Below are 118946 nucleotides of genomic sequence, written 5' to 3'. Positions count from 1 at the left end.
ATATATATATCCATTAAGATAGATGGTCAGACATCAAAAATACTCTGGGTCTTTCTTTTGGTCTTCTTATTACCTATTCTATTGTCTGGAAAAAAAAAATCACTTGTCGTATTACTTTATTAAAGCTACTACTTTATTAAAGCTACTTTAATAAAGTCCGGTCTTCTTTTTCTGAGATGTCTTTGTCGTATTGCTTCCACTAAAAAGTCTTCTTTTTCTTTTCTTAAAATGTCATTGTCTTGTTCCCTTTAAAGTCTTTTTTTCCTTTTGAAATGTCTTCCCACTAAAGTCTTCGTTCTCCGTAACATCTTCTTTTTAATTTTGTCTTCTTGCTATTATTATTGTTTCAGCTAATGTCTTCAGCCGTCTCTTTTGACTTGGTTCTATCATTATTTTTCTCCATTAATTGATCTAGGGGTGTCCAAATTGTGTAGAGCAACCGAATCAAAACTCATGCCTGAGTCTACATCATTTGGATCCTGAGAGTCTTGAAATGTACTTTGTCCTGAAATTAATATCATCTCCTTCGAAGTCCGAACTATGGGTCGTGACATCCCTTGACTTGGAGATAATTCTGGACTAGGATTTTTAACTATATGTTTATCTTGTTCTTTTGTCTGAAAAAACTTTTCTAGTGTCTCTTTTACTATATTTTCTATTTCTCGTTCTTTTTCTTTATTGCAACTATGCTTTTCTTTGTAGAAGTTGCTCCTTGTGTAAATGTCTTTGGTAGTCTCAGTCTTGTCTGAAGAGATGAACATTCCTCATTTTCACTTTTTGGCAAAGTGACAGCCATCAATAGATTTGATGAGTCTTTACCGGCTACCGTTTGAACCGGACTAACTGTCTTTATTTCTATTTCTTTGGGCTTTTCTAGAATAGCCTTAAGTAGCTTTTCTATTTCAGTGTTTGTAGGTGATTTTTCCAAATTCGATTTGTTAATTAAAATCTGAATTTTTCGTTCTAATTCTAATTCTTGCGATTTTAGGTAATCAAAGTTCTGCTCTAGCTTTTCTAACTTCTTCTATTGATTAGTTTGGGAAACTTTTATGACTTCTAATATTCTAGTAATATCTTTATTATTTTCTTGAGTTTTTTCACTAAAATTTATGACTAAATCTATTAGTGTATTAAATTGGTTGTCTTCACTATGTAATATATGTTCTCTGTTACTAAAATTACACTTTATAATATTATGATCTTTTAATGCTCTGTATTTCTTTTCTGGTTATATTCTTAAGTCTAAATATTCTAGATTCTTTAATGTATCTATTTTATCAAAATTTGTTTATTATCCTAAAGGAATTCTTATTTTAGAAATTTTCTTTTGATACTCTATATTATCTGTAAGTCCTTTTATATCTTCTCTTACGCCTTGTAATTCCCAAGTTATAGCCGAAATTGTATCTTCGTTAATTTGGCTTTGTAACAGTCTATTTTCTATTAGGGATGACAAAGTTTCTGTATTTATTACTTCTAAATATGCACTTAGGGCCTTTTCAACTTTTCTATATTCTCTTCTTTTCTCTATATCTCTATATAAATACCAATAGTTTATAGCTATTTGTCTAACAGAGGGTTGTGTTTTCATATAAAGATAACTAGTATGGCTTAAATCGCTTCTGGATCTGCTTTTGAGAGTATTTCCTAGATCTTATATGTCCTAATAATTTATATTCTAATCCTGATATTATATCTATTAATTCTTGTAATCTTAACTGATTCTTTTTAGTATTACTTAGTCTGATATAGTCTGGGTACAGTCTTTCTAACTCTTGTTTTACCTCTAAATAGTTATCTTGCATTACCCTAGTGGGATAAATTTTATTTTCTGTTCTAAATGTCTAATACGATCTTCAGTTCTAACTATCTCGTCGTTGGTGAAATATATTTCCCAATTAAGGTTATTTCTTAAACTTAGTATTGTTATATTATCATGCAAGTCTTGGCGATGGACTATATCTATATATCTACAATATTCAGTTAAAAACTTTGTTTTTCTAAGATTTGTAAGTCTTTTTTCGAGTTAAATATATCATACGATAATTATGACTTATATATTTAGTAAAACTATGTTGTCTCATATAAAATTGTCTATAAATAGGTATAGGAGTTTGTCTTCTCTTTCATGCAGAGAATGGTCGTTTCATAAAATACAGTCTAAAATATAGTTTAGAATATAGGTTTAGGCTCGAAAATCTTCTTGTTCTGATACCAAAGTGATAGGGGGGTTATATTTTTTGTTTCAATATGGATAGAAATATATAGAGTGATTTTTAGCAAATATTTTAAACAATCCTACTCGGTACTCCCTTACTCCTTGATTCCTCTTCTCATGTAGGTATATTTCTTATTTTCTGCCTATCTCCCAATTTTTACTTTTTTATTTTTTATTTTAATAATCTGGATTTGGTATTAGAGCTAGACGCTCTGATACCAAGGTGATAGGGGGGTTATATTTTTTGTTTCAATATGGATAGAAATATATAGAGTGATTTTTAGCAAATATTTTAAACAATCCTATTCGGTACTCCCTCACTCCTTGATTCCTCTTATCATGTAGGTATATTTCTTATTTTCTGTTTATCTCTCAATTTTTATCTTTTTTTTTTTTTTTAATAATCTGGATTCTAGAATCTTTTGAGTTCAGCCGAGTGCTCTTGGGGCTCCATCGTCACGTGAAACATTTCAAAAGATACTTTATATTTTTGTCCGTTTGCTGAGTTGTCTCATTACTTTATTAAAGCTACTTTAATAAAGTCCATTTCTTTTTTCGAATGTCTTTGTCGTATTCTTATTAAAAGTCTTCTTTTTCTTTTCTTAAAATGTCATTGTCTTGTTCCACTAAAGTCTTCTTTTTCCTTTCTGAAATGTGCTTCCACTAAAGTCTTCGTTCTCTGTAACATCTTCTTTTTAATTTTGTCTTCTTGCTATTATTATTGTTTCAACTAATGTCTTCAGCCGTCTCTTTCGACTTGGTTCTATCATTATTTTTCTCCATTAATTGATCTAGGTGTCCAAATTTTGTAGAGCAACCGAATCAAAACTCATGCCTGAGTCTATATCATTTTTGGTATCAGAGCAAGCGATAGGGGGGGTTATATATGTATGTATACATAATTAATATCCATAATATGTGGCACAACTATGACTTTGAGGTCAAGGTCATAATATGGAGCAACAAGAAATATCTGATATGATGGTATCTCTCTCCTTCATTCCTTTTGTTTTTCTTCTTCCTTCAATTGCATCACCTTTTTTTTTTTTTTTAATGCAAGAGAAGCTTCAAAACTATAATTGAGGATATAGTGAAGATCATATGCCTTTTTTTCTCTTTTATTTCAATTACTTATGTTAATCTTTGCTCATTGTTAAAGAGAATTGCTCCATCAATTCAATTCTTCTGCATGAAACTGATTTCATGCTAAGGTCTTAACAGTTAACAGTTTGTTATGTAGTTTCTACATGTACACTTACATATATAATTATAAAATATTATTTCAAGGAGAAAAAAGAAGAAGAATCAAAGAGTCAAATCCAGAAGTAACCTAAAAATTAGATGGTTTGGGCCCTATACTCCAAACCACATTAGTCATTTGTGGATGGAAAGCAGTATTACAAGATCAAAACACCATACAATTTTTAACATAGCAATATATTCAAGTTCCAAAAAAAGGCAGAAAAATTATATGTATGTATATATAGATATATCCATGCTCATGCTCATGTTCATGTCCAGTTTCAGTTCTTATCATGTTATCCCATGTCCCATGTTATTTCATTCAGTTGCTTTACATACCAGTACATTCAATGTGCTGACGTCCCCTTTCTATTGCCCGGGGGCCTGCATTTCACGATGCAGGTACTGATTTACAGGACGACACATCTGCTCAGTAGGACAGCATTCGTATCAGCTTATTGGTGAGCCCCATCTCATTCGGGGTTTAGTCAACTCTTTATTTTATGATTAGTTATGCATCTAAGGTATACTGGGGGCCTTGTCCCAGTAAGTATGTTTTCCAGTTAGACTCGTGATAGAGGTTTCATAGACTAGACAAGTCAGTTATGTTATGTCAGACATTCGGAGTCGTATAGCCATTTTGGCTCATTCATGTTATTTCCGCACTCATGTTTAAACAAGTATTTTTATTAAGTATTATGACTTATTACGTTTTATAAAGGATCATCATACATTCACGTTATATTCCGCGCATGTTATGCCTCATGATGATTCAGCAAGCTATGTGATTCACTCGGTCACATGCAGTAAGGCACCGAGTGCCGTGTTTCGCCCAGGCCATGGTTCGAGGTGTGACAGTCCTCTCCCGTCCTTATTATGTTATTTATTATGTTATGTACTCCAGTAGAGGCTCGTAGATAGATATGCACAGTTATACGTTCTATGACTTTCCCGGTCCATATTTTGTTATCTCATTTTGACCGCCTTGTCGGCTTGTATATATATACGCACATACATATATAGCTCTTTCGGGCTTGTGTCCCTACAGATTATGAGATTTATCAGCTAGCACAATAGCCCACTCAGGTATAGATATGAGATGTATGTATGCTTTGTGGTGCTCGGTAGGTTAGCTCTGGGTGCCCGTCATGGCCCTCCGGTTGGATCGTGACAGGTTCATGCGGACAAAAGAGTGGCTCTAACTTGTTGGCCAAGTGCTCGTAGAACCAACAATAGGTCTACCTTGCATTGGGAACAACTGGTTATACTTAAACAATTTTCTGAGGAACTTAATTCAATACCACTTGTTTTCATTCTTAGTTGCATAATGCCCGCTATCATTTGGTGGGATAATCTGTTGTTACTTACAACCTTATGGACCTAGGAAATGAACTATTAGCTAATGTATTATGGGGCAAGGTGTGGTACCTCTGTACTTGATGTTCCAGATGCATGAGTTCATGAAAATGCACAGCAAAGGAGGTAAGAGGTCAGTTCAGAAAATATTTTGGCAGGTACTGTTTGTAGTCCTTGAGTTTGTTAACAGGGTGGTAGTTACACGAGATCAACATTCTGAAACATGGAATATTGGCAATATAGTGGTTACCCCCTGTTTGGATGGTGGTTTCCCGTGGTTCATTAATGTATGGTTTTGTATGAAACCATGTTTGTTTCTATTGATCTTAAAATGATGTGGTATGGTGTTGTAAACCCGTGGTTCATCACATGGTTATATAACCATGAAAAGTCCCAATTTTTATAACCACGGATTTGGTGGTTTTTCCGTGGTTACGTATTTTGTTTCCCTATTATACCCCACCCTCCACCATCCATCCCACCCCACCCCCACTCTCCCACTCACACTCACCCCTACCCCACCCCTGTCCCACCCTCCACCATCCACCCTACCCCTGTCCCACCGTCCACCATCCACCCCACCCCACCCCTCCCCACCCTGCACCATCCACCCCACCTATCCCTATCCTACCACTCACCCCCACCCCCACCCTCATCCCTACCCCAACTACCCCACTCATCTGTCACCCACCCCCAACTACCCCACTCCTCTGCCACCTATCCCCACCACCCACTGTGTGTGTGTGTGTGTGTGTGTGTGTGTCCACCACCCTGTGTCACCACCACCCAACCCCACAACGATGTGTGTGTGTGTGTGTACCTCACACCACCCACCCCTCCACCACCCCCACTCACTACCTACTTATTTTTTAAAGTTCCTATTTTGTTTTATTAATATATATATAAATTAATTTCTAATTAAGAGTTAAGGATATTTTAGTAAACTTGCAAGATATTATACAGTACCATACAGTCAAACTAAACAATACAAATGTTATTAAAACACAACAAATGATACAGTCTATCCAAACATTGTGTTCATTAATATAGTACAATATAATACAACACCATACTGTACATTAATGAACCACGAAAATCAACCATCCAAACAGAGGGAAATGTCATCTCGTGAAACAGCACATGGACATTTAATTTGCACAAACTGTCACATTGAAATAACACCTAGCATGACTGGTCAGAACATTTATATGCGGGGCCTTTTTGATACAACAAGCCACATTGAGCAGACTGATCTGAACATTTATATGCAGGGCAGTTTTGATACAAGAACGATTGAGTAGACAACAATTACTAAGACAATTTTTTATTTTTGATCTTGGTGGGTGTAGACATTTCACAGGAAGCAGCCACTAAAGGAATGAGTGAATTAGACTAACAGATAGCAAACTACTGTGCAATCCCTCTTTCAAGTAAACTAGTAGTGGACCAACTTGTTGAGATCTTCAAATAAAGTGCTGGCTATTTCATTGCTAAAAAACCTTGAGGACAAGGTTGATTTCAAGGGGGGAAGGAATGTTATGATCTGAATTGATGAAGAGGCACGTGGTTAATTAAAAGTCACGTGAGCGGAAGTGACATGTCATCACCCTCTCATCGCTATAAATAGAGGGAAAATGTGAATGGAAGGCATTGAAGAATCATTTGGAAATTCTTTTTTTTCTCTCAATCTACCTCCTCCTCCTCTTTCTTCTTCTTCTATCATTACAAGCCCATTGAAGCTCATGGTTATGGAGTCATTCTTTGTTAATTCACTTGTAACCTTTCCGCTGAATCAATGAAGAGTTCTATTTCGAGTCAAATTCTTTTTTCTTTACAGTATTTTCATTTCATTTTTACTAGTACATTACACTGTCACTATTGACTTTCATGGATCAACGAGAGCTTTTCTTTTAGATATGGCCAATTAGATTTTTCCCTTTTCTTTATTTTCCGTTAGAATTTTGTTATCAAATTGTTCGTTATCAATTATAAATTCGACGATCATTTTTTCTATTCGATGCTTGAACAACTAATTTAACCTTCCAAAACTTTCAGAGATATATACAACAATATGGATGGATGATTTGTCGAGGCAATCTATTTTGGAGTAGGTTTATGCAAATCAACTTCAACCATCCCACGCATTGAGGAAAAAGTCCTTATGAAACTGTGCAAAAAGGACGTAGAGGTTGAAGAATTAGCAAGAAAATGTGGAGCTTGAATTGTTGTTGTTTTAGAAAAAGGCTTCATGGATCTTTTGCATCAAATTACTATTGAGTATTATTTGGAGATTTCAAAATTATATATACATTTTTTATATTACCACTCAAAATTAAACAGCTACACCAAATGTTTTGGACATGAAACTACTATATTACTTGTTGCGCAAAAGAAAAATTAAAATTGTATAAATCTATGTATGTATGTGTGTATAGCCTCTTTCTTTTTATACAATTTACATTAATCTATCTATATGTATGTATGTAATTATGTATGCAGCTATGAATATCAATAAAACGTTTGTACTGAATAGCATAGGATACACATGCAACCGATTAAAAAAATATCGATCGAGAAAAAGTATCCAGAGACTAGTGATTTAAAAAATATCGATTGAGAAAAAGTAAAAATGACAAGAATGAATAGTACTAAAGACGGATAGGCTTAATTAGCCTTGTATGGAATTTTTGGTGATCTTCAAGTAGAGTTTTATGCATAGGTAACTTGTGTACCTGCAACATTGGCTTCATCTTACTGGGTTAGACTAAGTTCAAATCATCTATAATCAGGGTTGGCTGTAAAAAGTACAACCCCCTCAAGACAATGTGTAACTTTTTGCTGGAAAATGAATAAGAATGCTCAAATTTGGTATTTTAAAAAAACATTAGGTAAATGGATATTGAGATAATTAAATAGAACTAAGGGCAAAATGGTAAAATAACCTAACTATATACTCCACTAAATCAAATTAATTGTTACATAATCATGAACTTAATAGATTATACAATACAATAAATACTACTAAAATAATCATAACACAAAAACATACAGTAATACAATATACAATTTGGAAAGTGAAAAGTGAAAACTAGCCAACAAAGAAGAAAAGAATTAGGACCAGTGGCAAGAGACCAGGAAAAAAGTTTCTTCCCAGACCAGTTAAATAATAAACCCAGCACGCCCGCGCGCGAATTGTATTTTCCAGTAACATTCTCAGTCTATCAACTGTTGGAATTTGGAACTCAATTTCAGGTTTATATTCTTTGTAAGATTTACCCCTCAATTAGCTAGTATCTAATTGCATTCACTTCTAACCTTTTACCCTAATTGCATAGTTTTTAAATCCTCCCCCCATCTGTTTATTACTGGTAGAGTACCTTTTTGCTACCAATTTTTGTTCTTGAGCAACAAACTTTGATGAACTGGGTGCTTCTTAGTATTATTATATTGATAATTGTGGTGTCCAGGCCAGCTTGTGCCCATTAATTCCATGGGCTAATGCCACCTCCAACCAACACAAGTAACAGCCATCTTTGTCCCTCAAAACTTAGAAAAAATAGAAGAAATTACCTAGTGCTTTTGTGCCCACGCTGGGATTTGAACCTGAGACCTCATGGTTTTAAACATATTTATTGAGCACTATGCATTTTTCTGAATTTTTCTGCCTTTTTTTGGAACTTGAAGATATTGCTATGTTAAAAATTGTATTGTGTTTTGATCTTGTAATACTGCTTTCCATCCACAAATGACTAATGTGGTTTGGAGTATGGGGCCCAAACCATCTAATTTTTAGGTTACTTCTGGATTTGAATCTTTGATTCTTCTCTTCTTCTTCTTTTTTTTTTTTTTTTCTCCTTGAAACAATATTTTATAATTATGTATGTAAGTGTACATGTAGAAACTACATAACAAACTGTTAACTGGTAAGACCTTAGCATGAAATCAGTTTCATGCAGAAGAATTGAATTGATGGAGCAATTCTCTTTAACAATGAGCAAAGATTAACATAAGTAATTGAAATAAAAGAGAACAAAAGGAATATGATCTTCACTATATCCTCAATTATAGTTTTGAAGCTCCTCTTGCATAAAAAAGAGAAAAGAAGGTGATACAATTGAAGGAAGAAGGAAAACAAAAGGAATGAAGGAGAGAGATACCATCATATCAGATATTTCTTGTTGCTCCATATTATGACCTTGACCTCAAAGTCATAGCTGTGCCACATATTATGGATATTGATTGTGTATATAACCAATCTTCATGGTAGCATCTGCAAAAGCCAATGTTCATTTTTATTTTTTTGATCAAGAAAGGAGGGATGCAACATGAGGGCTTCCCGGGGTCACTCATCCTAGTACTACTCTCGCCCAAGCACGCTTAACACAAATAGTGATGTTCATATGTCAGATCATATGTCAGAATAACTTGTATTTTTCTTAGTAGTTGACTTTTAGCAGAGACCTTATAGACTGAAATCGTCTTGTTTTTGCATGCCTTTCAAAAGTACTCTCTTACCCTTATCTTCCACCTGCATCTTTCAGTGTAAATTCAAAGGTCCTTCGGTTATGAACCTTTTTCTTGTCCATCCCTAGCACCATACAACTCCCTCATCCTTGATAATTCTAACATGATTTCAAACTCTTGACTTTGGATCCTCCTTTTAAATCTGTCACCTGCAATGGTGTCTCATGTGGGAGTTACCAGCAGATACAGTTCCATCAACTATGGTTACTCTTATGGTATAACATCTTAAATATCCCACCCGACCTCTTTGGTTGTTCGACAATCTAAGAAGCTATGTCTATTCTCGTGTCCATATAGTCAGAAGTTTCTTCTTGGCCAGTCTAATTTTGTTAGGTATTGCAGTACCAACCCAGAATTAAGGCTAGTGGCCCCATTCTTCGTTTCTTTAATCCCATTGCTTCTTGCACAGAGTCTCTCTTTTCTTTTATTTCAGCATTCAGTTCATTAAGTTGTCTTGTCTTGCTTTGATGACATTGAAGATATCTGTCCTCACAATTGTAACAGGCCCGTGATGTGAACCCTTCTAAATTCGCCCCCGATATTTACTCTTTATATTGGCCATATATTAGCTATTATCTTGGAGGTTAGATTAGTTTGTTCAAAATTCAGTGGAAAGCCTCCCTTAGCTTAGCCTCAGAGCCTTGCTCTTGTTATAAACTGCTTCTATCAGTCTTTGCTGCTGTATAACCTACATGACAGCTCGTTTGGAAGGTGCAGCATAATTTTATACTCGATTTCCTCTGAAGGGTTTTCAATAACATTGGATAAGAAGTTATCTTCAGTTTAGTAGGAGTCTTAATCAAAGCTCAGGCCTTAAGCTCTTCATACTTTGCTGGAACTAACTCTCGCTGGCTCACTTTTTAAATTTCTCAATCAGTGAACCAGAAACTGCATACCTATACTTCCTACATACATACTTCCAGTGATAATGCTGCCATTTAGTTGACCTTTATTTAACTGGACAGAATAGAATCAGATTCAGCCATGCCAGTTAAGTATTGTGGAACTATCTCCAATTTCTGCGGACTCTCCAGTTTAGGTGCCGTTCCCGTCTCGATACGGGTTGGGTGCGGGAACGGCAAACGTCCGGGATACGGTCAACTAACTCCAGATACTTTGACCAGAGCCTGTCGACAAATTTGGGGGAAAAACTGGTTTCCAGTCAACCGGAGTCCGTTTAGATGGAGAGTTGGTTTCCGGCCTTGAATGGCTTTCTCTTTCTATCTTGAGGAAAGAACGAAGAGACGACCTAGAACTTACAAATCTGTAAGTTGGGGAATTGAAGAAGACGAACTAGAACTAGAAGAGACATGAACAAGCAGACTCTTCATTGTAATAATAAAATGACCCCTTTATTCTTCATTATATGTTACTTGTCCCCTTTATTTTCCATTATATGCTACTTGTGACACATAATTGAAAGGCACCTAATAGTTTCTAAATTAATTATTAACATGTTGATTTTTTGATAATTAATTTATATTTTTAATCGCGTGCAAGTGCAGACTAATTTACTAATTGTACATAATAAAAATGACCCCTTTGTAAAACGGATTATTCTTGGAACCTCATTTTTTCATATGCCATTTAAATAATTTAGATTATTAATTATTGTAAATTATAGTAATTTTTTACATAACTTTCAAATATGTAATTTGAGAATGAATTGAAAATATTTTAGAAAAATGACAAAGAAGAATAATATACATGTAAGTTTTTCATAGAATATCTCTCAAAATTTATAATATCTTTATAGCTTTATATTTTTTTTTATAATTTTGAATTTTCTTATCCGAATCCCCGCACCCGTATCCATAACTGGATCCGCACCCCCGAATCTTAAAATTTAGATTTTGCCGAATCCGACACTCGGATCCGCACCCGAGTCCGTGCAACTTAGACTGGAATTGTATCTCGCATTTTGTAGCCAAGTTTGGTCCCTCTTCGTTAAGTATGGAAATTTCAGGTTGGAGCTTGGAAAAGTAATCTCAGAGGAGTTCTGAAAGGATGTGTTGCCTCTAACAGTTTACTCTTTTGGGCCTTCACATTAACATATCCTCATCATGGTTTACCTAAATGATGACTCTCCAGGATTTTAAGTTGATCCCTCTTCTTTCTAACAGTTTATGAAACAATATCTTGGTCCCTCCTATATTCCTATACAACTCATAAGTCCTTCTATTATTCTCTGATACAAGCCTAGAGTTGAATCTCCACTTGTTTCGATTTTGTTCCTTCAGCCACTTCCATTGTTAGTGAAGTTGCCAGGAAGGAAGCTCTGATATCACTTGTTATGACTTTAACTCGAAACAGTTTCATACTAAAGATTGGAATCGAAATATAAAACGATTCTTATTAATAATGAAAAACAAGCATTGACTGAAATACACTAATATGGTGAAAAGTGTAAAATCCTTCAGATTAGCTTCAAGGCTCATTCTGTACTAGAGAAAGAAAAAGAAGGTAAGGAAGTCATAGTAAAATGAAATGCGAAGGAAGGAAGGAAGGAGAAGAGTGAAAGATGATATAGTGAAAGAATCATTAAGAATATTGTGTGAATATTCTTAATGATTACTCCCTCCGTCCCATATTACTTAGCCACTTTCCCTTTTGCACGCCCTTTCAGAAATCATAAATAAAAGATGTATTTTACTGCCTTACCCTTATCTCTCTCTAATAAATACATTCTACTCCATATTGATTATTTTCAAGAACATTTAATACTAAGGGTAAGATGGAAAAGATTTAATTAATTTTATCTTGGTTTTGTAAATGAACAAGTAATTTGGGACATATATTTTAGTAATGTGGCCAAGTAATATGGGACGGAGGGAGTATGTTATTATAATAGAATTCCAAGAATTAGGAAAGTTCCGATGTTTCTCGTAACTCGAAACCCCTGTGTAAGAGTACACTTACATGTTGTTAAAACACACTTTCATTAAGAGCTTTTCTCTTTTTTCTTTTTCGTTTGGCACTATGGGAGATTCGTATCACCTTTCTGCTTTTTGGTGACTGGGAATATACAATATTAGTTTTTCTTGTCTTTATCCTAAACATTATTGATATACATTTCCATTTAAAGTTTTGAGGAAGGAATATGCTCATGTGTCTAAAACTGGAGTGTTGTCTTATTCTTTTTATTTCTTAATATAAAATATTGAGTCACTGGTTATCTTGTTCCAGTTCGTATGATGTTAAGGCCACCTATTGTTCGTTTCTTTTTTGTAAGAGATGGCAAGACGATGTTTTGACCAAGAAGAAATAGATTGATTTGTCAATGTCAGTCCCCCAGCAAGATGAATATCGAAGTGATTGATATAGAAGGGAAGAAGAGACAAAAAAGTGGGGAAAGAGTTGCTGAACCAAATCAAAATTCCAAACAGGGGTTGCCGGACAATTTTACTGAAAGAGATGCTATCATTGAGGTTGATGATGAGGAAGAGAAGCCATATGTGGGGATGGAGTTTCAAACAGAAGAAGCAGCAAAGAATTTTTTTGATGCATATGCTAGGCGTGTTGGCTTTAGCATACATGTTGGTCAGTACAGCCGAGCTAAGCCTGATGGACCTATCATTAGTTGGGACTTTTCTTGTTCTAGAGAAGTTTCCAGAAGGAAGAATATAGAGAGTTGCAATGCTATGCTTCGCATAGAGAGGAAGAGTTCAAATAGTTGGGTTGTGACTAAATTCGTTGACGATCACAATCATTCAATAGTGAATCCTAGCAAGGTGCATTACCTTCGACCTCGTAAACATTTTGCTGGTGCTTCCAAGACTGTTGGAGAGATACCGCGAGCTCCAACTGATGTTATGGTTCCGGTGGACGGAAATCATGTATTTGTCAGTTCTAATGAAGGTGTTAAGGATGCTTCTCCTATGGAGTTAAATCGTGTGACCAAGAACTTTAGTCCTGTCATACCAATAATGTTTATTCAGCCTTGCAGCCGAACGAGAACTCTTGGAAGAGATGCCCATAGTCTTCTTGACTATTTCAAGAAAATGCAAGCAGAAAATCCTGGTTTCTACTATGCTATTCAACTTGATGATGAAAACCGCATGATGAATGCTTTTTGGGCTGATGCAAGATCCAGGATAGCTTATAGTCACTTTGGCGATGCTGTTATTTTTGATACAATGTATAGACCAAATCAATTCCAGGTTCCTTTTGCTCCATTCACAGGAATAAATCATCACGGGCAAATGGTTTTGTTTGGCTGTGGGTTACTCTTAGATGAGTCTGAGTCTTCCTTTACTTGGCTTTTCCGGACCTGGCTATCTTCAATGAATGATCGCCCTCCAGTTTCTATTACAACCGACCAGGATAGAGCTATAAAGGCAGCAGTCAACCTAGTATTACCCGGTACTCGTCATTGCATTTGTAAGTGGCATATCTTACGAGAAGGGCAGGAAAGATTGGCTCACGTATATATGGCTCATCCTTCCTTTTATGGGGAGCTGTATAGCTGCATTAACTATTCTGAGACAATTGAGGATTTTGAATCATCATGGGCCTCTGTACTTGATAAATATGATCTCCGGAAGAATGAGTGGCTTCAAGCTGTATATAATGCTCGCAACCAGTGGGCTCCAGTATATTTTCGAGATACTTTCTTTGCTGCACTTCCCTCGAACCAGGGTGTAACCTCCTTTTTTGATGGATATGTGAATCAGCAGACAACTCTACCAATGTTCTTTAAGCAGTATGAAAGAGCTTTAGAAAGTTCACTTCAAAAGGAAATTGCAACTGATTTTGATACAAATTGCACCACTCCAATGCTAAAGACCCCATCTCCAATGGAACAGCAAGCATCTAATCTCTTCACCAGAAACGTTTTTGCAAAGTTTCAGGAGGAACTAGTTGAAACTTTCGCCCACACTGCCAATAAGATTGATGGTGACGAGACTCTAAGCAAATTTAGGGTTGCAAAATATGAACAGGATGACAAGGCATACATTGTAATGTTGAATCTTGCCGAGATGAAAGCAAGTTGCAGCTGTAAGATGTTTGAGTATTCGGGCATCTTATGTAGGCACATTTTAACCGTCTTCACAGTGACTAATGTTCTCACAGTTCCATCCCATTATATACTTAAGAGGTGGACAAGGAACGCAAAAGTTGGACAAGGATTGGATGAAGAAGACATTGTTAAGCAAGGAGTTAATTCGCTTACTTCACGTTTCAACCGCTTATGTCTGGAAGCTTTGAGATATGCAGAGGAAGGGGCAGTTTCTGCGGAGACCTATGATGCAGCCGTTAGCGCTCTGAGAGACGGGTTGAGGAAGATTTCTATTGTTGCAAAAAATGTTGCCAGACCTCTTAGCTCACAGGGAAGTGGAAGTACTCAGGATGAGAGCATAAAAAGAACTCCAGCTACTTCTGATACTGCACCATCTTTATGGCCTTGGCAAGATACAATGCCTCATCATTTTAACCTTAATGTTGGCGGTTTAACTGCTGGTGACTTAAATCAGCCCACTATGACACCTGTGGCTATAAATCATGATGGTGGCCTTGCTAATAATGTGGTATGAAAACAAAAACTTGCCTCTTCTGTAACTTGTATTTTTAGATTTTTCCATTTTTGATCTGTATTTGAATATGTAGCACAATACATGAATCTACCAAGGAGATGAATTATTGCCTTTTCTCTCCTTCACGTATTTTGTTTCATGTAGGTTGTTTATACTTGTTTTAAGTCTATGACGTGGGTAATTGAAAACAAGAGTCCAGCAACTAAAGTGGCTGTCATCAATTTGAAGGTGTGTATAGTTGTTTTATAAAAGATTCTCCTCTGGGTCATACTCTGGCTGTATACGGATAACAGTTTTCTTCCTCCCTTGAGAAATAAATTTGATGAAATAATGATTTCCTTTGTGAAATTTTATTTGCACATATTCGACATGATTTTCAGTTGCAAGATTATGGCAAGAACCCACCGGGGGAAACAGAAGTTCAGTTTAGAGTTACAAGAGTCACTCTAGAGCCAATGCTGAAATCCATGGCTTACATAAGTCAACAGCTTTCCCTGCCAGCAAATAGAGTAGCTGTTATTAATTTAAAGGTTTGCATCGTGAACTTCGAGAATTTTTCCTATTTCAGAATCGCATTAAAAGAGTGGGGAGCAGTTGAACTCTTTCTTTCTGCTTCACATAATCTTAGTTATATTACATCAAGTTTGTCAGAGTTGGAGCAAGGCAAGTTGATTCAACATGCACATTCTGATTAGTTACATTGGGAGGCATTCCAAAGACACTCTTACTATTAACATTAGTATATCAAATGAGCTTTATTAAGCTTTTTGATTTAAAAAAAAAAAAAAAAAAAAAGAGCTTTAATGTGCTTTTTTGTTCCTGTAACTTTAATCACTTGGACAAACTTGTGTAACAGTTAAGTTTACTGCAATTGCTTCCGGATGCTCCGCTGTTTTGGGTTTTTTTCTCTAGTCGGTGGATGATGCCATTTCTCTATCAAGTGAAAGAGAGTTTCTTTCTTTTGATGTTTTGACGATTCTATCACCTGGCACCTGCCTATTCAACATACAAGTAAATATACCAAAATTATCACGTGAAAGATATAATGGCCTCTGTCCCTTCCCTCTTCTTCTCTTTGATCTTATGGGTAGAGTTTTTGTGGTGTATAATCATCTCATAATATTCAGGTGAAAAGCACCGATAGCTTGGCCATGTATGCTGATGAAACACTCTGCTGGGCTCTGCTATTTAGTAGTCCCTGATATGACTCTCCAAAGTGACATTCATGACAACTGAAAAACTAAATGTGAAGAGATAATTAGATCCTTGTGAAGTAAAAGTTTGAAAAACTGATCATCTTGTTTGTCTACCAGCCTTGAATCTCATTTCTCCTTGTAGATTGAGAGGATAAATGTCAGTTGATTACAGTGATGTACTGTCCTTTAAGATGCGAACTGATAGTTTTTATCCTTTTCCTTCACAGCTTCAAGATACCAAGACAGCTTCCGGAGAGACTGAAGTGAAGTTTCAAGTTTCAAGGGATACTCTAGGATCAATGTTGAGATCGATGGCTTACATTCGTGAACAACTTTGAGTAGGTGAATGCTACTCTTGTTATTCTTGTCATAAGAAGTAGAAGTGTCAATTGATTTATTTAAGATATAAAAGAGCAATTGAATAAATTGCAAGTGTCACCTGGATAGTGTTATATATGTTCTGCTTATGTATATCTTGCATACACCATCCTTTAATAATTCTAAAACCTCTGGTTTTAAATTCCTAAGCTTGCTCAGTTTCTGAGTTTTTTTTCTAAAGAGGTAGTCTCTGCAGTAGAGTTGGAAAAAGTACGTAGGATCCATGTGAGTCAAACAAGAAAAAGAAATGCACCTTGGTTCTGAGTTACTGATGAGTCAGCTGCATTCTTTAGAGAGATAAGGACGAGACCTTTACGAAGTTAATAATTATAGTAATTTGATGGGACGAACCTCGCATAAAAGCTGTGTACAAGAAGAGCAGAGAAATTTGTACGGAAACATGATTCTTTGCTAAGAGCATTCAATCATCTATACAGGAATATTGTACATGCTCCAAAAGTGTCGAGAAAACAAAAGAGTTCACACTACATTATCCAAAAATGAAAGAGTTCATACTAATGCAAAAGCTTTTTCGTCTCTTTCTCTGTGGTTCAAATAAGTGCCAAAGGAACTATTTCCTTTCTCTTCTCCATATATGAACATCCACCTAGCATATCTCTGATCCATTGGATCTGCATATATTCATACTAGACACCATAATCATAATTCATATGCAATGGGAGAGTGAAGCAACAAATAATTGACCTCCTCTCCCGCCTTTGTACACATAAAAACCAACTAATGTGGAATGTTCTCCACTCTCAGTAATTTTAACAAATAGATGTTCTAGAAAAGTTTTAGGTGATGCTCGTGCTACAACTGGGAGATCACAAGGGAATGCAAGGGGTTGATTTTCTTTTTCTTTATGTTAATAACAGTGGTGTACATTCGTAAAGGCCAGCTTACAGAAACCTCGACTATTCCACCGGATACCTGCATTCTCCTTCAAATACAGGAACTAACTAACTCTGTCCACTTGATACTTATACTGGTTTTCCCTGGACTTTATTCCAGTATCATACTGTTAGAATACCTTAGGTCTACCTCGCTCCCTTTTAACACATTCACTCACTAGGACCAGATCATCTCAAGCGACTTCCTCTCATTTATCCTCAAAGTGTTTTGTTTTAATCAGGTAAACGTTTTCGTTAATCAAACCTCAATGTGTGTTACTTGCACCTTCTGTTAAATATGGTCAGTTCTAATCTTGTGTGACCGAACATCCATCTTAAGATGCATATTTTGTTAGCAATATTTGTCTCACTAGCTTCGTCAATTAGCACAATATCATCAACAAATAACGTACACGATGGACATCATATTGTATTTTGTAAGTTAGTCCATAACTAGGGTCAATAAGTACGGGTTCATGCTATCATTGGTGTAAAACCATGGTTGTGGGGAAGTCTCTATATCTCCTCACACTAGTGATGACTCATTCTTCCATAATCTCTATGACATTTAGGGGTTGTTTGGTAGGATGTGTTAGTACATGTATTAGCTTTGGTATTACCAATCCCTTGTTTGGTGTGCTTTTTCAACCTATGTATAACTAATACAAGTACTCCCTCTGTCCCAATTAATGTGATATAGTTCGACTGGGCACGGAGTTTAAGAAAGAAACGAAGACTTTTGAAACTTGTGGCCTTGCACCCCTCTGCCTCCGCCCCTGGATAGGATGAATGAATTCTTTGTTCACTTTCTTCTGATTGAATCAACAAAAAGAAATTATAAGAAGATATAGTGGGATACAGATGTTATCCCAACCCTAGAATTATAACCCCAATTTTGATTTTGTCTTAAGCTTATTCAATGACGACTGCCTCCAAATTTCATCCTGTGCTTATCATAAATTATGTGGAACTGGAAAACCAAACACACACACACACCAAAAAAAAAAAAAAAAAGAAGATGATTTCTACTCCAACTTTCCAAGAGTCATTCTTCTTCTTTTACCTCCTCAAAATTTTACTTCTTTTTGAATAAGCAACTTGAAGAGAACAATGCCAGCCTATTCCCACATGTATTTAACAGCTCTCGAGTACTACTCTTTACAAAAGACACCAACTTTTTGAAGGTACTAAACTTTATTAGACTATAGAAAGCTGAAAATTTGCCCTTTTTCTAAAAATTAAATTTCACAAACCAAAACCTTTAAACAAATGCAATCAAAGGAAAATCTAAGAGAGGAACTGAAAATAGATATTTGTATGGTTGTAAATCATTTCATTAAGGGTAAAAGGGAAAGTTTTAAGTTCAATTATTTCTAAATATAGAAATGTATCATTCTTTCTGGGACAGATTAAAAAGGAAAGTGTATCACATAAATTGGGACAGAGGGAGTGTTAGTTATACACCCTATTTGGTATTATCCTATGTATAACTAATTCAAGCAAACCATGGTATTAGCAGTACCAAGATTATTAATACATTCTTAAGCATGGTTAAAGACAAAATTGCTCTTGAAGTCCCTCAAAGCTAAAAATGTGGAGGTTGTTTTTGTAAACAAATAATTTTTTAGAAAGTATGCAATGCATGTTATTTTTAATACACCATACCAAACAGTCGATAAAAAATAATCTCAACATAACTAATTTATGCATTACTAATACACCCTATTCAGTACTATTCTTCTACACCTTACCAAATGACCCCTTATATTTTTATACGGATTGATTTCTTCTCCAACACCCACCAAAGGACCTTTTTTTGATACTCTATCATATGCTTTCTTTAGTTCAACTAATACCATGTATAGATCTTTCTTCTTTTCGTGGTAATCTTCGTCAATCTTCTTAGCAAGTTTACAGCCTCTATGGTAGATCTACAAGGCATGAATCCAAGGTGGTCCTTTATTATTCTTGTAGTGTTCCTAAGTTTACACTCTTTTCCAAAGTTTCATCGTATGATTCATAAGTTTAATGCCTCGGTAATTTGCACAACTTTGATATCTCCTTTGTTCTTACATATTGGGATAGTGGAATAATAATTTCTTATGTTCACAAAGCAAGCAAACTCAAGATGGTATCCCATTTAGAGTTTAAGGGGCCATATTAGAATGTTAAAGTACTCTTAAGTGTTAGTTTGAAGTCAGTCCCTCATGGGTTAAATATAAGACGCGTATTGTATCTCACTCCTATAAATAGATATATCGTCTATTCTTTTATCACCAATTCTCAATTATCATCTTTGCTTTTATTTCTTCACTCCACATATTAAATTTGGTGTGGTGCAACATGATTTGGCTATCCTTTGATAGAATCAGGTCTATGGTAAGTCAGAGAAGAAAACCATTTAAAAGACCAAATTGGAGATATTGGAACTTGGAAGATTGCTCGACTTCTTTTCCCTTCATCTCTTTTGTTAGTTGCTCATCATTTGCTGTATTTGTTCTCCGGAGTGCCGAATTGTTGGTTGTGTTGCTACTCATCGTATTAGGAGTTATTGTTGATGTATGACAATAACGAGTCTTTTGCAACATATTATGTAGGAACTCGTTGTAAATTGCTTCTGGAGGCAGAGAGAACACATATTCACAGAGCTGTAGTTATCTCTACCAGCCACTCAATTTGCTCTATTTTTTGGTTTGCACTTATTCTAATTATTTTATGTAGTTGACACAACTTACCATGTAGTTGTATGCTGGAAAATTAGTTGTACATGTCTGTAAGGAGGACCCAACAAAGAATGTAACCATCTTAGGTTAGTAGTAGTTGTTGTTTCATTGATAGAGAACTATCATTTTTTTCTTTTTTTAGGGTAGCTATGTGTGTGTAATCTATTATTTGTATTCCTGTGTAAGCTGCCTTTGTTAATACTAACTCCCACCATCTCACGTGTGAGGGGTATATCTCTTATTGTCATCATTTTTTTTTTTTCTTTTTTCCTTTTTTAGCTTTTTCGTGTTTTTTTTCCTCTTCATTCTTTAATGTTTTGTCGAAGACAGAGGCTAAATTAGCAGGTCGAGTCTGGTAGATGAAAGTCTGGTACCAATTTTTTGCAACTTATTGTTCTATGAATCATTATATTTTAATTGGGTATTGGGCTGCACTTATGATATGTAAGACGCATCAGTTGTCAATGGTTGAAGGAATGAATTGATTTACCTTTCTTATATTTTGAGCTGCACTTATAATATGTATTTTAACCTTATTATCTGAAGATGGATCTTGATTTATCTACCTTAATGTTAATTTTAGACCTGTTTGAGTTTATCTTACCTTTAGTCTATTTTGAGCTGCACTTAAAATATTTATTTCAACCTTATCATCTGAGGATGGATCTTGAAGTGCCTACCTTGATGCTAGTTTTAGACCTGTTTGATTTGATCTTGTCCGTATAAAATCATCAAATGATTGTCATGTATAATTGCTTGGTTTGGTACTTTGCTATAAAAACAGGTGCGGATAAGTATTTATCCCGTTTGTAGTTTCATTAAGTGTAAGCTGGCATTTGGCTGGATTAACAATGAAGTATTAGGGGTCGTTTGGTAGGAGGGGCTGGATTGGGATAACTTCTTGGATATCCCATCGACATGGGATAAGAGGTGGGATAAGTTATCCCACATAGAGGGTGGGATTAGTAATTCCATCTTATCCCACCCAATCCCATCTACATGGAATAACTTATCCTCCTACCAAGCGACCCCTACTGTCACGGGAAGTGGCAACTATTTGTAATATCTCTAGGAATTATTTGCATTTATATCTCTTATTGTTGTATGGACCAAGATAAAATTTTCACGTTTGAAAGTAGCATCGAAGTTCTATTTGTTTATTTAATAATTTAATTCGTAATTTAGTATGCTTCAATTTAATTTTCTCTACAAGATGTTCTTTGTTTTCTATAATTAAAATTTTGATAATCATAAATACATTAGACTAATTATTTTAATCAAAATTGGTAATGAAACCAAAATTAGATTGGTTAAATGATTAGATAAGCCAAGATATTTGCTGAAAACATGAATGCCCAAAACGCATTTTGCCCATTTTAAAATGCAAATGCGTGTTTTAATTGATGCACCGAATATCCATACCTTAAATTCTTAATACAATGAATCAAATTATTGTAAACCACCGGCACGAAGCTAAATTTCGAAAATAACTTGATTCATTTGAATAACAAACGAAATATGGTTTGTTTTCAAATCAAACAGTGTAATCGGAAATAAATTAAGGAATAATCGGAAGTAGGTTTCTCTCTTTCTATTTACAACATATGCAAACTCGCTCCGAGCCGAGTCAGTGATCTTTCTCCCCAGCTTCTTTCTACGATTCTAGTCAAGCCCTGCTAGTATGCCTCGAGCATAACTACATGGCATAACTAACTCTACTACATATTTATATTAGTAGCTATAGTTTAAAATAATTACATCTCATAGCTAATTATAATACTCCCTCTGTTTCAATTTATGTAAATCCATTTGACTAGCCACGACATTTAAGAAAGAGTAAAGACTTTTGAAACTCGTGGTTTAAAATAAGTCTTGAATATTTGTGTGGTTGTAAATCATTGCATAAAGTGAATTTGTTTCCAAATTAGAAAAGAGGTCATTCATTTTATTTTTATTTTCTTGTATTTTTGAAATTAATTTTATTCTTGTATACAAATGACGATTTTTAAAATGTATACAAATGAATAGAGTGAATTTATTTCGAAAGGAAATAGGTTCACATAAATTGAAACAGAGAGAGTATGTTAAATACAACTTATAGCTACATATATATACAAAGTAGAATATCCCATATCACATTATTCACTTCCAACCTAACCCTCTCATCTCTCTTTCTCCCTCTCCCCCACCCCCTACGCAAGGCGGATGTTTGGATTCGCAAGGTGAGGAGCTTCAATCAAACTCCGTCTTCGCCGAAATTTTTAAGGAACTGTCAGCAATTTTCAATTTTCAACCTTCTCATCCAGTTGGCATCCCTTCTTCTCATAACTGAATTGATGCCATTTCCAACTTGTTGTTTGACTTTAAAAATGCCATTGATTTAGGAATTTCATAATTTTATTGATAATTACTTATAAGATTTTATTCGAGAATGATTTTGCTGACGGCGAAACTGGCCAACGATGTTGTTGTTGTTGACGGCGAACTAGCCGATGACGACCTGTTGTTGACGGCGAACTGGCCGACAGCGAAACTTGTTGTTGTTGACGGCGAACTTGCCGACGGTGGCTTTTGACGGTTAGATCCGATTAGATCTTGGCCGAATCTAACCGGATATACTCAGTTAAACGGTCAGATTTTGCTTTGCCGGAATCTAGCTAACGGTGACCTTTCCAGTCAGATTTCGGTGCCGTATCTGGAAAATCATGTTTCTTTTTAGTGTATTCATTAATTTTTTAGCATACAATTCAGTGTATTCATATTTTTCTGGCATAATATTCAGTGTTTTGTGTATTTTTTTTTTTTTCTTGTATTATGTTTTTTGAGTGTATTCGTTAATTTTATTTCTTGTATACAAATGAATACATTGATTTTTGAAGTGTATACAAATGAATAGAGTAAATTTTATTTCTTTGTATTCAATTTTTGAGTGTATTCATTAACTTTTTTAGTGCAAAATTATGTGTTTTGTATACAACCGATTAAATTTAATAAAGTGAATACATTATAAAAGTAACTATAATGAATACAGTTGAGTTGAATACATTTAAATTGAATACAAAATTCAGCAAATTTTAATGACTGTATTCGTGAATACAGCAACGCAAATACAATAAGTAACAAGTGCTGAGTTTTGCTATATGTTTGCTACGTCATGTAAATAGGTAAAATGTAGCTAAAATGCATAAATAACGCTTCCAAGTTAGTCATTTATGAAATTTTCCCATAAATCAAACATATTTCAATACTTGTCAAAAGAGAAAAAGAAGAACCAACTATGAACGTCGAAATTCATTTTTTTGCGCGGATTGACCTCCGTTTGGGGTGGTCTTTAATTTTTGGCCTTCAAATTGGTGGTTTTTAAGTTTTGCCCTTCGCCTAATACCCTTCTAAGGAGTTATGGGTTCGAACCGATATAAAAATCTAATAAAAAATAAAAAAAAATCGCAAGGCAGATGTTTGGATTCGCAAGGCAAAATTTTGCAAATTCTGCCTTAAGGCAGAGTTTTGAACTCTGCTTTGCGAATCCAAACTCTACCTTGCGAATTTTTTTAAAATTTTTGACTGAGCGAGCGTTCGAACCTGAAATTAAGAAATTTTTAGCGAAGGGAAAAAGTTAAAGACCACCAATTTGAGGGACAAATATTAAAGACCACCCCCAGCGAACGACGATCCTGCAAATTGCCCGTCGAAATTTCCTACAAACTATAGCTAGGCCCAACACAATTCTAGCCAGGCTCAACACTTTTTGGATTGAAGTTTTTGCACAGATTATCCTTCAAATGCACTGGTCTTTAGCTTTTGTCCCTACTGCTTATTTAATGAAAATATCTAGATCTGCTTCACTTGACATAAGTTCTATAACATTTATCTTCGGAAACTGAACTTTTGCTTCGCTCGGCATAAGTTCTGTACGAATTAAGTTATGCAGTATAAGTTGTGTAGTATTTTCAGAATTTGTTGAGTGTCCAGAAACTGGAGTTATGATTTTTGGGGCATATGCTCTTTATCATTTTTTAATTGAATAACATACCTGTTTTTGTTGAGCTTGATGTGTTTTTGGCCTTTTTTTGTTGAGTTTTAAAAGTTTTATTGTGTCTTACATAACTTTTGATATATTATGATGCGAAAACATAAACTTATATCGCGCGAAAAGTGCCGAAAGGAAAAAATAAAAAAATCACAAGTTGAGGGGAAAAAATTGAAGACCACCCGAAGTAGGGACATTTGTGCGAATGACCCCTTTTGGAATTATTGTTGTCCAGCCAGACCCATCTCAGTCAAAGCTCCTTTCTAATGGGCCCGGACCCAATGGGCGATAATTTTACGCCTTTTGGTCCATTATCGGCCGGATATATCGCCAACGGCTAGTTATTTCACTCTCTTCAAACGGCTATTTTTATCACAGCAGTTTAATGTTGTCTGTTTCACTTCCTCTCACATCATCACTCTGTCCTTTGTTTTTTTGTCAAAATTCCTCATTTGACCCTAGTAGGAGAAGAAGGGGCAGTTAGTTACTCCAATTCCTTTCTGAAATTTCAATTGAAACTTCTTCTATACGCTGCATTCAGAATTGTAAGTTCCTTTTTTCTTTCTCCGCAATTTATTAATTTCAACATAATGCAAATCCATTTTTTTGTTTGAGTGTTTTGTAATGGGTAGAATAGAAGTATTTGAATTGGGTTCTTATTTGTTCATAGGGTTTTTAGTGATTTTTTACATGCCCATGTGCATTTTGTTTGGCTACTCATTTGATTATTATGACTCCGCTGCAGTAAACATTTCTTCTTAATATTTTTGTCAAAATCTATATGGATAAGAGATTAAGGTCATAAAAGAAAATATTAGAACTGTATTATTGTTGTATGGAGTATGAGTTTTCAGCAGTATGTGTTTCATTTTCTAATTAACTTAAATCTAGTTATTTGAAATCATTTGATTCATAGTGCACCTTAAAGGTATATATATATATATATATATATATATCTGTGTGTGTGTGTGTGCCCTAAAGGCTAGTTTTTTGAAGCTTGACAGCAATATCTGGAGGAATTTATTGGTATATGAGGTGGATTCATGTTTTTTGGGCATTTCTTAGTTCATGTATTTTTTTCTGTAGCAACCTGTCATTAGTCTGCAGGATCGTCTGGCATATCAAGTGCTTCTTTCGGTTGCTGCTGTTTAGTAATTTTTGTATTAAGATGTATTTGGTATTTTCAATTTTCTTGATTTTAGCGAGCAGAAGCATCCATATATGCATGATCTGTTGATATATCTGTTCATGTTATAGTATTATACTGATTACAATTTTTTCAATAGGATCAAGCTGCCTCAGTTACAAAGCAGTAATGTCCACTGTTCAGCGAAGGCAGCAACCTGTAGATGTTTCGAAGGAAAATGAAGGCGCCAGAATACAACCACAGCAGCTCCCAGATGTTATTCAGTCGAGGGGTGGTAAGATGTCCTCGAGGCCTGACACCCCTATGACAGGTGCTGCTAGGATTATCCCGTCTAGATATAGGCAAACTCCTCAGTCTTTAGTCCGCTCTAGTTCAACAAGTAATCCTGGATATGCATCGGTCAGTGCTGCTGCTAAACTGTTGCAGGAGGTTACTGGTACTCCTATAAATCCTTGTTCAGTGACCAGTGGTGATGGAGCAATTGTCCATAAAAAGCTCTCGAAAGTTTCAACGGGGAATGCTGTAGATGTTGGTGCTGCTGCTGCTACTACTGAGAGCACTTCATGCCCGAATTCTCCGGTCTGCACTCAGAGAAAGCAAATTAAAAATTCCAAGGAAAATGGAGGCACCAGATCACATCAGCAACAACTTGCAGATGCTTTGCAATCAAAAAGTAGCAAGACCTCCTCAAGACTTGACACACCTACCGTGGCTGGTGGTGCTAGGGTTGTCCCGTCGAGATATAAGTTCACTCCTCAGTCTTCACACCGGCACTGTCCAACCAATACCCCTGGAGAAGCAGTCAGTGCCGCTGATAAACTATTGCGGGAGGCTACTGCTACACCTTTAAATCCTTGTAGGGTGTCTCAGGATGATGGAGCATTAATCTCCAGAAAGCTTTCAAAAGTTTCGACTAGTCATGATGTAGATTCTTGTGCTACTGCTACTACTACTAAGGGAAGTTCATGCCCGAATTCTCCAGTTTGCGCCCAGAGCATTAAGACGCGGACACTATCAACGATGAGGTCGTCTATGTCCGAGATCGATAGATGTCTTACAGAGAGAAATAGAGACAATAACAGTAGAACAATTGATGAATGCAGTTCTTATAAATCTTCATCTACTTGCGCTCGTTCACTGCATTTGCCAACAGCCGGCAATGAAAATTCCTCCGTTTGGCAAACTGTTAAACAAAATGACATGCTTGCTTCCATCCCTTCTAGATCATCTTTCAAAATGGGGAGTCTTTGCTTGCCTCCACATCCAACCTCCAATAAATTGGGACCAGATGCAAGGAAAGGAAGGAAGGGCTTCAGCGATCAGGGAGATGTGCATTCATTGAAGTTGCTCTACAATCATTACCTTCAGTGGCGATTTGCAAATGCCAAAGCTGAGGCCTCCATGCGCTCCCAAAGACAGGATAGCGAGACAAAACTTTATTCCTTTGCACACCAGTTGTCAGATTTACGCGAATCTGTTTACCAGAAACGCGCTGAACTTGGGTTTTTGCGAAGGATCAAAGCTTTATCCACTATTGTTGAATCACAATTACCATGTCTTCAGGAATGGGATAACCTGGAAGAGGATTACTCAACTTCTCTATCTGGTACAACTGATGCCTTACGCAATTGCTCTCTTAGACTTCCTATCGGCGCGGAAGTTCAGGTTGACATAAGAGAGTTGGGAGAGTCTCTTAGTTCATCTACAAAGGTGATGGAAATGATCGGTTTGCAAATTCAGAACTTTATGCGAAAGGCAGAAGAAACAGAAAGTTTAATTTCTGAACTAGCTAGGGTGAGTGGTGCAGAGAAAGCTCTTGTTGAGGAATGTGGGGATTTATTATTAAAGACATATATCTCACAGCTGACAGAATGGAGTTTAAGGGGACAGATGATTCAAATGCATCGGAACAGCCTTTATCAAGTTCAGAAAGAATGAAGATTCTAGTCACTATTGTGGAAAACACTACTCGGGGGAATTCTTTTAAGATTGGTGTTTGTCAGCCAATAAAGGGGAGTTCTTTGGAATCTTGGAGACTATCATTTGCATCAGCGGGAATTTCATGTGCAGATTTGAGAATATCTACAATATCTACTTTCTTCCTTGAGTTTTGTTTATGTAACAGGTAAAATTTGTCAACATTATAATAAAGTTGTGCCTTTGGGTCTTGAACACCTCGTTGTAAATGTGTTCCAACTCACGAGGTGTTTTCTCATGAACATACTCAATCCATTTACTAGAAATATTCTTTCTCCGTGCGAAATTTATCTCTGACATTGGGTGTGTGGTTAACTAGCAATTGTTTCATGTCAATGTATCTTGCTGAGAAATTGTTTCATGTCAATGTTTCTTGCTGCGAATTTGTTTCATGTCAATGTTCTTGCTGCAAAATAGGCATCTAAACAACTACAAGCTTCAGAGTACAGGGTTCTCAAATGTTCTTGGATCTTTTTCGGATCTGCTTGAAGATTTCTCCACACTTGATGTGTAGCACTGTGGAATAAGGACATTGAGTATATGTACGTACTAAATAAGCAATTAGGCATTACTCAGGAGGAGATCTCGAGTACCATTTGTGCCATTAGTAGTTATTCAATTAACTTAATGTGTTAACCCTTGAAACTTAAAACTAATGCTTATCTTGAGTAAGGCAGGGTTCCCATGGATTGATAGTGTCATTTAGCAGTGATATTGTCAATTCATCTGCTAAACTGTTCTTTTTGACCTAACTTATGTGATGATGGCTACACCTATTATATTCATTGTATACTCATATCTCAATTTATATGTTTAGGCATTTCATTATGTTTGAGACATGAACTCGTTATCACAGAGCATAGAAGTGGCACGGATTATGACAACATTACAAAATATATTTAACAGATTTCTTAGAACTTTTGTTAAACAAGAGAATTTTTTTCTTTCTAGAAGTTCAAATAGTTGTTTCATCATTAATCAAATCAGCATTCAAACAACCTTCAAGTATATCAGGATAGTCGTATCGAATACTTTTAGTAGTACGATCACATACATAGTCATGTTTATTGGGGATTTCTCTTTAAATATGCTTATAGACATAGATTTTGTTAGCAAATGAATTTATTGGATCAGATTTGCATTTCAACATTCAAGTTTTCCTCTTTGGCTTTTGATCAACAGATCCCCCCGGCCGGTTTCTTCTTAGTTCCAGGTGGGCTGAAGAAAAGGAGATATTTTTTTTTTTTGGATGAAGATATTTTATCTCTTTCTTGTGTATTGATCATTGAAGGTCTTAACATGATGATAAATGTTGGGATTTTATTTAAATATATAAAGAGTTTTAAATAGAAAGGTGTCTTTTTAGTGAAAGGATGTACCTTTTCTAATTAACTGTAACTCCTCCTGTCTATTTAAAGACAATTGGTTTTAGTTGTGAAGAATTAAAAAAACACTCTTTCTTCGCCAATTCCAAAAAGATCAAGTTCTAAGTTCTTGCTTTCTAATATAATTTCTTCACTATTTGCTTAGCGCAGTAACTCATAGGCTTGTCATATCCACTAAAACTATTTGCGCACAATCCCATAACAATCTCGCAGAGGAGAGGGAGCAAATATCGCTTTTAGGAAAGCGTTTCATACGTGTTTCAAGCCTCCAATCCTATGTTCGTTGTTCATATTTTCAAGCATTCATGATTGTGCTCTTCATATATTTTTGTGTTCTCGGATAATATTCTCCAACAATAAATACTTTAGTATAGAAGAATGGCTAAATGTCTGCATATCGACCTTCTGAAAAAAGTTACATTTTTCCAGCAAATGAAGTTAGCAATATACAAGACTTGGCACAAAAGCTAGTCAATATTATTGCGAGCTTACCTACAAAATACCTTTGCATTCCACTGGGGACCATTTATAAGTTAGAAATGATATGGGCAGAACTTTTGGAAATTTTTGAAAGAACACTTGCAAACTGGAAGAAACAATACCTATTTCTTTATTCTCAACTCCTATACTAGAAAGGGCGGAAAAAGAGAATGGATGAGGAGAGGATGGACTTTCTGTGGCAAGGGAACAGAAAAAGAACCTATAATCTGATGAATGCAAGATCACTGGATTTCTGAATGGAGAATGCTAAGAAATAAGAATATCCACTTATGTTGTGGTGAACATGCCCATTTCTGATTATTCTATTGGGCTTAGATGCTGAAAGGTACTTGGGCCATGAGTTAAAAATGAGGAACGACCCAATAGTATGAAAGAATTGGATTATTTGTGATCCAGGTTGAGGACAACTGTCAAAATATTAGTGAGCCAAGCATGGAATTGAAATGACCAGAAAAATGGAGGTAACTACTACAATTGCTAGGAACTTTAATTGCCCAGTGTATGTTATCCAAGATGCAGGAATCCGAGGTTTTAGCATCTGGACGGGAATTTTACAGAGAAATTCGAGTGGACAAACTACGAAAGATGAAAAGAAAAGAAGATGAAGAATAAAATTCAATAGGAAAATGTAGTATATTCAATTGATGAATGTATTGTACAATGATTTATAGAGAATTGGAAGAGAATCAATCTGATAGTTGCTTCTAATTAAAGTAACAACCTGTAACTAACTGTTGGCATGACAAAAGCTAACTAACTAGCTTGACTCGTGTAACTATGTATAGTCAACCCTTGACACAATATTATGGAAAGAGCAGAGCAATGGTCATTGTTTTGGTCAAATCCTGCTATACCGTGCTTTCTAGAGGAAACAAGTTGCATTCTAGATGGGCACATGAAAGCTAATATGGTAAAACAACACCCTAAAAGAAAACTGAGTTTTTATTCATTTGGAAATGAACATAAAGGATTTTAAAAAAATACTACTGGATTGTTATACCTAGAAATTTTTTAACTTTTGACCTAAGGCGGCTACAATATAGCCTTTTCTTGCGTAAAAGGATTCCAAATTCATATATAACAAAAAGAAAAGTTTATTTGTCCACTTTTTGCACAAAACAAATGTCTGGCTAAGGGGATTCAATTGAACCCAATTGACTCCTAACTCTGCACTGCTGACTGCTTGAGTAAGCAACAAATTTAGAGTCTGTTTGATCAAGTTTTTAAAATAATTTATTTTGATAAACACTTTTGTTAAAATACCTTTTCAAAAAAAGAAAATGAATTTTTAGAGATAAGCAATTTGTGTTTGGTCAATTCATGTGAGAACTACTTCTTTTAGTATTTGATAAACTGGTTGTGTTTGTCCAATCTTTTCAAAAAGTATTTTTGATGGTCAATGTTGAAAAGATGTCTTAAGGTTCATTTTACCATTAGTATTATTTAACCAAAGAAATAATTTTAAATATTTTTTTCTAAAAAGGATTTTAATTAACTTTCTATTTAGTTAACATTTAATATATATATATAGCAAGTAAAGATGTTAGAACATTATCATCATCATCATCATCATCTTCACTAGAGTTGAAAATCACACCAAGTTCTAATCCAAGTTAGTGAAAATCTAGAACAAAGTTCATCCATTAATTTGATTTTCCATCTCGGGGTGGTCTAAAATGGATGAGTGATGCTTTACGGGATGTTTTGGGTCCCCCTATGAATGCGGCTAAAGAGATCCATTGTATCGGATAAGGATATAACTAGTCTAAAGGTTCAAACGGTAGTCGGTAAAGACTTATCAAATTCGTTGATGGCATAACCAAAAGTATACTTTGCCAAAAAAAAGATGTCTCAGGATGTTCATCTCTCCGTACAACTTCCAAGGACTAAAAGAGGGGAACATAATTACGGGGCAAAACTTTTCCTTAAGGAATACCTCTACAAAGTACGCCTTAAAAGTAAAAAAAAAAAAAAAAAATGTCACCAAAAGTCGCCCCTCACCATACTTGCCAAGAAGAAAAGAATGAGAAAATAGAATATAGTTAAAAAAATTTTCTTAGACATTAGAAAGATTTTTTCGGACAAAAGAAGAAAAGTGTGCCTTTAAGATAAACATATAGTCCAAAAATCCTAATCCGACATTATCTCCAAGTCCAGGGATATCGCCACCATAGTTCGGATCTTGAAGGAGACACGGTAAATTTTTAATTAAGATAACCAAAAGTATGCCTTTCAAAACTCGCAAGATCCAAATGACGTAGATTTTCCTCGAATGAGTTTTGATTCCATTGCACTACATACTTTAGACACGTGAAGAAATTAGTAAAAGAGGTAATTATGATAGCCAAAGACAAAAGAAGAAAAGAAAGATTCGTTGAAAAGAGCAGCAATGGCTAGAAGACAATATGGATAAAGTAAGGTTTAATAAAGTAGCAATGGAGTTTAATTTTCTCCCACAAAAGGATAGATCAGCGTAAAAACAATAATATAAACAAGTTTTTTTCATCCTTATTTTTTTTTGATTTTCCTTTTTCTTTCTTAGTTTTCATTTTTCTTGATTTTCGATGATGGAAAGCCTTAACCAGTTGTTAAGTCATAGACTTCAGTTGAGATTTTCGTATTAAAGATATACAAAAACCTGGATTGTTTAAACATTTGATAAAAACTACATTAAATTTTCCACTGAGTTCTTTGAACTTTCTTTGAAATTTTAAAATATTGAAAAAAACATAACCCCCCTCTCCTTTTGATATCAGAGCCAAAAGATTTTTGGACCTTAAAATATATATATATATATATATATATATATATATATATATATATATATATATATATATATATATATACTATATATATATATAAATTTCTATGAGACAACATAGTTTTAGTAAATACATAAGTTTTCATTATCTTATGATATACCTTACTCGACAAAAACTAAGAAACACTAGAAAAACAAGAAGATTTCTTACTAAATACGTTAATTACTTAGAAACCGTACATAGAGAAGTTCTAGAAGCTAACACAAATGTTTTCGAGAATTATCTCCCAAGTTTTAGAAATAATCTCCTTTGGAAAATACGGTTTTTAAGACAAGATCCAAATACGTAAATATTCGGCAGTAGAAGAATATATTAGATATATAGAAAGACAAAAAAAGTTTATTCGTTAGGATAATATATGCAAGATCATTATTTAGAAGTTAAACAAGAACTAAATAGGCTATACCCAGAGTATATTAGATTAAGTAATTCTAAAGAAAATCATCCAAGGTTACAAGAATTAATAGACATAATATCAGGATTAGAATATAGGTTATTAAGATACACAACATCTAGAAAATCCTCTCAAAAACAAGTATAAAGATGATTTAAACCATATTAGTTACTTTATATGAGAACACAACTTTTTGTTAAACAAATAGCTATTAACTATTGGTATTTATACAGGGACATATATATATATATATATATATATATATATATATATATATATATATATATATATATATATATATATATTGAAAAAAAAAAAGGAAGAGGAGGTAAGGATTGTATTTATATTTAAGAGATATATGGGTTAAACTAATGAAAAATAGCGTTTAGTAAATATAAGATTTTGAGAAGAATATTAGTTTCTTGAAAGAAATGACTTTCTGCTTTTGTTTCTTGGAAGAAGCAGAAATTTATAGCTCGCTTCCAACAGTAAAAAAATTCTTATGCCGAAAAACATTATTTAGCAGAGAACTTTAATAGAATTTAGAATTCTTCTTTCTTCATTTTAAACTTATAACCTTCAAGTCATGAAGCATTTTGACGAGAATACCTAGTTCTTAGATTAGGTATATGAAATGAATTATGTACTTAAACTACATATGATTATTACGGTAAGTGGTCTTCCTCAACTACACTCCAAATTAATTGAAAATTGTTATAAAATAAAGGCTATAAAGTATATAGACCAAAGACAATTATACAGAAAGAGATTGATATATTATTCAACATTTAACTTAAGAGAGATTTAGAGAGAGAGATTTCACAGTCTATATAACATTCTACAAATGGAACTCCTTATTGCCCAAGCAAACTTAGTGGCCGAGTTTTCTTGCCATCCAAGTTTACTTGGTGGACATCCAATTTACAACACTCCCCTTTGGATGTCCATTAATTAGATGAAGTGCCTCGTTAAAATTTTATTAGGAAAAACCCCGTGGGAAAAAGAGTGCACATAACTAGTAATACGCTTTAAGAGCTGCCACATTAAAAACCTTAACAGGAAAATCCAATGGGACAAAACATTGGTTAAGGGAAAAAGAGTACAACGCGTATTTTACTCTCCCTGACGAAAACCAAAATTCAGATGTCAGAGTCTTCACATTCCAATCTTCAATATCATCTTCTTAAGAGTTGAAGTTCGCAAAGATTTGGTGAACAAATCTACAGGATTGTCATGGTGAACAAATTTGCAGGATTGTCACTTGAACGGATTTGTTGCACATCAATATCACCATTCTTCTGGAGATCATGTGTGAATAATAATTTTGGTGAAATGTGCTTCATTCTATCTCCTTTTATGAAGCCTCCTTTTAATTGAGTTATGCATGCAACATTGTCTTCATATAATACTGTGGGTCTTTTTGCATCATACCTCAAACCACATCTTTCTTTGATGAAATGTATCACTGATCTCAACCACACACATTCTCTACTTGCTTCATGAATAGCTATTATCTCAGCATGATTCGAAGAAGTAGCAACAATGGTCTTCTTTGTAGATCGTCACAATATAGCAGTACCTCTGCATGTAAACAGGTAGCCTGTCTGAGATCGAGCTTTATGTGGATCAGATAAATAACTTGCACCTACATAGCCAACAAGATCTGCACTACCATTCTTAGCATAAAATAGACCCATATCGGTAGTTCCCTTCAGATCTAGCAATATATTCTTAGTTCCGTTCCAATGTCTTCGTGTAGGAGAAGAGCTATATCTTGCTAGCAAATTAATAGCAAATTAGCAAGATACATAAGTGCACCAATTGCACAAAGATATGGTACTTCAGGATCAAGAAGTTCTTCATTTTCATCCTGAGGTCAGAACGGATCTTTACTCGTTTCAAGTGAGCGAACAACCATTGGAGTACTTAACGGGTGCACATTATTCATGTAAAATTGTTTTAAAACTTTTTTGGTATAAGTAGATTGATAGATAAAGATCCCGTCTGCTAAATGTTCAATTTGCAGTCAAAGGCAAAGTTTTGTTTTTTCGAGATCTTTCATCTCAAATTCTTTCTTTAAATATTCAATCGCCTTTTGGAGCTATTCTGGAGTTCCAATTAGGTTTATGTCATCAACATAAATAGCAAGTATAACAAACTCTGATTTTGTTTTCTTAATAAAAACACATGGACAAATGGCATCATTTATATAACCTTCATTTATCAAGTACTCACTGAGACGATTATACCACATGAACCCTGACTGTTTTAAACCATATAATGAACTTTGTAATTTGATTGAGTACATTTCTCGAGACTTTGAACTAATTGCCTCAGGCATTTTAAATCCTTCAGGAATTTTCATATAAACTTCATTATCAAGTGAGCCATAATGGTAAGCAGTAACCACATCCATCATATGTATTTCAAGGTTTTCATGTACAGCTAAATTGATGAGATATCGAAATGTTATGCCATCCATAACGGGTGAATATGTTTCTTCATAGTCGATACCGGGTCTTTGAGAAAATCCTTGTGCAATAAGGCGTGTCTTGTATCTCACAATTTCATTTCTCTTATCCCTTTTCCGCACAAAGACCCATTTGTGGCCAACTGATTTTACACCATTAGGTGTTTGGACTATCGGTCCAAAAACTTCATGTTTAGCAAGTGAATTCAATGCTGATTGAATTGCCTCTTGCCATTTTGGTCAATCATATCTTCGTCTACATTCTTCGATAGATTGAGGTTACTGATCCTCAATATCTTTCATAATATTCAGTGCAATGTTATATGCAAAAACATTATCCATCATAATCTTCGATCGATTCAAATCTATCCCATCACCAGAAAAACGTAATGACAATTCTTTATTCACTTGAGTCTCAGGTTCCCTGATATCTTCAGGAGTATCAGGATTAATCATATCTTGAATATCTTCATGATATTCTTTCATAGTGTCATTCATATCATTTTTCGTGTTTTTTTCTAGGATTTTTATCATTGGAACCCAATGGCCTACCAAGCTTCAGGTGTGTATGAGATTCAGATGCTATGACACTAGTAGTTTGTCCCTTTGGGACACCAATTTGGATAGGCACATTCTCTGCAAGGATATGTGACTTAGTTATTCTTCCAAATCAGTAAATGCTTCTGACATTTGATTTGCTATTTTCTGTAGGTGGATGATCTTCTGGATCTCCTGTTCACATATAAGGGTACGTGGATCAAAATGAGAAAATGATGAAACTTTTCACGCAGTTTCTCTTTTGATTTCTTTTCTCTCTCCCACTATTGTGGAAAATTTGTTTCATCAAATCAACAATCGGCAAATCGAGCAGTGAATAAATCTCTCGTTAATGGCTTAAGGTAACGAATAATAGAGGGTGATTCAAAACCAACGTATATTCCTAACCTTATTTGGGGGCCCATCTTAGTGCGTTGTGGTGGTGCTACCGACAAATACACAGCACAGCCAAAGATTCGGAGATGAGCAATATTTGGTTCATGACCAAATACTAATTGTGACGGGGAGTATTTATTATAATGAGTCGGTATGAGGCGAATAAGAGATGCTGCATGTAGGATAGCATGACCCCAAAAGGTAGTGGGCAACTGTGTTTTCATATATGGCGGTCTTGCTATTAATTGTAGACGTTTAATAAATGACTCAGCAAAGCTATTTTGGGTATGAACATGAGTTACACGATGTTCAACTTTTATCCCAACTGATAAACAATAATAATCAAAAGCTTGGGATGTAAATTCTCCGGCATTATCGAGGCGTATAGCCTTAATGGGATAATGCGAAACTTGTGCCAATAATTTCATAAACGCCGGGTTGAGAGACGATAGGGGACACACATGAGACTATCTTGAAGATGTGTCTATTAGGACCACATATATCCCCATGTATGTGCTTTAGAAAGGCAGGGGATTCAATGTCAACTTTCATTGGTGATGGCTTAGCTATTATTTACCTTGAAAACAAGCGGTACATGACAATTCACCACTTTCAAGAATCTCTAGGTTCTTAAGTGGATGCCTATTTGAATTTTCAATAATTCGTTTCATCATTATTGATCCAGAGTGACCTATTCGGTCATGCCAAAGCACAAAAGTACTTGAATCATTAAACTTCTGGTTTATGATCGAGTGTGCTTCAATTATACTAATTTCTGCATAATACAGGCCAGAAGACAAAGTTGGTAATTTCTCTAAAACATGTTTCTGATCGGAGACATTCTTTGTAATTCCAAGATATTCATTATTTATTTCATTTAGTGACTCAACATGATACCCATTACGGTGGATATCTTTGAAACTTAATAAGTTTCTTGGGGATTTAGAAAAGAATAATGCATCTTCTATAACAAGTTTCGTTCCCTTGGGCAGAAATATAATAGCTCTTCCGGAGCCTTCAATCAATTTCGAATTGCCAGAAATTGTACTAATATTTTCCCTTTTCCTAAGCAAGTGAGAAAAGTATTTCTCATCTTTGAATATGGCGTGAGTTGTTCCACTATCAATCACACAAATATCTTCATGATTGGTCATTGATCCAAACAAAATTTGACGAATTTCCATATATTCTTAAAAAATGAACAAATTGACAAAGTGAACATTAAAGTAGATAATATTATTATTAAACAAAGCATTACATAAACTTTATTTACATAACTATGGAAGCAGAACTATATTAGCTAATAGTAACAACATGGATGAAAATATCTAAGTTATTACCGATCCATTACCGATCAGATGATCTATTTTTCCTTCAGGGAGTTCAAAGAAATCTGCCACATCTAGATGCATGGGCTCAATATTATCTTCACAAATAAATTTTGCTTCAGCATTCTTTTCTGCCTTTTTGACGGAGGCCTGATAAAGCTCAACTAGATGCTTTGGTGTACAACAACTACGTGATCAGTGTCCCTTTCCTCCACATCCGCAACATTTATTTTTTGGATTTTTCTTTTGCAAAGCTTTATGCTTTTCATCCTTCTTTTTACACTGCTAGTGGTGAAGGGTATTATTTGGTGCAAGACAACTATCATGATTAACATTTCTTCCTCGACCACGGCCATGACCACGACTGGGGCCACGACCTTTTCCACGCCTAGAATGGTGAAAGTTTGCCTTATTCACTTCAGGAAATGAGACAGTACCAATAGGTCGATTTTCATGATTTTTTCATTAATAGTTCATTATGTTGTTCAGCCACTAGAAGATGTGAAATTAGTTCAAAATATTTCTTGAACCTCATTTCTCGATATTGCTGCTGCAGAAGCATACTCGAGGCATGGAAAGTGGAGAATGTTTGCTCCATCATATCATGATCAGTGATATTTTCACGACATAATTTCAACTGAGAAATAATTCTAAACATGGCAAATTTATACTCACAAATAGATTTAAAATCTTGTAGCCTACCATCTTCAGATGGTCATATCTATCTTTCAAATTATTCCACAATATAAAATGATATTTAATAGTGAGATACTCCAGTTTCAAGCTCTCATCAAGGTGATGGCGGAGGAATATTATTGCCTTGGCACGATCTTGATTCGATGCCTGATTTTTATCTTTGATGGTGTCTGCTAGGTCCATCGCATCAAGATGAATTTCGGCATCAAGAACCCGAGACAGGTAGCTTTTGCCAGATATATCCAAGGCAACAAATTCACGTTTAGAAAGATTTGCCATTAATTAAGAAAAAGAAAGTCAATACCTTCGAGGCTTTCAAAGTATTTGCTTGAGATGGAAGAGTCTCGTGCTAATAACGTACTATAAAATAAAGGCTATAAAGTAAATACACCAAAGATAATTATATAGAAAGAGACTGATATTATTCAACCTTTAACTTAAGAGAGATTTCATTGTCTATGTAACATTCTGCAAATGAACTCCTATTTATAGGAGGAAAATGGAACTGCTTTGGTGGCTAAGTTTTCTTGCCATCCAAGTTTACTTGGTTGACATCCATTTACAACAAAAATCTATTTAATTGAATTTATCAAGACTAAGAATGTGTTTGATATGAAGAAAAATGTTTTTCAAATTTTTTTTGTAAAATAAATATATTACTTACTTATAGCTTGTTTGGTCAAACTTCTAAAATTAACTTATTTTGAAAAGTACTTTTCAAAAAAGTACTATTGGCGAAAAGTAGTTTGTGTTTGGCTAATTAATTTAAAAAACACTTTTGAGCAACAATTAACATTTGACCAAACTTTTAAAAAGTGCTTTTAAGTATATTTTCTCAAAATACTTTTGGGCTAAAACTATTTTTTTAGCTTCTGAAAAACTGCTTCTGCTTCTTCTCAAAATCACTTATGTTTGGCCAAACACCTTATTTTTGGGAAAAAAAAGCCAAACAGGCTATTAGATGCTGAGTAAGTAATTAAAAAATATTTGTATATAAAGTACTACTGATGGGGGTGCAATTTTTCCATTTTCTTTGAACATATATACTTTAAAAATTGAAAAATCTAAAATAAAATCTCTACTTCCTTTTCAAGATTCCAATTCCCATCTATTAAGTTTCCAAACAAATTTTACACTTTCCTCGTTTCCCTTTCTCCTTTTGTGTATAAAGTCTATAAAGCATCTTCGGTCGATAAAAGTAGATCGGAATTTCCAAGGGTTGGTTAAGATCGGCGCATTATGACGCGATTCCAAGTGGGTGGGAAAGTGGTTGAGAGTGTTGATTTGCTTAAGAAGAGACACTGGTCTTGGCGTTTGGATGTTTGGCCTTTCGTTATTCTTTACGGTGTCTGGTTTATTACTGTAGTACCTAGTTTAGACATTGCCGATGCCTTCATTGTTCTCGGTGCTCTCGTTGCCTTTCATTCCCTCGTCTTCCTCTTCACTGTTTGGTCCGTTGATTTCAAGCGTTTTGTTCAGTATTCCAAGGTTGTTTGCATTGTTATTTACTCATTACTACTACTCCCTGTGACCATTTTTGCTTGTCCAGTATACTAAAATAGATGTCTATTTTTTACTTGTCCAGTTTGGATAATCAAGAGATTATTTATCATTTCATGCCTATTTTGCCCTTATTATTAGTTATTGGGTTGGAAACTTTAGTGTCTGCACAGCTTTTAAAGTATTTTTGATTGGTTTCAATTATGTAGATGCTTCATAATAATTAGGGGTGATATAGTAAAATTGAGATTTTATTTATTGCCCCTTTAACTTAAGGGGACAAGTAAAAATGGACTAAGGGAGTATTTATTTATTTACTCCCTTAAATGTCCTAGTTTGACTGTGCACGGAGTTTATGAAATAAAAGGGTGACTTTTGAATCTCGTGGTCTTAAATTAAAATTAAAGATGTGTGTGCAGTTCTTTTAAATCTTATGGTCTTATTTGGAATTGGAAAACTAACTAAATGTAGAAAGAGACACTTTTTTTGGGACAAGACTAAAAAGAAAAGTAAGACACTTAAATTGGGACAGAGGGAGTACTTAGAAGTAGTTGTTTTGGTGGTCTCAATTTGAAATTTCTGGTTATTAGATAATCTTTGCTACTAAAATTCGTGGCACACTGCTCAGTGGGACTTGGGGAATGTTAATGGAACCGTTTTTAAGTTAAATGATATTGTTGAAGACTTGTTTAAGCAAAAACAGAAGGAGTGACTGGATTATGGGGAAAAGACTAACTTAGATCATGTTGTTGAAGTTAGAAGTGGGAGATTGGGAACAATTTTGGCTATCTCCATTTCTTTTTTCTACAGTGTTTTGTTTCACTTGCTAGATTTGCTACCACATTACTCTACTCTTTTGGTTCAGGTGAATAAGTGTAGCAACTTGGCCGGTTGAACTTGAAAGTTGGTGGGAATCAACTTTAGCTAGAACATTTAAAACTCTAGTAAATTGCTTCACAAGTAGATGTATTAAGGATGAAACTTGACCTAAATACAATATGACATAGCAAACTAGCCTGCATACGAGGCGGAAACATGGACCAGTTCTAGTCTGCATATGTAATACTTCTATGTCTGGATATTTAAGCTACTATTCTTTGGCAATATTCCTTTGACCTCGACGTGGGATCCACCCCATACTTAGGTTTTGTACCATCTGTATGCACTTTAAGTGGATAGACTGCCTTTCTCCTGCAGCCTCTTTTGTATGAAAAATAAAAGAATTAAAGCTGAAGAAGATGACGTGCGTAATTCAATAGTGCCTTTTGTTCTTATATCTTCATTCAGATATCTCAGTGATGGTAAGAATTATGCCAAAGAAGAGTCTGTAGTCACTCATGTGTTTGCTCAACTGTTTTCCCTTGATTGCCAAATTTCATCAGTTTTATTCTTGTAGGAGGGGGATAAAAAGCTTGGGGCTTAAGTAAAATATCTCATAATTATGGAAATCAGGATATGAAATTGTTGCTTATGATTATTCCTTTTTATGTCATCCTATATGTTAAGAATTCCAAAATGAGATGTGAGATGGCCCCAAAGCAGTAATGCCATTCAAAAGAAAATTTGTAATCCCTGTCTCCTCCCTTCTCTATGAACAGACTTTTCCTTTTCAATTATAGATAGAGCATTTGATAGTTGCTTTAATACCAAATTTAAGACTCCTATTTCGTTAATTTGAATCTTGACCAGCTAGTTTTGTGGTTGATTGTGTTACTACTCAAGGGGACGAGACTTCTTGACTTCCTCAATTTTTTTTCTGGTACACTAAGAGGGAGGAGGATGGGGAATTTGTAACCTTGGGTTATACTAGCTGGGCTACAAGACTTGTGGTTAAAGTAGTGTGCTATTTGTTTACTACATATCGTGATTCCCAAGACATGAGGTTCATGTTGCAGAGAGTTGGGTGACAATCTGAACCTAATTTAATCCTTTTCCTGGACAGGTGGATGACATACATCGAGCAGATTATTGTAAAATCACTCCAGCTAAGTTCTCTGGAAGTAAAGAAGTTGTGCCTCTTCACTTTCGAAAGGTGCAGATCCTAATTTTTTCTGCTAGATGTAATCTTTAGTATTTTCTTCTTATTATGGTTGTTTTATCTTAACTAATCGGAAGGTGACTCGCCGAGTAATGGGAAAAAAAAAAAGGTAGAAAAGTTTAAACCACCTCGCTTAAAGTCTACTAGATTGTGTTTTTCTTTTGATTAAGAGGATGGAAAGTTGAAGGTGTTCCAAGAATAATATCTGTTGGAGTAGGACATCTTACTTGTCTAGGGCCCATTCTCTTTTCCGAAAATATCTTCTTTGGGACCTTTCTATAAGCAGTTTAACAGGCGGCATTGTTCCTTTTTGATAACAAGTTTAACAGGCTGCATTATTCGTTTTTCCATTCGTTGAGTAAGTGAGACATGGAAGTAGATTTACAGCCCCTCCTTATCGTGATGGTCAAATTAACTGTTGGTATTTGTTCCTAAGGTTGATAATGGTAGAAAAGGTTACAGTTATGAGGTTGGCTCACATAATATATTTTACGAACTTTTTGAGGTTGACTCTCATGTTATTTGGTGACAGGGAGCGTAGATCTGTATGCTGTACTCTAACATTGTGTGACAACTGACAAGCATTTTTTAGCGGGTTTGCTGTTTCTTGGTGCTTTGAAGCGTTGGAGTTATTAATCTAAGTATATTTGGTTCAGATTTGATTAAAAGGAGACCTATTTTTTATGCCATTATGAAGCTTCAAACTGTTTTATCTGTTTTACAGACAAAAAGGAAAAATAAAGAAGGAAACTCTTTATTCTATCTCCTGATTGTGTCAAACTGTTTCTCTGTGTATGCAGCTGGCTGGTTCTTCATCCTCTGAGGGTCTGGAGGAGATTTATTTTGAATTCAGGAAGCAACAGTACATCTATTCAAAGGAGAAAGGAACTTTCAGTAAACTTCCTTATCCTTCAAAAGAGACGTTTGGATACTATCTTAAGAATACTGGCCATGGAACTGAAGCTAAAGTTGTTGCTGCAACTGAGAAATGGGGCCGGAATGTGTGAGTATTACCTCTTTTTTATGCATTCCCTTGGCAGACCATTATGATATCCTGTGTCAAGCATTCTTCAAAATAACATTAGGTGGTTCTCCTGCAGTGCTCCCCCCCCCCCCCACACACACACACACAACCAAATCGATCCTTTTCTGAAAGAAAAGGCAGGAAATACAATGAAAGAAACAGAAAACTCAGTTCTTCAAAGCTGACAAAAAAACCATTGTCCCCTCCCGGATTTGAGGTCTCTTTAACTTTGCTATATGGGGCATGTGGATGATCCTACTCCTGATGTTGCTTTAATGTCCGCTGTGTGCTGCTGTCCATAATGGTTGCTGCTCATTTTTAATGATATCTGACCATCTAGTAATACTTGGAATTGAAATCTTGCTTTTCTATTCTAATCTTATCTTTGTTTGGTGAAATGTAAGCATTAAAGGGGTTTTTCATAGTTACCTTTACCTAAAAAAAGGGGTGGGTGGGGGGGGGGGTTCAATTTTTTCAGCAAAGAAATGTCCCAATGCTGTAAATTTTATTGGAGTCCTACAATAAGGCAATAGACTCATAAACTCTTCAATACTACAGAGGTTATAATAACTATTGGACCGAAATGGCATCTTTTAAACAGTTGTTGCTATTATTTTTTCTACGGAAAAGGCTCAAATATGCCATCCAACTATCAAAAATGGCTCATTTATGCCACTCGTCAATAGTTTGGCTCATTTATGCCACTCATCAATAGTTTGACTCATTTATGCCATCACCTGTTATCAAAATGACTCGTCCATGCCATATTTCATTAAAGTTGGTTTTACAATACCATACATGACACGTAGCCTCCAACTAGATTATGGTTGTGGGTGGGTAAGGTGTATGGATCGGATTTTTTATTAATTTGTTATTTAAAATTGGGCTGGTTTAATTAAACGACGTAGACCTCTAATTGGAGGCCACGTGTCATATCTGGTATTGTAAAACCGGCGTTAATGAAAAAGGGCATGGATGAGTCATTTTGGTAATAGGCGATGGTATAAATGAGTCAAACTATTGATGAGTGGCATAAATGAGCCAAACTATAGAATAGTGACATAAATGAGCCATTTCCGATAGTTGGATGACATATTTTAGCCTTTTCCTTTTATTCTAATTGATGCCTAATTGTATTTCCCCGTCTTTTATTAGGTACATAATCAAAATAATATCTTTATGTGATTAACATTTCCAGCTTGTTGATTTCAAATGCAAGTTCGATGAACTGATTGTGCCTTGCTTTCCTGACCATGTAGGTTTGAATATCCTCAGCCAACATTTCAGAAACTAATGAAAGAGCAGGTCATGGAGCCTTTCTTTGTATTCCAGGTTTGTTTTGATTGAAATCATTTATCTATTTGATAATTACCTACTGCAATCACTGCTCTATTCTTTACTTTGTTTTCAACATGTTCTAACAGGTGCTCATTCCATGCAGGTCTTTTGTGTGGGTTTATGGTGCTTAGATGAATACTGGTATTACAGTTTGTTCACCCTGTTTATGCTGTTTATGTTTGAGTCAACAATGGCTAAAAGCCGATTGAAGACCCTGTCTGAATTAAGGCGCGTCAGAGTTGACAGCCAGACTTTGATGGTGTATCGCTGTGGAAAGTATGTCAAGACAAGCATTGCTCCCTAAAATATATTGTTTTTCACATTTACTGCAATTTAAACATCAATAGGTATGCACATTCTCAATGCTGAGTGTTAAGAGATGTTCATGGTAGGTGGGTGAAGCTCTCTGGGACTGAACTGTTACCCGGAGATGTTGTGTCCGTCGGGCGCTCTGTTGGTCAAAATGGAGAAGACAAGTCTGTACCTGCTGACATGCTTTTGCTAGCTGGAACTGCTATTGTGAATGAAGCTATTCTGACAGGCGAATCTACTCCACAATGGAAGGTAATCTTCCTTTTCTGTTCTCTGTTTGCTGCTGATTGTATGCAAGTAAATAAAGCTGCACTATGAGTCCGTTTGGCTTAGCTTATAAGTTGCTGAAAACAGCTTATAAGCTGTTTTCAGCTTTTTTGAGTGTTTGGCTGGCCAGCTTATAAGCCATTTTGTGCTTAAAATAAGCCCAAAAAAATAAGTTGGCCCGTTTGGCTTAGCTTAAAAAAAGCAGCTTATAAGCTGATTTTTTTTTTTTTTTAAGCCCATCCAAACAGGCTCTATATCTATTTTGTTTTCTTAGACAAGATGCTGCGGCAAGCTGCTTTTGCAGATGGCATTCATGATTATTCTCATATTTACTGTTTATAGGTATCAAAGAGGTATCTGTGGTAGATTTTGGTATTTTTCATGTCATGTTAAGGGACTTTGACATTTCAATCGGACTTGGGTGGGATAATCTCTAATTTGATAAATTGATTGTGAGGGGCAATGCTGTCTTTATAGCCATTTTTCCCAGTCAATAGGGAAAATTGTACTTGTAGAGTTTGACTGAGCATTGCTTCTGTAGGAAATCCTTCTGTGGGAGTTCAATTCTTTCTGTGTCGGCTAGAAATCGATGCTAGGTCCAGCTATTGCTGCACTGAGCCCTTTTCAAATTTATAAGCTGTCAGTTATTGAATTTAATGGGTGAGAGATGGCAGAATGATTAGTGTCTAAGTTCGTCAAGCTGTCTCTTATTGCAAATTGTGGTGCTCATGCTTCTAAGCCTTTCCTGTATGCTGGATGTATACCTTTTTAGTTGTAATCGTTCCCTCTTTATTCATTCAGGTTTCAATCATGGGTAGAGGAACTGGGGAGACATTGTCTGCTAGGCGAGATAAAGCCCATGTGCTTTTCGGTGGAACCAAAATTTTGCAGCATACACCCGATAAGGTTGTCAATGATTGATAACTCTTAATGTTGAGTTGCTTCTAGAATTTATTCATTTACTCTTTCCTTTTCCTATTGTCATCATGCGTAGAGCTATCCAATGAAGACCCCTGATGGTGGATGTTTGGCTGTTGTTCTGCGAACTGGGTTTGAAACAAGTCAAGGCAAACTTATGCGGACTATTTTATTTTCCACAGAGAGGGTAACTACTGTTCTATACTCTGCTGGTTTCTCAAGATGAGCATTATTTTTTGCATTTTCTACAAAATGATACTGTCATTGGATTTTCAAAGTACCATGACATCTGCATTACGTTTTGTAGGTTACTGCTAACAGCTGGGAAAGTGGGCTTTTTATTCTTTTCTTAGTCGTTTTTGCGATAATAGCAGCAGGCTATGTACTTAAAAAGGTATTATCTTGTTTCTCTGGTTGGATTTGCTTAGGTTTGTCTAGTTTCAGCTGTCTTCTTGTAATCAGTTGTGGAAAGTAAAAATCAGTTGTGGAAAGTAACTCAAATAACTGGCCATGCTGCTGGAGTGGACTGAGGTTTTGGTATGGAATGCTAATTTCTTATCCTTTTTCTCTTTGGCATGTGCTCGAATGCAGGGTCTCGAGGACCCAACAAGAAGTAAATACAAGCTGTTTCTGAGTTGCTCATTGATAATTACTTCAGTTATCCCTCCGGAGCTGCCAATGGAGTTATCAATAGCTGTTAATACATCTTTAATTGCTCTAGCACGACGAGGGATATTCTGTACAGAACCTTTCCGGATCCCATTTGCTGGAAAGGTGAGTTTCGCTTCCTAAGAGTATTCGTAGTTGACATTTTTGCTTGTGTTTGAATCCTTGACCTTTTGGGCAGGAGTAATTTGAGGTTGAGGGTCTTGATGGGTAGCATGTGTTCTTTCCTCTATTTTCTTGATGGTTATTTCATCTGGGGAAAGAGTTGATGGTTCTGTGGTTCACAACTTAAAGCAAGTCCAGAGAACACTTGCTTTTAGATTATGGTCATTTAACATGGTTAGGGTACTGTTAGACCAACCTTTGCAAGGGAAAAATCAAGGGTGGAGTATTTACCTTTTCATTAAAAAAATAAAAATAAAAGTTAAGGATGGAGTTTTAAGGTCCCTATGGGTTGGATAATATCATGAACGGTGTCATTAAAACCATGGTTCATGGGCGAAGCCATGTGCTTCACATAAGTATGCGGTTCAAGTTTTCTTTTACATGGTATCAAAGCCAAATTTTGGTAAGCCTATTTTTTTAACTTTCTTCTCTCTGCCTGTTGTATTGCTTTTTGGCTTCTCTGTCTCAACCCAGCTTGTCGAGCTGCGCTGAGCTTCTCTCATTTTCTTTCAATTTAGCCCATCGAGCCGCTGACTCTGCTCCAGGTCCACTCCTTAGTTTGTTGAATCGTGTCTCTCTCCCTCGCACAAACAACTCTAGGCCCACTTTTCAGCGTATCGAGCCTGCACTCTCTTGCTTCGGGGCCATTCTTCAGCCTATTGAGGCTAATCTCTCTCTACATCTAGTCAACTCTTCAGTCTTCTTAAAAAAGACAAAATTATGCAAAAGGTCTTCAGTACACAAATACTCTATAATCAGGTTACTCATGGGGAAGGACATTAGAGAATACACTTGTCCCTCACTGGCTGAGCAAGGTTTCCAGAGATATAATGTTCTGGGCCATTCCACCCATTGCTTTTATGTTTTGAGTTGGATGCTCAAATTCTTTTCACGGTGCTTTACTGTTATATTAGATTCTGGTGTTGGCCTCAAGTTTGTGTTTTAAGCACTTCAAAATCCACTAGCAGCATTTAATTTTTTCAGTGTATCGGTGTTTTTTCCAATATGCTCTTTGGATTAAAGACACTAAATTTTCTTCTGTGTTTTGGTTTTTACTTTTCCCGTTTCCTTCTCTGCAGGTTGATATATGTTGTTTCGATAAGACTGGGACCTTAACATCCGATGACATGGTATGACAGTCATGTACTCTACGCTACCATAAATACATTTACCCGATCAAAAAAAAAAAAAAAACTCTACTCTTCTACCTTAGTTGCTGAGCCTTTTACATTTTCATTTCTTTGGTGTTCCAACTTCAGGAGTTCTCGGGGGTTGGTGGATTGACTGACAGCGAGGACTTAGAAAAAGAAATGACTACAGTTCCAGCTCGTACTCTGGAAATTCTTGCTTCTTGTCATTCTTTGGTTTTTGTGGACAATAAGCTGGTAACTAATTTCGCCTCATAGTTTTGTCCTGGAACTCATACTATATATTTTTTTTAAAAACAAAATAAGAACGACATTGATTTGTTTCTTCACAACTTCCTTTTTGTTGGTGAAGAGCCGCCAATTGGGGTCTAACCTACATGTCATATGGATGTTCGCGTATGTTGTATATCATGTGCTCTGATATAATAGTCACTAAAACATCCATAGACAAGAAAGAAAAAATCCATAGACCACTATTAGTGCCGACCTCTTTTCATGTACTTTATATTAGCCATTTAATGAGGTTTTCTCAATTAATTTTACTGGACTCTTCTTTGGATTGACCTTTCTTAAAATGTTGGGTATTTAACTGAGAATTTAGCTCACGGAATAGTATTTCTTAAGACATTGACTTGTTTTTTTTTTGTGATAAGTACTCGGTGTTCAGATATAATAAGGTCTTATTTACCTATTAAAAATGAATAATTGGATCCTCTTTTTTGCATTGCTTTCTTTATATACCGTATTCACTAATGTATATAACTTGCTCATTTCCCATAAGTTTTAATGCAGTTATGTCAACTTATCAAAAGGAAGGAAAAAATAAAATAATTTTTCATTTGTTTGGTGCTGTGGTTATTTGGTGTTAATGCCCTCAACATTTGCATTAAAAAACATCCTCATTTTGATGACCATTGCTGTTGCGTCTATCACTTGTTGCTACTTGCTTGTATGGTTGCAGCACCAGATAAGCAAGCTACCTTATTTCTTGCTAGAACTGTGGTTTTAAGCCTTCCCATTGAAATTTTTATGCCTTCCTCCGTTGCCAACATCCTGTTTTCTTGTAGGTGGGCGATCCTCTTGAGAAGGCTGCGCTTAAAGGGATTGATTGGACATACAAATCAGATGAAAAAGCCATGCCAAAAAAGTAAGCTTTGCCCGGGATTCATTTTCCTATTCTATTAAAAAAGAGTAGTTTTGCCTCCACTGCTTTAAATAATCTTCTGTTTTTTTGATGAAGAAGTTTAAAATATATAATTAAAAGCCTTGTAGTTCTGCAGTTATTCCTTTCCTTGCATCTCATCTTTCTTTGCTTGTCCATTTGTACCTCTGTTTGCATTTGATTTTCCAAGTTAAACGTTCTTATGTAAAGGTATAAACTATTACGCAAGTCTTATTTGAGTTAATAACTGACTTATTTTGGCAGAAGGTGAATGAGTTTGGTTGATTTTTTCTATTGTTTTTTATGTTCCATGACAAAAGATATATGGCCTGTTTGGTTAAGCTACTGGGAAGTTTAAAGTGCTTATGTTTTTTTTTAGTAGTGCTTCTTATAGAGAGTTGAGGTGATTGGCCAAGCTTTTAGGAGAAAAATAAGTGCTTTTGAGTAGCAACAAAAGCTGTTTTTCGGAAGCTAAAAAATGTAGCTTTTCCCCGGAAGCACTTTTGGATCTTGGGCAAGCGTAAATTTCTTCCTAATATTGGCAAAAGGGATTTTCACATTGGTTAGCCAAATAACAACTGTTACTCTCCAAAAGTATTTTTTTAAAGGGCATTTCTGTGAAAAGCACTTTACAAAATAAGTTGATTTTGGAAGCTTCGCCAAACAGGATGAGAAACCAACTTCCATTGCCTAGTAGTTTTTAGTACAGTACCTCTATTAGTTCCTAATAGCTCTTTTGTTTTCACAATTTTGAGATAGCCATAACTTCCAAGAAGTAAATGTCCCTTTCCTGTATTGGAACCAAATCCATTCAAAAGTTCATTTTCATCAAATTTTCAACAAATAATTCTAGCTTCAATTCTGTTCACCTTTTGTTTGTGATATAGAAGACTTAAATTGTTGTGTTATTTTTAGAATCAGTTCAGCTAGATTGATAACTTCTTATGACCATAAGTTGTTGTGGATTGGCTCATTTATTGCTTTTCATCGTCTCTTCAGGTTGTCCCTTATTTATTTAAATTCTTTGACTGACAGTAATGAACTTAATAATTTGATTGCCACTATTCCTCATCATCGTTATTTGTTGAAAGTGCCCTCAAGTGTCTTTATTGGATTCAGTGTTGTGTTTTTCATTCCGTAATCATTAAACACAGTTTGAATAACGCGGAAAGATAATTTTGATAAAAATGGCTGAATAGAATCATTCTAAAAAAAAAAATATTTCATTCTCAAAAAAAATGGCTGAATAGAAAATTATACTATGCTTATTTTGTATGTGCAATGGATCTGTTTTTAGATGTTGTTCCTCCTTGAACTTCGTTTAAAAGAAAAACAGTTGTTTATCCCTTTTTTCTTAAAAAGAAAGGTTGTCAATCTTGTTCTTGTTAATATTCATTTTTTTACCCTCTTGTTCTTGTTAATATTTGGTTTTTTACCCTTTCTTAATATCGGACACTGCAGAGGTGGAGGTGATGCTGTTCAAATTGTGCAACGACACCATTTTGCATCTCACTTGAAAAGAATGGCTGTAGTTGTTCGTCTTCAGGAGCAATTTTTCGCTTTTGTCAAGGTTTGATGCCTAGTTATTTCCTATCCAGCTTTGTACGGTTGAATGAGGTCAAGCATATTGCAGATAAGATTTAGAAATACCTCTAGTCTAATTCAAATTTGTCAAATGCTTGTTTCCTAGTTTTTTTTTTTTTTTTTATTACATTACCCATTTGCTTATACTTTATACTGCTCATTACTTCTTTCAATTCATTTAAAGAGATGATTCGTCTAAAACCATTCTGGTTTATAAACTGGATGGCTTCTTCATTGGTAAACAAAGAATGAATAATTTCCTAATGGCTGCTTTTCTGTGAGCTTGTTTTGTTAAACTCTTTGTAGATGTTCTTATCAAATGTGCCTCTCCTCTGTCTGCCAGTGCTTGTGCGCTCACTTAGCCCAATGTTATGGGCATTTCCCAGAGTTGATGTAGTAATTATGTTGCCTTCTTGGATACAACTTATTGCAGATATGTGCCTGAAATACTCATAGAACTCTTTGCTTAGCAGGCTTTATGATAGGTCATCATATGTATAGTTCAAGGATCAAGAGGCTGAAAAATATGATTATATGATTATGCCCTGTTCGGGCTGGAAGATAGTCACCAAATCTGAAGACTAGGAGAAAAGGATAAGAGAAACTATTGAAATTATATTACTCAATCTGAAGAAAGTGTATTTGTTTCTGGGAAATTCTGTATTAACTGAAGCCCAATTGATGAGAAGTTAATTATAGGAAGACCTATGTACAAAAACCGAAAGCATCCCTCCTCTCTACTTAGTTAACTCTCTGGCAGTTCAGACCCAATCCATACGACCATAACCAGACAGTTTTCTTCTTGAGAGAGTGATGTTTCGGGATGGATTTTCTAGTAACCTTTTTGTTTTTTGATAAAGCAAATTTCCTTAAAAAGTTTGACCTGGAAGGGGAAATTGATTCAAATGATCGAGAGAAGAACAATGATGCTTTCCCAACATAAGACCTTTGTTATAGTGGATCAGAGGGATGAGAACTCGCACCGGATTGAGTTGATCAAACAAAAGTGGAGCTTTGTCAGCAAAATTATGATAGACATATTCTTTGGTGAATTTGCATTATCCTTAGACTAGCATCGGAGGATCTGGCCAACTGTTGAAGATGGAAAAACATCATGATTAGAACTAGAGGTAAAACATTGAGAAATTTGACAGAAATAAAAAGGCAAAGGTCATTCATAGCATAAAGGGTTGAAAATTGAGATAGATCAAGGATGCAACCTTGAAAGAATGAGTACAATATCTTGTGGACGTTTAGTAGAAGATTTGGTGATCTAACAACTAGTTGGTTTAAGGCGAAAAGCGCAAACAAGTGACAAGATCCATGGGATTTGAAGTGAAGCGCATGCTTCTTTGAATACGACTTGCGGACAAATAAACAATACCAACATATATGAATTTAGTGCTATAATAATCAAATCGCCTTTGTGATAACTAATATCAGCTTCAAATATACAATAATGTCGATATTAGTCTGACTTCTCAAAGTTGAGATTCAAATCACTCCTCGTCTGAATTAGTTTGTGCATCATTGTTTCAAGTGCACACTTATTTGAAGTGTATGGCTTCACTCATGAAGCGATAACTCTGCTCTTCGCTTCACATCGCTTTATCACTTTATGCAGCGAGATGATGACTTTTAAAATTGCTGCTAGTAACTAAGTACCGCATGTAATTGAATTACAAAAGTGGGTAAGGAAATACGGATATTTGGCTGGCATATCGATATGAACCCTATTAAATTCTCCCTTTGAATTCCGTTAAAGAGTTCAAAGCATATAGAATCATTATTGGTGACTGGTACATGAAAGGTTAAGAAAGTACTACTTGAAGGTGGTCACCACTCACCAATTGTTGCTTGTCAACAACACCACAATTTCAATGGCGAATAAGTTTGGGTCGGCTATATGAATCTTCACTGACCATATTACTCCATTTAAACTCATCTCATGTCAATATTATGCAAATACAAATAAAAACTAGCCGATTTCATGATGAATCCTCACATTATAGACGCTAATACTTCCATTTAAACTCACCTCATGTCAATATTATGCAAATATAAATAAGAAGTATATGCATTGGGGAATGATGCTCCAGTTCGCTCCTCAAGTACAAAGGAGTTGTTTCACTAAAGAACATTTTTTGGTTTCCATTGTACATTTAATTGTTTAATTTCCTACTTGCTATTAAATCAATCTCTTCTGCTAAAAATGTTTCCAGGGTGCACCGGAGACAATACAGGAAAGACTCATTGATGTACCACCATACTATGTACCGACCTACAAGAAATACACCCGTCAAGGATCACGCGTATTGGCTCTGGCTTTCAAGTCTCTGCCAGATATGACAGTAAGAACCCCTCCATGGCAAATATTTCCTCTAAACTGCCTCCTAGTGCTGTGCATGCGTATTTTTTTCCTACTATCATTCAATGAGGATGGATGAAATGCTAAAGGAACTGAGTTGAGGGAGCACAGATGGCTCTATTTTCTTATCAACCACACATATGGCAAAGGGAGCAGGGATGACTATTTGTTTAGTAACACATTATGACAAAAAGGTATTCATGGGTTTAAGGTGTAACGGAAACTGTCAGCCTATGAAGCATGGTACCAGACCTTATACTGTGTTTTGGTCCCAACTCCCAAGCACGATATCTGTACGATATGGCAGGGATATGCTTTGGTTACGATACCTGTGCAATATCTAAAAGTGCATCATTTTTTTATTTTTCTGGATACGAGCATGTCCTTATTTTGGGATACAAGTATCTGAAAATTGGATACATCTGAGGTCAAATTGGATATACTTGGGGTTAAATGCTATTTAGTAAGACTATTTGGGCTTATTTTTATTTACTAAAAGTTGTTTGATTAAGATGGGAGTCGTTGCTATGATCCTATGATTTAATGCTTTGGGATAATGTCGTCTTCTTTTTTCAATTATGAGGTTGGGTCTGACATCAATTCATAATTCTATTTTTTGAAATTCGTAATTGTCGAATGCGTTATATATCTTGTATTTGTTCCCAAAGATTATTAATGCTTCTTACTATTTGTAAACATATAATGAAGAACACAAACTATTGTACATATATTATGGTGCCCAAGTTCATATTGTTTTCTACTAAATATCTATCATTTGTTGTCTAAGATATTGTTTAAGACTCAGGTTCTATGTACTCCCTCTGTCCCAATTTACGTGACACTCGTTCCTTTTTAGTCAGTGCTAAAAAGAATGACAATTTTCATATTTAGTAACAATTTAACTTTAAAATACTTATTTTATCCTTAATGAGATGATTTGCCTGTCCTTGTGCCGAGGTTTACCAGAAACAACCTCTCTACCTCCCAAGGTAGGGGTAAGGTCTGTGTACACTACCCTCCCCAGACCCCACTTTGTGGGGTTTCACTGGGTTGTTGTTGTTGTTAATGAGATGATTTATAACCACACCTATGACTTATTTTAGACCACAAGTTTCAAAAGTCTTCCTTTAATTCTTAAACTCATTGCCTAGTCAAACACCATCACATAAATTGGGATGGAGGGAGTAATTAAATATTCCTTCAAGGGCCACTCTAAGAGGTACTGTATTTTCTAACCGTTATTATTTCTAAACGGGAGCCTTACGTATCTAATTTTCTGAATCTGGGGTCAAAATGTTTTAATTATACTTTGGTAAAGTTCTAAGAATGGATTAGCAAAATTTGCTAATAAATGTACTTCCCAAGGGAAAAAGATAACTACGAATTACATTTTAAATAGTAATATATATACATGGCTTAGAATTATATATTTCAATTATCTAACTGGATGCTGCACCAAATCATAGTTAGTGATGATGCTCCAATCTTGTTGTGAGCTGGAAATGTTCCTCACAGTAGCTCTCTCTCTCTCTCTCTCTCTCTCTCTCTATCTGTTACCTGTCACTTGTTTTCTTATTACATGGTATCCAGCTTTCAACCTTCTTTCTGCTATTACACTTCCAATTTTTTTGAAGTTTTCTCCATTCTCAACTTGGTGAAGGTTAGTGAAGCCAGAAGCCTTCGAACCATCTGTTACCTGTCACTTGTTTTCTTATTACATGGTATCCAGCTTTCAACCTTCTTTCTGCTATTACACTTCCAATTTTTTTGAAGTTTTCTCCATTCTCAACTTGGTGAAGGTTAGTGAAGCCAGAAGCCTGGAGAGAGATATGGTGGAAAGTGGACTTACTTTTGCTGGTTTTGCGGTAAAAGCTCAATTTTCCTTTTGTGCTATAATGGTGATGTTCATTCCAGGGAAATTGTGCAGCCTCTTTGACATGTTTGGTAATACGGATGATATATTAGGTGTTCAATTGCCCCATCAGAGGAGACTCAGCCACTGTCTTGACTGAATTAAAGCAATCATCTCATGACTTGGTAGGTGTGGTTTGGATGATTTTTTCATTTCCTTGCTTTCTTGTGTTCTCAGCCACTAACTGATTTGTACTATGCTGAACATGTGGTAACGTTATTTTTAGTTAGTAGGCCTTAACTAATTACGTAAAGCTTCATGAAGCTTAACCGAAACTTAAATTGCGGAAATTATATTCATGGTCCTTGTTGTCCTAGTCGAGCAATTTGTATTTGGTATATTATCTTTGAAGCCTCCGATGGAGTCACTTCGCAGAAGTTTGCTTAGGCAGGGAAGCAGTTACAAAGACCTAGAGGACCATCAATCTTCTCCTGAGTTGACTCTTTGAATAGTAAGTAGTAACACCGAATTTGGCTTGTTTAAACCTAGGAGTGCCATCTTCCATTTAATGAAACCTGTGGCAACAATGACGATCTAAGTGTGATAACGTGCCAGAGGTCATATAGGAGGCTTCCGAACCATTGATTGAAATGGTTCTAGAATATTTTGGGAATTAATTTCCATCAAAGACTGCAAGGTAGAGAGAAGACATTATTAGCTCCCCATTGTTGCATATAGGTATTTTGGGTTAAGTGATTAGATGTAAAGGCTCCTTAGGTCTTTCATATTTGTTTATTTTGTCTAAGATGGTTTATTATCCTAATGTAGTTGAATTTTTAACACCAAATCAGCCCCTATGTTTTGTCATAAATTCAATTACACCCTTCGAATACTCATCTTGAAAGAAACATCCCAAGACTTACCAAAACATAAAAAACTCTTGTGCAAAACTAACGCTTCCTAGAAACCAATTCCTCTTCATTTTTCGTCAAAAATTTCCTAGACTATTGGCAGAAACATTTGCAGGCCCCTCCGCATTGAAGCACCAGTAAAAATGTCATTTTCTTCTCTTCTACTTTGGCTACATAGAGATAACCCAACAAAAAAGGGAAAAGGAAAACAACAACAAGAGGAAAGGCATTTCCATGAACAAGTAGGCTTCATTGAAGTTGGGTAGAACTGATACGTCCTCAAGTGGCTTTGTGACTCTTCTTCTCTTGCTGATAGCCATTTTAGAAATTGCAGAAACTGATGCAACTTTCTTCCCTGCAAAACTTGCAAGGTTCTCCCTGTACCTATTTCTTCACGGAGTGAAAGAACTCCATTTCTCAAAATTCCTGATGTCTAACTTAAAATGGTTTTTGAGACGGCGCCGTTTTAGCCTTTGATGAAACAAGGAATAAAAATACAAATTGGTTGCGATTGTAAACATAACCTAAGACTATTTTCACACTTCAAAATCCTTGTTTTCCAATAAGTGAGCAACTAACCATAAGAGGAATAAATAGTGGGGAATGTTGCAATTGAAGTAAGAGAAGCTTGGTCTTCTTGGGGATGGGAGTAATGGGAGAACAATGGGTTTGGGGCAATAAAACAGTCTTAAGCTGACATGCAGTGATTTTCGGGCTTTCTGCCGAAGATCTTTACTCTGTTGACAGTAACAATGGCTGTAAAATGAGCACTGTATCATGGTAGTCTATCGTCATCATGTACTCTGGCAAATATCACGCGTCATGGCGACAAAGCTCTTTTAGCTTCGATTTGCAGATTGAAAACTTTAGAGTAGGGTAAACAATGAAAGTGTGAGGAAACGTATTGCTCTCAATGAATAATGCTGCAAGTATTGGATTCTCCATCCCCCCGTGTTGTGCCAACTGCGTGGCCTTCACTTTTGACGGAACAGGAGGAGGTGTTAGGGTGAAAGTTAAGTTCTAAAAAGTTTAGGATGTTTTTGTTTATGCGAGTATTTAGGGGATGCACCTACTTTATTGTAATTATAGTTAAGATAAGGGGTTTGTTATGATCATGATTTCTACTTGAATTATAAGAATGAGGCAAAACTAAGATATTACTCTTTTTGTTCCATTTTATATAATGGCGTTTTGTCTTAACATTAATTTGATTTTAATATTATACTACTGATAGTGGAAGAAAATATTAAATGGTTGAAAATTAGTTTGATAGAGAAACCATCACATCAAAATAAAAAGTTAGAACAACTCAATATTTTGATTTCTTAAAGGTTGTGAAGTTGTTTAAAAATGCAAAAAAAAAAAAATTGATCTTTTGAAACGTTCCCAAAAGGAAACAGTTTCATATAAATAGGGATGGAAGGAGTCTCATCGGGTATCTATGGGAAATTAAACACTGCCACTGTTAGTAAATGGAGAGCATGTGTGACAAGAACAATTCACGTTAAAAGAGATAAACCATGATGCAGATGTCTCAGTTAGCTCAGATTTCCTTGAGTTATTCATAAAACATCATAGCTCCGGAATAAGGTTTGAAGTATTGCAAAAAGATATATTACAGCAATTTGTTTTATTTAGATATGTAGTCTTACCACTTTGAAGCTCCCAGTACTTATCTATAACCATGGTTTAATAGGTCATGATTACTGGGGATCAAGCTTTGACAGCTTGCCACGTGGCTCAACAAGTCCACATTATCTCAAAACCAGCTCTGATTCTGGGACGTGCGAAGAACAAGGAAGGGTATGCTTGGGTTTCTCCCGATGAGACAGAGACAGTCAGCTACAGGTATGAACTGACTGTTTGATGCAGTATTGAACTCTGCTTTTATACAGTTTGCCTTGTTACTGATTTTGCCGGTTAACAGCTGTCCACAATTGCTTTATATTCTTTGTTGTCGTACTAACAAGATTGGGAAATCTGCATCATTGCTCTTCAACATTCTTTTGCTTTTCCTTTTATTGAAGAATTAGCTAAAAGAAAATAGAAGAATGAATTTCCATGCATTAGTAAATATATTGAGTTATATTCTTCATGTAAATGCGTTCAACTTATTAAGCTGAAAGTGTAAAGATTTTGTACATGGTCAGTGTGGTACTGTAGTTTAACCATTTATAACAGGCAAGTTACTATTTTTACTAGGTTACTAATTCATGCTTACCTTATAAGTGACCTAATTGTATTTTTTACCCATCAGTGCATACTACCAAGTTCTTAAAAGAATTAAGATGAATTACTAAGATTTTCTGTGCAATAAACAAAACATTGCTCAATCATATTCTCTTTCAGCTTTCATAATCTTATGTTACATACATTTGTAGTGAAAATGAAGTTGGAGCTTTATCAGAAGCTTACGATCTCTGTATCGGAGGCGATTGCTTCGAGATGTTGCAGCAGACATCTGCTGTCCCCAAAGTTGTTCCTTATGTAAAGGTTGGAAATATGTGATGAATCTGCTCTCTCTCTCTCTCTCTCTCTCTCCCCCCAATATCCTGACAAAGGTATCATTTTACCCAGGTATTTGCAAGGGTTGCCCCTGAGCAGAAGGAGCTTATATTAACCACTTTTAAGTCCGTGGGAAGAATGACATTGATGTGTGGTGATGGGACTAATGATGTTGGAGCTCTAAAGCAGGTATTGCGTCATTTTTATTTCAACAAATTTATTTATTTTCAAATGGTTGCTGCAACTTTCTGAGACCTTTTGGAGAAGAAAAATTTAACATTGGAGGAAACCTAAGCACCTTGATCCATAGAAGGGAAATAGCCCCATTTATGTGGTCTTTTGTTGTAATGGGCTTTGTATCGCATGGGTAACTATCCTTTAGGGGTACATCCAATCTTTTCAGCAAGCTTTTGTGTCCTTGGAAAAATCTACATTACCCAGACTGAGTGCCACTTGTTTGACACGAGTACATCTAGAAAAATTACAAGTCCTCTGCCCATGTAGTAATAGCAGTGATCTGTCATAGCTGAGCGGCCTCGTTTTACATAACTAATAGTTGGTTGATCATGTGTAGTTTATCAGTTTATTGCCGTTAGTATCTTTGTAATGATGTGGCATTTTGTGGGAGCAAGTACTATCTATGCTCTGAGCTCTCCTTCCTATCCACCCCTCTTTCCCCTCACTGTCCCTTGCATGTTATTTGAAGGGGTTCAAGTACAACTTAAGCGGGTTAGTTTATTGTGCGTGTACTGAGATGGAGATGCCATTTATTGCACTTTTTTGAGGCATTGCTGTTTGGCCTGCTTTCTTTCTGGTTTTGCTGTCCTGCGTGTTATGCTTCTTCCGTCCTGTAATTTTCTTTTGGTTGACAGCCCTTTTCCGATATTTTGAGACTAATGGGATTTGCTTCTTTCAGGCACATGTGGGAGTAGCTCTACTTAATGCAATGCCTCCTCCTAAAGGGGAAAAGTCATCTGATGGATCGTCTAAAAATGATACCGCAAAACCTGCCAAGTCTAAGAAACTTAAACCTGCTACAGAAAATGGAGAAGGCACTTCAAAAAGTAAAGCTACCAGCAGCAGCCAAGCTGGTAATCGCAATCTCACAGCTGCAGAGATGCAGCGGCAGAAGCTCAAGAAACTTATGGATGAGCTTAATGAGGGAGGAGGTGATGGTCAGGCACCGATTGTGAAACTTGGGGATGCCTCAATGGCATCGCCATTCACTGCAAAGCACGCTTCAGTCTGCCCTACCACTGACATCATCCGTCAAGGTCGTAGTACCCTAGTCACCACCCTGCAGATGTTTAAGATACTTGGACTTAACTGCCTTGCTACTGCCTATGTCCTGAGTGTAATGTACTTAGATGGTGTCAAGTTAGGTGATATTCAAGCTACAATCAGTGGAGTTTTCACTGCAGCCTTCTTTCTGTTTATCTCACATGCTCGGCCCATGCCGACACTCTCAGCTGAGCGACCTCATCCTAATATTTTCTGCGCCTATGTCTTCCTCTCTCTCCTGGGACAATTTGCCATTCACCTACTTTTCTTAATTTCTTCTGTTAACGAGGCTAGCAAGTACATGCCGGAAGAATGCATTGAGCCGGACTCCGAGTTTCATCCAAATCTTGTCAATACTGTTTCATACATGGTAGGGTTGATGCTACAGGTGGCAACCTTTGCTGTGAATTACATGGGCCACCCTTTCAACCAGAGCATACCTGAAAACAAACCATTCTTATACGCACTTTTGGCTGCAATGGGCTTCTTTACAGTTATCACCTCTGATTTATTTAGGGACTTAAATGACTGGTTGAAGTTAGTTCCTATGCCTAGAGGCTTGAGAGATAAGCTGCTGGCTTGGGCATTCCTGACATTTTTGGTTTGCTATGCCTGGGAAAGGTTATTGAGGTGGGCTTTCCCTGGTAAGATGCCTGCCTGGAAGCAAAGGCAACGTCGTGTAGCAGCAAATCTAGAAAAGAAGAGCAATTAGTTCTTAGTTGTATCAGTTTTGAACGGCAGAGATTTGGATCTGGCAGGTATTCACCAGCTTCATTTTATTGGCAGTATATCTATCAAGGCCTGCTGGATGGGTTATTGTTGTACTTGAAAGATCATAACTAAAATTTTGCTGGATTTCGTCATCTCCATTCACAAAGACCCTAAGCAAAGATGGCATATACCACAGCAGCTTGCTCTTTTTTGTCTTATATTCAAGAACTAGACAGAAATGTTGCCTTATTTATGGCTGATTTGGACTGAAAAGGAAACAGCTGAATTTTCTTTTTCTTCTACTGTACTAGTGTATTAGAATAGCCACAGCACATTCTGTCAAGATCATAATGGTGATTGTTTTTAGTTCAACGTCATTCAATGTGATTGTTTTTAGTTCAACGTCTTTCAATAGTTTTTCTGATCTATGAATGATGAGAAAAGGTCATAAATAGATCTAAGGTAAAAAATTTCTTTAACTATACACTTACCGATTTTAATCCTCTAACTATTCAAAAACTTATCATTTTGGTTTTTATTTTTTTATACAAACAAACAGATAAATGTCTTTCAATATTTTTCAGTTTTCTCTCTACTTCTTTTTCCTCAAGATTTTTTTAAAAAAAAGAGCTATTCAAAAAGAAAAATTAGGCACAAAATTATGAACGATTCTTCTCAAACACTACTAAAAAACTCGAAAAACCGAAGGAAAGCATATTTTTTTTAATTTTTTTAAATCTTTTTGTTAAGAACGTCTTTCAGTATAATTATTTGTTATATTATTTTCTAAAATAAACCGATCTTTGATTTTTTATTTTTTTATGATGAGACGATTTTTAGAACTAAAAGATAAATTAAATCAATGATGTATATGAACAAGAAATATTTAGTTCTCTGGTGAATGATTCACTCTCCTGCTGCATTCTTTATTTTTTTCAAAACAAAAAAACCAACGTGAGACCATCAATTTTTTTTTTTTTTTTTAGATTTGTGGACAACTGTGTAACTCCTAACAATAGAGAACTCTTATTGCTGAACTTTGAGAGAAATATAAGGAAAATCTTAACGATTATCATGACTATTGACTTTCTTGCTTGCCTAAAAAATTGTTTTGCTAGAATATATTATTATTATAAATCTCTACATCAAAACCATGAATGAAATCAAGAAGCAGAGCATATTTTGGTTTTTAGTTAAATGTCTTTCAATAGTTTTTTCTGATCATTATGAACGATCTAAGAGAAGCAAAGCATATTTTGTTTTTTACTAAAACGTCTTTCAGTAGTTTTTATGATCTTTGAATGATGAACGATCTAAAAGATCATATTGATGATTGTTACTATTTATTCTCTGGTGAATGATTCACTCTCCTGCTGCACCTCCTTGGCTGCTTTCATATTTGTGGACAACTGTGTAACTCCTAACAATAGTCTTATTGCTGTTTGTCAGGAAAATCTTAAGCATCATGACTATTGACTTTCTTGCTTGCCTCTTGTTTTGCTAGAATATATTATTATTATAAATCTCTTACATCAAAACCATAAAAATCAGAGAAGGTACTGGCAATGGGGAGGTTAGTTGTATCCCCTTGTATGACCTAAGTTGTAGACCCTTATTCAGTTATTTGGATAGTAGTGTCAAACTGCCTCAACTTTTATCTCCACGCTCTATATTACTCGTCAGCTCCAGTTTAAAAAAAAAAAAAAAAAAAAAAAAAAAAAAAAGAAGGTGAAATCACTAGTCGACGAATCTTTCACTTATCATGATTTGTGTATCAAAAGTGAAGCCGTTCAAGTATAAGTAATGATTTTCAAGAGTAAATTCCTTAAAAGGTCACCCATATATTGAGAATTGCCTACTAAAGCTTAAGATTTGGGAGGAAAGTTTAGTCATCACAACTTCAGTGTCATCGAATGCATCACCACCATTCGTTAATTAAGAATGTGATTTTGTCTTTGCTTCCATTTATAGTATAATAAATAAATAAAAAGAAGAGCAGAGTTATAAGAAATCTTTTTGCATGTCATAGCTAATTGTCAACACATTATTGACCCAAAAAATTTCAAAAAAACAGTACAAGGATTAGCCAAGTTAGTAGCTAATTGTCAATACATTATTTGACACAAAAAACTCAATAAAATTACAAATATTAGCCAAGTAAGTAGCTAATTGTTAATACATTGTTGACCCAAAAGGTCAAAAACATTACAAGGACTAGCCAAGTAAGTAGCTAATTGTCAATACATTATTTGACCCAAAAAATTTCAAGTACTAGTCAATTTGGATTGCCCATTTTCTGGGGGCAAGAGTCAAAAGATTTCCGACAAAAATTCTTCTCGCAGCAATAACTCAAAATCAGCAGAATGGTTCTGATTGTTTGTGTTGTGAAACAATAATCCAGTATCTCCTCCATCCCAATAATAGGCCTCTGGAGATGGTTGTCCAAGAAAACCAACTTCTTGAATATAATTAGCAGTAACATAGCTATTATCAGGCAACTCAATATGCCCATCCCAATAATATTCCAGTGGACATGGCCGTTCAATTGGATCACTTTCTTGAACATTAACAGTAGCAGAGCTGCTACTACTACCTCCAATAATTTCCCTCAAGATTTCACTAAATTCATCTCTTTTTCCCTCACCATCATCACGATTCATAATTGATTTCCCTTTCAAGAATTTGATTCTCTTCGTAACAGTTTAAATTTATCACTTAAAAGTTAAAGTAAGAATGTATATCAATTACTGGATTAAGTGATAAATGTGTGTATGAAAGACAAATGTCTTATGTTCATTAAATTTGATATAAACACCGACTGCATATAATTTTTTTTTTTTTTTTTTTTACCAATTTATATATTATAAACATTTAAAAAAATTGGGTAAAATCTATATTAAATTAGACCTTAATTATTGAAGAAATGTTGAGCAATATGAAATTAATCATTTAAAAGTTCAAACCAGGTTTTAATTAACAGTCTAATTTTGTTTGGTCAAGCCTTCTAATTAGGCTTCGCGAGACGAGCTCATTTCATAAGCACAAGGTCTATTTGGACAAATACCAAAAGGACAATGTCATATGTCAAGTGAGGTTGCATGCCAAAATAAATTCAAAATCAATTATAAACTTATCTCATGTGTCAAATGGCGAATCCGACAAGTTTGAACCGATCTAATACAAAAAAAAAAAAAAAAAAAAAAAAAACATAAGTAGTATTCGCGCACTAATTTAGTGTGTGAAAGGCTTTTAAAATTAACAAATATTTAAAGACATAATGGCACCTTTCAAACCAATCAATTTGAAAAGAGTTTTTTGCCATTGCATAGTTACTTATGTACAAGTTGCTAAATTTGGCAATATCCGAAATAATTTCCTCTAGCCTATTCACAACCATTCTTTACGCGTCATAACCTAATTATATTTAATTAATCTTAATATTAAATAGACTAATTTTACTCAATAGCTTACCATTTTGGGTTTGGAAAATAATATTTCAAATGTTAAAAAGTAGTAACTTTTAATTATGAAGAACTATTATAGAGAAATGAATAAATCTCATCTTAAGCCCTAATATTATCAAATAAGAAGATAATAACTTATTTAATTTTTGCATGAAATGAAAAAAAAAAAAAACTTTGAATTAACATTTCAACTTTCAAAACTTTGAAATATCATATAACCTATAAACTATATTATCATTCGAAGTTGTTACTTTTTAATTTTCAATTAACATTTGGGACTAATCTTTTAAGTTTTAATTTTTAACTTTTTTTTTGGTGTGTGTGTGTAGCGCTTCATACTTTAAATATGTCGTGATCATTTTGTTACTTGTGTAGTTATTAGTACTGAAACTTTATCTCAACTCGTCTATTTTTTAGGCCTGGTAGTTAGTTTGAAAATTAAAAAGTAACAACTTCGAATGATAATATAGTTTATAGGTTATATGATATTTCAAAGTTTTGAAAGCCACCAAATGTTAATTCAAAAAAAGTTTTTTTTTTTTCATTTCATGCAAAAATTAAATAAGTTATTATCTTCTTATTTGATAATATTAGGGCTTAAGATGAGATTTATTCATTTCTCTATAATAGTTCTTCATAATTAAAAGTTACTACTTTTTAACATTTGAAATATTATTTTCCAAACCCAAAATGGTAAGCTATTGAGTAAAATTAGTCTATTTAATATTAAGATTAATTAAATATAATTAGGTTATGACGCTGCTTAATTTTATTTCGACAAGCAAATTTAGCAACTTGTACATGTGAACTATGCAATCAAATAACTATGCTATTGCAAGGTGCCATCAATAAAAAAATTGACCTCTTTTTGGATAAAGAGTACTTTATGCTATTGCACTGCAACTAAATTCGGGTGAATTACACACTATATATTCATGACAATTTGAGCCTTTAAGGCTTTTCAAATATTTAAAGACATATTTCAAACCAATCAAAAATTCGTACTCCATCCGCCCCCAATTTATGTGGTACTCTTTTATTTTTGGTATGTCCTAAAAGAGTGTTATCTTTATATAATTAGAAATAACTCAACTTTCAAATTTCCCTCAAGTGAAAGAGTTTGTATAAATTTCAAACATCTAAACTTTATGCCAAACCAAACAATGCTACATAATTTGGACGGAGGGATTACTATATATTCAACTGGATTGATTTGATGATTCGAGGGAACCAATCATATCAAGCGAAAGAGTTTGTATACAACACAACTGCTTCCTTTTTACAATTCAAAATGACGACTCCTTATAAAGCCAAAAGATACATTAGGAATGGTAAGAAGCCCGAGAGATCTCTAAAGAACAAAAGCCTCAAGTATTTCTTTTCGAGGTTTTAAATTATTTGTTTGTCGCAATTTCTTCCACAATTAATTCCATGTTCTCAAGAATAATAAATCACTGTCATAGATAGAGATTTATTAATATCATTAGTGTACTACAAACTATCTCAAGAATAATAAATCACTGTCATAGATAGTTAAGAGATTTATTAATATAATTAATGTACTACAAATTAAAAGAGGAATAATTTTAATAAAGGAATTAATTGGGACGAAGTGAGGAGAGTACAACATCTTGAAGGGAACTATCTCTTTGCATAGCAGCTTTGAACTCATCAAAAGTGACTTTGCCATCACTATTAGCATCCATTAAATCAAATATCTCATCAAGTTTTCCAGGTTCTGTTATATCCATTGGAAGGCAATCTTCAGGAAGTGCCTACAATTTTTCATCAAATAAATAAATAATTCTATTTCTGGAGATATGAACAAAACAGAAAAAAGATTACTCGCTATGTCCTCTTCTCTATAGAAAGGGTTTGGAGTACACGGATCAAAAGCTCAAAACATTCAATGTTCTAATTTTTCAATGTAAATTCTGGTATATTCATCAATTTTTTTTTTTTTGAAATAAATATGCATACTTGAATATTACGTGAAAAGCAGTACTATAATTTATCACAGTTAATAAATTCAAAAAAAAGAAAAAAAAAAGAAGAGAAAATCATAACAAAAATATTGTTTTGAGTCCTATTTAGTAATAGGGTCACATAAAATGAGGTCGGTACTATAAATGGTGACTAGAGATGTTGTCGTAACAATTTTCACAATGTCAGAGCAAGATATACTTTTTGGCGATACTATGCCATATGTATTGATAATATACCTTAAAATTAATATTGATTTGAAATTTAGCAAATAAATGAATTACTGGATTCTTTTTATAGTTATTAATAACATAGACAGATCAGTAGTTTCCATTATCATTATCTATTTCCACAAATAAGAAGGAAATAAAATCATTACTCTCAACATGGATGCAACTTCTTCCTTGCTAATACAGCCTGACCGATCAGTATCATACATCTGATTACCAAAAAGTATCAACGTTAACATCTAAATTGTATAAAACAAAAAAATAAAACAAACAAAAAGTTTAAGATTAAACTATACTACTAATTTTTAGGCTATATTGCAAATCTCTAAGTAAATGAAATACATATTGACAAGTTAAAAAGGCCATGTTGGGCTATTAACGATTCAAGCAAACAAAAAAAGTAAAAAAGTTATGGTTTCCCTTGTTTTCGTTAAAAACCATATACACTTCTCCAATTCTACCATTTGGCTTCCCTTGTTTTGTTAAAAAAGTTAAAATTAAGAACTAAAAAAGTCAAAATAAGAGAAAGTAAAATTGGAAGAAGAAGAAAAAAGAGAAATCATAACAGAACAAAAACAAAAAGTTAAAACAAGCATAGTGAACAAAACGTCATAAATCAGAAAACTTTAAACTAGACTTAAAACTGGGGGTTTTGGGGGGATGGGGTGTGGGGTTGTTGATTTGGTGTATAAGTTCATTCAAACAGTAGGGATCAGATTGGTAATAATGAGAGCGCCCAAATTGTCGTAACCAGGCTGGGCCTGGACGCACTTCTGGCAGATCTAATAGCCAGCAATGACCACTCATCATATCCCATTAAAACTTGCCTGAAGGATCATAGTTTTGAAAGCCCACTGCCTTCATTATTTATTCTACCCACTAACCCCATAACTCTCTTCATTCTCCAATGTGGGATGTTTACTTCCAATTTTTTATTGCATAACTCACCTTGTCGTGGGGTTTAAACCTCCAAAGGCTAGTCGGATGATATATTTAGAAGTCCTAGATTCACCATTTTGAGTACCTAAAGAAGATTTCAAGCCAACAATTTTTTATTTTTGTTTCATTGATTCTTAGCTACCTCATAATACTTTTGTGGAACTTCAGCCTCTTGTACATAGTCCATCATATGGTGGTTGTGAAATGACAATACGTAGCTTTGTAAATAAACTATTGCTTGTTTTATTTGAAATACTACTCCTCAAACCAATTTTTGCAAGTGAAGTCTTGCGGAAATTATAATGCAGGAAATTTAAGTTACTCATATTCATATTTCAGTTTTTGTTTCAAAGACGAAATGTAGGTACCTGAAAACAAAGACGAAGTGCATCATCCCCTTGGGAATACTTGAGGCTTGAAAAACCACCTATTATCTCTCTCATATCCACCGTTCCATCACGGTTGTTGTCAAATAGATCAAATATCCTCCCTGCTAAAGGCACTAAAGATGTCATTTCCATAGCTTTGAGGACCTCCTCGAATTCCACCAATGTTGCATTTTCTCCATTTTTGCATCTGCCCAAATCACAAACATAAGTAGTACTACTCCACATTTTCATTTCATTAATTAATGTACCATGTGGAGCTTACATTTTCTTGAAAATGTGGCTGAGGTTTTCGAGTTCGTCAGGCTTGAGGTCATAGGAACCAACAATTTTTTTCAATTTCTTAGTTCTCAAAGAAAAGCTGCTGCTCAACACACTGGCCATGGCTGCTGCTCGAAACTTGCGGCGAGCATTGAAGCTTTGGAGACGGGAAACAATCTCGGCATCCATCTCTTCTTCCTTTGCTAATTCTCCCCTCACCCATGGATGTTCTACTATCTACAACAAATATACAATATATACATGATGGAAAATTAAAGTTTCTATGAGTCCAACACGTGATTTTTAGCTTCTCATGATTGAATTGTTGGGCGTACTTAATTATGATTTTCAATACTGTCACGTTACATTCGAACCTGATTTTTCTTTTACGTGGACCAAGCACGCGGAAGTTCTTTTTTATAATTGGTGACTGTGAAACTTGAAGTTATGATTTTTGTTGCTATATATGATATCATGTTGGATTGTATGACCTGCCAATCTAAAGGTCCGAGCTTTAAAAAGAATGCTCGTTTATTTACTTAATTATATATTCAACACGCTCCTCTGGATTTGATTTTTTTATCGGTCAAACATGTGGAGGTTTTTTTTATTTATTTTTATTTTTATAAGGAGTGCTAGTGAAAGTTGGAATCATATATGTAGGTATTTCTTCCATACCAATTTATGGGCGCGATATTTATTTTAGGGAGGTTAATGAAGGAAAAGTAAAAATGTTATATTGCATATAAATGAAAGGTCATGAGTTCAAAAAGATACTTACCGTTCTTATGAAATTTCTGAATTCAATTTAAAAAAATTCACTATAAAGTTTCCTACAAAGTTGGACCCAATTTTGTGACAATCAAAAATAAGAAAAATAGGACAGTTAAATTGGCACACATAGACTATCGTTGTTGTTGTTACGATTTTCACCGATTATTCTAAGAAATACATTTTCAAGTTGGATTATTTAATACCCTTATTAGAAGTGAATTGTGATCGTTTCACTAGAAAATAGGACAAAAAATATTTAATTTATTAAGTAAGAAAAAGGAGCAAAACCTCTTGAGCAGTAGGTCTCATGTTAGGATCAACTTTCAAAAGACTGGAAATTAGTTGTTTCGCTGATGAAGATATGTTCTTCCATGTTTTCTCGTCAAAGCTGAACTGGCCCTACATGAAATTGATTTACTTTTAATTAGAAAGAAAAAAGAGATAATTTTATTATGAATTGATTAATCAGAGAAAGATTATGTGAAAATAGTAGGGAGGCTGACTTACATTTAATATCATTTGTTGCTTTTGCCGATTGGACGGCGCGAAGAAAGGTGGGTACCTGAAGTTTTATGGGACATTATAATAAAGCATCAGCTTATGTGCAATAATATTTATATCACATGTCCATAATTTTCCCTTAAATTTTTAAAAGATGAGTAGAAGAAATTAGTTTTTTTTCTTTTTTTACTTAAAGCCCTCAGGTGCTTAATTCATTAATTCCTTCAGCGAAAATCGTAAAAAAAAACATTTATTTTAGGGCGAAATTGTTTCAAAGTCAACAAATCACTTGGGTTCGACTTCGACATAACATAGAACCATAAAAAGTTTTATTAAATAAATATATAAGCTGGCTGCTCCTAATATAGTCCTTACTGGGGAAGGTATGAGCTGGGTTCCGTCATAATTATATAATGTATATATGTTAAGCAATATATAAAATTATGTTATGTTAAGCAATATATAAAATTATGTAATGTATATATCTCAGCAATATAATAATATTATGTACCTTCCAATAATTGATGTGGTTACTTAGTACCAATGAGGTCTATCCAAACTAATCTTCAAACTAAGAACCTTGACATCACTTCATACTTCAAGAATTTCACTTCGTGAAAGCTCTTCATATTTGTCACTGGACATTAATTTTGTTAAAACGTAACACCCTTTTGAAAGTAAACTATACTAAGTTTTTATACCAATTTTCTTAATATGTTTCTGACATATCTTGGAACAGCAAATAAATTATTCTCAGCTTCCTTTTGAGTAGTTCATAAGTCTCTAAAATATTATTGTCCAAACAAGATGTTCATGTGCGCCTAATTTTACCATCACTATTCAGTCTGACTCTACTAAAGTACAAAGTGAGAGACAATATAAGAATTAAGATGTAGGAAGAGTGCTTCCCTTATTTGTGACTACTAATCTTGTAATTTACTTTTTATCTAGTTTTTGGTTAGTTTCTTTTCATGTAGCTATATCAATTTTTTTTTTTTTTTAAATGTTTTTATTACATGGGGGTAGGGGAAGGGAAAATGGGAAAGGGGGTTACAATGTGGGGACAAGGTGAGAGTTCAGTTAGCCAACCAACTGAGCTATTAAATCCCTATGTATGTGTGCCTGGAAGAAAAATTAAGGGCTAAAAAACTAAAATCACTTATAAATTAAATAAAAACTTTTGTGCATCGATCCGATGATGAAACTCTAGCCTGACCTAATAGTTCTGTCTATAAAGTCAAACTTAATTTGATATCGTATCAACTAGCTAATTTATAAGTACCTCTAAACTCGATAAAGAAATTCATTCCCACAGTTTACTCTTGATATTTGTAGATGTCACATGAAGTCTAGTTTATTTGGAGGAACTTTTATTTTGGCTACCAAAGATATCCAAAAGTTTAACGATCTTTTTATTCTATTAGGTCACCCTAAAGATATCCACGGGTAACTTTCATAAAAGTGTAATTTATAATTTTGAAAATAAGTTAGGTTACAGAAAATTAAGCACACTAACCCGGAGAGAAGAATGTAAAGGATCACACCAAGTGCCCAAATATCAGTCTTGGTGGTGATTTTTCCCCTTGAAAGTGCTTCTGGTGAAACATAATCTATTGAACCAAACAAACCAACCACTGGATTTGCAAAATCCTCGAATGAGCTGAGCCCAAAGTCCATTATCTTCAATGGTGAATTTTCATTCTCGTTCAAGAACAGACAGTTCTCTGGTTTCAAGTCCCTATGAACTATACTTGCCCCATGTAGTGCCTCAAGTCCTTTAGCTATTTGTCTCACCACGGCAGCAGCCCCGGCCTCGTTATACCTGTTAGAAAATTAAAATTGTTAGAGAAAGAAGGATAAAAGACATGATATTAAAAACAGAATCAATGCTTGTGGCATTCAAAACATTTTCTCAAAAATTTGATGGTTTGATCTTAGTGTTGAGTTTTCAACGTCAGCTATTAAGGGATGGGAAGCTATCTTTATATAATTTCGGGTAGAATTTGTCTTTGATTGAGATTGCGCTTGAAAAGATGTTAGGTCGGTTCCTCATGTGCCTAAAAAGCCGAGGCAATCTCGTTTGACGCCAATTCAATATTTTCCTACTCAATCTTATTTACAGAAATAGCACATTATCAAAGGGGAGTGGGGTTGAACTGGGCCAAGGTCAATTTTTTTAATTATGGCATCATAGTTATGCTCATCCAAATTCTTGTTTATCGATGTTATGCACCATATTATGTTGTCCACTTTTCAATTGACGGGTCTGGGCTTGCGAGGGAGTGTTGAGTTACCCACATTGACTATTAAGAGACTAGAAGGTCTCTTTATGTGAGTTTAGACGATTTTCACCTCTTAAACTTGATTTTGAGGTTGAGCTAGACTCAATATCCATTTTCTTCGTCAATTATAAATAGGTAATACGTACAATAACATTGGGCCTTTCTATGAAACAAACATGTCTATATTACTCCATATGTTTCATTTTTATTTTTATGTGACATATATAAAGGTCAAAATTAACATGAATTATACGAATGAGATATTTCTGCTCTCCGTTAACGGTTGGGGTCATTCGTACCTCTGTTGTTACTAAAATATCATAATACTGCCTTTCTTACTAAGGGGGGTAATAGTGTACCATTTTCATGTAGTTCAAGAGCAATTTTAACGCCTTGCTTAAAAATGATATAATTTTATATAAGTAGAATCAATTCAACTTTAGATTTTCTATTTTGATGGCATTATTATATTCTTATTTATAGTCACAGAACTTCTATGTCATGTATAAAATCACAAATTTCAAAAGAAAAAAACATCATAAACTTTATGTTCAGTCAAACACTAGAATAAAAAAAGACGGTAAGAATTTAGGAATACCTTGCTTGCCCAACAATCCGATCAAAGAGCTCCCCACCAGAGCAAAGCTCCAAGATGAGATGAACCCCAAAAGAATCCTCACAAACATCGTACAAATGGATGACATTTGGATGAGGAGAAACATCTTCCACGATCTTCCTCATGACTAACAGCTCATTTGTCAGCAAAGTTTCTGATATCAAAGCTGTCTCCTGTGGTACTCTCGAGTTATTATTAAGAGTCCTATTTTCTTTCTTCTCCGGTGGTGATGGCGGCCCGAATCGCCTGAGAGTCTTGATGGCAACAACTTCATGTGTTGTTCTACTTGTTCCTCTCCTCACTACTGAGAACCCTCCTCTTCCAAGTATGTCTGTCACTTCATATTCATCACATAGACTTATTCTTCTATCTTCCTTTTGTCCCATGAAAAAAGTCTTAGTTGGGTTAAACAAGAAAGAGAGAAATTTAGTTGAGTTTGATTATGAAACAGATTAATGATGAGTTTTATAATTAAGGGCTTAGATATTATTATTATTATTCTTAATTAATAGAGTAGTTTGTCTTATTTTTTGTTGGCCGGGCGGGTCGGTCATGAATGAAATGTTATTAGCAAATGGCAACAAAGGGGAGAAGCTAACAAGATGAGACAATTGACTTAGTCAAAACTAATACTGCTAATTCTTTCAGATTAGGTTCATTAATTCCCTTTGTTCCTTTTTTTCTTCACTGTTCGTATTGGAGCTCGACTAAATTCGAATTTATGTTGCCTTAGGGTAAAGTGTTCCCTAACAAAAGCAACTATATTCGGTGCTCAAATATGAAACCTGTTATAATTAAAAATGAAAGGTTACTGACCATTCGATCACACTGTTATTTATTCCTGAGTCATATAGATAGGCTTGTACAAATTTTCTTGTTTTTTAATTACGCATAATTTAATTTACCTTTATTTTGGTCTCTACTTAGTTGGTTTATCTAGCTTCAATTTGTACGCTAATAGATGAAATGCACTCATCTCCTTCCTTTCGCACTCTTCTTGTATAAATATTAGTAAATCAATAAGTCGATATATATTATAAATAAATAAAATCCTAGCAAAAGAATGTCAATTTTAAATAGACGAATATGTAGTACACTACATGAAGGAAATAAAAATACCCAAAGGAATAATATAAGCACACGTGAAAGACTCAACAATGGCTATATAGAAGAATTTTATCAAACTAAAGAGAGAAGGTAGGAAGCTTTATTTAATAACTCAAAACTCTTGAATCTCAAATTAAAATATGTGACATAACATCCATATTTATAATACTAGAAATCAAAATAGACTAGGATAAGAAAAACCTATTCCAATATGGATTTGATAAATAAATCCTAACTAGACATGAATTAAATAAACTAAATCCTAAACAACTTAGGTTTTCCACTCTTGGTTTATTTCCTACATAGCCTCCCTTAAACCAAGATCTTCAAACTTGACCATGCCTAGCATCATCTTCAACTTTATGAACAACTCCAATTTTAGTGGCTTTGTGAAAACATCAGCACTTGTTCTTCGGTCTTGCAATAATCAACAACTATCTCCTTATCTTGAACCAAATCACGAATGAAATGATATTTAATGTCAATGTGTTTGCTGCGGCCATGAAAAACTGGATTCTTTGTTAACTCAATCGCAGACTTGCTATCACAAAATATTTTTGTAGGACTATCTTGCTTGTGTTGAAGAAATCCAAGCATCCTTCTCAGCCATAATGCTTGTGTAGCACTACTTGTTGCAGTCATGTACTCTGCTTCAACTGTTGACAAAGCAACAACTTGTTGCTTTTTTGAAGACCGAGAAAATACACCAGACCCCAAATAAAATGCATATCCAGAAGTACTTTTTCTTTGCATCATATCACCCCCAATCAATATTCTCGTAAATCCAACGAGACTACTATCATTAGTCTTTGAATAAAATATGCCATCAGATTGCATACCTTGAATATATCTCAAAATTCTCTTAGCTACTTGCAAGTGTGATTGACGAGGCGACTCCATAAATCTGCTAATTAATCCAACTCTATGAGTAATGTCAGGTCTTGTAGAAGTCAAGTACCCTAGACTCCCTACCAATTTTCTAAAATATGTAGCATCAACAAAATCACCAATTCCATTTTTAGTCAACTTCAATTTTTCTTCAACAGGGGCCAGAAGTGGCTTGGCTTTGTCCATATTAAATCTTTTCAAAATATCACCAAAGATATTTTTTCGAGAGATAAAAATTAATCCACCTTCCACCGAGAGAAACTTCAATGCCGAGGAAATAAGACATTAGTCCCAAATCAGTCATCTCAAACTGTCTAATCATGGCCTCCCTAAATTCATAAATTAGTTTGGAATTATTGCCAGTAAATATTAAGTCATCCACGTATAAACACACGATGAGAATGTCTCCATCAGAATTGAATTTGATGTATAGTGTATGCTCATAAGGACATCTATGAAAAACATGTCCAATAAAATAAGAATCAATACAAGTATACCAAGCTCTAGGAGCTTGTTTCAACCCATATAACGCCTTCTTCAACTTGTAAACTTTATTTTCTTGACCCTTTGTGACATACCCCGTAGGCTGCTCAACATACACTTCTTCCTCAAGAACACCATTCAAGAAGGCAGATTTCACATCCATTTGATAAATTTTCCAACAATTATTGGCAGCAAGAGAAATAATCATACGAATTGTATCAAGTCTTGCAACAGGTGAAAATACCTCAAAATAATCAATACCTGCTTTTTGCATGTATCCTTTAACAACTAATCTTGCCTTAAAGCGATCAACTTCTCCAGTTGATTTGCATTTGATCTTGTATACCCACTTGACTCCAATTGGCCTTTTCAAAGGTGGTACACTTGTCAATTCCCATGTGTTATTTTTCTCAATAGCATGAATTTCTTCATTCATTGCATGTATCCAACAATCATCTTTCGTAGCTTCCTCAAAAGTAACTGGATCACAGTCTGCAAATAGAGCAAAATTCATAATATCTTCATCGGATAAGTCATTATCATTACCCACAACATAGTCTTGCAAACGGGCTGGTAAATGGTGATGTCTTTGCGGGCGATTGGATGTCTCTGTTTGAACAAAGTTGCTTAGTTGTTCCTCTTGATGTCTGCTAGAACTTCCTTCCTCAATGACTGGAATTATTAGTTGAGACGTGGAAGGTTTAGGATCCTTCTTTGACCAATCCCAGACACTCTGCTCATCAAAGGTAACATCTCTGCTAATAATTATTTTTCCTGTATCTGGATTAAATAATTTGTAACCCTTTGTCTCATGACTGTAGCCAATAAAAATACACTTTTCTGCCTTACCATCCAATTTCTTTCTCAAAACATGAGGGACATGAGCATAAGCAAGACAACCAAATACTTTTAGATGAGAAATACTTGGTTTCTTACCTGTCCAAACTTCTTGTGGAGTTTTCCCAAAATTAGATCGAGTAGGACACCTATTTAGAACATAAATTGCACAGGAAACAGCTTCTGCCCAAAAATCTTTAGGAATATTTTTGGAATGCATCATAGATCTCACCATATCCATCACTGTTCTATTTTTCCTTTCAAAACACCATTTTGTTGAGGAGTATATCTAGTCGTCAATTGATACTTAATACCATACTTCTTCAAATAATTATCACACACAAGAAACTCGCCCTATCACTTCTCAATGTCTTAATAAAATATCCACTTTGCTTCTACACATAAGCCTTGAAGCTCTTAAAAACTTCACATGCATCATATTTATTTTTCGAAAATATACCCAAGTCTTTCTACGAAATCATCGATGAAAGTAATAAAATACTTACTACCTCCATTAGAAGGAACTTCAACTGAGCACAAGTCTGAGTGGATTAACTCCAATGGTGCATTCGCCCTCCAAGCTTTGCCTTTTTCAAAAGGTTCTCTGTACTTCTTTCCCAAAATACAAGACTCACACCTTCTGTCAGGAAAATCAATAGAAGGCAAACCATCAACCAAATTCTTTCTTGCAAGAAAATTCAAACTCCCAAAATTCAGATGCCCAAAGCGTAGATGCCACAGCCAAGTATCATCACAATTCACAGAACTAAAGCAAGGTAAATCACCACGATTGAGATAAAGAGTCCATAAACGACTATTATTCGTCTTTATTCTTGCAATTAGTCCTATTTTATCATCACTGATAGTTCCCATTCCGTACTTAAAATGCAAATCATAACCTTTTTCTGTTAGTTGCCCCAAACTCAATAAATTGTGATAAAGACTCGGAACATAATATACCTCAGATATAAAATGAGAAGATCTATTTTTTGAAGTAATTGAAATTTTTCCCCTTCCAATAGCAGGCACCTTTGCATTATTGCCAAGTCTTACTATAGCTTTAAATGATTCATCCAGATCAACAAATAATTCCTTATTTCCAGACATATGATTGCTACAACCAGAATCAATAAACTATTCATTCCCTTTATTTTCTTCAGTCGCGAGCTAGAAAACAATAATGTCTCTTGTTTATCTCCATAATTTTCAGCCATCTTTGCATGTTCTTCCCTATTTCAGATTCATTGTACTAACAATCACGTTGATAATGTCCATATTTTCCACAATTATAACACTGAACCTTTGATTTATCACGTCTTTGAAAATTTTGATTACTCTATTGTTCCCTCCTGAAATTATTATCATTTCTCTGTTGATAGGAAAAATTGCCTCTACCACGGCCTCGATAATCACTTCTACCACCTCGTCCTCTACCTCTGAAATTGTGACCTCGTTGATTTGTTTCAGCCCGGTTTGATGTTTCTTCTTTTTCTTTAGGTTGATTCACCTTTGCTTGCAATGCCTCATCAAGCTTTTTGGTTGTTTGTTGATTCGGGACATCTCATATGTCACCGGTTCACCTTCTAAATCATCAAGTGTCAAAGTGCTAAGATCTTTGGTTGCCTCAAGAATCGTCTTCTTAGTGTGAAATTTTATACTCGGGGACCGCAATATTTTTCAAAACTTTAACTTGGTCTAATGCTTTTCCATTAGTCGTCATATCGTTGACAATATCAATAACTCTTGTAAAGAATTCTTTGATAGACTCGTAGGTTTCATTTGGGCCAACTCGTCTCGTCTTCTAAGCTCTTGCAATTTGACTTTTCTTACATCTGCGGAACCTCGATGTAAATTCACCAAAATTTTCCAAGCCTCCTTTGCCGACTCTGCATGTAAAAATTTATTGTACACATGCAATTTGACCTTGCTGTCAAGGTAGAAACGTGCCTTATAATCCAATTGTCTATTTTTCTCTAAATCTTTAGCTGCTTCACCGGTCAATGTTGTGCCTTCTGGGGTTTCCACGAATCCTGTATCAATAATGGACCATAGTCCAACGACATTGAAAAAATTCTTCATCTGTTGATACCAACTCTCAAAATTATTTTTGCCATCAAACACAAAAACGGGACAATTTGGTAAATAGGGAATATCCATATTCTTTTATATGTGTCGGATCTCACACGAGGCTTTGGTCGGATCTCACACAGGCTCTGATACCAATTTGAAGGAAATAAAAGTACCCAAAGGAATAATATAAGCACACGTGAAAGACTCAACAATGGCTATATAGAAGAATTTTATCAAACTAAAGAGATAAGGTAGGAAGCTTTACTTAGTAACTCAAAACTCTTGAATCTCACTACAATTAAAATATGTGACATAGCATCCCTATTTATAATACTAGAAACCAAAATAGACTAGGACAAGAAAAACTTATTCCAATATGGATTTGATAAATAAATCCTAACTAGACATGAATTAAATAAACTAAATCCTAAAAAACTTAGGTTCCCACTCTTAGTTTATTTCCTACACTATAGTTCAAAAAAGGTTAAACTACAAGTTTTTTCCCTCTTACTATGTTGATTGGAATCATAGATCGATCGAGAGACAAAACACTTCAAGGTTAAATTTTAAATATATAATTTATACCATGTGATACTGGTGTTGTATAACAAACCTTCCACAATCAAATGAATGACAATAAGTATGCCACGAGCAAGTAGCTTCGCTCTTGATCTTGAATACTTGAAGGAAAATGCTTGAGTACTTGAACATTCACATTTTGTAGAGAAATATGGCATTTCACCACGTATTCTCGTGTCTTTTCGTTATGACTTCAACTTCTCATGGTCCCAAATGAGATGTGACCGCTTCATATAGGTGTAGAGTAGTACTGCCTTCAAGAAAGGTTATTGGGCTTGCACCACAAGGGCGGGCTCATTCGGTAGAAAGAACTAAATGGGCTAGCCTAATGACATTGGGCTTTTATCTTAATCAATTTAATCAGATTTGAGCAAAGGGCAACTTACACAAATGACTACATTTTGGGGTTGTTTTTAGGCATAGCTACACTTTTGCTAATAATATTTCATAGCTACAGTAACGTGTATTCCAATTCGGCTGTATTTCGTTGCATTCCAATTCGGATTCCAATTCCAATTCAACTGTATTCGAATTCGGCTGTATTTACACTGTATTCAACTTATTATATTTAAATTCGGTTGTATTCAAACAACATAAATGAAAAAAATAGGGATATTCATCTGTATTCAAACTCATTGTATATATAAAAGAATTTGGATGTATTCAATTTAGCTGTATTCATTCATAACTACTTTTACATTGTATTCAACTTGTTTTATTTAAATTTGCTTGTATTCATACAACATAAATGCAAGAAAATACAAGGATATTCAGTTGTATTCATTCACTCTATCCATTTGTATACTAAAAAATCTCTCCTTCGAAATACCGGCGAAAAATACATAAAGAAACATTGTATTTTACACTAGAAAAAAATGAATACATTCAGCTCTGAGCTAAAAGAAATAAAATACACTCGGATTTGAAATACAAAAAATAAAAATAAAAATACACTTCAAATTCACTGTATTCATTTGTATGCAAAAAGATCTCACGAAATATAGGCCAAAAAACACAAAATACACTGTATGTATATAACAATACAATGTATCTTTCGGTCAGATCTGGGCCTTTCCAACCTATTCCTTTTCCGATCAGTGTGTGGCAGCGGCGGTTAGAACTCACCGGAGAAGATACAGAGGAAGACGATGACTCTGTCATTGATGAAGAAGACGATGTCGTACCCCTTCAAATCAACATAGATCCATACAAAAATCAAACGAGCTGTTAATCCAAAACCCTAGGGTTAGATTCGACGGCAACGGCGTTGGCAGCGGCTGTTAGACTCACCGGAGAAGATGGAGAGAGAGAGAGAGAGAGAGAGAGAGAGAGAGAGAGAGTTGTAGACGTTAGAAGAAGGAGAGAGTTGTGTATTTTACCTTAATAGTTAACATAAGTGTCATTAACATACAGCTTTTAGCTATGGGAAGTAATTAATACAAACTATAGCTACTAAATATAATTACTTACTACTAGCTTTCCACGCCATGTAGATTTTGGCAACTTACAGGAATAACTACATTTTAAGGACTATTAACAATTAGTAGCTACCTTTTATTAATTTACAATTCGTAGCTAGTTTATGGGAAATTCATTGTATTTGAATACACTGTTCAATTATATCCAACCTTATCTGATGTCACGTGTATTTGACTCTATTTGAATACATGCAACCTTAGTTACTCTAAATACATGTGTATTCAAAATGATTGTATTCCAGTGCATTTAAATACATGACGGAGATATGTATTTTATTGTATTTATATATTGATGTATTCTTTTTTTTTTTTATATATATATATATTTGGCTGTGTATAGATCGTTCAAACAACACATACAGTCAAATACATCTAGTTTTTCCAAAAATACAATCAGCCAAATACATTAAACTTATATTTACACTAAAAAATGAAGAATACACTCAAATACACTCAGATACAAGGATCAATCCCAACCTATTCTTCTTAGCCTAACAAATCCTATTCGAGATACCAAAAAGTTCCCTTACTAGACCTAACATCTGTCATCGCTTTCGTATACAAGGAGAAGAAGTCATGGATTCCGATCAAATTTTCTGTCAAATACAAAAAAATACACTAAAAAATGATGAATACATTGAAATACACTCAAATCTGATATACTAAAAGGAGAAGAAGCCATGGATTCCGGTCCAATCTCTGGTCAAATACAAAAAAATACACTAAGAAAAATGACGAATACACTCAGATCTGAGATTCCATGTTTGTTACGCAAAGATATCATGTTGTTACTTATGGACCGCAAATAAAGACCCAAAATCCGACTAAACATTCGGCCCCAATTTCAATTGCATTTCGGCGGTGAAGTTAACACCACATCCTCTGGACAATGAGTTTCCGGCGAAATCAAATTGTAAGCTCCTGAATTCTACTAAAACCCTAATTTGCATTCCTAATTTTCTGGATTTTATTTGAGTTTTTATTGTTGTTTATCTGAAACCTTATAGTTATAGGATATAGAATAGTAAGGTTATAAAAAATGAAGTAATTACGAGGTGGTCACTATTTCAATCAATCACCTATAGCACAAAATTATGCCTCCACTACTTTTATTCGAACCTGACAAGATCTGGCCGGAGAGGCACCAGAGAGAGGGAAAGGTATTTGGCTGGAGAGAGGGAAGATGTTTGGCTGGAGAGAGGAACGGAGAGAGAGGCGAGGGAGAAGAGAGGAATGATGGAGAAATACAAGCGATAAACCTAATGTATTTTGGTATAGTTATGAATGGTAATTTACAAATCACTGTAGCTACTAAATATAAATAAATTAAAAGATAGTTATTATCAATAATTACCTCTTAGAGATAGTTATGCCAAGTAATTATTCCTTAAATAATTAATCCATTATTTGGACTAATATATATCTGATTTAGGACAAAATTCAAACCTTTTGTGGATTAAATAAAATCCGATAAGATAGATATGCTTGCGCTCGTACTGGAGCACATTGCGCAAATCATGGCTAAATTTTAACAAGTGGTTCAAAAATTCACCATTCGGACTAATTTTTGCACAATGGCCAACCCATCGATCGTTGGATTTATCAAAAATTTAGGGATCATTTTGCACTTTAGTCCCTCTTTGTCATGGTCTTTAATTTTTGTCCATCAAAATTGAGCATATGCCTAAATGGGTATATACTACGCATTATAATATTCATAAATTATGCTTGTGTCCTTAAAAAACTTATGTCTATCTAGACATAAATTCGACTTTGAAGTTCAAAAATTAAAGATCAGTCCATTTGAAGGCCAAAAATTAAAGACCAGTCCATTTGAAATACAAACCGTGCAATTATTTCTTAATTTAGCCCATACAAAGCCTACACTATGGAAGGTGGTAGGAGGACCATCCATCAACATAGTCACATCTGGTGCCTAAGCCGACATCAGTGTTTTAGGGGTCAGAGCTTAATTAAGTACATTGTTGGAATTAATTTTATTCGAAATTGACTCTACCCTTGTTGGTACATAATCTTTATCAGCTAGCACTTAGTGAGCGTTATCAAATTTGACACCTAAATCTGTTTTTGCTAAGAATTATTCTCAAATCTAACACCACCCCTATCTTTTAGGTCATGCTTTTCTCTTCATAAACTCATTTTATACATTCCCTTATACATAAGTATATTAAATAATATAATATGATAATAACGAGTCTTGATAGTGGAGAAACTCTTGGTAGGAGCACTTCCGCTTAAATTGGCTATATGAAACGTGCTCTGAATTAATATGATCAAAGGTCTGTTTATATCCGGTCCTTTCGGATCGCCTGACCCGAGTTGATGGGGCTTCGTAACGTCTTGTCTGGAGTCCAGCTGCTCAATCATATGATTATTTTAAAAAAAAAAAATATGATAAAGCTCAAATACGCGTATATACAATACTCGTATTTAATATTCCTCAGTCTCAACTCTACTTATTCATATCAATATAGTCTCGAATGTAATTACAAAACAATACTCCCTCCGTCCTAATTTATGTGGCACCATTTGACTTGACACGGAGTTTAAGAAGAAACGAAACCTTTTGAAATGTGTGGTCCAAAATAATTCTTATATAAATGTGTGGTTGTAAATCATTCCATAAAGTTAAATTATTTCTAAATATAGAAATGTGATATTCTTTTTTAAACAGATCAAAATGAAAATAGTATCATATAAATTGGGACAGAGGGAGTACTATTTGATAAACCGAGTTTGCTAAATATCTATCGGAGATCAAAATGCTCATTTTGGCAAACTTAAAATATTAAAACTGGTCATCTATATATATATAAAAGGAGAGGTACAAGCAATGTGGTTAAGCCAAGTGGCAAGCTAAAAACAAGCCACTTGGCAATTTTAAGACAAAGTTAATGAAGTTATGTAATAACATTTAATTAAATCTAAAGATAAATATTTTAAACTATAAAAATATCATCTAAATTTGATTAGTTATTATATTTGATTGAGATAAATCTCTCAAAATCAAGTGTAGTTATCTCGAATGATATGGCTTTACTAAATTTACTAGAGATAAATCACCTAAAATCTTCTCTTAACTTTACAAAATTCTATACTTTAGACTTCAAATTTAATTAGAAAATATAAGTGAATATTTCAACTATAGCCAATAAAACCTACGTTTTGACTCTTTTTTATAGCACACGTTTTTGTCTCCTTTTTTACTTTGTTTTTTAACATTATGCTTATCCAAATCAACACAGTTGAAATTTTTGAATTTGAAAATGATTGCAGTTTAGAGTTTTATCATTCGGGGTAATCAAGATATCACCACTTTTCAAAATACAACAAATTTCGAATAAGATAAGAATTACACATCTAAAGTGATCATAAATATTTCAGTAATATCAATACTTACTGTGGTTCAAAATTGATAATTAAAGATATAGAGCAAGTTTAAAATATTGAATGTGAGGATAAATATTTTAAATCAAATAATAACAATAAGAAATTAGATATCGTCATATAAATGCTAGATATTATTTAATATTTTAAATAATATTTATTTTGAGGTTAATTTAAATATTTGAAACTGAATTTGAATCTAATTAGAAATATATTAGTATATGAATTTACAAAAAAAAAAAAAAAAAAAAAAGGATAAAATTTCAATTGGGCTTGAAAGATAAATTATTGAATATGGATAAGCTTGCTTCTTTCTTTCGTTAGAAGAGAAAGAAAGAGAATAATAAGGAGGGAAAGAAAAAAAAAGATAAAGTTGCATTTTACGTACTATTTATTTCTTGACTACAACTATTTTGCTTGCATCATAGTATTGAGATAATCTTTTATTTTAAATTTAATTTGAAGATATATTTTTTGAATCTGAAGATAAAGTTTTCATTTTAACTTGAAAACTCTTTTTTGAATTTTAATCTATATCTCTATGTTATCATTATCTCTCTCTCCTTCACCTATTTAATCCCCTATAAAATCTAAAGTAAAAGCCAACATTTACAAAATCCAGTAAGCTATTCATTAGAAAGAATATGAGAATTTTATTTTTTATTGACTTATTGTTTTCATTAATTTATGAAGTTGTTTGGTTATGCTTCTGATCATTCTTTTTTTTTTTTTTATGATATTCTCTTAATCATATAGCTTGATTGTGATTTCTTTTTGGCCTATGGAGTTACAGTTTTCTTTCCTTATTATTCATGTTTTTAGTTTACTGAATTTGTTGTTACTTACATTGTTGTTGTTTTTAATGGTGCAATTTAACCTTTTTGTGTTAATCTTTTCTCGCTCTTCCTATATGCAGCTATGCAGCAACTTCAAGTTTATTATCAATTATTTATATGACTGATAATAAATCTGCTAACTTTCTCTCCCTCTCTCTCTTTCTTCCTCTCTAAATGATTTCCTCATCTTTTGAATGTTTTTTTTTTTTTTTAACTTCAATATTGCTCTATTTTCTATACTCAATTTTAAAAAATTGATGTAGAGGTACAAGGACACAACAAAAGGCAGCAAAGAGTACTTTTCTCTTTTGGCATGGGAGTTCTAACAAAGGAGATGAAACAAGCAAAAAAAAAAAAAAATGGTATCTTTTGATAGAGTTATTTTATTCAAATTAATATTTCAATAAAGAGGTCAATACTATTGTTGCTGAATGTTAAAAGCTTTTTTGTGTTTAATCGTTATTTTATATTAGTTATAAATATTTCGATTGGATATGATAAATTAGTTTTACTAAATCGATGTAGTTATATTAATATTTTATAAATTAAATACTTTTATATATGTTCATGGGATATGATGGAAGTGTTAGTTTTATTATATCCAAATGTCTAATGTTATTGCATCCGTGATATTAAATATTGTATTCTTGAATTAGAAAATAAAGTTTTAAAATTTAAAATGAAAGTTTAATTTTTTTTTTCTGAAACAAATGCTAAATGGTTTTCATCAATTCGAAGAAACCTAGGGTATGAGTTTACTAGAAGATGGCGTTTTCCCAAACCTATTTAATTCACATTTTGTTTTTTGGATTTTATTAAATTTAGTGTGTATATATATACACATAACTTTCTTACTTACTTTTACTGGAAAAAAATTGTGAATATATAAACAAAAGGATATGAGACAAGCAAAAAAAAAAAAATGGTATCTTTTGATAAAGTTATTTTATTCAAATTAATATTTCAAAAAAGGTCAAATTGTTGTCGAATGTTAAAACCTTTTTTTATGTTAATAGTTATTTTATATTAGTTATAAATATGAATATGATAAATTAGTTATACTAAATCAAATGTAGTTATATTAGTATTTTATAAATTAAATATTTTTATATATGTTCATGGGATATGATGGAAGTGTTAGTTTTATTATATCAAAACGTCTAACGTAATTGCATTCGTGATATGAAATATTAAAACCTTTTTTTATGTTAATAGTTATTTTATATTAGTTATAAATATGTCAGATAGGATATGATAAATTAGTTATACTAAATCAAATGTAGTTATATTAGTATTTTATAAATTAAATATTTTTATATATGTTCATGGGATATGATGGAAGTGTTAGTTTTATTATATCAAAACGTCTAACGTAATTGCATTCGTGATATGAAATATTGAATTAAAAAATAAAGTTTTAAAACTTAAAATGAAAGTTTAATTTTTTTCTCCTGAAACAAATGCTAAATGTTTTTCATCAATCCAAAGAAACCTAGGGTATGGGTTTATTAGAAAATGACATTTTCCTGAACCTATTTAATTCCCCTTTTTGTTTTTTGGATTTTATTATATTTAGTTTATATATACATAACTTTCTAACTTACATTTAAGGAAAAAACTTGTGAATAAAAAATTTGTGAATATATAAACAACGAGTGTATTATCCGTTTATTGCAGTAAGTACTTCTCATCTATATAAGACTAAAACCATATAGTTTTGAGTGACTGAAGCTTATTTACTGTCAGTGTCTAATCCAAGCCGAAATGACTGTCTCCAACGTTGTCTAATCCAAAATGTTATAGCAGGTGGAATAATTTAGTGTTATTATATATAGGAAAAATGGTGTGGACTAGCCATTTTTAGGCATGTAAATGAAAAATAGTAGGAGTTTGTAAGTAATTGAGAAGTAATCATTTTCACAATTAAGTGACAAGATAATAACGATCATATGACAATGTCACTATAACAATTATATGGATTAATTTGTTTTTTATAAAGAAGGAACAAATAAAAAATAAAAGTAGGCTAAGATTTCTGTATAAAAGTACCGAAGGATAAGACTTAAGTATTAAAATTTATATTAGATTCTTTTTAACACGATATATTAGATTATCTTTATCTCTAACATGCTTGAATTAGATACATGTGAGCATCAATTAGGCAAAAATTTAATTCTTATGTAAGTTTTATATGCATATAAATATATTAGATAGAGATGTTCAGAAGTATTGAAGTGAGGACTTTAGATTAAAGATGATGGGTAAAATATTAGAAGGTACGCTGTAAAGATAAAATAGGTTGTCAACAAATTTTTAGAGAATTTTTTTACTTTCAAAGCACTTAAGGTGTATAATATCTTGATTTGAAATTATGATAAAATTTGAAGAGCGTGTGTTTTTTGAAGGAATATTCAGCTCTATTTAAAGTTAGTAATTCTATATAAATCCTACATATATATTCATTTAATTTTGCTTTATTCAGTAATCGAATCATAACATGCTTAAGTAATACGAATAAAAATTGTAATGGCAAAATATTAAATTCAAAACATGTCAATACTTTTCTTTGAATGAATAAATAATAAAAGTAAGTCACCATCCCAAAATGCAGAAGAATACGGGCAACGTTTGAATTTTCTTTTACATTCAAATTTAAATAACACGTTAGGTTGATAATTCAAGATAAGTCTTACTTTATATACGGTATTTCCGTATAAATTATTAAACTAGAAGCTTATTTTTTTTTAAAAAAAAAAAGATATAAATTGTCATATATGGTGATTGAAGGTAGTGTACCCATTAAGTTAGTTTTTATTTAAAAAAAAAAAAAAAATCGCGCTCAGTGTTTACACTAAATCATACTAATTTTCTGTGGTTAAGTTATAACTTAAAGAGAGAATGTGCTCGGCTTTGACGTAAGCATTAGTGCAAATAAATTTTTACCATTTTTAATTCATCATCCTTTTGTTCGGGGATATATTGCGCATAGGAATCAATACAATTATAATTTTATTAAAACAATAAAATTTGGTGTGCTCAACTGAGCAAGATAATAATTTGTATAATTAATTTCTTTTAGTCTCGACTGCGCATCGCGCGGGTACGAATACTAGTATATATAAAAAAGGAGAGGTACAAGCAATGTAGTTAAGCCAAGTGGCAAGCTAATAACAAGCCACTTGGCAATTTTAGGACAAAATTAATAAACATTGTAATAAGACTTTTGAATTTGAATAAAAGATTAAAAAAAATTGAATTTGAATGAAAGATAAAAAATTAAATTTGAAATTAAAGATAAGACTCAATCTTCAAAAGTAGAGTAGATTTCAAACTCTAAACAACATCATAGTCGGATGTTTATCCCTTTTTTTTTTTTTTTTTTCATCTATTATTATAATTATTATAATAATAATAATAATAATAATAATAATAATAATATAATAATAATAATAATAATAATAATAATAATAATAATAATAATAATAATCTATATCTATATATATCTATATATATAAAATAGGAGAGGTATAAGCAATGTGGTTAAGCCAAGTCGCAAGCTAATAACAAGCCACTTGGCAATTTTAAGACAAAGTTAATATAAATTGTAATACGTAAAAGTTTTGAATTGTTTAATTTGAATTGAAAATATATGTAGATGTATTTGAATTTGAAAATATTAGACATTTGGAGTAAAATTAGATTTCATTAGTTTTAAACTAAAACCCACGGTCAAGAAGAGTTCTAAATGAGCTAAATGAACTCTTATTATTGCCATAACTTATCCTATCAGATATTATAAAATATATATGTATACAATTTTTTGAAGATTTTTTTTTTACTGCATTGCATTCTCCATTATTCTTTGATTTGAATTAAAAGATAAACTTTTTAAATATAACATATTTAAATCCTTCTACATTTATGATCATGATAACATCCACTTCTACCAAAAAAGAAAAAAAAGAGTTAATAACTATGGCTTATCAGAACTTATTTGAATAAAATCAAAAAAAAAAAAAAAATGTTGGGTTATAATGCAGATGTATGTGCAAAAACTTTAATATATATGGTTTAACAATAAATTAAGGTTTAACATTTAAATTGAAGCTATCCAAATCAAATTTCATTATAAGTGATAAGATTCTATAATTTATCAATAATTTTTCATTTTGTACTTTTATTTACTAATTTGCAATTATTGTATAGTTTTAAAATGAAACTAAAAGTTATCCAAATCAAATCTATATATCTACATTTATTCGTTTATATACCTATAAATTTATTGACTATTATAAAACTGATTTTTGGAACTAACAAATGAATGAATAAAGCAAAGAAGGTTAGGAGAAGGTCAAAAAAACAAGGATAAGGAAGGGTAATGACGTCTCCATTTAGTATTAAAAAAATTAGATTTATCTCATCGGTTCCTAATATTTTTCTCAACTCAAATATATAAATTATAAGATAAGGATCTTCTGGAATCCTATCTAACAAAATGATATGATATTTGAATTTGAATTTAAATGAAATTTGAGTTGGAATGAAATTTCAATTTCTCAACCTCTATATATATACCATTTTTTTCCTCCTCCAACTCTATTCGTGAATTTTATATTTACTGCACTATTCATATTCTTCATTTCTTAGAAACTTAATCAATTTTAATGTTTTCATATTTTTTATATGCAGATGGGTGATGTACGTATTGTAGAAAAGGATGTTACAGAACCATTCTTTCTATCTGCTATATCCAGGCCTGGACTCAAGTAAGTAGTGTTCTTCAATGTAATTATGGTTTTGTTCGTTGGATTTTTGATAAAAATGAATACATCAGATTACGTAAAACAGAAAATCACTTTCTTATTAAAACAATTAATTGGCCGAGTTGGCACTTTTTAAGGCTAAATTTTGTTACTATTTTTAAATTATATTTTTATTAACACTAAAATAATAATGTTTGTTCCAAATGTTTGTCGATGTTTAATTTTGTGTATGGACAAACATTATTCAAATCTATTTGTGTAGACTTTTTTTTTTATTTGGTCATGAAAGATTTACTCTAAATTTCGCTCTTCAAGAGAAATATATACGGATACGAAGATCTTTGTGATGGATGAAGATGTACAACGAATACTTTTTTTTGATTCCATAGAAGTGATAATTGCATCTCTTATTTATGTTTTTAAAAATTGAATTTCATATTGTTTATAAGGTTAGATGCTCTTCTCTCGCCTTAATTTCTATTCATTTATTATTATTTCTTAAAGCTTGCTCTACACTCGGGTATTCATTCCATATTTAATTTTTAACCAACTCTCTTTATTTTTGAACTTTTGTTTATTCTTTTTTTCTCTCCAGATTTTCAAGAAATTGTTGGATAAATATAATTCATAAAACGTTTTCAATATGCTAATTCATTACTAAGGTTGATCCTTGGGAATCCAAGCATTAGCCTTTTATCATCTTTAATGTTCTTCGTAAATTCAATACCAAAATCACCAATTTAAGGAAAAGAAAACAATAAAGAATGTAATTTCAAAAAGAAACAAATCTTAAGTCTCTGGCATTAGCCAATAAGGATTAAAGAATATTTCCTCTAAAAATATTTGGGCAAAGAATGCTAAAACAAGTGAGTAGCAAGTACTATAAAAGTAAAAGAAAACATTGCATGTGCAATAGATAAGAAAATAAATTAAGACATTCGGATTAGAAATTGCAATAATTTGATGATGAACATATAATAAAACTATTGTACTCTTTTCACCGTATGTTTATTGATTTGGTTTTCACATTTACATTCCTTCTTTCTATTATTTTTTTCAACGGGAATGGGCTTAACATTATTTGAAATTTCGAAGGTAAAGAAAAAAACAGAATAATAATAGAAAATTATGTTTTTTTTTTTTGTGAATGTATATGATAATGAACTTCAACATAATTTACATGTACAAATGCTTAAAGAATTATTACTAAAAGATTAATTAGTATATCTTATTTAAATATATTGTGCTTATTTTTATTTATCAATTTAAAATGTGTAAATTCTAGGTTTTCTAATTACAAAGTTTTGTCAATTGCTTAACAACCCCCCCCCCCCCCCGTTCTCTTTTTTTTTTTCTTCTTATTCAATAGAATTGAAATATTTTTCTCCTTTACTATGTGCAGGAATATATGACAAGAGATCTAATAAGTTTCAATAAAATATATTTATATATATGTGTATGGGTGATGATATTTAACCAAATGACTTATTTTAAAATCACATGGCAAGTTTTGAATAATCTAGACGGGCAATGGAATAACATGGAGTATAGTTCTTGAATACACACGAGCATATAATTTTTTTTTATTTTTATAAGGATGGTATTTTTTGATAGAAGTTATATCTTGCGCATATATTTTTGGGTGGATTTGCAATCAAATGCAATATGTAAGTTTGCTTCAAAATCACATCATTCTATTAAATTTCCAAAAAAAAAAAAAAAAAAAAAAGAAGAAGAAGAAGGATGCCAAATTAGATATATGAAGAATTTACGGTCACTTATTTGGTGAAGTGATACAAAGTAAAATGCGCTACTATTTGATGGTCCAGTGTTGTAAGAGAATAAGTAAAATAGTACTGAAACATTGTGATATCATGCAAATTGGGGTTGTGGGGGAAAAGAGAGGGGGGGGGGGGATGGTGGTTGTGAGGGCGATTAGATGATGTTATTTATTGAGAAAATGGTAAAAAAAAAAAAAAAAAAAAAAAAAAGACAGAATGAGTTATAGCTCATACTTCACTCAAAATGTTTGCCTAATCTTAGTACTTCTAAGACTATAAGATTTATTAGTATTGAAAGATAATTATTTTCAATCATATTATGATGAAAAAAATTATATTACGAACAAGAGTGTATGACCGAAGACTTAATAAATAGAACCAAAAATAAAAATTCGGATATAAATGAATTCAAGTACCACATTAAAAATTGAAAATGTACATTAATTTTTAATGCAGGCAACTCTAAAACATAGCTTTCATAAGTTCTTTTGCTTTCAAAAATAACATTTAGAGTGAGTTACTTAACTATAGTTTTGTCAAATAAACCTTTTCTTTTGTAATGATATGATTTTTATGTCATAGATCAATAATTAATATGATGAACAAAGTTAATCATAATAAGATTTAGAGTTTATTAAATTAATATAATCTATTGTGTTCAAATAAGTAATATTATAATTTAATATTTCTCAAATTTCTTTAAATATGTCAATGTATAGAATAGTTTTTTTATTATATCAAATAAATAAGATAATAATTTTTTATGATTAGTTTCATTTGATACCCACCGCGCATCGCGCGGGTACGAATACTAGTAAATATATTAAAGAATCAGATTTGAACATACTTCCAAACAAAAGAGACCATTTTTGTCAAACTTGTCCCTTCCATCACGGTAATAATTGGATGGCATAGGACAATGGATAAGCTCCCAGAATTTAAGGATGGGGACCAACTTTAGCTTATAATCGAACAAAACCAGTTTCTTTGGTGGGGTCAACTATTACGATTTCCACGTGACAAGTTTAAGTGGAGGTGAAAAAATTAACAATTATCAAATATGGAAAAGTAAAATTTTAGAATCAAGAAAGGCGGCTGAATCCCATAACTACTTTGTTGTAAAGGTGCTCCAAGTTTTTCTTAATTATAAAATTGCCCTGAAAATATTTTGCTGATATGCCCTTACACTCCTAGAGAATGGAAATGACTAATAGGTCGATTGGATTGTTTGCTTCAAAGTTTCTATATAATCTTTCCCTTTCAATTGATGTGATTTATGACGACAAATTTTAGAAGGAAAAAAAAAATTCTTTTAATTTATGTGATGCCATTTGATTGGTAGGAAAGTTTAAGAATAAGAAAGAAATAAATACTTTATAATTTAGAGCCTAATTTTTTTTTTTTTTTAGACATTTGTGTGGAAAGCTTCGGCACTACCGAAGAATTGAGGGGACAGAGAGGAATCCTGCCACAAACCCTTATTCAATCGTTGCTAGTCAAAGATTCAATACCCCCGCGCTTAGCGGTGAAGTGGGGCTTCTCACTCTCGCAGTGATTAATCTTTTATACCTTTATGTTTACCCATCTTTACCATCATCTGGCACCGCTAAGTTCACAATTTCATTTAATTTGATGGAAAATGCGCGAGTAGATAATATTTTGGTATTCACAGAGTGTGCATTAAAACTTGCAGGAAGTGATGGTAAGCAACGCCCCATGAGTGAAGTGTATAATGATATCCAAACTATTCTAGCAAATTTCGCGTAATGAATCATCTTATATTATTAAAGATAAAAGAGAAATTTTAAGTTCAATTGTCTCTAAATATTGAAAGATAACAATTTTGTTTTTCGTGCAAATTAAAACGAAAAGTGTTATTGAATTGGTGGAGTTAAACGTTTAAAACTCTTAGTCAGTAGTCTTATATGTCCGAATACAGTCCATTAGCTATATTTTGGCCCGATCTTTGAGAAATAGGCATTGTCATGGAGTTACATTTGTGTACAAAAGGCTTTAATGCATATGCCTAAACTTACCTCTTTTTATTTTTTTATTTTGGCACCTCAACTAAGTGTTGTTCCTATTGAACCCCTGAACTCGTCTTCAAGTGTGTCTATCAAACCTCCTAAATCTGATTTTTATTAGAAGCAGAAATTAAATTGGAGAAATAAAGGTGGTGTAATATTTTAGACATAAGTAATTCTTTAGGTCATAGATGTGTCGGTTGCAGCTGGTTGTGCTCTTCACTGCCAGCTTAATTAAGAACTACTCTTTTGTTCCTTCTCAATTGCTGCTAATCTTAGCTAAAAGATAGCATAATTAAATTAGAATATATATTAGCATGTTGCTACATTGAAGATGGAATACTATGTAAGTCGGATTGTGTTTGATAGACACACTTCAGGACTAATGCAGAGGTTCAATGAAAATAACACTTAGTTGAAGTGCTAAAATGGAAAAAAGGACAAGTTTAAGAGGCCGTAAATGCATTAAGCCTATATAAAAATATGTAATACTCTCTCCGTCCCAATTTAAATATCTTAGTTTTATAACAATAATAATTGATACTTCAAGAGTTAAAGAGCTTCCTGCTGTAGAATGCTAGTGCAATTATTAATGACATAGTATGCTACTGCAATTATTATTGTTGTCATTTATGGACATAAATCTTGATATTTGATTAAGTGTAAGAACTGCCGTATCCTATTTTTCTTCGATGAAAAAGATGTTACGATATTTTGTCGTAATTAATTAAAGACACCTGATTTCGTGCTTTCATTGTACACGTTTTATTTACTTTATTCGTTTTATTGACACTTGGAAGTTAGAACAGAGATAAATATTCTATTTACACATTTATCCTCCAAATCAATTGATTTTACTCTGAAATAAAACAGAAAAATAGAATTAAAGAAGACACCATCAACTTTTTTTTTAAAAGGAAAACTTGAAATTTAATTCTTGAATATTAGTTAAAGAAAAGCGATTATACCTATATTTCTTTTCGTTTAAAAGATTTATTTTAGTTTTGGATAAGTTATTGGTTCACCAATCGTCGGATATTAACTTTTAGTTGAGTTGAAGTTTAGACATTTGGACATAGGTAATATTTGCAAATAACAAATATTATCTTCAAATCGATGTTGTTTTACAATGTTATTATTTCAACCTTCAATTTAAGCTTAAAGCGATTGATACCTATACTTCTTTTCTTTAAAAGATTTTGATTTGTTCTAAATAAATTGTCGGTTCACGAATCATCGGATATTAACTTTAGCTGGCATTTGGATATAAATATTATTTGCAAATAACAACATATTATCTACAATTCAATGTTGTTTTACAATATTATTATTTCAACCTTCAACTTAACTTAAATCGGCTAACACCGATACTTTTTTTCCTTTAAAAGATTTCTTTAGTTCTGCATAAATTATCGGGTCATCAATCGTTCATACTAACTTTTAGCTGGTATTTGGATATAAATATTATTTGCAAGTAACGACATCTTATTTGCAATTCGATGCTGTTTTGCAATGATATTATTTCAACCTTTAACTTAAGCTTAAAGCCATTGACACCTATACATCTTTTCTTTTAAAAGATTTCTTTTAGTTTTGGATAAATTGTCGGACCACTAATCGTCGAATATTAACTTTTAGTTGGTATTTGGATATACATATTATTTGCAAATAACGACATATTATCTTAAGCTTAAAGCGATTGACACCTATACTTCTTTTCCTTTAAAAGATTTCTTCTAGTTTTAGATAAATTGTCAGTTCACCAATCGTTGAATATTAGCTTTTAGCTGGCATTTGGACATACATATTATATTTCCAGATAATGACATATTATATACAATTCGATGTGGTATCACAGTGTTATTATTTCAACCTTCCTTAAACTTAAACTGACTGACACCAACACTTATTTTCCTTTAAAAGATTATTTCTACTTTTGGATAAATTGTCGGTTCACCAATCATTGAATATTAACTTTTAGTTGGCATTTGGACATACGCATTATTTGCAAATAACGACATATTATCTGAAATTCGATGGTGTTTTACAATGTTATTATTTCAACCTTCAACTTGAACTTAAATGGACTGACACCAATACTTCTTTTCCTTTAATTTTTTTATTTTTTTTATTTTTTATAGTTTTGAATAGATTGTTGGTTCATTAATCGTTGAATATTAACTTTTAGCTGGAATTTGGACATACAGATTGTTTGCAAAAAAAAACAAAATATTATTGGCAAAGCGATGTTGTTTTTATTATTTCAAACTTCAACTTAAAGTAGAATATTTGAAATTACTAAATTGATTTGAGGAGTATTTGGGTGGAATATTATTTTGACTCGCAAAATTTCAAATCTTTTTATAAGTAAAATTCATGTCCAAAAAAATTAAATTGAAAATTCAACTACAAATACCTGTTTTTTTAGATAGCATTTTTTTGTTATAGACAAATGAAAAATGTGTCACTTAAATTGAATTGATAGAGTAATACTTTTGAAACTCGTAGTCAGTAGTCTTAAATGTATAAATAGAGTCCACTATCCATTTTTTGGTCCATTCTTTGACAAATAGAAGTTGTCCGGAAGTTTCAAATTTTATTAGTGAAACTCCATCTACATTATCCTGAATTTGAAACTGCAAGAACATTGTTATTTTCAATTATAGAGGCTAAAAATTAGCTATTTGTGACGTTTTTCCATCTTAAAGATGTCGTAGTATTTGTGTGGTTATAAAATCTTCTTATTAACCTAAAATGAAAGTTAAAGTTTAAAAAAAAAATAATCAAATATAAGAATGTATTATTTTTTAACTGAATAAAAAAATAATGTCACATGAAGTGAAGCAAATCGTGTAAGAGAGTCACCTTTCCAATTAAAACTACAATAAACAGGATTATGTTTCCAAGTGAAACAATGATCTGCATTACACTATATTTTCTCCATATTCGCTACAACAAGTACACAAATCATATTTTTATTATGTGTCCAACTCCATCCATATCTGTACAATATTATATTTGTATTAAATATCAAAAGCTCTTCGACATTCTTGGCTACTATGATTTTCAAATGATCTTCAAGTAGGGAAGAGCTGGCATACATCTGTATACAAAAACAACTTCTGCAAACTTAGATTTCATTGAATTATTTTTTCCTTAATTCAGGCTATATTTTATCAAGCAAAACTAGAGATTATAGTCATTACATAATGACCTTTTGTACTCTCCTTAAGCGGTACAACGGATTTTGCTAATCGGGTTTATAATCTTCTTTTTTCCTTTCTAGTACGTAGATTATCTTTCAATTTGATAACTTTTTTAAAAGTATTTACAGAAAAATCTAGCTGACGATCAGGAGTAATATAGAGATATCCGGTGATTTACGTTGAAGGTAACTTTGCTTTTGTTTTTATTGCAATTTATAAGATTTCCTTCTTAGTTTTATTTTACTATTTTGTTTCTCTATTTTGGCTAGTTAAATTAATGACAAGCTACTTAATTGCAGATATTAACTCATATTTAAAATGTGAAACTTCAAGAGTTAAAGAGCTTCCAACTGTTGTATACTAGTGCAATTGTTATTATTGTAATTTTATGGAAATAAATCTCGACATTTGACTGAGTTTTAAGTTCGTCTCCCATTTTTCTTCGATGAAAAAGAGATTACCATATTTTCTAATCACTAATTAGAGACACCTGGTATCGTGCTTTCATTGAACACGTTTAATTTGTTTTATTCGTGTTATTCACACCTAGAACAAATATAAATATTCTATTTACACATTTATCCTCCAAATTAATTGATTTTTCTCTGAAATAAAACAGAAAATATAATTAAAGAAGACACCGTCAACTTTTTCAATAATTAAAGAAGACACCATCAACTTTTTTTGTTTTTTTTTTAAGAAAACTTGAGATTTAATTCTTGAATATTAAATTATTATTTTTTTAAAAAGCGATTGACACTTTGCTTCTTTTCCTTTAAAAGATTTCTTTTAGTTTTTGATAAGTTGTCAGCTCACCAATAGTCCAATATTAACTTTTAGCTGAGTTGAAGTTCTAACATTTGGAAATACGTATTATTAGCAAATAACAAAATATTATCTGCAATTCGATGTTGTTTTATAATGTTATTAATTCAACCTTCAACTTAACCCTAAGCGATTGACATCTATACTTTTCTTCTTTTAAAAGATTTCTTTTAGTTTTGGATAAAATGTCGGTTAACTAATCGTCGAATAGCTGGCATTTGGACATACGTATTACTTGCAAATACCGAAAGATTTCTTTTAGTTTTGGATAGTTATTTGTCGTTTCACCAGCTGTCGAATATTAATTTTTAGCTAAGTTGAAGGTCAGACATTTAGACATAGCAAAAAGAAATATTTTTCTTTTCGAAATAACGAAACATTGTATGCAATTCAATGTTGTTTTACAATGTCATTATTTCAACCTTCAATTTAAACTTAAAGCAATTGACACATATACTTCTTTTCCTTTAAACGTTTTCTTTTGGTTTTAGATAAATTGTCAGCTTATCAATCGTCGAATATTAACTTTTAGCTGAGTTGAAGTTCAGTTTTTTGAACATACATTTTATTGACAAATAACAAATTATTATAAGCATTTCGAAGTTGTTTACAATGTTATTATATCAACCTCAAACTTAAAGTGATTGTCACCTATACCTATTTTTCTTTAAAAAAATTCTTATAGTCTTAGATAAATTGTCGATTTACCAATTGTCGAATATTAACTTTTAACAGTTCAAGCATTTGGATATACATATGATTTGCAAATAGCGAGATATTAACTGCAATTCGATGTTGTTTTACAATGTTATTATTTCAACCTTCAACTTAAACTTAAACCGACTCTTCTTTTTCTTTAAAAGATTTCTTTTAGTTTTGGATAAATTGTCGGTTCACCAAACTCTTAGCTGACATTTGGACATATACATTATTTGCAAACAACGAAATATTATCTGCAAATAGTTATTATTTTGCAATGTTATTATTTCAACCTTCAACTTAAAGTAAAGAATTTGAAATTAATAAATGGATTTGAGGAGTATTTCAGTAATGATTTTAACTCACAAACTTAAAACTCTTTTTAAAGTAAAATTCATGTTCAATTACAATTTTACTTTCAAATATTCTTTTTCAGAAAATTCAAGTACAAATACTTGTTTTCTCAAATTCAACTAAATATTATCTAGCGTATTACTACAATATTTTAAGCATAACTAGCGAGGTGCAAAATGAAACTATTTAAAACTATAGGAACCAATCTGATAAAATTAGAGTAATCAAGAGGTCACCATGACACAGTGGGACCATGGTTAAGTTAACTTATCCATAGTTAAGAAAAAACTTGTAACTTATTACTTCTCCTCTTTAGCATTTCCACTTTACTTTTATGGCTTTGCACCTTCCTCTCTTCTTCTTTCCTATAGGCATAGCACTTGAAAACAAAACTGAAACATCACTACAAACTCACCTAACATTCTTCTCAAACCCCTTAATTCTTTTTTTTTTTCTCTTTTTGTTCTAAATCAGATTAGAGCCATAGATAAAGCTTCAACTTGCTTTGTTAAAGAAAAGCCTGTAAGTCTTTTACTTAATTCATTTTTGTTGTGTGTGTGTGTGTGTTCATGGATTTTTTTGTGTGTTATCTGATGTTTAATGACTTTGTTGATGTGTTGTGTTAGTTTTGAGGTTATTGTTGGTTTGAGTTTTTAGTTATTGAAATTGGTTTGTTGTGAATTCTTGTAAAATGGGGTTCTTGAAAGGGATTTTATTTGGATTGTGGAGAGAGGGTAGATCAGAGAGTATTAGAAAATCAGGAGGGTGTTTTGACAAAGAAGTGTTAAAATTGTAAAGAGAGAAAGAAAAAAAAAAAAAGGAGAAATCTTTATGATCAATCAATAGAAAAGATGGTGAGATTATGCTTTATGTATAATTCTTTAATAAAATAAAATAAAACTGCAGGGGGAACTTTTATATCATTCAGTTGACAAGATGGTTAGATTCTGCTTCATGTATAGTTTTGTAATAAAATAAAACTGGGGGAGAAATTTTTAAGATCACTCAGTAGAAAAGCTAATGAAATTTCTGCTTCATGGTATTCTTAAACCTTATTTTATTGTTTCTCTTTTCCAATTTCCTCAGATGTATTATAAAGTGGTAGTAATTTATATGTTTTGTTTCTGCAGAAATATTTCAGATCTTGAAGAATTTGGAGTGTTTTGCTTGATCAGTTAGATCCTGATCATTGATTTTGGAAAAGTTCAGTTTTTGATATATCTCTGTGAAATTGGTGTACAGCTAAATGGGGATATTTGAAGATATGGGCTTTTCTGGAAATTTTGAATTCCTGTCTGATGCTCTGGGATGTGGAGGAGATGTGGCACAAGAAATTGAACATAAGCCAGCAGGGATGGAGGAGGAGGAGGACTATAATAGTGACGAGGAGATGGATGTCGATGAACTAGAGAGGAGGATGTGGAGAGACCGAATGCTCTTAAGGCGTCTTAAAGAGAAGAACAAGAATAAAGAGGTTGGTGACGGTGTAAAGCAGCGTCAATCGCAGGAGCAAGCTCGTAGAAAGAAGATGTCTCGTGCACAAGATGGTATACTAAAGTATATGTTGAAAATGATGGAAGTTTGTAATGCTCAGGGTTTTGTTTACGGGATTATTCCCGAGAAAGGGAAGCCCGTGACTGGTGCTTCCGACAATCTTCGTGCGTGGTGGAAGGAAAAGGTTAGATTTGATAGGAATGGACCTGCTGCTATTGCTAAGTATCAGGCTGATAATCAGATTCCTGGGAGAATTGAGGAATCAAACGTGATAGTTTCGACTCCCCACACATTACAAGAGCTGCAGGATACAACCCTAGGATCCCTTTTATCTGCTTTGATGCAGCACTGTGACCCTCCACAAAGGCGGTTTCCCTTGGAGAAGGGGGTGGCTCCACCCTGGTGGCCTTCAGGTACAGAGGACTGGTGGGGCCAGCTTGGTCTTCCGAACGATCAAGTTCAACCTCCATACAAGAAGCCGCACGATCTGAAGAAAGCCTGGAAAGTAGGTGTTTTAACGGCGGTAATCAAGCACATCTCTCCTGATATTGCTAAGATCCGCAAACTTGTTCGTCAGTCAAAGTGCTTGCAGGATAAGATGACAGCTAAGGAGAGTGCTACTTGGCTTGCTATTATCAATCAAGAAGAAGCTTTGGCTCGTAAGCTGTATCCCGATAGCTATCCACATGGCTCTTTAGCTGTTGGCAACGGTTCCTTTTTCATCAGTGATGCCAGTGATTATGATGTGGAAGGAATGGATAACGAGAGAAACAATGAAATGGAACGTAAACCCACCCATGATATCAATCTCCAAAATGGAATTATGGTACCTAAAGATGGGATCTTGATGCCAGTGAAAGGAGAAATTATTGATTTAACTTCAGATTTTACGATCCAAAAGAGGAAGCAACCATCTTTTGAGGAGTCTGTTGATCAAAAGATATATAATTGTGAGTACCTTCACTGCCCATACAGCCATTATCAAGCTGGATTCCTTGACCGGACTTCAAGAAATAACCACCAAATTAGTTGTCCATTCCGGTTCAATTCTGCTCAAAGACTTGTTACGCCAAAATATCAGATCAACAATGAAAATAATACAGTTTTTTCTCCTCCTAAGCCAGCTGTCCCATCAGTCACAGGTTCCTCGTCGGTGAGTGTCTCTGGGCTTGGACTCCCGGAAGATGGCCAAAGGATGATTTCCGACCTCATAACGTTTTATGATAGCAACTTTCAGCAAAACGGTAGCAGCATCTGTTCTGGGAATTCTGAGATTCTAGTAAATCAAAACATGCAGCAGCAACAAACAGTTGAACTTCCTATGGATGACAACTTCAACCTGGTAGGACCTATGGAGACCGCAGCTCAAGAAACCAGCATGCCAATGAATTCTGCTTATCGTTCGACAGAGTTTCAATATGATCAATGCAAATTGCCCTTTGATGCCCCATTCGCTGGAAATTTAAATGATATTACTGATTACAGATTTGGTTCTCCGTTCAACTTGGGAGGAAGCGACTATTCCATGGATCAGCTGGCAAAGCAGGATATATCTACATGGTACCTCTGAAAACAAGTAGTAAACTGTCTTGTTGTTTCCTATATTAAGGGTTGGTAGGTTGTATATTTTTAGATAGGTGATGCAGGGTCCTATCCTTTATAGACTAGTATTATACTTCTTTGTGATTTAGTTGATGTTTTTGATGGTTGTAAGTGCTGAGACAGTATTGTGCTTATGGAATTATGCTTTAAACTCACTCCTGTTTACGGTATTGATCATGCGATAGGAACCAGTTCTTGATTGATAATCTTGTTTAAAGAATATCATGTGAACACTTTTGGGGGCACCATGGTGGTGGTTTAGGTTTAACACCCCTTTGTTTTTCATCCCCGCTAGTCTGGAAATGTACACCCTGAAATGTCTTCTTTGTTTTTGACATGCAACTGAATAAAGTCCCAACTATTAAGAAGTTTCATGTGGTGTATGGGATATCTTTATCCTTGACTAGGGGTTTGACTAGGGGTTACGTGTTCGAGCCCTAGCAAGGGAGATGGATGAAATTCTTTCACCTTTAACCAAAAATTTTGATTTCGAGCCCCGTAAATGGGAAATTCTTGATAGGAAGCGCTCATGCCTTTAGTCAGTCCTGGTGCAGTGTGAATCTAAATTAATCGAACCTGTGAATTTCTGATACCGAATAGTTAGAAAAGTAAGAAGTCTAAAGTCCTAAATTGCCTAACCCTATGTTTTTCTAACGAATCACGTGCTTCAAACTTGTCATAATAATGTAAACTCAGCTGCAATGTTTGGGTTGGTATAGGTCAAATCTAAAGTGTCATTTCATGTAAAAGTCATTGGTGCCTATGACAAATGAGGAAAGTTGGAATTCCTACTTTCTTTTGTACTGAATCGTTTGCCAAATGTGAACAGTGAAATTGCATTCTAATGGGTCCAACTAAGGGTGTTCATGGTTCAGTTTGGGTTAATTATTGATTAAAATCATAATTAAATTAATTTAGTCGATTTTTAAATGTCTAAAATCATAACCAAACCAAATAAAATAATAATCACCGGTTTAGTTATTGTCGGTTTGATTCGGTTTTTCGGTTTATGACTAGCAGCCATAAGACTTATCAGTAAAACATTAAAAAGTTGAAAAAGACATGTCTTTTTTTTTTTGTTCATACGATAACTTTTATTTATAGTTTGTGAAACATACATCATAAAAATATTTTCACTATTAGTGATAGTGTAGTACTTAAGTTACCCAAAGTTGCTAAACTATTACATATAGAGCTAAAAACTAACTTAGTAGTTGCTGTACCATTTTTGTCATCTTAATACATATACCTGTAAATAAAATAGAGCATAGGAGCTTTTAGTTGTTGTTACAAACATACATATTAATTAAACATAAAGACAACCTAAAATTAAAATTAAAATTAAAATATATGAAATAAAAAAACTTTGTGTAATGAGCCAAACTTTGGGGCAATACTTGCATTTTGCCCTCAATTCTCCCATTTTATTAAAAAAAACTTTGTGTAATGATCCCAAATTTCATATGTTTTTCTATGACTATCCCCAAGGCTAGGGTTTCGACTACAAGGAGTTGTTCTTTTTTGTTTTTTAGGAGGATTACCCACGGAAGAAGTATTAGGGCATTACCATGTGCTTGAGTTGTAGCAAATGCTGATGTTACTGAAGTATCTTCTATAGGAATCTCCAAATCTACAACCTCTGTCCTTTTCATATGAAAAATATTAGAAATTTAGGATTCATTCAGACAAGAAAAAAGAAAGGTATAAATTCAGGAAAAAAAAAAACTAAAATTAAATGGCTGACAAAGAAAGGCTAAAAATTTAAGTTAAAGACATTAGACTCTAACGTGAGCTCATGTTAGCAGGTTTACTTAAAAGAGTTAAAAGACTTAAAGACATGAGCTTGGACATATTCTTAAAAACATGGGCCTTAAATAATCATGTGAAATAAGTAGACTAAAAATCAAATTAATGATTAAAAGGTATAATTATTTATGAAAAACTAATATTATACATATAAATAATTATAAAATTTATGTATATAATTTATCTGTTTGGTTCGGTTATTTATTCGGTTATTTTTTAATAGAACCATAACCAAACCAAATATTATCGGTTTTTAAAATTTAAAAGCAAACCAAACCAAATGTCGGTTTTTTTTATTCGGTTTTGGTTTAATTTTCGGTTTGATTTTAGTTTTAACCAAAACCGTGAACAGCCCTAGGTCCAACTACCTAAATTTAATGTGCAAGTTGATAAAACTGTTTCTCCTTCATTTGGTTTACATTTTCAAAATTACCACTATTTACTTCTGCTACTTTAATGCAAATTTTGGTACAATTATTAAAGAAGAATAGATTCTCATTTTAGAAGTTCAAATTTAATTTGACTTAAGTTGAAGGAAAATACTCGAATAGGTTCGATCTATATAGCCCCTAAATAGTCTACTACATTCATTGAGTTGTTCCAATAATTAAATCAACCACTTAATTATGGAATTACTTGTCAATTCTCCGTACAATATTCATCTGGCCAATAGCTTAAAATCACCACAAGCTAATTAGAAGAATTCGATTTTTAATAAGGAACCCACTAGGAGCATTTAGGAGTATCTAAAGAAAAGAAAAAAGAACAAAGAGGAGAGACTTCCAATATTGAAGAAGAAATAATAATTATTGCCCCTTGACAGTATATTCCTGAGATATGTGCTTGGAGATAAATTGCTTGGAGATAAATTATTTAAAGGATCTTTTGGTAGTACTGTTTACTTTAATGGTTCCTTTGAGGAACTTAAATAATTATTGCCACTTGCCAATATAAAACCAAGACAAGACACATGTGCCTTGAGATAAACTATTAAAAACATCTTCTAGAACTCCCCTTTTACTTTTAAAATGTTTTTTTGTGTGTTGCATTCCTTCTTTTACAGTGGACCAAGAAAAGCAGTCAAATTACGTGTCTGAGATGGTTTACTTGAAAATGAAATGTTAACTTAATGTTCAGAATTGTAATTCTTATCTTGAATTACAGCACACCTTTCTTCCATGACCAAGTCAAACTTAGGTACATATATCATAGACTTCCATTGTTCAATTGGTATTGACAGTAAGTTTTACTTGCTAATTCAACGCTTATTATTACCATTCGTGCATCAAGTCACCCTCAACATGCATTATGTTTGGTTCCTTTAAGGAGAGAGACGCAATTAAGAAAATAAGTAATGAGTTTAACTTAGATACATCAACGAATATTTATACTGTCAAATCACTCAAAATTATTTGTGGATAATCTTCTATAAAAAGTAAGATTTGTATTAATACATAAACAAGCCTTCAAATTTAGTCTCAGCTGACAAATATGCCCTCCAATTTTGAGTGTCTTGACAAGTAGGCACCTCAACTTGTATATAGTTGACATGTAAAGACAAATGCTGAAAATGCTGACGTGACACATAAGTTTTGGAGGTATCTCGATGATTATTTTGTAAGTTGTAGTGTTGCTCAATCGACAAACAATTGAGATCTGGTATACCTAATCGCGCACACCCAAAATTAGAGATCATCTTTCATTTCGAGAACACAGTGCAATTGAGAGCCTCTTTAGTATTTATGCCTATTTTTAAATAAGGCTAAGTTACTGCAAGAAGACCCAATAAAGTCAGAAATATGCATTTCCTTTTTGTCCAGAACGATTAGGGCCTGTTTAGTATTTATGCCCATTTTTAAGTAAGGCAAGTTACTGCAAGAAGACCCAATAGAGTAAGAAATATGCATTTTCTTTTTGTCCAGAACGATTTAATAAGTTAGGGGTAATTTGGTAGCTGGTTATATGCATGTACTCCTAATGCGGGTATTAGTTATGCAGGCAATAGTTATGTAGGGTTTAGTTATGTATAAATTATTTCATTGAATGTTGATTTGTTATTTTAAAAATTAATAAATATTATATACTTTTTAAAATTAAATTAAGTGTTTACAATTAAAATATTATATATATTTTTAAAAGTTACCAGTTTCGAAGATTTTTTTTTTTTTTTTACTGTAGGCGTTATGTTATTCATACACATTGCTGCGAGTAATGTTAAACAAAGTTTGATATATTTGAACTTCTTCAGATGGTCTATATGTTTTGGACCAAATAACTTTCATTTTCTCACTTTCTGAAACTGCTCCATAACCCATTAAGCCACTAAGTAATTGGCTAACTGCTTCCCAAAAACTGTTCTTGATGGTTGAATAGTTTATATAAAGAGGTATCCGTTTGGGTCCCTAAGCACAGAAAATCACATTCTAAAATACTACACCATCTAGTGAGATATTCTGAGTGCTTAGAAGACTCACCGGAGGAGTTAGAAGAAAGCCGACACGACACCGATGCCGAAACCGTTCCATGATAATGGTTGGAGGCGCGCCAATCTTCTTTCCACTGCAAAGAATGCTCTGTACAACACCCTGATAATGAAATTCTCATCAATGTGACTCGCAAGTGTGAGAGGTGTGCATGAGCACATCATGAAAATGCAAGACTTAGCTACTCAACTAAAGATTCTTGAGGTTGAAATGTCTGAAACTTTCCTTGTGCACTATATTTTGAACTCTCTTCCTATACAGTATGTCCTCTTTAAGATCTCCTATAACGTGCATAAAGATAAATGGTTTATTAGTGAACTTATGGCCATGTGTGCTCAAGAGGAGGGTCGATTGCTGATGGAAACAGGAGAAAGTGCATTCTAGGCCACTCAAGGAAAGAAGACCTATCAAGCCAATAAGAAGTGGAAAGGAAAAGCACCACTTGAACTTGAAACTGATATCAAGAAAGAATCCAAGTGTCGCTTCTGTAGAAAAAAAAAAGGACACATAAAGAAGGATTGTATCAAGTATCTATATGGCTTGAGAAGAAAGGTACTTTAATCTCTCTTGTATGTTATGAAGCTAACATGGCTAATGTTAATCATAACACGTGGTGGATTGATTCTGTTTCTACAATCCATATGACGAATTCATTGCAGGATTTAAGAAACCTGCGGAAGCCAGTGGGAACTGAGTGAAGCATCTATTCTGGAAACAAGATGCATTCGCGTGTGGAAGCTATTGGGATATGCAGTTTAGTTTTTAGTAGTGGTTTCATTTAGAGTTAGAAAAGACCTTTTATGTTCCTAACTTTGCTAGGAATTTCAATTTCAAGACTTGTACCCTTGGGTTATTCCTTCTTTCTAGAAGGTTATTCAATCTATTTTATAAATCTAAACTTATTGGAAATGGTATATTGTCTGATGGTCTTTTCTCTCTTAATTTACAAAATTATTCCACTCAAAATGTTATACATGTCCAAGCTGATATTAAACGATGTGTTATGAATGAAGATTCCTCTATTTTATAGCATCATAGATTAGGACATATCTCCATATATAGAATTAAGAGATTAGTGAATGATGGAGTACTTAGTATTTTAGATTTTACTGATTTCAATACTTGTGTGGATTGCATTAAAGGCAAGCAGACTAGCAAGTCAAAGAAAGGTGCCAAGAGGAGTTCAACCATATTTGATATCATACATTCAGATATATGTTGTCCAGACATGGACGCATAAGGTCAGAAACACTATATCACCTTTATAGATGATTACTCACGATACATGTACCTCTACATGCTTCATAATAAAAGCGAAGCATTAGAATTTAAAAGCCTTTAAAGTTTTCAAGGCTGAAGTAGAGAAATAATGTGGAAAGCAAATTAAAATTGTGAGAACTGATCGAGGTGGTGAGTATTATGGTAGATACACTGAGGAAGGACAAACACAAGACCCATTTGTAAAGTTTCTTCAAGAAAATGAGATTGTTGCCCAGTACACTCTGCCTGGTTCTCCAGCTCAAAATGGTGTAGTAGAAAGAAGAAACCGAACATTATTGGACATGGTGTGTAATATGCTAAGTAGCTCTAAGCTACCTAAGTCTTTGTGGATTGAAGCTCTTAAGAAGGCAAAGGTATATATTAAATCGAGTTCCAACTAGGGCTGTCCCAAAGACACTTTTTTAGTTGTTCAAAGGTTGGAAACTGAGTTTGACACATATATACGTATGAGGGTACACGTCTGAAGTTAGAATCTACAACCCACAAGAAAAGAAATTGGATCCTAGGAAGGATACAAATTCTATTGTCCATCTAACAACACTAGGATTGTGGAATCAAGAGATGCAAGATTTCTTGAGAATGACTTAATTAGTGGAGTGATCAATTTCAGAATACAAATTCTGTAAGAGATCAACCTTTTACTTCGAGAGAAAGATTGGTTATCGTTCGTAACACCCCTCAAGTACAATTGGGTGTTGAGCAATTAATGAAATTTCACAAGTTGCTGAAACTATTCCAGTAGATCAAGTTGTTCAAGAAATTTCAGAAATTATTGAACAACAAGTTGAACAACATGATCCTCAGGAAAATGTTGACACAACATTAAAGATATCTACTTGAGAAAGCAAAAAAGCAATTCCTTGTGACTATGTTGTGTATCTGCAAGAATATGACATTGGAGTCGAAAATGATCCTAAGTCTTATTCACAAGCCATGAGTTGCAAAGAATTAGAACTGTGATACATGAAAGAAGGGATGAATTCCATGAAAAGTAACGAAGTCTAGGATCTTTTCGAGTTACCTAATATTGTAAAAGCTATTGGATGTAAATGGGTCTTTAAAACTAAAAAGGACTCATCGGGCAACATAGAAATATATAAGACAAGATTCGTTGCTAAAGGATTCACTCAAAGGGAAGGAATTGACCACACAGATTTCCTGTGTCTAAAAAGGATTCCTTGTGCATCATATTGGCATTAGTAGCCATTTTGACTAAGAATTGCAACAGATGGATGTGAAAATCACATTTCTCAATGGTGATCTAAAGGAAGAGGTTTATATGAAAAAACCTGAAGGATTGTCCTCTAGTAATGGTGAGCACTTGGTATGCAAGTTAAAGAAATTCATATATGTACTAAAACAAGCCTCCCGTCAATGGTATTTAAAATTTCATAATGTTATCTTTTCATTTGACTTTGTTGAGAACACTATGGATCAATGTCTATATCTGAAGGTCAGTGAAGTAAAATTTGTTTCTTAGTTCTATATGTGGATGATATCTTACTTGCATCCAATGATAAGAGAATGCTACATGAAGTGAAACAATTTCTCTCTAAGAATTTTGATATGAAAGACATTGGTGATGCATCTTATGTCATTGGCATTAAGATTCATCGAGATAGACATCAAGGTATCTTACGTCTATCTCAAGAAGCCTATATCATTAAAATTCTAGAGAGGTTTCAGATGAAAGATTGTTCACCAAGTGTAGCTCCCATTGTGAAGGGTGGCAGGTTCAATTTGAATCAGTGCTCGAAGAACCATCTTGAAAGAAAACAAATGAAAGATATTCCATACGCTTTAGTTGTTGGAGGCTTGATGTATGCTCAGGTTTGTACATGATATTGCATTTTGCTATTGGAATGTTGGGACGATAGCAGAGTAATCCAAGTCTTGACCATTGGATAGCTACAAAGAAAGTCTTAAGATATCTTTAAGGGACAGAAGACTACATGCTTATATACAAACGATCAGATGATTTGGAAGTCATTGGCTACTCTGATTCAGACTTTGTTGGCTGTGTTAATTCACGCAAATCAACTTCAGGATACATTTTTATGTTAGCCGGTGGAGCTACATCTTGGAAGAGTGCCAAACAGACTCTAATCACTACTTCCACTATGGAGGTTGAGTTTGTTTCTTGTTTTGAGGCTACCTCACATGGTGTACGGTTGAAGAGTTTCATTTCTGGGCTTAGAATTGTCGACTCTATATCTAAGACATTAAGGTTATATTGTGATAATTCAGCTGCTATATTTATGGCTAAGAATAACAAAAGTGGAAGTCGAAGCAAGCATATCGACATCAAATATCTAGCCATAAGAGAATGTGTTAAAGATAAAAAAAAAAAGTGGTCATTGATTACGTTAGCACTGAACTGATTTTAGTTGATCCTTTAACTAAAGGCATGCCACCGCATAAATTTAAAGATCATGTTGACACAATGGGACTTAGTTTCACTATGTAAAATTTCGTTGTAACAACGAATATTGTTGAAACTCTATTTTATATGATATTTCTCATATTTGTTACTGTGTACACATTCAGTTTGTTCTGAGAAATATCGCTAAAGTATGGACATAGAATAAACATTGGTGTTTATTCATTAAGTAATATGGGCTAACGCTTAGAAGCATAATGTATTGTGATACGTGGAAGATACTACTCGGTCTTAGAGGAACTATCGCCATGATTCATGTATTATGATTCTCTTTTAAGTATTATGATAATGAGCATTGTGTATACTGACCAAATGGGAGAATGTTAAACAAAGTTCAATATTTGAACTTCTGCAGATGGTCTGTATGTTTTGGACCAACTAACTTCCATTTTCCGACTTTCTGGAACTGCTCCATAACCCATTAGGCCGCTAAGTAAACTGGTAATTGATTCCAAAAAACTGTTTTGATGGTTGAATAGTTTATATAGGGGCATCCATTTGGGCCTCTAAGCACAGAAAATCACATTCTAAAATACTACACCATCTAGTGAGATATTCCGAGTGCTTAGACGACTCGGCGGAGGAGTTAGAAGAAAGTCGACGGCAACACCGACGCCGACACTGTTCCATGACAATGGCTGGAGGTATGCCAATCTTCTTTCCGTTGCGATAATGCTCTGTAATGTCTAAGAAGTCATTTATAAGATGCAACCATCAAACTGGCACATAGACAAAGAAAATTAAAGTGAATCAACCTCAAAGAGAGAGCGCTGGATTGGAAAAAAAATCGCTGATTTGTAAGAAGAGCCGTCCAATCTTGACCTTAGAAAATATTGTAGTAGAGGATTTGATTGTTTACGTAGAAAAGGAAAGTATTTAAGGGGGGGAGTGATAAGGATAATGTTACCATTTCAACTTTTTATTCATGCATTAGTTATTCCATCTTCTATCCCACATAAAATAATATATTGATTCCCTCATATTTTATACACTAGATGGCGTATGCCCATGCTGCGCACGGGCCCAATACTTTGGATTATAATGTATCTATGTGTATGTAGTTGTGTTTGGGTAGTGATAATATATATATATTCTATATTTTATACTATGTTCAAAACACGATTAATATAACATTGTAGTTTGTACTCCGTATCCATAACTTTATTATATTAGTGTTTGCTACGAATACAAAGTTTGCAAAAATTTATTAATACTTTTTAAAAGAGAAGACTTGTTTAAAAGGAAACTATTTTCCTCTCTTTGAGATAAAACAATAGCAATATTTAAGCATCAGTTGATACTTTGAATTTTAATTCGATTAATTTAAAGGTGTAAAATATTTTATTGTTAATGTATGTAGATTGAACCTAAACAATACTTATTATTTTTTTTTATCAAATTTTGATTTGGATAATTCTAATTCAAATTATTAAATTAATTTTACATGTTTAAAACAAAACAAAGTAGAAATTTGATTTTCTATTTAAACGAAGAACTACTATTTTTTAATTTTTGGTGAATATTCTTGGTTTAGCTCATTTTACTTGTCATGTTATCTTTTGCACGTTTTTTTAAGGAAACGTCAATTAGAATTATAATTTGACTAAATTACCTTATTTATTATTTGATCTCCATTTAATATTATTTTTTCTTTTACGACATTAATCTCTTTTCACATTTATTAGAATAAGAATAAAAATGAAAAAGTAATTAAATTGTATCTTATTTTAAAATATAAATATTTTAAGTATATTTATTTTAGTAAACATAACAAATAAATGACATGGCGGAATAGCAAATACAACAGTTAAATATCTAGATTAGATCTCAGGCTAATATAAGAAAAGAAAGGAAATTATATGGTTTGGCTACTTAACCTTTTGAAGAAAAGCAATAATATGAGGTCCACATTTTTTGCTGTATAATAATTTCTTTTGCTCCCACTAATGGGTTGATACGCATGTTGCAATGAATCCACCATTATTGACTTAATGAGAATAATTTGGGAATTAAATAAATATTGTTTGATTTTTTAATAGAGGGTGCACTTTTTTTTTTTTTTTTTTGATATTGCTTGTTTTTTTAATATGGGATTCACTTTTTTTTTTTTTTTTTTTTTTTTAACATGAGTTGGAGGTGGACGACGAAACCACCCCCAACTCATGCTTCTAATATAGTAAAAATGTATTAGTTATGCGGGTTTCAAAATTGCAATCCAAACGTCATATTACTTTTATACATGAATAATTTACTTTCTAACTAGCTACCAAACGTGATTTAAATTATGCAGAAATTAATAAATGAATAACACGTCTTTCTGCTAGCTACCAAACGACCCCTTAATGTAAAAGGATATGCAATTCCATCCCTCCATTTTATATAGATTTTCTGGGGAACCAAGTTCCTAGAAATATCTCCATAGGTAAGTGAAGTAATGCTAGGACTTTAAAATATAGAAAGGTGGGATAGATATCAAACAAAATTAGAACAGAGTAAGCAATTCTTTTTGGACAAGAATACTGGATGTACTTATTAATTCTGGTCACTTTACTTGAAATTGCCACAAGAACAAGGACGTAAAATCCATAAAACCAATAATGAGCAAGCATGAGAATAAATATAAGAGGAGAATTTATATGGAAAACTTTGTTTAATAAATTACTTGCCCTGAAAAAAAAATTAGTACTTTTTAACTTATCATTTACAGGCTTTAAAGGAAATCAGTATTCTAGAACCAAACCAGTAAACAAAAACTAGGAAAAGAAACAAAGAGTTGAGGAAAAGGTATAGTTACTATAAGTAGGCTCATAAGAGCAAATTCAACAATGTAATTCTTTCCTCTTCCAGCATCTCACTATATTGGCAATACAAAAACAAGAACGGAATAAACAAAATTAAAGATCTAATCATCTTCCAACTCTTCTTCAATTTCTTGCTCATCTTCAATTTCTTGCTCTTCCTTATCTTCATCTTCCTGCTCATCCATCTCCTCATCACTTTCTTGTTCATCCTCTTCTTCATTTTCCGATTTTTTAGCAACATTTCCTGAAGGCATCAAAAGCATGACACTGAGAATAAATTGAAGTAATGTCGCGAGTATTATGAAAGATTTCTGTAGTTTGCCGAGCTAATAAACTAATGGGCAGCCAATTCACCAAGATGATTCACTAAGATATAAACGGATTACTTAGGCCCCATGTAACATGAAGTGAACCAGTACCATAGGCAATTAGTTTTCCGAGTCTATATGGGTAGAGTATATAAAATCCATCCATACCCTTAATTCTTCAAAGCAACGCCAAATCGCCCTCCCCCATACTACAGACTCACCTTCAATTTATCCAGCAAAGAAAGAGTATCTTTTGCTTCAAGTTAGAAAGGGAGGTTATAGAGAAATACCGTATTCATTGAAAAGGACTTCACCAGTACACAATCCCTGTTCAATCTTGACGAGTTGAAGAGTCATTCTTGGTCCAATCTCTTGAAGTTTGACAGCACTTTTTGTAGAAGCTCGATTAACTCTTCCAATATCAGATGACAGATTTACAGTTGCTGCCTCATCATCCGCTTCACTTTCAGATCCATAACCAGCCCTTCATTGTCAAAGCAGGGAAAGACAAATGAGAAATAAGAGAAGTATTAACACTAACAGAAGACTGCATTTCGCATAAAGAAGGAAAATGTTAAGACCATTCACTCTAACAGCTTTATTTTCCCATAGTGACTGAAAATGGAATTTGCCAAATTACCAAGGCATGCTAAGCAAAGCAAAAGCCAGAATAGCCTACATGGAAACATATAACCCCATCTACTTCAGTTACATCCTTGTCTCTAGTACTGCGGCATCCTCGACCAAAGGAAAATGTTCTGAGATACTAAAAGGGTCATTTTGTTAGCATATAAGATTAGGAGGATAGCAAAACCATCAAATGAAGGGTGGAATTGGACAAGGAGAACTTGTTACTTAGGTAATTGTGGATGAGATTCGATAAAACTTTCCCCAACTCTGGATCATGTACTGGGAATCGGATTTAGCCTATGGCCTTTTCGCAATAACAGTTGCAATATACATGACCACGTGCACGCGGACTAGTTGGAGGCTGCCCCTGCTGAGCATGTGCCCAAGCTAAGAAATGTGGCTTGCTCAATTTTCCTTGGACATATTGCTGATTGGTTTTTACCTTCGTGACGTGATCATTTGTAGCTTTCAACAGGGTCCCCGAAATTCAAATGTTGCGTTTTTCATTACTATGTTTCTTTAAGTTTCAACCTGTGTAACTATGGGTCATGCACATAAGCTGCCTCTGTAGACGACCTAAGTGTTAGCTTGTATGAATTTTCCTGTTCATTTCTATTTCTGTAATTTGCTTCCAGACATCATTGAGTATGCATGCAAGAACTATACATCATCACATACCCTAGTAGAATACTAATGCTTTATCTACAAGCTAGAGATTCAGATTTTAGAGCAAAAAATAATGTCCACATTCCACCGCAAATAGGTTTGTCAATCAACGTCACCTGTGGCTGTGAACAAGGTTCATTAGAGCTTTGGTCTCATATATGATTCTTACGTGAACCTCTCTGGCTTTCACAATCCATATATCAATTCAAATTATCTTGATAGGACAATAACTTTACAGCAAACACCATTAAAAAGCCATTTATCTTAATAATACAAGGCAGCCTTAGTTTATATCATTGAATTATTCTCGATTACACCGCCATATCATACCAAAGGTGGAACGGTTCCATACTTCTTCTGGTGCTTTTTTAAAATTTTAAGAGTAGGGAAAGGGGATGTTTAAGACAATGCTTTGCTGGTTGAAATCTAGAAGGACAGTAGGAAGGACCATCATTAACGAACACCCGAAGTCCGAACTGTTGCAGATTGAAAAGAAAATATATGTTAAAGCAAACTTTAGCATATACTAGACGTCTATTAATGTTTTGTCCCACTCCACTTAATCTATAATCCTAGATTATGATTTAGAACTTTTTTCCTCTTTTATCCAATGCAAATAAGGGTCCTAGAGAAACAAACAAGATCTTAAATAATTACAGTAGAAATCTGCTAGAATAATCCTTGTCCTATATCTTGGTGTGTTTTTTCACATGACTTAATCATACAACCTAAGGCAAATATATAACATATATAATGCTTATGGAGAAGAAGATGGCCAAATTTATAATTAAAATTTCGCCACCAAACTTCATAAATAAAGCACCAGACTAATAGTGTGGTGCATGACCCAGTTCTCAGCACGCCAAATCTCTCATAATCAAGGATGGAAAAATAAAAAACATATATCAAGAGAGAACAAAAAAGAGAACCAAAAATTTAAGAGATAAAATGGTCGAAGTAAGAAGACCGAAGCCAAACGTTACTTAAAAGAGAGCACAGAGAATGAAGATGAACAGAGAAATGAAAAAGAAGCGATGAGGAGGGTAATTCACAGTGATCAAAACAAAGTAACGATTTTGCTCCCAGCACTAGCAGAAGTCAATTGCATTAAGGGAACACTGGATATTTTCCCAGCACATTATTGAGAGGCACAGGAGATGGAGGGAATTTACCCAAAAGGTTACAGTGTTATCGTCAGCAAAACAAATTATGAAACCCCTGATGCACAACACCGAAACATCAAAAGCATGGAAATTATATTCAATGATCAGTTTATCCTCGTGGTAGGTAAGCGGTAAGCCTGTTGACCATGAGCTGCATGCTTATCATTACTTATTTAATAGTATTGGATATGTGCGTGTGTGCATTACAGGATTGGGTTGCGAGCAAGGGTGAGGGGATTGAGTGACAGGAGGGAGATAGAATAGAACAGGGTTTTTGGACTGATCCAGCGGTATGGAATTCTTCTAAGGATAAACTTGGGTAATAATCCAAATAGCAAGAGGGTTTGGGAAGGTAGTAGGAGTTAGGGCAATAGGGAAGAAGTAAAAATAGAATTTCTGCAGGAATTCAGCGATCTCAGTTCCACATACACCGATTCCAGAAGGATAACATACGCAGATGGCAATACTAACTCTAAACCAGTTCCTCGGCTGACAAGAAATAGAAAGGTCTAATTCATTTTTGGAAAAAAAAATGATAATCATTCAAACAGACTAATGAAGGAAAATTATAATCGCATCGAATGCAATCCAAAAGCCATAACAGCACCAAGAGACATAGAGACGTACTTAGTCACGAAGTCACTAACATCTTGAAGACTTCTTAGATCAGGCACTTGATGGTTTTGCACAAATTTCCTGATCCTGCGAGACACTCCCACTGGCTGTAATCTGATCGAATAATGCCGAAAATCAATAAGCTTTGTTTCTTTGTCGTAATTAAGTAATACAATCCTTTGGCATGAAGACAGTTTCACCTGCAATGTGTAACAATTTTGCGTTAAACGCTGGTCAAACGAACTGTGCTTAGTCTAGAAATTTATGTGTGGTTCTCACTCACTGTATTTATGTCAATGGCAGGAAAAATCCTCTGGAATATAAGTGTAACCATTTTTAGATGTTGTTCCCCTGTCCCAAAACCAGATAGCACAATCTGCAAGCATAATTCTGGAGCTCAGCTGACCAAGTAAAGAAAAGATAATGCAAATACGAGACAACCTACTTTATAAAATAGCAACATCCCACATCTTGATGGGATTGTGCTACTAGATGTATGATGTGTTTCTAGATATTAAGCAGATTGAGTATGTTCTCATAAGTGCATGTACATGTCAGGACTCAGGAGGTGTGAAATAGTCATCTAAGATTCAGCAGAAGAGATTACCAACGGTGGGGTTTTGAAAAGATCCGGAGGGCATCTTGGACGGAGTTGAGATTGAGCAATGTCAGCAGCCAATGAATATTCATGTATTTTGAACGTTAAAGTTGGACCATGCTTCATTTGGGCAACCTTCAAGTATGCTGCAGAGTTAGTTTTTGACAATATGAGGAAATGTGTGACCATCATATCACTCGCAATCTTCACGAAATCTTTGAGATTATTTCGTTTCGTTTCCTGAAATTAAATTGAGGAAACATTATTTTGGTCAAAGATATGAACAATGTAGACAAGAGATGTATTTTGTAATATGCAGAACCACATAGGTATAGATAAATTTCAGAAGACAAAATCAGGCACTGCTGTAAAAAGCTACAGAGCTCATAAGTCAAGGAAACAAAAAGAAGCCAGAAGGGCTGAAGAGATCTGTGCTGCCAATGAACGTGCCATTTTAATGGTTCATTTCCGTTTTTCATTCAGATAGTAGAAATTCAGCCCAGGTGCATACAATGACTAGTCCACAAGTTAAATGTAAACAACGTTACTCCCTCTGGATCGAAAAGAGTGTCCACTTAGCCTTTATTTTTTTTGGTTCAAAAAGAGTGTCCACTTACCAAATCAAGAAAAAATTAATCTTACTTTTTTCAGATTTACCCTTATTAAGTGTTAAGTGTCCAATACCTATTTAATTAGGGGCATTTTAGTCAAATTACCTATTTTTGTCAAGGAGTTAGTATTTTCTTAAGGGGTGTGCAAATGGCTAAGTGGACACTCCTTTTGATCCAGAGAGAGTAATAAGTTGTACTACTAACAAAATATACCCCCTCCCCTTTTCAGATCATACAAGCTCCTACTTGACACTCTCCATAATGTCCAAACGAATTGATGAGAAATCATCTCTTCATAAGTTCACCAACCACAGTGCAGAAAAAGATGTTTAACCCATTCTCACTCTTTCCACACATCAAATAACTTATTTTTTAAAATAACCGTGGTGTCAGGGCCAGCTTGTGCGCACCTCGACTAATTCCACAGGATACCTGCCACTTCCCACCAGCAACAAGTAGCAACAGGTAACTTTGTCCACCAAGGCTAGAACAGATGGGAAGAAATCACCTAGTGCTGGGACTTGAACCTGAGACTTCATTATGCTCAACCCACTTCATTGACCGCAAGGCCACACCCTTGGGTGCCCCATCAACTCACTTTTACTCCTTTCCTTTTCTTCAAATTTGCAGCTGTGAGAATTAAACCATGCAATACTGCACTGACAAAAAAAAAAATTGACCTGTTCTGATGGTTTTGCTATCCAAATAGCTCTATGGTGAAATTCCTTCCTCTCCCTTTCAAACAGACTTGTAGAATGATTAGACTGAGAACAACCCTCTAGATTGCATTTGCACTTCCACGATGTATATTGCAGCAACAGACCTGTATTATCGTGATTTCCTACAATTTAAACTACTTCTTGACTTCAGGTTCAAAAAAAATTGCTTACATTCCTCCTGAACACCTAGCCACCATATTCATTTTTTTCGTCCCTCTTTTTGTGGATAAGTAAGATTTTCTTTTCTTTCCCAGAATGTAAATTCTATTTCTGTTATCTCGCTCCAGCATTTGAGGCTTACATTTGTCAGTTTGCAACTGGTTTTTTTAAAAGGCAGGAACACTTGTAGAAGCTTTTGATAGGGTTAATTTTCTCATATTACGGGGTTCTGTACTTCATTACATATTAGATGTTTTGTAGTGTTTCTTTGCAAGGTGGACCAGTGTTGTGAAAAGCGACCGCTAGCAAAGCGCAGACCCATCGCTTTTTACAGTGAAGCAAGTGCTTCACCTCTGTTTTCAAGATTGGGCCTGATTGGAAGGAAAATAAAATTGGGACTTGTTTTAAAGAAAAAGAATTTACCCTCAGGGGTTGGCCTGGTGGCAATTGACTTGAGCCTTGGGGTGCTCCCTTTCAAGGTCTCAAGTTCGAAACCCGTTGGGTGCAAACAATTTCTGAGGGCCATCGGACTGGGGAAACCCTGAATTACCCGTGGTGCACTTGCGGGAAACTCCTTGCCGAGGGCCTGTGCACCCCCGGGATTAGTCGGGGCTCAAAGAGACTCGGACACCCGGTGCTTAATCAAAAAAATAAAGAAAAAGAAAGTTGAAGAAATATGCAACTCATCTTGCACTCGATTCTCGACTGCTCTTCATAGTCTCCATCGACATCCTAGGGCTTTTTTTTTTTCACAGGTGTGTTCTGCACTTCTCTTCAATGAAGTGCGAACTTCGCTTAAATGATATTCAAGAAGAAGTGCAAAACACACCAGTGCAAAAAAAAAGCCCTAGGATGCTCGATGGCAACTATGAAGAGTAGTCGAGAGTTGGGTGCAAGATGAGTTGCATATATTCTTCAAGAAACACTGAGGTGGACTTGGTGTATTCATCCAATGTTAGCCCTATAGATCAAGTCCCAATTATACCGAATTTAGAAGAAGAAGCTTGACAAATATCCATAGCAAGAGGTCTTGATCATATTGGCAACTTTAGATAGTAAAACAATGAACAAAAAGATAACACTAATACTTCCTTGAATCAATTCAAGACTGTCAAGAAAACACCAGATAAGCACCCGAATGCACGAATAAACATACATACACTTGAATTATATGTTAAGGCTTTACCTTGAGCTTGAGAGCAGTATAAGGAAGCATCAATTTCCTCAAATCCATTTGCAACTGTCTGAGAGGCCCAGGAATCTTCCCCCTTGAAAACACAAAACTCTTTGGGATCTTGTCTCCGGTAACATGGTCGACTGTTGGCTGCTTCTTCACAATTTGCTTGACAAATGGCTTCCTGTTCTTCTGGTTACATGATATTGAAGAATTCAGCTCAACCACCAGCACAGTAATTGTCATAGAGCTTAGAAAAATTCAGATAAAGAATCCCCTATCTTCTATGGAATCATTGTTTAGTCAATCATCATTTCTTGTCTCAGTTCAAGAAAAAAGACCAAAAAGTTAGGGTCTTGAATAGTTTTGTTTTCCTTAGCTTTCACTAAAACCAAAAATGGATAAACAAAGTGTGACATCTGCCACTCCAACGATGAGCTCCTCACAACAACATTCAAGAATTCAGCTCAGGTGACTAAACCCCTTTTTAGTAGGAAAATTGGTTAAAAGTCAAAGCTAAAACCCAAAACTTTAATTCAGTCATAGTTACTAATGATCATTTCTTGTTTTACGCCAGCGGAAAGACAAAAATAAAGGATAAAAGGTTCATGGATAACTGTTATGGATATTATAAACAACACCTAAAAAACTTAAAACTTCTATTCAATCTAACCATCATTTTTTTTTTGTTTCAGGGAAGATGACAAACCAAAAGAATAAAAGGTCACAAACAATTGTTGCAGGTCAAGAAACCCATAATTTTTCTATTCACACATAGTTTTTATTTTTATTTTTATTTTTAGATTTTTACTTGATGCATCATATCCTAAACTGCTCATAACCATCTCGCTTCAGTCAAAACTTAATAAACAGTAACCTAGTGGTACTGCAGGAAACAAAAAACATAATGAAGAATGTGAATAAATTTTAAATTAGGGGTTATGTTTCACTCATTTTCACAACAAACCAACCATAGAATAAACAAAGCAAAAAACACTTACATTCTTGAAACGACCCATACTCTAATATTTATCCAAGTTTGCTCAGAATCTTGCAGATTGGGAACTATCAGTTTTACGGTTTTCAAGAAATCTCCCAAAGATGTGATTTTGAAAACAATCTTGAATTCAGGTTATACAGAGCTACACAAGCCACTGCGACAATGGAGGAGAAAAGAGACAACTTTACTTTAAAACCCTAGCTTAAACCCCAACTACAATTTTTTCTTTTCTTTTTTATCAGCCAACTCCTGCCACTAATAGCAGCACGTTTGACTAAGTTTTTAAAAATCAAAAGTATTTACTATTTATTATTAAAAAAATTGTAATAGGAAAAGTTATCTTTCAGAAATTGAAAAAAGAAAACTTTTTTTCTTAAATTGTTTTAGAACCTTGATGACGCATAAATTGTTGATCTAAAATTAGTAAAAGTATTTTTTTGAATTACTTACTGGTATTTTCAAAAAATTTATTGTCCGAAATATCTATACTCGTAGCCCAACTTGTTTTTTTGGCTTATAAGTTGTTTTTTTTAAGGGGCAATTCGCATAATTGCCCTTCTTTTGGGGTGGTCTTTAAATTTTGCCCCTCATATTTGAAATCTTTAAATTTTGCCTTTCGGCTAAAACTCATGTGTTCCAGGTTCGAACCTCTACTCACCAAAAATTTTAAAAAAAATTCGCAAGGCGAGTTTAAATTTCGCTTATGCCCCCACAAAGATACACTTGTTAAAGAATTACCAAAGTTATGCGGACCGCATACTTATGCCTTATGGGCGGACTTGATAAGTATGCGGGTCCCAAGATAACTTTTTGGTAATTCCTTCACAAGTTTATGCCGGATCCGGCATACTTATGGGCAAACTTTTAATGGGAAAAAATTTAGTTAAGTCTTAACTAAAAGTCTTTTCCTAGTTATGCCTTATGGGACATACTTTTAATTATGGCATAACTAAAAGTATGCCCCATAAGGCATAACTTTTCCTTAAGACATAGACTTTGTCTTATAAGACAAATTTTTAGTTATGCCTTAAGGAAAAGTTCCGCCTTATGGGGCATACTTTTAGTTGTGCCTTAACTAAAAGTCTACCCCATAAGACATAACTAGGAAAAGACTTTTAGTTAAGG

The 118946-nt window shown here is 33.8% G+C and overlaps 6 protein-coding genes and 1 non-coding gene across 13 annotated transcripts; 4 read left to right on the top strand and 3 right to left on the bottom strand.

The window, feature by feature from the left end:
• The first annotated feature begins 8030 nt into the window (after window positions 1–8030).
• Window positions 8031–20314, top strand: LOC132030175 (protein FAR1-RELATED SEQUENCE 3-like). Of its 4 annotated transcripts, none has more exons than XM_059419701.1 (6): window positions 8031–8068; window positions 12573–14868; window positions 15019–15102; window positions 15255–15404; window positions 16298–16412; window positions 19939–20314. In XM_059419701.1, exons 2-5 carry the CDS (start codon window positions 12640–12642, stop codon window positions 16406–16408), a joined length of 2574 nt encoding a protein of 857 aa, XP_059275684.1. In that variant the 5' UTR covers window positions 8031–8068; window positions 12573–12639; the 3' UTR covers window positions 16409–16412; window positions 19939–20314. The 4 variants fall into 4 exon arrangements, with proteins under 4 accessions (XP_059275684.1, XP_059275683.1, XP_059275685.1 ...); XM_059419700.1 differs by having other exon boundaries at window positions 8051–8068; window positions 12527–14868; XM_059419702.1 differs by lacking the exon at window positions 8031–8068 and having other exon boundaries at window positions 12195–14868; window positions 16298–16408.
• A 4289-nt stretch (window positions 20315–24603) lies between these two features.
• LOC132030174 (protein ENDOSPERM DEFECTIVE 1-like) lies at window positions 24604–27515 on the top strand. The gene is made up of 2 exons (XM_059419698.1): window positions 24604–24639; window positions 25381–27515. Exon 2 carries the CDS (start codon window positions 25410–25412, stop codon window positions 27177–27179), a length of 1770 nt encoding a protein of 589 aa, XP_059275681.1. The 5' UTR covers window positions 24604–24639; window positions 25381–25409; the 3' UTR covers window positions 27180–27515.
• An 11362-nt stretch (window positions 27516–38877) lies between these two features.
• LOC132030173 (probable manganese-transporting ATPase PDR2) lies at window positions 38878–59869 on the top strand. 2 transcript variants are annotated; one of them, XM_059419696.1, is made up of 21 exons: window positions 38878–39235; window positions 41190–41279; window positions 42086–42288; window positions 43569–43641; window positions 43751–43923; window positions 44040–44211; window positions 45028–45132; window positions 45221–45331; window positions 45452–45538; window positions 45736–45918; window positions 47055–47105; window positions 47235–47360; window positions 48191–48270; window positions 49747–49855; window positions 52092–52220; window positions 54037–54102; window positions 54203–54274; window positions 56697–56848; window positions 57382–57493; window positions 57578–57694; window positions 58422–59869. In XM_059419696.1, the coding sequence occupies exons 1-21, from the start codon at window positions 38987–38989 to the stop codon at window positions 59496–59498; spliced, it is 3537 nt and encodes a 1178-aa protein (XP_059275679.1). In that variant the 5' UTR covers window positions 38878–38986; the 3' UTR covers window positions 59499–59869. The 2 variants fall into 2 exon arrangements, with proteins under 2 accessions (XP_059275679.1, XP_059275680.1); XM_059419697.1 differs by lacking the exon at window positions 42086–42288 and having other exon boundaries at window positions 38994–39235.
• Window positions 59870–64462: 4593 nt separating this feature from the next.
• On the bottom strand, window positions 64463–71444 carry LOC132030172 (calcium and calcium/calmodulin-dependent serine/threonine-protein kinase-like). Its single transcript, XM_059419695.1, has 8 exons — window positions 70916–71444; window positions 69552–69857; window positions 68042–68096; window positions 67823–67933; window positions 66765–66997; window positions 66482–66689; window positions 65324–65383; window positions 64463–64736 (listed from the first exon to the last, which is right to left on the bottom strand). The coding sequence occupies exons 1-8, from the start codon at window positions 71317–71319 to the stop codon at window positions 64560–64562; spliced, it is 1554 nt and encodes a 517-aa protein (XP_059275678.1). The 5' UTR covers window positions 71320–71444; the 3' UTR covers window positions 64463–64559.
• LOC132032247 (small nucleolar RNA Z279/snoR105/snoR108) lies at window positions 65883–65989 on the bottom strand. The gene has a single exon (XR_009408393.1). It is a non-coding gene; the product is annotated as a small nucleolar RNA Z279/snoR105/snoR108 (small nucleolar RNA).
• Window positions 71445–96591: 25147 nt separating the features above from the next.
• On the top strand, window positions 96592–99520 carry LOC132030171 (ETHYLENE INSENSITIVE 3-like 1 protein). 2 transcript variants are annotated; one of them, XM_059419694.1, is made up of 2 exons: window positions 96592–96793; window positions 97514–99520. In XM_059419694.1, exon 2 carries the CDS (start codon window positions 97518–97520, stop codon window positions 99333–99335), a length of 1818 nt encoding a protein of 605 aa, XP_059275677.1. In that variant the 5' UTR covers window positions 96592–96793; window positions 97514–97517; the 3' UTR covers window positions 99336–99520. The 2 variants fall into 2 exon arrangements, with proteins under 2 accessions (XP_059275677.1, XP_059275676.1); XM_059419693.1 differs by having other exon boundaries at window positions 96593–96793; window positions 97402–99520.
• A 10630-nt stretch (window positions 99521–110150) lies between these two features.
• On the bottom strand, window positions 110151–118063 carry LOC132030170 (peter Pan-like protein). Of its 2 annotated transcripts, none has more exons than XM_059419692.1 (7): window positions 117823–118063; window positions 116834–117010; window positions 114168–114398; window positions 113844–113936; window positions 113573–113760; window positions 110777–110970; window positions 110151–110422 (listed from the first exon to the last, which is right to left on the bottom strand). In XM_059419692.1, the coding sequence occupies exons 1-7, from the start codon at window positions 117838–117840 to the stop codon at window positions 110280–110282; spliced, it is 1044 nt and encodes a 347-aa protein (XP_059275675.1). In that variant the 5' UTR covers window positions 117841–118063; the 3' UTR covers window positions 110151–110279. The 2 variants fall into 2 exon arrangements, with proteins under 2 accessions (XP_059275675.1, XP_059275674.1); XM_059419691.1 differs by having other exon boundaries at window positions 116834–117013; window positions 117823–118062.
• Window positions 118064–118946: the final 883 nt, after the last annotated feature.

Source organism: Lycium ferocissimum, chromosome 9, assembly GCF_029784015.1.
Source record: "Lycium ferocissimum isolate CSIRO_LF1 chromosome 9, AGI_CSIRO_Lferr_CH_V1, whole genome shotgun sequence".
Taxonomy (NCBI): domain Eukaryota; kingdom Viridiplantae; phylum Streptophyta; class Magnoliopsida; order Solanales; family Solanaceae; genus Lycium; species Lycium ferocissimum.
Note: the sequence above shows the minus strand (reverse complement) of the source record. Positions and strands in the feature narration are given on the sequence as shown.

Bases quoted from the DNA above. Each gene is read 5' to 3' on its own strand.
- LOC132030173 (XM_059419696.1), top strand. From the start codon at position 38,987: ATGACGCGATTCCAAGTGGGTGGGAAAGTGGTTGAGAGTGTTGATTTG. The intron at 45,919-47,054 runs GTGAGTTTCGCT...CCTTCTCTGCAG, and splicing joins GGATCCCATTTGCTGGAAAG to GTTGATATATGTTGTTTCGA. The intron at 57,695-58,421 runs GTATTGCGTCAT...TGCTTCTTTCAG, and splicing joins ATGTTGGAGCTCTAAAGCAG to GCACATGTGGGAGTAGCTCT.
- LOC132030175 (XM_059419701.1), top strand. From the start codon at position 12,640: ATGAATATCGAAGTGATTGATATAGAAGGGAAGAAGAGACAAAAAAGT. The intron at 14,869-15,018 runs GTATGAAAACAA...TGTTTCATGTAG, and splicing joins GTGGCCTTGCTAATAATGTG to GTTGTTTATACTTGTTTTAA. The intron at 15,103-15,254 runs GTGTGTATAGTT...CATGATTTTCAG, and splicing joins TGGCTGTCATCAATTTGAAG to TTGCAAGATTATGGCAAGAA.
- LOC132030174 (XM_059419698.1), top strand. From the start codon at position 25,410: ATGTCCACTGTTCAGCGAAGGCAGCAACCTGTAGATGTTTCGAAGGAA.
- LOC132030170 (XM_059419691.1), bottom strand. The intron at 110,971-113,572 runs GTACGTCTCTAT...TTGACAATGAAG, and splicing joins GTTAGTGACTTCGTGACTAA to GGCTGGTTATGGATCTGAAA. The intron at 110,423-110,776 runs GTATTTCTCTAT...TGATGCCTTCAG, and splicing joins AGTCCTTTTCAATGAATACG to GAAATGTTGCTAAAAAATCG.
- LOC132030171 (XM_059419694.1), top strand. From the start codon at position 97,518: ATGGGGATATTTGAAGATATGGGCTTTTCTGGAAATTTTGAATTCCTG.
- LOC132030172 (XM_059419695.1), bottom strand. From the start codon at position 71,319: ATGGGACAAAAGGAAGATAGAAGAATAAGTCTATGTGATGAATATGAA. The intron at 69,858-70,915 runs GTATTCCTAAAT...ATTTTCTAACAG, and splicing joins CGGATTGTTGGGCAAGCAAG to GTATAACGAGGCCGGGGCTG. The intron at 68,097-69,551 runs GTTAGTGTGCTT...ATAAAACTTCAG, and splicing joins CTTTACATTCTTCTCTCCGG to GTACCCACCTTTCTTCGCGC.